Source organism: Coturnix japonica, chromosome 8 (genome assembly GCF_054131305.1).
Source record: "Coturnix japonica strain WE chromosome 8, WE-NBRP24, whole genome shotgun sequence".
NCBI classification, from domain to species: domain Eukaryota; kingdom Metazoa; phylum Chordata; class Aves; order Galliformes; family Phasianidae; genus Coturnix; species Coturnix japonica.
In genome coordinates this window covers 32,680,349-32,802,581 of record NC_140670.1, presented here as the reverse complement: position 1 = coordinate 32,802,581, position 122,233 = coordinate 32,680,349, and the positions used below count along the sequence as shown (strand labels likewise).

At 48.8% G+C, this 122,233-nt stretch overlaps 4 protein-coding genes across 37 annotated transcripts; 1 reads left to right on the top strand and 3 right to left on the bottom strand.

Moving 5' to 3' along the window:
- Positions 1-1,183: 1,183 nt before the first annotated feature.
- On the bottom strand, positions 1,184-12,104 carry DPYSL4 (dihydropyrimidinase like 4). 2 transcript variants are annotated; one of them, XM_015867608.3, is made up of 14 exons: positions 11,731-12,104; positions 10,034-10,122; positions 9,745-9,929; positions 8,978-9,142; positions 8,194-8,255; positions 8,022-8,102; positions 7,192-7,260; positions 6,986-7,106; positions 6,017-6,173; positions 4,906-5,047; positions 4,000-4,170; positions 3,494-3,673; positions 2,307-2,478; positions 1,184-1,967 (listed from the first exon to the last, which is right to left on the bottom strand). In XM_015867608.3, exons 1-14 carry the CDS (start codon positions 11,998-12,000, stop codon positions 1,876-1,878), a joined length of 1,956 nt encoding a protein of 651 aa, XP_015723094.2. In that variant the 5' UTR covers positions 12,001-12,104; the 3' UTR covers positions 1,184-1,875. The 2 variants fall into 2 exon arrangements, with proteins under 2 accessions (XP_015723094.2, XP_015723095.2); XM_015867609.3 differs by lacking the exon at positions 11,731-12,104 and adding an exon at positions 11,367-11,428.
- Positions 12,105-12,400: 296 nt separating this feature from the next.
- JAKMIP3 (Janus kinase and microtubule interacting protein 3) lies at positions 12,401-59,760 on the bottom strand. Of its 29 annotated transcripts, none has more exons than XM_085554877.1 (25): positions 59,427-59,760; positions 40,107-40,246; positions 39,285-39,466; positions 37,567-38,064; positions 33,828-34,043; positions 32,075-32,188; positions 31,174-31,320; positions 30,323-30,454; positions 29,884-29,919; positions 28,588-28,647; positions 28,198-28,323; positions 26,871-26,999; positions 25,754-25,837; positions 25,410-25,472; positions 25,219-25,317; positions 24,870-24,968; positions 24,723-24,782; positions 23,358-23,423; positions 22,854-22,922; positions 22,699-22,776; positions 20,704-20,907; positions 20,370-20,435; positions 19,420-19,461; positions 17,793-18,972; positions 12,401-13,902 (listed from the first exon to the last, which is right to left on the bottom strand). In XM_085554877.1, the coding sequence occupies exons 3-24, from the start codon at positions 39,405-39,407 to the stop codon at positions 18,826-18,828; spliced, it is 2,658 nt and encodes an 885-aa protein (XP_085411003.1). In that variant the 5' UTR covers positions 39,408-39,466; positions 40,107-40,246; positions 59,427-59,760; the 3' UTR covers positions 12,401-13,902; positions 17,793-18,825. The 29 variants fall into 29 exon arrangements, with proteins under 29 accessions (XP_085411003.1, XP_015723088.1, XP_015723081.2 ...); XM_015867602.3 differs by having other exon boundaries at positions 19,420-19,492; positions 28,198-28,326; positions 32,075-32,194; positions 59,427-59,759; XM_015867595.3 differs by having other exon boundaries at positions 28,198-28,326; positions 32,075-32,194; positions 59,427-59,759.
- A 2,554-nt stretch (positions 59,761-62,314) lies between these two features.
- On the top strand, positions 62,315-67,184 carry BNIP3 (BCL2 interacting protein 3). Its single transcript, XM_085554874.1, has 6 exons — positions 62,315-62,386; positions 63,565-63,748; positions 64,505-64,589; positions 65,143-65,249; positions 65,342-65,491; positions 66,234-67,184. Exons 1-6 carry the CDS (start codon positions 62,350-62,352, stop codon positions 66,283-66,285), a joined length of 615 nt encoding a protein of 204 aa, XP_085411000.1. The 5' UTR covers positions 62,315-62,349; the 3' UTR covers positions 66,286-67,184.
- Positions 67,185-68,889: 1,705 nt separating this feature from the next.
- PPP2R2D (protein phosphatase 2 regulatory subunit Bdelta) lies at positions 68,890-88,885 on the bottom strand. Of its 5 annotated transcripts, none has more exons than XR_014948804.1 (11): positions 88,771-88,885; positions 88,496-88,582; positions 80,822-80,919; positions 78,754-78,919; positions 77,866-77,978; positions 75,213-75,390; positions 74,851-75,015; positions 74,536-74,687; positions 73,214-73,383; positions 73,039-73,130; positions 68,890-71,011 (listed from the first exon to the last, which is right to left on the bottom strand). XR_014948804.1 is itself a non-coding variant. In XM_085554873.1 (11 exons), the coding sequence occupies exons 1-10, from the start codon at positions 88,775-88,777 to the stop codon at positions 70,732-70,734; spliced, it is 1,356 nt and encodes a 451-aa protein (XP_085410999.1). In that variant the 5' UTR covers positions 88,778-88,885; the 3' UTR covers positions 68,890-70,610; positions 70,730-70,731. The 5 variants fall into 5 exon arrangements, 2 of the variants coding, with proteins under 2 accessions (XP_085410999.1, XP_015723041.2); XM_085554873.1 differs by lacking the exon at positions 74,536-74,687 and having other exon boundaries at positions 68,890-70,610; positions 70,730-71,011; XR_014948806.1 differs by lacking the exon at positions 74,536-74,687 and having other exon boundaries at positions 73,214-73,338.
- Between the last annotated feature and the right edge of the window lie 33,348 nt (positions 88,886-122,233).

Sequence of the window (122,233 nt, the reverse complement as noted above, 5' to 3'; positions counted from 1 at the left end):
TCCCTGCCCCTCTGAGCCCGAGGGCTCTCGTGAGGCCACTGCCCATCCCTGAGGTGCATTGCAGAACACTGTGCTGCCGCACTGTGCTGTGGCGTGAAGGCTGACCCTGAGAAACACCCAAATGCTGAAAGCTCCTTGGAAGCACAGCCTGACACCCCGGGATGCTCCATCCATCCATCCATCCATCCATCCATCCATCCATCCATCCATCCATCCATCCATCCCAGAGCAAGGTAATGAGATGAGCTGCAGGAATGCAGTTGTGGTGCTTAATGCAAAGGTTTAAGGGCCAGGATTGCTGCTCCTCAGTGGCTGCAAACCACACTTGTAGGGCCTTCCCGGGGTCAGACAGGTGTCCTTGTGCCTTGTAATGCCCTGCAATGCCAGGCACAGCAATGGCACTCAGCTGCTCCCCTCTGCCTGGCTGAGCCAGTGTCTGACCCAGAGCCTGCGGTGCTGTCAGAGGGAATTAGGGCTGTGCAGGCTGAGTGCTGCGGGTGGGGCTGCTCCCTGCCTGCACCAGACACACACTGGCAGACAGATGGATCTTCACGACAAGGCTCAGACATGTCGCTCAGACAAGTGCAGGGTTCTAACCTTGTCGCCCCACTCCAAGGCCAGGGTAACCCTGTGCCAGTGCTGCCTCTGCTCCCCCAGACCACTCCTACAGAGGGGCTGCCCACAGCTGTGCCAGGGAGAGCAGAGGGGAGGGGTGGCCCCATGCCCAGGTGCCCTTAATAAAGGAGCCCAGCTGTTGAGGATTGCAGTGCTTCCCTCATTAAGAGCAGCTGTGCTGGAGCTCATGCAAGGCTGGGGCACCCTATGCTGCTGTTGTCCTTGCTGGCTGTGATTTCAGCATTGTGTAGTTTGGGGACGTGAGTTCAAGTGAGCGTTTTCCCTATGAATGGCTTCTGCAGTTGTCAAAAATGCTTTTATTATACAGGTAACAGCGCTGGGCAGAGATGTAGGTCAGAGCAGGTAAGCAGGAAAGGAGCACAGTCAATCTGCCCCGCCAATCTGGTCCAAGCATTGAGGCTCAGGCCCACAGCTGCAGCCCACCTTGCACACAGCAGCTGCACGGCCACAGGACACAGTGCAGAGCACACATATCCAGCTCCACAGCAGCACACATGGCCAGCCGGGGCAGGAGCACAAAGCGAGGCAGGTCGGCTGCTTCCATCACTTCAGGATTTCCAACAAGTTTATTCAGTGCAAGGAACAAAACCAACTGCGAGCCGTTGGGCAGAGGGACATGCATAGATCTGAGGCACAGAGATTCACCTCTTCTGTACACACCTTTACATGTAACAAACTGCCTCGCATGGATTTCATAGAGGAGCCTGCCATATGCCAGCAGCCTTCAGCTGGGCCCTTTATTGGCTGTAGGACGTCACTTATGATTGTATCAAAAACATTTCTTAAAAGTGTGCCCAGAGCAGCCCGGCGTGCAGCCCCTGTGCACTGCCCACATTACAGCCCACGGGGACAGCTGCCAGCACACTGTGCCTATGGCACTGTGCATCAGTGAGCAGTCCATAGAGAAGGGTGGGCATTGGGATAGGAGGGAATAAGCACCAGCCGAACTGCTGTGGTCTTCCTGGGCACAGGGCAGCGAGCAGCACTGCTGAACACACGTTGAAATGTACCTCTAGGAGTGGGCATGCAACGCTAAGGGCTCTGAGGGTCCGGGAAAGAGATACAGACCAGGAGCTCTAGGGACTGGGGGACATACAGGCGGGTTGAGCTACCTCTGCGTGGGCTTCGTCTACTTTCTACCTAAGAGAAGGTTCATCAGGTGCCCCGGGCCCACCTCACTTCCACCCTGAGCTGGAGGGAACCAGCCGTGCCCTTCACACCAGCACCGTGGGAGCAGCATCAGGACAGGGAGGTGATGTTGGAGCGCCCGCCTGGAGGGGCCATGATCTTCTGGGCTGTGCGCCGGGCAACGTGGTCATCAGCCTGTGAGCCTGGGGAGAGCAGAGCATCAGTGTGTGGTCATAATAACCCACAGCTCCCTGTAAATCCATTCGGATGCTGTGCTAGCGTAGTACAGCATAAATGAATGTATGGCCTTTGGTATTTAAAAGGGGCTTCTAAAAGAGGCATGAGACTGACAGCAAGAGAAGGGGGAATGTCTTTATACAAGAAGAGGGAAGATGGGGTGGGTGTGAGGAAGCTGCACAGGGTGGCAGAGGCAGCATTAATGCTCCTTCCTGGGAGCAGAGCTGTGTGACAGCCCTGAAGCCGCACAAAGAAACACATCCATGTTGAGCCCTGCCCCACTCACAGCCCCCTCCCACACCTACCTGACAGGCTGAACCCCGACTGGTGCAGGTTGCGCACGGGCACGGCGGGCACTTTGCCGGCACAGGCTGCGATCCTGGAGGCTGCAATGGTGGGCACAGCTTTGGTGCTGAGGACGACATCATGGACGGGGCCATCATACAGCCCCCGTGGGACACCGTGCACCTCTGCCAGCTGTGGGAGGGATGTGGAGTGTGACATGAGCCTGGGCACTGTGGTCCCCATCCTGGGCCCCCTCCCTTCACATGCAGCATATGCTGCCCCCAGCCCCACCGCACAGCCCAGGGCTCCAGGTAAGGCAATGGGCAGCACAGGGCTGTCGCAGCCTGGGGTAGAATCCCACAGGCACCCCTCACCCAGAGCAGTGCAGTGCCACGTCCTGCCAGCCCCTGTGTTCTTGGGCATATTCATCACCAGTATTCATCACAGTTCTGCTTAAGGCTGCGTGGTCTCCACAGCAAAGCAGACTGATGACTGACAGCATGACCAAAGGGTCAGCACACACACGTGGTTTGCAGATGAGGAGTGTGGGGTTTCATTAAAAGCCCACGGCCTGATGGGTTCTCCACCAGCACACGGCATTTTCCACAACAATATTTCTGGTCCATCACCACCATCATGGCCACTGTCATACAGACAGGTCTCTGATCAACATCCCACTGTGCTCCTTTCAGCCCTGGCTTTTTCCTGAAGCTCTGGTTGAACCACAGCCCAGGAGACACAGCCCAGCTGTCTGCTTGTTTGCAAAGCACCCAATGAAGCTGCCCAAGTGAATTAACTTAACAAACAAATCACCAACCGCTGGCTCTGACACTCAATTATCATCTAGCTGGGAGAGCGAGGACCTTCAGGACGTGAGCGTTTATATTTAGCCAGCTCTGTGTGTCCTTTGTGCCAAAGCAGTGGCACGGGGCATCTCCCTTCAGCACTGACACAAACACAGCCTGACTGCTGGCCATGCACAGCTTGCTGCACACACAGACTGCATGGAGGTGTGGGGGGCCACCAGGCTGTGCCACCACCAGAGGGGCACAGGGGCAGCGCTGCAGCAGCACAGCGCAGGGCATTGCACCGCAGCATCCCACCAGCACAGCTCTCCTTTCTGCTGCACCTGAGTGCTCAGAGCAGAGCAGTGACCACAGTGCTGTACCACAGAGGTGGTGATCACTGCAGATGAAGCCGTCCTTACCCTGTTCCTGGCCTTTATTCTTTTATAAACAAAATCAGGGAACGTCTTCCTGGGGATGAAGCGACCTGAGCCCTCGCTGACAAACAGGTTCCCGTCCTCAAGAACAACTCTGCCCTGACTGATGACCACAGCAGGAGCCCCGTGACACTCCGTGCCCTCAAATATGTTGTACTCCACGTTCTGGAAGAAACAAACCAGGATGTTTAATGCTCAGAATGAGGTCAGCACTTAATTGCTCTGCAGTGAGAGCAACCTGTGTAAGCTCTGCATCTCAGCAGCAATGCACTGCAGCTCAACCACTGCTGCTCAGCCCACCCCCACCCCTCCCACTGTCCAGCAGTGCAGTAAATCACATGTTTTGCACTTTGCATTTCCTTTGTAGTCTTCCACCTGCTCCTCTATTCACACAGTGAATGCCCTCATCTCTTTGATCTGATGAAATGTAACTGCTTTGCTGCTCCCTTCCTGCTGTAAAATCGGCTCAGGAAAATAAAAACGCTTCTTACCAAATTGTGAGTTTTTGCCGAGATGATTTTTGTAGCCTTGGGGTTCCACACGACCAAATCTGCATCAGAGCCCACCGCGATTCGCCCCTTCCTGGGGTAGCAGTTAAAGATTTTGGCAGCATTTGTGCTGGTCACCGCCACAAAGTCGTTCTCGTCCATCTTCCCTGAGACCTGAGCAGCAGGAGGAGGGAAGGGCTGTTCAGTGCAGGGCAGCACAGCAGTCCCACCGCAAACAAATCACCCCGGGAGCTAAGGGTGCACTGCAGGGGTTGTTTTCTGCACTGGGAAAGATAAGGTCTCTGAAAAGTGCTTCCTCTGCAGGCTCAGGTTCCCTGTACAGGTGTCTCACATCCACCAGGGATGGCTAAGAATATTTCAATACAGAAAGACAAGAAGTGAACCTAAGTAGTACTATTTATCATCATTATTAATAGCCTTAAATACCTTAATTCTCTTGAATTATCTCATGACAAATGGCATTTATCTCAAGAGCAAAGGCTCCATCAGACTGTGGCAAGGCTGTGTGCCACGTGGTGTGACCCAGGGATGCTCCTGGGGGCAGCAGCCCAGGGCAGAGGCGCCGTGGCAGCGCTCCATCCCCACCCCCCTGTGAGCACCAGCCAAGAGCAGCATCTCAGCCCTTAAGGTGATCAGTGAGAGCTGTCTCCTGACTGCAAGTCACAGCACGGGGGCTGTTCCCCCACTGCAGCCTTTGAAGAGGCTTTGAAGGCACTCAGTGTCACATTTCCTCCATTGCCGAGCTCTTCTGAAGGAGCCGTCTAGACAGTGTCACACCGCAGGGCTCGTCTGAATTAATGAGCAGTCTGACAGTCTGATTTGAGCAGCGTTCACATCCACTCGCATTCAGAACTGGGAAGGAATCAGGTTATTTATTTCTGCACCTACCACACACTTCTCCCAGATGATGGCCATCCGCTCCTCGATGCCATTCGTCCCCTCAGGGATGAGGGTGAAGTTGTCCTTCCCTACGGCCTTCTGGGCGGTGGTGAATGTGCAGTGAGCGCTGCCCGCCACCTGCAGGTCCCCGCTGCACCCACAGAGAGACACGATCAGAGGATGCTGCAGACACCGCAGCTCTGAATGGGCTGCTCAGCAAACCTGCCCTTCCTGCACAGCTGCCATGCTGGGGAGGCTCAATGGGAGCCGCGTGTGACACAACAACCCCCAGGTCCTGAGCTCTGATTGAGGGATGTGGGCACTGTGTACGTGGAGGGGGCAGGCTGGGGTTGGACTTGGAGAGCTTCCCCACCCTGAATGTCCTCTGACTGTATGATAAACACTGATCTCATCAGTGCAGGCTTGCAGGCAGGCAAATGGGACCTGAGTGCCCCTGGAAGCCAAGCAAAGAGATGCACAGAGGTACTGCACTCTATTCACTCATAGAGACTAAGCACTGGAGTCTTCCAGTAGCAGCAGCCTCATGAGCACTTCTGCTATTCTCTCCTGAACTGGCTGTTATTTCTATTTATTCAATATCTTGATCTCTGTACCCTCCTTTTGAACCTCAAACCCTTTTAACATGAAGATGGTTCTAAGAAAAGCCATTCTGATGCACCTCCAAAGTACCTTTTAAAGCAAGGATACAGTCCAATACAACAAGCACATCTCAGTCCCAGAACGTACTGCAGGTTACACAGTACTGTATGGACATGCACTGCACATGGCTGCAGCCAGCCCCAGTGGGTCACTGCTGCACATACAATGTATTTCTATTTTCTCATCCCTGTGCCTGTGGACACAGATGCTTGTGCTGACATGGGGATAACAACTGACCTCAGCAGCCCCCCGTGCACCATCCCCAAGCACTTACAAGCTCAGATGTCAAACCCCACGAACACCCAGTGCTGCTCCTGATAAAACCCTTCATCTGACATCAACACCAAATGGGAGCTCAGTGTGGAGCTCAGAGGATGCTGTAGCCCCAGAGCCCACCCCCCCCAGGCCTTATGACACCCCCAGCACTGCCCACACACCCACAGCCCTGGTCTGCACTCACCAGGACAGCAGGGAGGAGAGGCGCTCCGGCGTGGTGGGGTCGGGGCTGAGCGGGGGTGAGGTGACGAAGGCCGCAGCCTTGGCCCAGTTCTTGCTCCAGTAGTGTGAGCCGTCAGCACCCAGGCTGGCAGTGATGGGCTCCCCGTACACCACAGTGCCTGCAGAGCCGTGCTGTCAGCCCTCACCTCCATTCACAGAGCACTCACTGCTCACTGGGCCACTTCCATTTCTCGCTGGTGTTCTCAGCACAACAGCTTTTAAACTCAGACTAAAACCTGATTACCTCTGATGGCTGCAAAGCACTGCCAGGACATCTATTCACCCTCAGAAAAAACATGCATTTCTAGCTGCAATTTGCTCTGCAGGGAAATCTCAAGTTGAGCATTGGGAAAAAAGAGCAGCCAGGCACCAGCACAGCTGTCCAGGGGTGGGAGATCCTCATCCCTGGAGGTGTTCAGAGCCATATGAGCACAGTGGGGTAGGTGGGATCTCAGAGGGCTTTTCCAGCATTAGTGGTTCTGTGATTCTATTATATGTACCCAGCCAATGTCCCCCTGGCAGGGAGCAGACATGGCCATGCACTGCTGCTTTCTCAGCACACCGCTCTGTACCTGACTCCCTGCAGGAGCACAGCTGGCTCCCCCCACCAATCCCAGGTTTGAATTTAGAGTTTGTTCCAGTTCCACTTTTCATTTAGTTCATGGTAAATGATTAGGACTTGTTTTCTGTTCTTTTTTTCAGCTGCATCTACTGTGATTCAGGTGTCAGAGTTTCAAGTACATCACGTGTTCTGAGCGCAGCTCAGAGCAGTGAGCTCTGGCACATGGTGGGGAGCAGCCAGCACCAAGAGTTAGCACCCTAGAGAGAGAACCGGGGTGCTAATGAGCTCTTAGCCCTGCTGCAGCTGGAGTAGAATTCCTGGATGTATGTGAACGGGCTCACTTAGATTGCAGATATGACAAAGCTTTACCTTTTCTCTTTGCTTGAGCTACCACATCCGCCGCGTTTTTGCTCATTATTTTCGTGACATACAGGGGGCAGTTGGCTTGTTTTGCTATTGTAATTGCACGGTACACGGCCTCTGCTTCAACCTGCAGACACAAAAAGCAGAGAGCATCTCCTTGCAGCCCCGAGGAGCCACGAGCTGCAGCTCTTTGGGGATGTGGGCAGCATTACCTCCTCGGGGCGGCTCAGGACGTGCCCCTCCGGCCCAGTGATCCCAATGTCCAGCAGCCTCTTCTGCTCCTAAGGGGACAAAGAATATTACTGGCTGTAATGAAGATCACTGAAAAAACACAGAACTCTTCAGCCTTGTCAAGTAATTGAGGAGTTCTATGTAAGATGAACAGAGGGATAAATGCCACTGAGGGCGGGCAGCCTTCAGGGAGCCCCTCAGTTCTTATTGGGAACTACAGAGCAGATTTCTGTGATGAAATCCAGGTGAGTGTGTGGAACTGGGAGGATGCTGCTGATTTGACCAAGAGCCCCAGGTCCCCCTGCACGTTTCTGCCACAACAGGATTTCCTACCAGCCCCATCCCTCCAAAGCTTTGGTAATCAGATTGTCCTGGAGGCCAAATCCCACCACCAGGTGTGTGTGGGTGGGAGAAGGGGTGGGATGGAGGGAGAGCCGCAGCCACAGCCCCCAACCTCTTCATATCTCAGTTCATGTGCAATGAGCAACCAGAGACTGCTCTGCTGCAGCAAGGTCAGCCCATGCAGTGAGGTTTCTGTCAGAGGGGTTACACTAAATGACCCAGGTGATGCCAGCAGACAGCATGCAATGCAAAATGCCACTGATCACCTTCACAAAGCAATAGTGCCCAGAGCAGGCTGCTCGTCTGCCTCACTTGGAAATACTCCTATTGATTCTGAGGCATCAAATGAGCACTAAAAGCACTTTGGCACCTCCTGTCAGACACTACGGCCCATCCGCTAAGTCAGGGTTTTGTCTCACACCAAATTACTCCAACCAGCCTGCAGTTTAAATGAACATAAGCACAGTACCTCCTCAATGATGTCCCCGTTCTCAGCATGCACTTGGGCTATGGCCCCCAGGTCTCGAATCATGCAGAATATTTCATACATCTGCCAAGAGAGAGCAGGTGCCCGATATCAGACAATGGATCCTGCTCACTGTGGGTCACTGCTTCCACTGCACAGCAGCCGTCTGCATTACCTGGGCATCAGTGCACTGAAGTCTGTCCTTGTAGGCCATAAAAACCAGGAAAGAGTTCACACCTTGGGAAGAGAAAACGAGAAGTGCAGTGATTGCCAAAGCTCAGAGCCTGGGCTGAGCTCCGTGTGGGCTCAGCTGAGAGCAAACCAGCACGGGCCTCTCTTATTTCTAAGCACTGTTCCTCAGTGCACTGTTTCACTGGAGAAACAGGAGCGCGGTGCTTTGCACACAGCACTGCACAACATCCCCATTGTTCCTACTGAACGTAGGACATGATTTATGGAGCACAGAGTCAAAGCCTGAGAACTGCCAGCGTGTTTTACATGGACAAAGGCAATAACTAATTCCAAACTATGATCAAATCACAAACAAACTGCATTTCATGAGGAGGTACATATGAAAAATATCTGCTTTAAGCTCCGAATGGTCCATTACTTCAGCTGCTCAGCATTTTAACAGGAGACTCATTGCAAATTTCTATGTTAAATGACCAATTAAGGCCCTGATTGCAAGGCTGCAAATTACACTGGAGTCATTTAGCTTTGCATTAGCATATCTGAAAACAAAATACAGCTTCAAACCCGGCATTAAGAATTAACGAAAGGCACAAATTCCTGACGCCTGGCCAGCACCTCCCTGGGCTGCATCCAAGGGATGCTCGGAGTGTGCAGGAATTAGAGCACAAAGGACACCTCCGGGAAAAGCCCAACGCTTCATCTCATCCCATGAGCCCAACATCAAGCACTATTAAGTAGTTTCAGTAAGTCAGAACTCAGGCCCTTACCCTTGTCCTTCACCAGCGCCTCCAGCTCCTCCTGCAGCCCCTCGTGCCAGCGGGGGATGTCGATGTGCAGCGCGTAGTCGCAGCAGGCCTTGCTGTCAGCATGCTGCCGCCACTGCTCGTAGGCAGCCAACAGGCTCGTCCCAGCCTCGGGCAGCACATGGTCCACTGGAAGACACAGCACAGCGCTGGGGTGCTGCCTGGGGACAGCTGAGTGTGGCTGGAGGAGCTCCCGGGGTCACCACAGCCACTGCCCCAAGAGACACTCCAATAGTGATTCACATGCATAGAATCATAGAACCATTTGGGTTACAAGGGGCCATTCGGTGCCACCCCTGCAGTGAGCAGGGACACCCACAGCTCCATCAGTGCTTATGAGATTCAAGTTGGATATTAGGGACAACTTGATCTCCAGAGAGCAGCCAGGCGCTGGCACAGCTGCCCAGGGGTGGGCAGTGCCATCACGGAGGTGCTCAGAGCCACAGGGATGTGGCATTGAGGGGGTGGGCAGTGGACACGGTGGGCTGGGTGGGCTCAGGGATCTCAGAGGGCTTTTCCAGACTGAATGATTCTGCAGTTCTATGAGGTGAAGCAGGAACAGCTAAGTGTGTTCAATATACATGTATTAAAAAGGTTACTGAAAAGCACATCATGCATTCTACTTCACTTTGTAATGCTTTGGTTACTACAGAAGAATGAACATTTCTCTGCCATGAGGAGAACGAAGCTCTACCGTGACAAAGTGCCCAGCTCAGTGCTGCCCATCTTACTTATCATCGTGGTTCCTCCTGCCAGGGCCGCCCTCGTCCCCTGGTAGAAGTCATCAGCGGGGGCCATCCCCATCACAGCCATCTGCAGCCGCGTGTGCACATCGATGCCGCCCGGCACCACCAGCTGCCCGTAGGCATCCACCGTCCTCACCCCGTCGGGAACAGCCAGGTTCTCTCCAATCTGTCTGAACACAATATTCAGGTGAACTCACAGCCCTGCAGCCCCACAGAAAGGAACTTAAACAGCACTGAGAGCTGCCTGGCAGCGACATCACGGAATTTCACTTACTTTATCAAACCATCCTCCACATACACGTCGGCATAAAAAGACTGGTCATCGTTGACAACCTTCCCACCCTTGATCAGAAGCTGCTCGTTCTAAGTGGAGAAAGAAACACAAATGCAGGATTTCTTCCCGCGGATGGATGCGGTTCCTGGTGAGATGTGGGGCTGCAGGCACCGCTAAGTGCGTCCCATTGACCTGCTAATTTATTGCCACAATGAGCTTTCCCAGTCTCGGTGTAGCTGGTAACGCCTCGAGGCCTTTCCTCCTTTCAAAGTAAGGCTGCGCCCAGCTGCCGGATTGATGAGATCTTTAACCAGAAACATTAGAAAGCGGCGGAGCTGCAGCACAATCAGGGGGCTCCTCTCCGAGCCTCCCATACGAACCGATATCACCGAGGCCGCAATGGGCGGTTTGTGCAGGGGCTACAAACACAGCGAGGGCTGCAAGCAGGGCAGGGCAGGGCAGGGCAGGGCTGCCGACCGTCCCGGCGTTGCGTGCTGCTGCGGGACGGCGGGCAAACACGTCAGGGTGCGGGGAAAGGGACGAGGAGGAGCCCAAACAACAGCACCGCCTTTCGAAGAACCCTTCATCGCATCGCTATTGTTCGTACACGTCCCATAACATCCATCACGAGGAGACTCGGTGCCGGCTGCCCCACGGGCACGGCGCAAATCCCCGCCCCCGGCCGGGATCCGGCTCCGCTCCGCTCGGTGTGTGCGGGGAACTGAGCCGTGAGCGGCGGAGAGAAACGGGAAAAGGGGAAATAAACAAACGCAAAAGGCAGCGTCGCTGCCCGGCGATTCCCCGCACTCCCGCTCGGAAGCCCCGGCAATAGGAGCAGGGAATCGATCCCCTCCTACCGCAGCGGCGGCGCCGGTTGGCGGAGCGTCCCAAACAGCGGCGACAACAGGCGGAGGATCCCGCACAACCGCCCGCAACGCTCCGGGCGCGGGATGAAGCTCAGGATGAAGCTCCGGGCATTGCGGGATGAAGCTCCGGGCATTGCGGGATGAAGCTCCGGGCATTGCGGGGCGCGGAGCCGCCTTTGTGCGGGAGCGCGGCTTCGTGCGCGGGTCGCGGCCGGGCGGACAAAGGCGCGGAGCCGGAGCGCCGGGTCACGGCGGGTCACGCGAGGCCGCCGCCACGAAGGAGCCCGAGCCCGGAGCCGCCACGCGAGGCCGGGGATGGCGGGTCGGGGCCGCGCAGCCCCAGCGCGAAGGAGCATCGCGCACAGGAACCAACAGCGCCCGGCGGGGACGCGCGGCCGAACCCGGCTGTTCCGCTCCCACTGCGGGGCAGCACGAGGCCGCCCCCTGCGCCCCCCGTAGCCCCTCACCGTGCCGCGGGTTCCGCTCTTCTTGCCCGGGTTCGACATCTTCCGCCGCTCCGTGTGTCTGCGCCGTGCCCGGCCCTGCGCGGCCCCGCGCCTGCGCGCCCCCCGCCGCCGGCTCCCCCCACCCGCCGGGTCCACGCGCCTACTATTGCTACTATTGCCGCTATTGCTGCTATTGCTGCTATTGCCACTAATGCCGTCGGAAGCCGCTCCGGGGCCGTAGGACGGAGCTCCGTTAGAACGGCCGCGAGCGGCTCCTGGTGCCCGCAGTGCCCGGTGGCGCCGACCGGCCCCGACACCCACGCGTGGCTCCCCCCGACGGTTCGGGACGGAGCTCCGGGCGCAGCCGCCCCACGCACTCACGCACCTGCCGGCAGCCGTCGGGTGTCCCTCCCGCGGTGGCGGCCCCCGCAGAACGTGGTGGCGGCGGTTTGGGGCTGCAGCTGCCGTCGGACGGGGTCACGGAGCCGCGGGACCGGCCGCCTCCGCCGCCGAGCGAGGGGAAATCCAACGTCTTGTTGTCGAACGCGTCCTCCACGCTGCAGAACATCCCGCCGCGCTTCTGCCGCGGCCGAGGGCTGCCCGCTCCCAGACCCGCGAAGCAGGCGGGCAGCGGCTCGTTGCTCCGCTCCGCCATCGCGGGCACCGGGCGGCACCGAGCGGGAGCGGCGCCCGCAGCCGCTCAGCGCCCACCAACACGGCCGCGCCCCGTCCGCTGGGAGCGGCCCCCCGCCGCGCCCGGCTCTGCTCCGCGCCGCCCCCCGCCCCGGGCGGCAGTGCATAGCGATCCATAGCGATCCACAGCGATCCACAGCCATGCTAGGGATGCTGCGGGTCGGCACCGAACCCGAGCGCTGCTGGGGACCCCCCCGGGGCTCCCGTAGGGTCCGCGGTCGGACCTCGGCACGGTTCGGGGCTGCGCTGCGGGTGGGATTTTGTTCCGGGTCTCATCGACGGCTCAGCTGGAACTTCAGCTGTTTGAAATTAGGGCTCGTAACGCGAGGCTCCCACCTGCAATGGGACAAAACAACTCACCCTTTTCAAGGTTTAAAACAGCTCTTTTTATTAAAAGTTTACAATAATTTATGTATGTTACAAATGAATAGAAAGTCTCTTGATATATATATATATCATATGAATCACAATACAAAAATATGTGTAAAATTCTGTAATGGATGGATGCAGCCCCGCTTTGGGCCCAGCAGTCACTGCCTCAGCACCGACCCAACCTGCTGCACTCGGGATGTTGGAGGTGACACAGGAGAGCACACAGCCCAGCGGCCGGGGAACCATTTCCTCTGCTCTGCACCAATGGTCAGCGTTCCTTTTTAGCAAACGTACCGTGCACCAGCACAGGATGTGCTGAGCGTGCTCACAACGTGGATTCCTGAGCCGGGGGCTGCTGGTGGCTCCGTTCAGGAGCTGCTTAAGGCACTCCGGGATGCGCTGAAAGCTACGGGTGCTGCTGGAGCACAGCACTCACTGACAGCGGCAGCCAGGTGAGCTGAGATCCGAGTGGCTCTTAGTTCAGCTGTGGTTGCATCAGTCCAGCCCAGTGCTGCAGTACCCGAATTGGGAGCGCCTGTGACTCCTTTGGCTTTCCTTCAGGAGCTCCCCGTGCTGCAGGTAACACATTGCACGCTCTTTCTGAACTCCGGTAGGTGAAATAAGGCTGCCATGGCAGAGCAGCAGTGAGCAGGCAATGCACTCAGTGTGTGCCCCTCTGCCCCGCCTGGAGCAGGACTGAGCCCCGGGCATCCCCATGCTGAGCACAAAGGGCTTTGCTGAGCTCAGCAGCTCGTCTGTGTCTCTGTCCTTCTGTGCCTTTAGACAGAAGAAACTATTTTAAAAACATTCTTTGAGCCATATTTTTTTTTCTTCCCGATGTACATAACTTTTTACACATGAATATTAACATCTACATAAGCGTAACCCCTTATTTACACATGGACCTGTCCTGTACAGCTCTCTTACTGCAGAAAACATTGTAAGGAAGTCTAACCAAGAGCTGGAGCTGCACAGCACACACACAGCTGGGCTCTGAGTTATGGGGGAAGCTCAGTTTGGAGGCAGTTCTGTGCCCCTTGCTGCCCCCCCGGCAGGGTTAAGGCATTCTGCAGGTGCCAGCAGAGCACATCCCAGGCCTTCCTGGCTTGCAGTACCTCCACGAGGGCCCGCAGTGTGATGCACAGCTCTGAGCAGGCGCTGCCATGTCACTGAGTGCGTTAAGACATCGCGTTCAGGTGGAACTCAAAAAGGACGTTTGGGATTTGGCTTCTTTGTGCATGAAATGTGGAGGTGATGGTTTGGCTCATCTGGTCACCCCAGTGTAGGAGCTTGTATGGGGTGGAGCTGGGATTGGTACATGACTCCTGTCGGATGATTATATGCTGATATCAGAGTCCATAACCTTTGATTCATGTTTTGTCCCATTACTTCAGCACAGAGGGAACAATTTGCATTCTGGGAGTTGTGTTATCAATGGTTTCACTTCTCAGCTTTCTGAACCTGACGTGGGTTGCAGAAGAGGCGCGGGTACCTATGGGACAAACAAACACAGGGTGAAGCACAGTGAGAGGCCCCTCCTGCGGCGATGCTGATCCCAAACACTGCAGCAGCTCTGGGGAGCCCTGCCCTCACTGCGGGCTGTAACTGCTCCAGCAGCAGCTGTGTGAAGGAGGGCTGCAGGAGCAGCCATGCAGGGCTGAGACAAACTGCTCTGGGAACACAGAGCCAGTGTTAGCGTGGATCCCGGCAGGAGCATTCAGCACTGGCAAAGCCTTATGTTTCTTTGGTAGCATATGGTGCTCACTGGTGAACCTGTACTACACCTGCATGTAACTGTCGTGCAACTGCGCGGTGGTGTTTAATTGCTTAATGATGTTTGATTGCTTTTTAAGAAGACAAAGCTATTAGCTTACAACTGTAATTGCACATAAACTGCATGGTTCTATTTCTAAGTAAGGAAAATATACTGGGTGGTGTATCTGCAGCTGTTGGGGTTGCACAGCCGCCCTATCGGAGCAATTATTGCAGGCTGGGGAGGCTGTGCTGGTCTGGCAGTGGTGAATGGTGCAGCCCCCACCTCCACGGCTGTCACAGCGCTGCCACCTCCTTCACATCCCCATAATGGTTCTCCTGTCAATTTGTGGCAGCCCCGGGGCTTTTCCTGCTTGTTACAAGAATGAAGCCAGCCACTGGGACAGCCCTACTTTAGCAAAAGCCACTGACGGAACAAATTTGCCTATATCTGCCTCTGCAGATCTTTGTAACAAAGCCATCACGGGTCTGAGCTCCTCAGACAGGTTCATTTCCTGGCGGAGGTTTGTCTGGGAGCTCTAATTGCCCAGTGGGGCAGACACATCGGCACACATCACCCACACTGCTGCACAGGGCAGCCCATGCACTGCCCTGCCTCCTGCCATGCAATGCCCTGCACGCTCTGTGCCCACTCACACCACGGCCTGCTCCAGCCCTGCACCTTGCTCAGCCCCCAGCCTCCTCTCCTGCCCCTCCAGGAGCTGACTGCTGCTGCTGGATCTGCCTGGCAGGATGCTGGGCTGTGGGCTGGGTGCAGGCACATCTGTATCCTTAGGAAGCCAGGCTGAGAAGCAGGAGCTGGGCAACAACAGCTGAAACTTAAGCCAGGTCAAAGAGTCATTGTTCTGACTCTTCAGAATTGTCATTCCCTGCAGTGTATCTCAGAAGGAAACCTTTCTGCAGCTCTGTGTATGCGCACCATGGTGCTGCTGGTGGGGACACACCAGTCCCTCACCATGACACCACTGGGCAGCTGGACTTCCTCTCCAGGCCCATCACATGAGATCACAAATGAAGAGGAAGAACTCACAGCAAGCTGTGACTGACGGCACCGTGACTTACACAAATGAAGTTTAATCTGGTTAATTTGTGTGTATATCAGAATTCTGTTCCTCAGCCAATAGTAAAGGGCTGTGCTGCGCATCTCAGCCCCATCAGAGTGAAGGGGCACAAAGCCCACACGTCCCCAGATTACTCACAGTTCATTCTTGGAACTTTAAATGAATGAAACATGAAAGATTGATAAAGATGAGTTTATTTTAGCTGGTCAGCTTCTCTTGTTTCCTCCCTAACAGGGGAGGAGGAATCCTGCCCTGTCTGGCAGATACAGCCATGACATGAGAGTAAACCAAGGTGAGAACACTATGGACCTCATGGAAACGAGATCTGCAGCACTGCAGCCCTGAAGGTGAATGACAAAAAGGGCAAAGTTTGTTTCAAAAGAGGTGCTTCATGGACCATACTTCTGCAGTGCACATCTCAGGTTTTGTGCCCAGTTAGGGCTGAATGGGTATCTCAATTACAGCTACTGCCTTGCTGGTTTTGATGAACAAAACATTACATTGCTAACGTTATACCCACGTGAAATCAATTGCAGCTGCAGAGTGTCTAACCCACGTAGCATGGCAGGACACAGGCAGCGGGAGCAGAAAGCTCCCTGTGACACTGCTCCAAACCTCAGCTCTGCGCTGAATGCTGTGGTTTGGGTGAGCAGAGCACCCCATCCTGCCCTGTAGATGGGAACCAGCCACAATGCAGCAGCTGTGGGAAGGCCTGGCAGATGTGATGTTAATATTAATCAAGGCATTTAACCCCGTATTTATGCCTGCTCACAGATCAGACTTTGACTCTGCCCACAAAAGCACAGACCCCGAGTTCAGGAGGTTTGAGGGGGAGGGCCCTGCAGGAACAGCTGTCATGGCAAGGAGAGATCAGGGACAGCTCTGCTCCTTACAGCAAACATGAGGACACTGGTAGGAATTAATTGTGTGCTCAGTACTAAACACCACAGCACAAAACAGGGCTGTACATCAGCCTCGTGCTTTGACCATTTTGATGACTTCCATCCTTTCAAGAACACACGATGAGCACACAGCTCTGCTCCTATTCAAGCACACAGCTCTGCTCCTATTCAAGCACACAGCTCTGCTCCCATTCCCTTCTGGGTCTGGAGCTGTTGTGCTCCTGAATCTCAGACACACCCTGTGCTATTCAGAGGTGATGGGAACACCGTGCTCAGGCCCTCAGAGAGCAGAAGTGTGTCTGTTCATCTCACTGAACTGGCCGGCTGCAAATTGACCTTAACAGCAATACAAGTCAGTAGAAATACTTTTCCAGCAAGGTTAATTCTGGGCATTAAACTGTTTGTGTCCAACTTATTGCAACAGATCAGTCCCGTGTGAAGGTCTGTTGCTCTGGGGCATCTCAGATAACTCCCACAAAGCAGCCGTCCTGCTTACAAGGAAAACCTCCCCAGCTCTGCTTCACATTGTTGTCTGCTGCAATTCACTGGATGGTACTTTGCAGTATTTACTCCATGAACTGAAATCTCTCCATGACCAAACCTCCACTCCGTGCTGTGCTCAGGCAGCACTGATGTTATTGCTCCTGCCCGAGGACCCCCACCTCAGCTCATCACCAGACACTGCAAATACAGACTGACACTGTCATCTCTATGTATTTCTGTGTATTTCAGTCAAGTCAACCCCTGAAATATTAAAGCAGAAACACGGTGCAATGAGGCACTGCACTTCCCTGTGTGCTGGTTATTAATAGTCTGCAGGAAACCCCTTTGTTAATATTGAGCCGCATTCTGCTCTTTACTGGCACCAATTACATGGGACTGACATCACAGCAAACACAAGCAGACTTTGAGCCTTTTGCTTTACATGCTCCCATTCATCCCTATGGGGGGGCTTCCTGAAGGCTTGAATTTCCCCTACTTGGCTCACGTTAAACAAAGGTGTTTGGAGTCGTTCTGCACAGCAAAGCCTTCCCAATTCGTATTCTAATATTCCAGTATTCTAATAACACAGCTCATTAACCTTGTGTCCATACCCTGCCAAGTAAGACTCTTACAGCCCCTTTAGAAACTAATGGAAACAGACAGGATGTGGCTGATGGGATGAAGGGAAGTTTAAGCCCCAGCAGCTCATCATCTCCCCTGTTGATTGTTTCTACAAAAATGGGCTGCTGACCTTAAAAAAAAACCATCTCATCTGATGACTGAACTGAACTAACGACCCTCCAGGCTCATAATGGAGCGCTGATCCCGGCAGCTCACTGCTGCCCCCTACCGACGGCAGCCCGCAGCTCTCCGTGCTGCAGCGCCCCCTCGCGGCGCGGAGGACGGACGGGCAGGCTGAGCTGTGTGCGAGGGGGGGACGAACAAAACCCCGTTCAAATACTGAAATTCGGTGCCTACATTATGGACTAAAGTAAGACAGATAAATAAGTAGTTTACATAAAGACCTCGGACAAACTCAATGTTTTCTCTGCATTATTATCATGAATAGTTTGAGTCAGACTGATAGCCACGCGGTTACGAAGGAGGATATACAGCAGATGTAACCCTATAATAAATCCACTTTTAGGGCTCTGTTTCCTTACCTGCCGGAGCTCTTTGGCTTCATGTTCCTCCTGGTGCTCCCGGGGCTGGGCAGAGCTGCTCCCTGCAGCCTGTGCTGCTGGGGCTGCAGGGGCAGCAGGAGACGCCCATCATCCACCAGCAGGTCAGGATTTGCACACTTGGCTCCAGTTCCCATTTGGCAAAGTGTTGGTGGGACTCCTTTGGGGTTCTTCCTCCTCCACCTGTTGCTATAGAACATTCCCTTTGCTGGCTCTGAGCCTGGCCTTGGGACGCACGTTCTGCATATATGTGCCTCCATTCCTCATACCACCTCCAACACCACTGGGGTCAGGGATGACGTGTTTTCAGGTTCACTCTTTTTCAAGTTGATCTTTTGAATGGACACTGTTGAGCCTTTTAGCATCATTCAGGAACGGCAAACTCTAAATTAGTGCTCCAGTTCAGTCATGGTGCTGTGCAGTGTGGCCTGCTGAAATCTCACAGCCAAGTCCAGCTTCATGTCCTGAAGGCTTCCAACAGAGCTTTGTGTTTGTCCCCTCATGCTGGGCTGCCGGGGTACTCAGCAAACCATTGGACAGAGCCCGTGCTGTGATGAAATGCCTTGGAACATTTCTCTTGTCGGGAGTTATTCATCTGGAACGCTCCCTATCATTTCCTTTCAAGACAGATTTGTAAATAGCTGTGAATCACGAATATAAATGACTGACATAGAAAACAGGACAAAGTCACTTCCACAGAGAAGCAATTCTCCACCTGCTTAGCAGGGAACTAAAATCTATTCAGTTTATCTGAATTAGTATACTGCTGCTTAGGTAAAGCTGAGCTATTTCAAGCAGCAGAGCGAAGACCTCCACTGAAAGTCTGTTCGAAGCAGCTGAGGCAGAGCTCCCTGGGAGAAGCCCAGAACTGTTAATAGAGGGAGGGGTTTTTTGGCTTTCTTCTTTGTCAGCTTAGTTCCAGCTTTTGAAAATGCACGGTCAGAGGTTTTGGTGGTGCAGACCCCACCAGTGCAGGAATTCCTACACAGCCTGGTTCGTCTTCAGTCTGAAAGGGTCAGAACAATTTGCTCCTCCATCTCCAGCAGCAAAATACAAGATATATTTGGATTTCTGGACATTGCAGTGTCTCTTTTTCTGCCTTGGCAACAAATGCCATCCTCCAGTTCGTAACAGTAGAAGCAATTCCAGCTTCATCGGTAGGCTGAAACAAGAAAAATACATTAAAACATGGAAACTTCAAAGAGAAGTAAATCCATTCATAAATGCACCATAATTCTGTCAGGTTCCTGTCTGTGTATATCTGCTTGAGTTATACAACAAACTGAAAAGAATTTGTGTCATATCCCATTGACCTCCATGAGTAACACAGACCATTCCTTCCAATGCTGCTCATGGCCAAGTGGCAACATCTGCCACCTCTCCAGGCACAAAGGGGTTGGCCTTTTTTCTCCTAATTACATGAGATAAAGGGTGATCCCTGCAACACCTCGGGCACATGTTACTTCAAAGCTGCAGGGACCTCCATGCTGGGGAGGTGTGGGCAGACCCAGAGAGTACACAGACACAGCCAAGGCAGCCTGTGCAGCGCTGGGTGGGCTCTGTGCCATGTGGGAAGAGGAGGGGAACCCAGCACAACCCAAACACTTACCTTCTGCATTTGGCCTGAAGGGCTAGGACCAAAGAATGAAAGCTAGAGAGAAAAATAAAAACAAAAATAAAAACTGAAAAGGGGGAGGGAAAAGGAAAAAAATGAAAGAGAAGAAAGAGAGTAAGATTTTACAGTGTGTTTAGCTGAGAATAAGCCACGGTTACAGACAGTGCAACAAATCTTTGTGTTGGGAAGCAATCCTGACTGCAGGCTGACCCCAGGGCCGGGGGCTCTGCTCAGGTGGTCACCTGCACCCCTTGGGGCATGGAGAGCTACAGCCCAGCTGCAGCCTGGGGCAGGCGGGCAGGGAGATCAGCAGCTGAGGTCTCCTGATACTTCAGAAGTGTGCACTGCTAAGGTTGGAGCTTGAGTTTGTGCAAGAGTGCAGCTCAACAGCTACTGAGCCTGTGGTAAGGGGAGACTTAGACTGGGTGTAAGGAAGTAGTGTGTCACAATGAGGGTGCTGAGGCGCTGCATGGGCTGCCCAGAGAGATGGGGGTGGTCCCTGCAGGCAGCCCAGGTTGGGGCTCTGAGCACTGATGGAGCTGTGGGTGTCCCTGTTCAATGCAGGGAGCTGGACTAGATGGTCCTTACAGGTCCTTCCCAATTCAAATGATTCTAAAATTCTATGGTTCTACAGTTCTGTGATTCTACAAGTTCCCTCTTGGTAACTGCTCCAGGAATAAATGTTTCACATGAGGGTAATGTCAGGGCAGAATTCAAGTTATGGTTTGGCCAGAACCGGAGCTGTAGGAGGAGAAGTGGTGCCAGGCACACGGGAGCTGCCTCTGTGCGAGACTCAGGTGGGAGCTTTGGGCACAGGGAGAAAACTGTGAGAAGGTCATTTATGCACGACATCAGCTTTTATAAGATTATTTCCTTAGCAAAGATGGAATGAAGATATGGACATACACACATCATGTATCGGCTGCTCATCTGCATTCCCTTACCTTTTCCTCTAACTCTTTTATTTGTCTTTTTTGGCCTTCAATTCTTTCTTCTAGCTCTTTAATTCTCTGTTCAATTGAAAATTCAAGAAAAATACATTAACCACCCAAACACAAGCATATACAGAAGATGTATTATTTTCAGGGATTTGACTTAAATATACCTCTTCTAAAAAAAACAAATGTGTGTTTTAAGCAGAATGCCATTTCAAGGGGTGCTCTGAGGCAAACCAAACCCGGATCCAACACCAGGACCCCCCAGTTCAGCCCTGCAGGGGTGGCATAGATCTCACTGTGCCCCTGCCCCGAGTGCTGCCTGCCCACTGCAGGCACGTACCTGCTGGGCATGTTGGACGAGCTCCATGCGCTCGCGCAGGATTTGGGCATCCCTCTCGCGCAGCTCGCTCATCACCTGGCGCTTCCACTGCTCTACCGCGCTCTTCAGTTTCTCTTTCTCCTCTTCTGAAAGAAGTTCGGAGATTTTGGCTCCAGCTTCTTGCTGCAGGGCATCATAGAGCATGGCTTCTAATTCCAGAATTTGCTAATCAAAAATAATACACACGGCTGTCAGCTCAACATGGTCACGGGTCATGGGAGGGTTTTGTGGGGAACTGGTCATCCTTCCCTCGTAGGACAAGGGGAGGGCTGGAGGTGGTGTGCTAAGTCCTGCACTGGGCAGCTCAGAGCTCCATCACAGGGCAGTGCACTGGGAGCCCCGTGCTGTGGGGCTGTGAGCAGTGTGGCTGCTGGGAGGGCTCAGTGTGCCACCCAAACACATGGGTGTCAGCTCCTGCTTTCCTGGAGTCGGCAGACAGCCGTGCAGAGAGAAAGAAAAGACAAAGTAGTGTGGTTGGAACCTCTGGGCTGGTTGTAAATGCCAGAGATGTCTGCTGTGATAATTCAGCTGAATTAAAAAGGAGAAATTTGCTCCATTTTGGAGGCTGGTGTTGGTGGCTGTTGCTGTTTTCTTATTATGACATAGCGGAGTCAAGGCAGAATAACACTCGTGTTTGGAAGAATAACAAGGAATTGCACTTTGGAGCTGCAGACAGGTGAGAGCAGCAGTAGTTGCTGTGTCTCTGTGGGGATGGTGGGATATACAGAAAGTTTCTCCTTCCACTTGTAGCAATAAGCCCAGCAAACTGGCTGACCATAACTGCCCTAACAAAACCCCGCTGCTGGGAACACGCTGCACCTTTGGGCCCCACACTTTGCTTACACACCATTGTACCTCTCTGCTTAAAGTGAGTTGTGAATAAAATGGAAAGAACTGGGAAATTCATGTCTTGGGGGCAGTTGTACTCTGTGTGACAAAGCATTTCTCGGAACAAAATCCTCAGCAGCAATTAAGGGAGTGAAAACCATGCAAAAAGCGTGGCGGTTCCGGCTGCTAATCGGCTTGGCTGTGGCTGCAGGGGAGATTAGCAGCAGCTCATCTCGGGGAGCACAAAGGGAACATGGATGTGAGACAAGTTACACAAATCAAAAAGGTTTTTACAGTTGGAATTTCAGGGAGGAACAAAGTTTCTGGCTGCTCTCAGCCCACATCTGTGTGCATGAAGAAAACCACTGCGCTGCCTGAGTATATGGGGAAGTGCAGATAATCCTCAGCCAGTTCTGTGCAGACTAAGACTCACTTCATTGTGCTCCTTCCTTCTGCTTGAGTGGCAGATAAGGAGCACTAAGCTGCGTGTTTTGCCAAACCAGGCTTAAGTCATCCTCACAGGGTCGGAAAGTGCCCTGAGAGCTCTCCCAAGTGGTTGGACATCCGAGTAGATAATGGCTTTCCAAAAAAGAGGCTTCTCAGGAAGCATAACTGTCCTCAGGATTTAAGGGAAACCAAAGGAATCAGCTAAATCAGTGCATGCATTTATGCCTTTCAGACTATATATGTACTTCATTTAACCAGAGGAAGTAGATCAGCTGAGGGCTCAGGAGGTGGTTGAAATGGCATAGGATCCATTAGTGTGTGCAACAAACCTCACCTAAGAGCAGTTTCATTTCAGGTGTGCAGAATCCCATAATATCTCCAGGTATTTTGGTGGCAAAGACCATAAAGAAAAGCACTGTCATTAACTACAGCCTCTGCTAAACTTCAACGTGTGTTTAATAACTTTCCCATCCTGCAGGGGCAGCACATACCCAAGGACCACCATCCGTAAGGACATCATTATGAGATCAGGGCACAGAGGATTTGCTCAGCATGGCACCCTTGCAGTCCTTGGTCCGCTCCATGAGCAGCAGTGGCAGAAGCAGGGAGTATATCTGGAGACAGCACAGCACACACCTTACAGGGGGGAAATGGATCCTGCTGGCACTGCCCGGTCCTCACCTTGTTTGCCTGGTCCAACGACTGCTTCCTGAAGTCCAGCTCCTCGTCCAGGTAGCCCTTCTGCTTGCTGAACAGCTCCTGGTGCACAGGGAGGTGCGGTCAGTGCTGTGCCTGCCCTCCCTGCCTTCTTGCAGTTCCACCCCCCGTTCCCATACCTTTTCATTCTCCAGATCCAGCATCTTCTGCTGCAGCGCGGACTCGGTCACCTCAATCTGCTGGAGCCACTGTGCACACAAAGAGAGCGGGGCTGAGGCAGAGGCTGGGGGCTGCTGAGGCACATGGCCACAGGCAGCAGTCAGCCCTCATTGGAACTTTGGATTGCATCTATGCACTGCAAACATGCAGTGAGCTTCACTAACTGACAGACAAAGGGTGAAACCTACTGTGATACCTTTGCTCCTATAAAAATTGGCAATGGCAAAAGGCATTAATTTAAAGTTTACCATTTGCCCACCAATGTTTTCCTAATTAATTAGCTTTTTAAAACAATCAATTCATGCACATGGCTTGAATTTTCTCTTTATTCTGACAGGAGCCCATTCAGGTGTAGTGCCCCATAGGGAATCCTGGCCTTTGGTGAACACCTTCTGATCCATCCCCAGCACCTCCAGCAGCTGTTCTGAGCACCAGGGCTCACCGTGGGGCTCCACAGCCGTTACCTTTTCAGCCAACGTGAGAACTGTCCTTGCTTGTATGACAACAACTTGCTCCTCGTTGGTCAGGTTCTGCACAAGATCAGAGCAGAATTACAACAAGCCCCGGCACCTGGCAAGTAACCCAGCACTGGGCCACTGCTGTGTGAGATAAATATGAAATTAAATACATTCAAGCAACAATAAACTGAGGCAAATAAAGATAGCATTGTAACACAGTGTTGCTGCAGGAACAGCTGTAATTAGCTACTAATGCTGAATGGTGGTCACGAAGGTGGGGAGTTCTAAAACTCTGGCATTAAGTAAGAAGATGCAGACACTGGATCTTGTTTTTGTCCAGCAGGGAATAAAAGCAGCTGCACTACACAAAACCAGGCTTTGTGGGACGTGCTCTTAGAGAAGAGATGCAGCCCTTGGCCTTTGCTTGCATGCACTACAGGTGTGATTGTGGGCACAAGGCTGGAGCAGCAGGGCTGGGAGGTGACTCCTGGGCATGGGACTAACCTGCCATCCCTGCTTGCAGTCCCTCATGCACTAACAGATGAATAGGCGTTTATCTTTCTGCCTTTTCCAGTGCCAGCCTCACTCACTGGTGCTCGGGTTTAAGCACATGCTTTATTCCTCACACCCCAGAGGTTTTTGGATTTGTCATGCTTCTGCCAATACAAGCATCATTCATTGCAGCAGCAGTAAATATTGCTAATTACTTCAGTATCTTCTGATTGCCCCGCTATCTCCTGCCTGCAGGGCTGTTTGGAGGGGCAGAGGGTGGGTCCAGGCAGGGCAGTGAGAGGTGCTGTTCTGACTGCTCTGAACAGAGGCACTGCCATGTGTCTCATACACAGGGACACCCACCTGCAGCTGTAGTGCCACTGCTCCACACGTGTGTGGGTGCACATAAGATGTGTATGTGCACCATCACTTCAACCTGATACAGGTGAAACGCTTTCAAACTTCTCACTACTTGCTTGTTCTCCTATTGCTGCTGTAACTTGTTATGTATTATCCTGCTTCCATTTCAATGCTTTTGGTATTAGGCAAAACTAAAACACACAGGCGTTGAAATGGAAATGTAAAGCAAATGCACAGAATAAACCACGTGAGAAAAATAAGAAGCACGAGAACAAAACTTTCAAAGTGTTTCCTGAATAATTTATCGGCAATTTAAAAGCAACATTGTGGCATCGAAGTCCTGTGCAGCGCTTGTAAGAAGGCAATCAACAACAGCCTCAATAAGCTGGGGAGCAGGTAGCATCTAGCTCAGTGCCCGCACTGCAGACAGCTTTGGCCATTGCAAGCCAAGCAGCTTTGCTACAATCAGCATAAGGACAATGCATACCAAAGCATGCACAATATATTAAAGGAACATACACTTACGGCGTTATCCCCTAAAATGTCCAATTTTTTCATCAGCTCTGCCACTACTATGTCCTAACGAGAGAGGAATGGAAAACCAGCAGTCAGAGCAGTGTCGGGTTTGATTTAGAGAAAGGAGAAGCAGATGTGAGGATCCCTTACTGTGACACCTTCTGCCTCGCAGTAAACCTGGAGAGGGCTTTTCCCCTCCGTGAAGGGAATGTGATGGAAGTTGATAGCAGGTGATCTTCTTTCTCGCTCCTGAAAGAACAGTGATTGTCTGGTTACTGCACTGATGTTATTGTTACGTGCACCAGGACTGCCTCTAGCAGCTGGGCAGAGCAGCCCTGCCATGGGCACGGGGGCCATGCTGAAAATAACTTGGGTACTTTCCTTCCTTTTAGCACTTGGTCATACAGCAACATGGCAGCGTGGGACGGGCCCAGCCATGGTCCCCCAGGCCTGGTGATACAGTGTGGGGCAGCAGCACAGCCCTGCAGTGCCAGCTCACCTCCAGCTCCAGGATCCTGAACTCCAGGAGCTCGTTCTGATCTTTGACGTCCTGCACATCGTGCTTCAGGCGAGCCTCCTCTGCTTCCATTTGCTTTATCTGTACAAGAAAGCAGTATGTGTTGGTACAACACATTGCATTCCATAAGCAATAGATGTTATTTGAATAATACCAGTAGAGGTGCTGGGCACCTTTTCCACAAGTTCTTGGTTCCTTCTGTACAGTGCTTGCTTCTCCTCAATCCACTTCATGTCCTGGGAGACACAAACGGTTGGTAGTATGGGTGAAAACTGGCCATGTTTGGCACAAGCACAGAAGCACATCCTTCATTAAATCACACATACAGTGAGGAACAATGTTGCATAGGAAACTGCAACTCTGTTATTGCCTACGATGCAACAAAGCAACTCATAATACGTGTAATGCATGTAAACCAAACATTTTGTTAGAGAATGGCCATCCTTCCCTCACCACCCCCCTGCCCACACTGCACTGTGGCTGCCCCTGGGATGGGATGGGGGCTGGGGGGCATTACCTGCCCCTGCTCTGCCAGGGCCTTTTCCAGGTCCTCTATCTGAGCCTGGGATCGGTGTATCTCTGCTTGGAGCTGCTCACGTGTCTGTAGGAGAGGAGGGAAAAACAGCACAGAAATAAATAAGTAAATACAACTCTCCCTAAGACCCAAAAGGTAACACAGATAGGGAAAATGCTTAAAGCATCAAATCCTTTTAACAAATAATTTTAAAAGCTCTATGGCAGGGTACATTTGGGGCTAAGCACGCAGCATTGGTCATTCATTGTAAAAGGAAGCCTATGAGATGGCACGACATCTTTAAGGTTTTAGATAAGCAACATCCTGGTGAGTAGGAACTAGAATGGGAAAGGACACATGGCTTGTGACAGCAGAACACAGCAGGTGCAGCTGGCAGCCCCCTGTGCTCCTGAATGAGGCGGGGGCCCACATGGTTCTCTTAGGCCTCAGACTGCCAGCTGAAGGAAGCAGAGATCATCCTTTACCAGCTGTGTTCTCCCTTGCACTCTGTGCCCCAGCAGCTACATGACACACCATGTCCTTGTAGCACAGAGCAAACTCCTCATGACCAGAACATCTTATATCTGATAGGGAATTGCCACTTGGGGCAGTGGAGTCTCGTGGCCATAAGGCCAGGCAGAGCTGCATGGGGCACTTGGAAATGTCACTAAGGACATGGGTTTTGGGGTTATAATCCATGTTATAAAGAATCACGTCATCTGAATCCAGAGGAATTGAGCCATAATGCATGCAAGGTCACCCATACTGGGTTTTTATAGAAAGGGAGCTTAATTTTAAGGATTTCCCATTAAAAAAAATTAAAAAAATCTGGCTGAATTTCTCTTAATCTGATCAAGAGGTGAAAACAGCTGAACACATTCACTGTGGTTCCCTCAGCAAGCAGCGCAGGGTGTAGTGGGCTGGGCAGGGGAGATGAAGTGGGGATGGGGATGGGACCCCCCTTGGAGCCCCCCACTGTGTGCCTGGAGCTGGGACCCCCCAGTGCCACAGCCCAGCCAGGAGCTGGAGGGCAGCTGACACCCTGCAGTGTGAAGAGGTACAACAAGCACGGCGCACACAACAACAGCCCTTTAGTGCATGTAATATAAGCCATTTAGACCTTAACTTCTCGCTCTGCATCCAATGTTCCTCCGACCTGTTCCTGCAATAGGGCGTATGCGCGCTGCAGAGCCTGGTACTCCATCGTCAGCTGCCGGAACCGCAGTTCTGTCTCTTCTTTGGCCATGCCCTGAAATGGTTCAAAACAAACCTGGTTTGTGCCAGTTGTTTATTTTGTTTATTCTGCAACAAGAGATTAATAAAATAAGATGAGCAGATAATTGCTTTCTCTAAAAGTGCTGGAGTTCCTACAAGAATGCAATAGGAATTTCCCCCTCTTTGAGAAGATAAAAACTTCCATCCGAGTCACAAACCAGAGACTGGATGACCCGGTATTACTTTACCAGGGAAACCCTTCACATTTAGAGGCAAAACCACAGCTTTCCTGCACCACCAATAGGTTTCAAGTCCGCAGACTGACCCACACCTGATATCTCAGTTATTAAACCAGGAATCTGAAGACAGAGACTGCAGAAATGGTGACATCAACAGGAAGAGCACCTTTCATCTTCATTCCCCTCCTTACCACATCCAGCACTGTGTGATTCCATGTCAGGCTGACCACAATATTTCACTCTACATGACATGAAGTGACACCGTGGGTGCATGCAGAAACTCAGAGCTATCTGCACAGGGAAAAGGGCAATAAAAGAGTGAAAAATAAATAGGCTCCAAAAATAGATTCAGCCTCCCGCAGTGCAGCTCACACCTGGCAACAACTCATGTGTCTTCTAGGGTAGAAATATGAATTGTTCAGGTTCTGTTTCATAACCAAGGGATCTGATTACAACCCGTGAAACAGACAAAGTGACAGAAGAGAAACTGCAGCGACCATAGCCTGCAGTGGCTGCTGTCACTGTTAGGAAGTTCTGTTTATTGCAAGGCTCTCGTTAAGCCAAGGAACAGCTATCAGGGCTGGCACACACCACGGAGTGCATTTGTAGGGAAGCAGTGTGCAGTGTTGGAAACAATCCCTTCCCCTCATTACACACACTCAGAGTCCCAGAAAAGCCACGTCCTCAGAGCATTGCAGGGAGCCAGCTCTCCCCCAGCACTGTGCTGGCTGCAGAACCCAGGGCAGCACAGTCACCCTGCTCATGGCTGCACTCGTGCCAAGCTCTGGATGACAGAGGAGAACTGGAGTTACCAAAAACCTGAGACCCACAAACATTAACCATCACATTACATTAACATTAACCCAGTGTGACGTCAGCACCGGTCTGTAGTTCTGTGGTCAGAGCTGGCCAGAAATGAGCAGACCAGGAGTCACTGTGCGGTGACAGCAGGGTTCAATGCCTCAAACACACCACCCAGCTGTCTACAAATACCTCTTCCAGGTCATCATCAGGGGTGCACGGGGTCTGGTCCGTCCGATCCGTTTGATATGAGATAGAGGATCCATCAGACTCCAAGGAGGCTTCTTCATCGTAGCCGAAAAATGTCTCCACCACCGGCTTCTGGGCAGAGAGAGGTGTCAGTGTGTCCCGCACTCAGCTGCTGGGCCTGGTGTGGGCAGGGCTGTAGGGATCCATACCCTGCAGCCTCTGGGGTCTGTGTGCACACAACCTGGGGGACACCACTCCCAGCCCTGCCCTCACCCCCATCCAGGCAGCCTGATGTGAACCCTGCACTTGGACCCCACTCCCCCCCTGCCCTCACAGCCGCTGTGCCCACTGTGCCCATCACAAACCAACCTTTTATTGCTGTTTTTCTTTTACCTTAGGAATTCTTGTCATTTTTTTCCTTTGCTTCCTATACCTTAACAGCTTATCACGTTCCTGAAAGAGCCAGACACAGAGCTGTTAATTTAGTTAACCGCAGCAGTTTTCATAGTCACAGGGCAACCAAAGAGTGGAGATGGAAGTGCTGGACAGGTTTGAATTTTGCTCCAAAGTCTTCTGAGGTTGCAGTTTACAACTATTAAATGTTTTTCATGGTCATGAAAATCCAAACAGCAAAACAAAAGGAGGACAGCACAGACACTGCTCTGTACCCCGCTCTGTTCTGCAGCTCCATGCAGTGAGGCTCTGTCCTGGGACAAAAACAGAGCCCAGCCCTGTGACTGCCCTGCGCCATGCCTGCATGTCATTGCCCAAACCACTCAGAATTCTGAGGCTGTTTGCAATAAGCACATCCAAAAGCTGATTAACAACAAGCCCAAGCCAAACCTGCCTGCGTTCCCCAAGGATGTGCAGCTCTCAGTGACTCTGATGAAGGGGTTGAGCCTGTACTGCTGCCAGCCAGTTTTTCTCTTTGTTGGTAATTATGACTCTTTTCATAGAGTGCTATTAATTTTTAATGTGCTGATTATTTTGTTAGTATTATTCTGGATGGCACATCAGGCAAACTCTGGAGCTGAAGAGCCAGTGGATTCCTACAAGGATGCTCTCCCACACCCCACATCAGCCCTTTGCTGGAGGGTGTGCTGATGCTGGGACACCAACTATGTGCCCTTCGTGCATTATCCACAGCAACAGAGAAAATCAAACTCTTGTTTTTTGCTTGGCAACATAAGCTTTGCTGCACAGTTAGCAATGGAAAGTAAAACACCTTTTTGGTACACACTGATGGCTAAACTTAATGAAATCTTCATCACCAATAGCAAAGGGATGAGCTGTGCAGAGCCCTATTGGGGAGCTGCTGTGGGTACGGTGAGGCAAGGCTGGGATATCAGCCTGAAAACACCACTGTGATGTGGCAGAGCTGTCCTAGAGATGGGCACCACGTGCTGTGCCATTGGGATGAGCTGGCCCTGCTGCCATTTGTGGCATCCCTGGGGCAGGGGAAAGCTTTCCTCTCCCAGCAGAGCTCTGCTCCACACTGACACAGCATTGTTGTCCAGAGAACAACAGCTGATAGGGCCCTCAGTGGTAAAGGCACTGGGACAGAGCCTGAGTTACTTTGCTGCCCAGAGGGGGAGGAAAGTGACAATAAATGTTGCCCCTTGTGTGCTTTTCATGAACTGCAACTTAAATCATGCAAAACAATGAGGGTAAGGTTAGTGTCACACGTACCATGACACTCTTCACATAGCCAGCAGTTTCCAGGGTCTAACAAAAAGAAGAATAAAATAACTTCAGTAAGAGAGTATAATAAGAACAGCCCACAGATAAAACAAACACGTTTTTCTCAGGCCTGGTGCCGCTCTGGTTGAAGGAGCTCAAGCAGTTTGCTTTGCTGCTGCAGGATCTGGCCACTGGTGTGTGTGCAGGGAGCACTGCAGTGGTTGTGCTGCACAAGCACCACATGGTATGGAAGGATCCTGCCCAGACACCGTACACAGATCACCAGGATTTAGGTCAGTGTCTGCTGATCTCACAGACACCAGCTGTGCTCCCTCCGCTGCTGTGCCTGCTTGAGCGTAGCACCCCAGATGTGCCCTCCCCTGAGCTTCCCTTCCTTTGTATGTGTCCTTAGTTGGCCTCGTGTCAGTGTGGCACTGTTCCATCTTACCTTGGAGAGCTCGTCAATGATATTCTGCTGTTCGATGATTTGGAGTCTCAGGAGATCCACTTCTCTTTCTTCCTGGTTGTGGTCGAGGTCATTTAAGGAGCTCGGTCTCCTCATTGCTCCTGCTCTTTGCCTCTGAAAGAAACCCATGTGGCAGAAGAGGAAATGAGGCTTTGCTGAAGAGCTGCATCCAGCCTTTCCCATTCCCAGCTATTAATGCACACATCTTACAGCTGTGCTCGCAGCTGCCCCTTGGTTCTGTGGTTCTACCCACATCCCAGGCTGTTCTGCTGGAGAAGGCACTTGGGCTGGGCCACCAGCACTGCCTGCTGTGTTGTGCACTCATGTCCACCTGCAGCAGCCCGGGTTGCTGTGCTCTGGGATGACAAGGGACTGAGGTTGGCCCCCTGGTGATGACACCTGTGAATGTCACCACCAACAGCTGCTGCTGATGGCTGCCAGCAGTGCTGCAGGTAATGCTGGAGGGGAAGGGAGAGCACCACAGGCGTGGGCTCCCTTGGGGTGATGGGTGACTCTGGCACAAGAGCCGAAGCTGAAGTGAACTGCTTTGTGTTCACGTTGTAACAGTGCTCTGTGACCAAGCAGCCATCTGATCAACATCCACAGAGTGCACACAATTCATTTTCTTCAGGACTATTGTTCTTCTGGGCCAAAATAAAGCAGGTTATACAAAACAAAACAAGCTGAAGCCACAAACCACCCAGAGCATCACAGCAAACAGCTGGAAGGAGAAGGGGCTCCCAACCCCCTCACACGCTGTGATGCTGCTGCCATGTTGTCCTGTGGGCATGTGCTGCCTGTTCCCCTGGGATGGCGCTCACTCCCACACTTACCATTGCGATGTTTTCCTGTGTTACAAATTTTAGTTTATTTTCCATTCGACGTAAGGCGTGTGACAGCTCCTCATTCTTCCTGCTCAGGCGTTTGTTTTTGTCCAGGATGGGCTTGTACTGACTTTCAGCTTCTCTGAGGCGTTTTAACTGAAAAAATTAAGAGAGAATTGACACCTCAGGAACAATTACTTTTTATCAAATAAATTAATCATTTTCTTTCACAACCATAGTATCAGTACTTTCTCCTAATAAATAGCAGAATATACCAGGAAACTCTTGGTTTAGCCCATTGGGAAGTGGGTCCTTCCTTGCTTGTGGGGTGTGCAACAAGTATGCCATGTAGGGAATGTATTTATTGACAATAACTATAAGCAGATAGTCACAGAATCACAGAATCACTGGGTTGGAAGGGATCTTGAGGATCATGGAGCTCCAACCCCCCTCTGCATGCAGGGCCACCAACCTCCACATTGATACCAGCCCAGGCTGCCCAGGGCCCCATCCAACCTGGCCTCGAACATCTCCAGGGCTGGACGAGGCGCCCACAGCCTCTCTGGGCAGCTGTTCCAGCACCTCCCCACTCTCATAGTGAAGAATTTCCCCTGACATCCAACCTCAGTCTTCCCCCCTTCACCTTCAAACCATTTCCCCTTGTGCTGCCATTATCTACCCTTTCAAAGAGCTGACTCCCCCCCGCTTCCTGTAGGTACTGAAAGGCTGCAATGAGGTCACTCTGCAGCCTTCTTTTCTCCAGGCTGAAGAAGCCCAGCTCCCTCACCCTGTCTTTGTAGTGGAGGTGGTGATTCTTGCCAATTCCTTCTTTAAAAAGCCATTGTTTTATACACAAGAATCAGTGTGATTAGTGTGCTGTGCCACCACATTGCCCATCCCTGCTGCTCACCAGCTCGTTCCTCTCCTCTGACAGCAGCGCATTGCGGTCCTCCAGCTTCCTGATGATGGCGCTCAGCTCGGCGATTTTCAGTTGGAAGCGCCGGGCATCCTTTTCATCCAACTGCTGTTCCTAAAACAAAGATCAACTGCAAATAACTGCTCCTGGGTGCACAGGGAATATCAGCGTTATTCAAAGCTCAGCCTCTTTCTTATCCCAAATCTGAATATTTCAGAACTATCAGATGGAAGATTGTAGGGTACGGCCTTAGTGGAAATGACCCCTGAGAGCTGCAGGATGGGACCGATGGAAAGGCAAGAGTGAAAATGTAACAAAGTATGCAAATGCAGAAGTATGTATATGTAAATACAAGGTGACAAATGCTAAACTTGGAAATATAAAAGAAAATATAAAAAAAAACAAAAATCAAGGCAGTGTTTCCAATGTATGCCACTGTTGAACTGAGTGTTTCAGACACGTCACCCACTCCGAGGACTTTGTTATAAGAAGATGGTACCAGGAGTACTGACATACAAATGGGGAAAATCCATGCAATTACACCATTGCATAAGCTCTCTTCCATAAAACTGAAGCCCTTATTGGGTTCTGTAGGGTCACTCATAAAGCAAATGGGGTAGCACTTTATCTGAGTGAAAATGCTTAAATCAGTTCATAAATGAAGAGAAATACAGGTAGGTGTTCTCATTCAGAATCAGAGAAAAGTTACATCTGTTTACAGGTGTGACGTGCTGTTTTGTCCTCCTCTAGTACTTATTCTGATGTTTGGCAGAAGTTGAGCACAAATCAGAAGAAGCAAATTAGTGTTCTCAGTCCCAGTGGCACTTTCAGGAGGTCTATGATTCCTCATTCAACAGGTGCAGGAGAGGCTTGGGATAAAGAACAGAATAGATCGCTTTGCTCATGTGTGACTACTTACACTTCTACTGAGAAAATTAAGGCTGTTGCAAAAGAAATCTTGATGAGAATCAGCAATGGAGAACACTGGCAAATGTGAGACATACAAGGTTAGTTAACTGAAGCTTTCTGCTGTTAGCAAATTAAGGCAAAAGCAGAAAGGTGCTATTTTTACAATTAAAAAAAAACAAACAAAAAACATTGTGAAAAGATGACTAAGATTTAATGTTTGGGGTATTGTGTTGTAGGAAAGAGATAGGAAAGAAGAATTAACAGGTTTCTAATTGACCTTCCAGCCCAATGAAAGCAATTGCAGCGTGAGGGTGGGGGAGCAGGGAGTGCGGCACCGCAGGGCTTCATAGTGCTTGTGCACGGGTCACCTTCTCCCGCCTCCCTCTGTAAAGCAGCCTTGCACATCTGCTTGCACAGTACATTATCAGCAGTTCCAAGAGCTAGCACACATACATTACTTGGTTAGAAGAGCATTTGCATCATTTGTTGGCAAGAATTGTGTCAAACAGTCAAATTAAGGCAGGTGGTAGAAGAATGGTGCAGTAAGGAAAGGACAGAAGAGAGACAGGAAAATTTTCACCCTGGTATCAGAAACAAACAAAGGAAACCAGAAAACAAAACGACAGACAAGCAAAAGCTCTCCCATAATTCGGTTCAATTTGAAATGTTGAACATTCAGCTAATGAACGAGAGTGAGAAATTAATGCCTCTCCGTTTTGCCTGGGTTACTATGGGAAAGCTGTTGCTCACAGAGCACTCATCAAGATTCTGTCACTTGGTGCCATTTGGTCATTCTGCTCGTTCGTTTGTTTAGGTGAAACCACGTGAAAGTGCTTACGGGGCTTCCCGAATGATCTGAAGCGTCTCCTGCACCACTTGCATAAGGAAGTTCCCGCTTGGGGCTGCCCAGGTGCCGGTCAGACTCTTTGATCTGGGACAGTTGTTCATCTAAAGCCTCCTTTTGGAGCTGCAGTCTCTGGGCATGCCCGGCTTGAACCCCTAACTCTCTTTCCAGCACGAAGACTGCTCTGTCTTTAAACTTAATCTCCTCCATCTATAAGGAGAACAGAACACAATCACACACACATGCAGCAGCTTGGCTGTACGTAGCACCCTACAGCCCAACCATTGCCATAGAGCCAACCCCTGGCCATGAACACAAACCCTCCTCTTGCAAATACAACAGCAAGGAATAATGGACAATGAACAAACCCAGCATTGCTTCAGTAACTCATGAGCATTGTGCCTGCAGCCGACTGACAACTTCTGCAGACCATCCCAAGACAACCCGCAGTCTCAGTAGCACTTCAGAACACCCCTCATCACTTCAGTGAACAATCAAAGTAAAAGAGATTAAAGAAAAAGGTTCATAATTAACTTTCAGAGGGAGAAGTTAAAAACAGGGAGTGGATCTGGGATGCAAGAGGTTGCTGAAGCACATCCCCTAAAGCATCTGTTGGCTTCTCCAGGCACAACATGTGCACCCTGGACACGTAAGGTTTTAAACGCTTCTGAAACCTGACACATTTAGTCTAAAGGGACAGTTCTGAAACGTGGTCTGCTCAAATAAGAACGTTTTTGCCATGTGAGGACTGGATCTGATAATTGGATTGCTTTGTGAGAGTTTTGTCTGTAACCTGGAAAACAATGTGAAAAGCTGGAAAAGAATGGCACAGCATATGGGCGGATCTCACCAAGGATGTTCATAAATCCCACAGAAGACACCCCCTGGGAACAAGTGCAGGTTCACTGTGTAAAATGATGCAAACAGGAGCTGTTCAGCTGCATTTTAGTCTGGGTGCTCTCAGGAATTCCCATTAAGACGATGATCTGCAAACTTTGACTCAGATATGTCTATAGAGGTCCTTCTGTTAAATATCTAAATAGTTAGAATCATAGAATCACAGAATGGTTTGGGTTGGAAGGGACCCTAAAAAACATGTAGTGCCAGCCCCTGCTGTAGGCAGGGACACCTCCCATAGCCCAGGCTGCTCACAGCCCCATCCAGCCTGGTCTTGAGTGCTTCCAGGGAGGGGACATCCACAGCCTCACTGGGCAAAGAGATAGAGATAAATATGGACCCATAAAGAAAAAGATAATGCACCATCAAACGATTACTTGCTTAACATAGGTAAAATGTTGGTGGTTGTCTCTATTTTTGTGCAAACAAAGTCATGGTGCCACATGAACAACACTTCAAAAGGAAAAAAACCAGCAGAAAATGCAAAGTATTTGTAACACAGTGCTTCAGCAGTGCTTTATCTTACTGAAAAAACTATAAGAACAAATGGTGAACAGCTGAGGATACATCAATGGTCACATTTCCTTTCTTAGGATGAAGTTCACATTCATGAAACACATAAAACAATTTGATGCTGCCATTTCAGTATTAAAGTGAAAGGGTGTGGAAGCAGTACCAAAGGAAGGAAGCATTTCAATACAGTTATTATCCAGCAAACTTCTTCCTTGCATCACAGACATTAAGAGGAGGGTAAGATGAGCTCCTGGCAGCAGCTGATACCAGTCATGCGAACCTAATCGCATGCAAAGTACCACGTGTACCACGTGCTCCCCAGTGCAGTTCCTAGCACAGTTTCACATTTAGGTGGCCTTAAGCATTGTGGCTCTTTTAAAATGTATTTCCACAATGATTTTAAAACCTACATGTAGGTTTCCCTGCTTGGGAAATTTTCACTTCATATATCAACAAGGGCAAATGGTCTTAAATTGAGACAGGGGAGGTTTAGGTTGGATATGAGGAGGAAGTTTTTCACAGAGGGTGGTGATGCACTGTTCACAGGTTGCCCAAGGAGGCTGTGGATGCCCCATCCCTGCAGGCATTCAAGGCCAGGCTGGATGTGGCTCTGGGCAGCCTGGGCTGCTGGTTGGTGACCCTGCACACAGCAGGGGGTTGGAGCTGGATGAGCACTGTGGGCCTTTGCAACCCAGGCCATTCTGTGATTCTATGGATGGTGATGGGCTGGGTCAGATCCAGCCCTGCACAGCACCCGCATCCCTGAGTGGGGTGCCATATGAAGGCATCTAAATTCATGTATCTGCTGTTTTACATTGTTTTGAAATGTACAAATTAGAATTTGAAAAGCTTACTAAAAGCAGAATTTCTTCAGAAGGGTCATTGCCATACAGACCTGTTACTGACTGCAATATGACTCTTGGCTTTTACATCAACATCTTGGGAGCATCTGAGCCAGGAGAACTGGTTTTCAGTAATAGTTTGAGGGTTTTGAGAAGTGCTTCCCTTTCATAAAGACCAGTTTTCCATGGTGCACCATATCAGCTTGGAACATCACGACCTTCCCCTGCAAGGTGCCAGCAGCTCTATTGAAACCAATGGAAAGTCAATAGAACAGGGAGTGCTTAATGTCATTCAGGAAGCACTTAGGGCCTGGTAAAATGAAGGCATGGTGTAATTTAATTAGTATGGTTAGATAATCTGATTCATTGAAGCAGGAATAAAAAAAGTTTGATTTTCAAAGGCTATTTAGAAAAACATGACGTTCAATCACTCTATTCCTTATAACTAAGGACATATTTATTTTATAACTTCTACATTAGAGGCCATTAGCATGGATTTTATTGTAATGCCTTAAGTTTATTTAGGATGTACATTAGCTATCCTTTCACTGCGATGTATTAAATCAATGCATCCAGCAGTGTATGTTTAGAGAAGAATTACTTACACTGCAGGATATTTGAACAGCGCTGACAGATCAGATGGTTATAAATTATTTTAACATCCTCTTCTTAAAGAGAAAATAATATGTGAGGGGAAGAAGCAATGCGAAGTCTGAGAGGGCGCGTGGCTGAGTGCAGGGTGAGCAGTGCTGCAGGGCATTCAATGGAGAGACCACGCTGCCTTGCCTTCACATGGGGCCATTGTTTTGCTGGTGCTTGTTTAGCTGGCTTTGATTTAGCTTTCTTAGTAGTCAAGTAATAGTGGGTTAGAAGAGACACTCAGATGGAGCCACAAAGAGGGACCCTCACTGCCTGCCCTGAGGGAAAGCCATGGAGGGGGGACACAGAGCGGAAATCTCCTCCTGAACACCCTGCAGAGTGGTGGGCTCATCACCTCCACACTGTAGGGCTCAGGACTGTAGGATGTGGAGAAAACAGCATTTTGGAATTGCATACAGCTTGCTATGGGATGTTTACAGGAACCAGCAATGGCAGGGAAAGGGAGGGATGGAAGTTGGTTGGTGAGGAGCAAAGGGTGGGGAAAGAGGGTGTGGGGAAGGGATGAAAGTCTGCTGGAGGCCAAAAGCACGACTGCTTTTTGAGATTCCCCTGGCACAACCAAAGGCCTGTTCCTCACATCTGTGACCTGTACCAATAAGCACTGACAGAGGTATAAAGAAGCTCCATACTAAAACATCCCACAGCAGGTTTAAAAAAAGACATTTTGACATCACTATTAGCAATCAGAAAACAGATTTGGAATAAGCTCCAAAAGTTTAGTTGCTCATCCTCATGCATTTAACACAGCCCAACACTTTCATTTAATTGTTATCAATAACAGAAGCATTAGGAAAAACATAGATACAGACAGCAACACATACCAGCCTGCGGATTTCTCTCTCACACTCCCTCTTAATTCTGGTGATTTCCTCTTGGTGCAGGTGATACACACTCCTTATCTCCGCAGCTTTGATTTTGTCAGCTTGGATGACCATAGTCAGAGCCTCCTCCACTTGTTTCTTGGCCCCCTTAAGTTCTGAAATTTCCTGCTGCATTTTTATTTTCTCTACCTCGAAGCCCCTCTTGGCCTCCTCTTTGGCCTCCGTGAGCAGCACAGTTTTCACCTTGTCAGGAGCCCCATCGCGCACAGCGGTCAGCAGGGCCTGGAGTCTCTGGATCTCATTATCTTTAATTTTTATGACTCTGAGCAGTTCGGCCTCGTGCTGTCTCAGCAGTGCCTCCCGAACAGCTTGGAGCTCCTTCATTTTCTCTTCGTGAAGTTTGACTTTGAGCTCTGTGACCACCACCGTACTTTTGTGCTGTTCGTGCTCTTTGATTTGCCTCACCTCCTGATTCTTCTCTCTCTCCAACTTGCTGACCTGTATTGAGAAATAAAACAAGATGAGCATTTTTATGACTAAAATCATTACCAGAAATTCCAAGTTAATCTAGGACACATACAGATCACATTATTGTGTCAGATCCTAATGTTGTGTGTATGTGCATGGGAGATAAAGCTGGCCTGGTGAGCTGGTGCTACCAATGCACAAGTAGAACTATAGAATGACCTGGGCTGAAAGGGACCACACTGATCATCCAGTTTCAACCCCCTGCTATGTGCAGGGTCGCCAACCATTTTCAGAAGAGCTTTCAGGTACCAGTGGGATCAGCAGGCATCACTCCACTTGCTCTCTTTTCTGCTCCAAGTTGTTTATCAGATCAGTCTGTGCATATATTTAAATGCTAAGATTAGGAAGTGAATATTCAGTACGTAATAATTACTTACTAACTAGGAAAAAAAAAGTCTGGTTGATTCTTTTTAGTGAAGCTGCATTTGTCTTGCTATGGTGACACAATAAGGTTTCCCTGCTAAGAATATGCCTAAGTGTGTCTCCCAAATGAGAGCACTCTACAGAACCAAACACTGCAGCTGCAAAGGAAAAACTGCAATGTTTCAGAGAACTGGGAGGAAGTAATTTGTGAGCAGAGGAAAAGGAATCCTGACAGCTCTGTAGAGAAAGCTTTTCTTTGTCAGCCTAAGTGGTGATGTCTGTATATTTTAATAATCCCTTGCAGTCTCAGAGAGTTTAATTTGCCTGATTTAGTGCCCTAGTAGCATTAGCTAACATGTAAGTGTAATGAATTTCTGCAAGAAGCACAAAACCCAAGTGAACTAAGCATTAACATCCCAACACTACATGAAGCAAATGCTCAGAAACTAGATTAACACATCTGTGATACCAGCTATGAAGAGAATTATGTTTAATACACATCTAAGAATTAACCAGCTCCTTCAAGAGAATTCTGAGCCCTTCACTTTTTCTGGGGTCTCCGCAGAAGCCCTCCTGCCACATCCCATAGGGCTGCATCATTGCCATGGGGCTGTGGCTCTGGTTTGAAAGCAGGGTGCCTTGTGCTGTAGCACAGAGGGAACCGCTTTAGAGCAGTATGGGAAGGGGTTACCTTGCTTCACACAGGGGCTCAATCCCCTGCTGCTGCAGCCATGTGTTCCCCAAGGCACGTACAAGCTGGCTGTGTATGGGGCAGCAGGCAGAGGGCTGTGAGGAGTGGGAAGGAGCAGAGAGGGAAGGATGCACACCTTACTCTTCTCCTGCTGGAGCTCAATCTGGATGTCGGTGAGCTTGGCCCGCAGCTCCTCGTTGGCGGCCTGCAGGGCAGCCAAGGCGTCGGGCCTGGCGCGGCTGCTGCTCCTCCTCGACATGGTGCGGCCCCGCGTCTCCCTGCGGTGCTGCTCCTCTGCCGCTACATCTTCTCACCCACCTGCAGGGAGGGAAACACTTGAGTGAGGGCAGGGCTGGGCTGGGCATCGCTGCTGCATCCCATCGTTCATCTCATCATTCCTCTGCACTTTGCATTCGCAGCACAGAGGATGTGGACGTGTGCTGTTGGACTCAATGATTCTGGAGGCCATTCCCAGCCTTACCAATGCTATGACATGCAAAGAGCCGTCCAGCTCCAGCCTCATGGCACCCTCATGGCACTGGCTGGGAAATCTGCTTCCAGCATGGGCAGGAAAATGTCTCACATAACAAGAGGAGCTGGAGGAACAAGCAGGGGTTGCACAAATCACCAGAAGCTTTCAGTGCCAAGGCAAGTTTTGTTGTTTGGAAGCAAAGAGCAAAATGGATGGAGCTTCAGAACACAACTGAAGGCTAAATAACAATGATAAATCTAATGAAGAATGCTTCACTGGACAAGTGACTTGCTTAGATAAAGCCAAACAGCAGGCAGATCACACACATTCATCAGTTCCAAGATCCATTGGAAAGCATTTTTAACTCTCACCACACTCCTGGCTTGAAGTAACACTTTGTTTCCAAATTTTGGTTAATTCATACAATAAAACATACACAAAAAGCTCTCACTTCAGAAAAGTATCCCCAGGCTCCTTAATACTAACCTTATTAATGCAGATAGAAACGGTTTTGGATGATGACTTTCAGTGCATTGAGATATTCATCTTGATTAATACTCAAAACCACAATGGAGCAGCACTAGTCCTGTCCAAGTGCTAAGAAGGAGGCTTAGCATTACAGACAGCTGCAATAACAGAATAATAAGAAATAAAAATAACATAATAATGAAAGAAATGCAATTTACGTTCTAAGAGCAAACACCTGCATCCATTAGGAGAAAAGAGCAGATAGGGGCAGCCACTGCTGGTGGTATTGAACTGAGATGAGAAGGTAGAACAGGGCTGAGAGCACCCGGGGGAGGGTCCAAATTTAACTGCCTATATGTGAATGTCACAGAAATAACAATTTAATGACACGGCGATTTGTCAGAATAACTTAAATCCAAACCGCTACTTTTGAAGGGCAAAAGTTACAAGAACGTTTGTTTGTTTACAGAAAGCAAAGGGCAAAACTGTTAACAGAGGCATGCTAGAAGGAGCATGAGCCCAGCAGCTGCTCTGTGGGACAGCACACGGTCACAGCACAGAGCTGTCTGAAACACCCAGGGTGACAATGTGAGCTACTTTTAGCCTGGCATTCTCCTCTGTCCCATAGGAAAAGCTGGGTGCTGCCCTGAGCCCATGGGTGTCCACTTCTGGCCCAGATGGGGCTGCCCACATCTGGCATCCATTCCCTCCAAAATCAGAGCAGTCCTGGAGCACTGACAGCTCAGCTGTGGTCACACAACATGTCCCATAACACACAGGAGGTGACAATGAATGGGGCACAGTCCCGACGTTTGGATCCCACAGACTCTCATCAGAGCAATGTGAGCATGGAGCTGCCATCAGAAGCTTCCAATCTGGGATGCTAAGGCTTTAATGAGATTTCCCAGAGAAAAATCAGCTGCCTCACCACTACTTAGAATAACAAGACTGATTCTGAAAGAACTACGCAGAAATTAGTTGATTACCCTTTTTCTCTTTTAATTAATCTTTAAGGCTGAAAAAAAGGATCTGATTCTCTTCTAATTAATCTTTAAGGCTGAAAAAAGGGAAATGATTAGTCTTGAATGTAGCCAATGAAAACATCAGAGGATCAAGGGATGCAGATAATAGGAATTTGGTCAGCTTTGGTAACGATCTGTCTGCACAGGGCACTGCTGGCACTGAGAGCTGCAGCACGATGGAGAAGCTGCTCTGTGTGCCACAAGCTCTAAAACTTGTGAGGGAGGCAGGAAAGTACACAACAAGAATTGTGCTTCTCCCTCTTCCCAGAGGAAACACGGGTACGTGAGATGTAGGTCTGTGCAGTGCTACAGCAGGATTCATTGCTGGGTACAACAGAGTGCAGACCCCCTGGCCCTGGCTGGCAGGGATGCCCTGCACATCCCTTCTGACATGGAAGAGGTGGGCCCTGGAGCAGACAGAGAAGGAGCTGCTCCCTGCCCTGTTACAGACCCGAGCCTGTGTCCTTCCCTGAGAAGTAGGAGAGAGGGAGTGAAAATCAGCCTGGGACTGAGGACAGGGCACATCAGCATTAGTAAATGCTCCCTCATATGGTTTCTGTTCAGTTTTGCCTCATTCTATTCAATTTGCTGAATGGTTGGTGAATGGTAGATGGACTTCAGATAACCCACATTCATGACACTCCACTGCTTTCAGAGACACCCGTTCCAAAGACAAGAAGCACTCAGGCCCCTGAGCTTCTAAATACATGAAAAATTAAAATGCAGTATGAGCAATACATGTGATTACTGACCAGATTCATTCACATCCATCAAACTAAGGGACGTAACCTGGGCTGCTGTTCAACTGCAAGGACACTGATTCAGAGAGCGAAGCAGCAAAAACTGTGCTGGAATTTACAGCAGAGACGTTGTGTGAGACAGAGCAGAAGCATCACAAACATATTACAAAAACCCAATCAATTCTTGCTACTTTTCCTTGAAAGCAGCCGCAGGGAGAGCAAAGACACTCAGGTACCAAATATGGACCTGCCTGCTTGTGGATGTCTCAAATTGATATACACAGTGTAACAGATCAAAGGGAAAGCCCCAAAGCAATGTTACTATGGTCGAGACCTGCTGCTACACACAGCAGACCCCTGCCATATTTGCCGTCCTCACGATCAGAAAGGGATTTACACAGCTGGGAATGGGACAGCTCAGGAAAAGCAGAGCTGCTTTTCCTGGGGATATAATGGCAACTGGACTGACTAAGGCAGCTTTCTAGTGACAGCCCTGAGCTTCTCTGCCTGCTGGGGAACAAGCAGCATTGTTGGAAAGTATGAAAGTAGTTATTTGTGTTTCAGAAAGTCGTGGTCTTGTAATGCTGAGACAGCGGTGCCTGCTGGTGCGTGCTGCGTGCACAGCAGCCATCTGCAGGCTGCTGGGACAGAGCCAGGCCTGGGGGAATATTGCTTCCAAATGCTGGAGAAAAAGAACCCGTAAAAATATTTCCAAGGCAACAGCATCATCCTTACAATGACAACATCACAGAATCATAGAATGGCCTGGGTTGCAAAGGCCCACAGTGCTCATCCAGCTCCAACCCCCTGCTGTGTGCAGGGTCACCAACCAGCAGCCCAGGCTGCCCAGAGCCACATCCAGCCTGGCCTTGAATGCCTGCAGGGATGGGGCATCCACAGCCTCCTTGGGCAACCTGTGAACAGTGCGTCACCACTTGCGGTTGTAAAACTTCCTCCTGATATCCAACCTAAACCTCCACTGTCTCAGTTTAAAAGCAGCAAAGAGAGGGTTTGTCTTGCTGCAGAAGGAATGCAGAGCAGCCATTCCCTGCTGGCTCTGCTCTGACAGCCAGCAGGTGCCTCCAAGGGGCAGAGCTGGGGTGTGCACAGCTGGGACAGCAGCCAGCATTGCAGGACACGGTCCTTGTGGTCCTGGGAATGAATGGGCAGAAAGCACTTCCTGAGACAGAGGCACATAACTGGGTAGATTTCCCTTTTTTTTCCAGCAAGTTCTGTAGCAGGGCATCTGTAAGACATGTCAGTAGTAAGGCCTTCATATTTTTGATGCTAGCAGAAAATAGTATGCGTATGATTCCTGGCATGTTTGATATTGAGAATAACATTAATAATGTATCATATGCTGCCTCCAGCAGGGCTCATCGTTCTCTTGCCTACTGACTTGCAATCCAGACATCAAGGCTGATAGGAAAATATATTTTCTAGATAGCTGTTTCTGAAACCAAGGTTTCACCACAAAATAAATGAGTAAATTGCAACTCTGAGTATCACAGAGTCACAGAACCACTGGGTTGGAAGGGATCTCAAGGATCACGAAGCTCCAACCCCCCACCATAGGCAGGGTCACCACCCTCCACATGTAATACCAGCCCAGGGCAGAATGCACTTGTTCCCCACCCCGTTACTTTCAGAGAGCGGTTTAATTAAAGTCGAGGAACTAATCGCTGTTTATAACCTCTCTAAAGTTTTGAGCTCAAATTCATAAGAATGTGTTGACAGAAGGAGGTTCAGACAGCTGCGATCTATTTGTTGCCATGTTTGTTTTGCAGCCAATAAACCTGTTTAAAGCTGTTGTACACTTGCATGGGCTTTTCATAGAGTCATTGGGTCAGAAGGGACCTCAAGGGTCACGAAGCTCCAACCCCCCACCATAGGCAGGGCCACCACCCTCCACATGTAATACCAGCCCGGGGCCCCATCCAACCTGGCCTTGAACACCTCCAGGGATGGACGGGGCATCCACAGCCTCTGGGCAGCTGTTCCAGCACCTCACCACTCTCATAGTAAAGAACTTCCCCCTGACATCCAACCTAAATCTTCCCCCCTTCAAATTAAAGCCATATTTGTACCAATATTTTAACATAACATACTTTTGCACTCTGCCTATAGACACTCTTTAATAAAAAGGCTCCTTTGTCCTTTTAATCTCTTTCCAGCACGGAGCTGCCCACACACCTGACAGAGGATGCCATCTATCAGCTCACACAGCCCAGCATTGTAACCCAGGCTCTCACATCCTGGGCTCCACAACAGAAATGTTCAAAGATGTTACCATTAATTTTTCCTAATTTTCATGAAGACTTCAATTTTAATCCCAATTTATCAGATTAATTCAGCAGTTTTGTCTCCCCAGACCTATGTTTTCAGTGCAAACACAAACACAAAACCCACAGCAATGAGTTCCTGCAGCTGGATGTGCAGCCCAGGTGTTGCTCAGGATTAGATCAATGCCAGCTACAGCTTTAACAGGCACATGTCAAATCCTGACTGACCACAGCTCATCCTCAGAGGTTAATCCCTCAGCCACTGTTAGCTTTGACTCATTGATGGGTGGGCCAAGGTTACAAAATCCACAGCAAAATCCCGAACCCTGTTAGCTACACATACATAGCTTACATACATGCACACGTGCTCTGCTTCACATCCATACTGACATTTCATTTTAAATGTTATGGCTGTTTGTGGGGTTTCTTTTCACATGTTTGTGTTTTTTAAGTGCAAAACACAGCTGGGTGTCACATCTGTGAGTGCAAATGTTTTACAGTAAATACAGAAGACATGAATAGAATGTAAGGGCCAGGAGGCAGAATTATTCCCAAACCCCAACACACAGAACTTACCATTATAACACAAGTTTGATATTACCCGACCAGGACATCTTTTGTACTCTTTTATCTCCTATGGCTGCATTACTGAAGAAATTAATGAACAATAGAGGCAGTAGCTCATAGATAGGAAGTTAATTTTTCATTTTTCCCTGGACACTCTGCAGTCCTTTGGATACACCAACCCATCGGCCTTGTTACAATAGCAATACAACTGCACCCCTATCTGAATGCCCAGCTAAACAAGAGCAGCTCGCAGTAATTTCACTGATTTGCCTGGGATTATTAGTGAGGGAGGCCTTTCAGACTTAATTCTCTCAGCTTAATGCTGTGTCATTGCATTATCTCAATCACAGTCTGCACAACGCCATCCACTTTCCCAAGGAATTCATTCCTGTCTCATGAACCACAGGCGACTGCATCACAGATGGCATCGCATGATCCAAAAGCACTCCATGGCAAAGCTTTAAGCATGTCATTAATATCGCCAAACAACTCTTTAACGGTACCTCTCCAACCCTCTTCTGTGCGAACCCACAACACAGCTGGGCTGCAGAGCATCAGAAAAAGATTTCAGTCCTTGGAGCTATTCAGTTTGTGAATGAGATAGTAAATAGTGAGCTCTACTGTGGCAACAAACAGCACCGCACTGTAGATTTCATAAACATGACCAGTTTCCAGAGTGACTCATCCTCAGCCAACGAGGCGCTGGGGATCAGATGGTGTGGATGGCTGCTGGTGGCAGGTGGGACCTTTCCTCAGCCGCACTGTGGTTTTCCAAGTAAAAAATGGATTTTCAGTTGGAGTATTTGTTTCATTTGTAAGCAGATATATGCCCAGCTCTATGCTAATAGAAACACATTTAACAAGGACTTGGTGGGAAGTTGACTACAAGCTGTTAGATGCCCGTAAGCTCTAATGCTGCCTGTTCATCCCCCAAGTACATTCTTTGAGTATCGGATTATTTCAAATCTGGTTTTTTTTCAGTTTAAATTACCACGTCTTGGCAATTGCTGAGCTCCCCTCCCCAGTCTCAGCCCACCTCTGTCCCCTTATTTAGCAGGGAGCACGTCGCTTGGCCCATAAACTAGTTAAGAAAGAAAGGAAATTGGACTGAGGCAAGAGTGCTGCTGGCGGTGTGTCCTGGGGGTGTTGGTGAGGGATGTGGAGTACACGTTGTAGGCCCCACTGTATGGGGGCATCTGCTGGGAGGGGGGGTCCCAGGGTGGGCCAAGGGTCCCAGTGCCCATGGAATTAGGTCTGGATCTGCTGGTGGGGGTTGGGGGTGAAGATGGTCCCTGGGAAAGACCGAGAGATCTTTGGACGAGCTCTGGTAAAAGCAAGATCTTCTGTCCTGCAGTCACTGGAGGACAAAGGGCTGCCCTTCACACCATGCAGGCTACTAGCAGGAACACTGCTGGGGAGGATGGAACCAAGAGTGATACCCAGTTCAGCAAGAAACTGCTTGAATGTCACATTGCTGTGACTCCTGATCCAGCACTGGGCATCACACCATGGGGCTGCTTAGCACTGGGAGTGGGCAGCACTCAGCTGATGCCAGCACAGGGACTGGCAAAACAGTAACAAATGCAGCCATATTGATATGCATTGTTACCCAATTAGCTGGGATAATTGTAGGTACACAGGTTTCTGTCACATTACAACATCATAGCATATGGCAGGGAATATTTTCCAGCAACAGCTTTGATTTCCGTGCTCTGGGCTATTCACATCCTGAATCTCACTGATGATCTCACATGATCCCAAATGAACTACAATTAAGAACTGCTGTAATCTTAAATAGCTGGGGACAGATCTAAGTGAAAACCAGAAATCCTTTGGTTCTTCAAAACTGAAGGGGAACTGAATCTACCACGGGTGTCCCTGGGGACAGCAGTCACTGCCTGCACCCATCTGCTGCAGCACCTGCCCTGGGCTGCGTGATCTGCACAACACTCACCAAGTGGGCTGTGCTCCTCAGTGCTGCTGGGTGCTGTGGGCAAGTGAGCAGCCAGAACTCAGTGCTCCTTAACATGGTGTGTTTTAATATCACGGAGCAACTGCTAGGAGGACACAGAGGAATATTCAGCAAGCAGAAAATGATTAATGAAACAAAGAACAGTAAAAGGAGCATGTGGGGAGGATGGGGCAGCAGGGTGAGCACAGTGCTTTGACAAGCCTTTCTGTATCTGCTTCTGGCACCTGAAGGCCCCTTCAGAGCAACTGCTTTTTGCCAAACCTCCTATCCAGGGAGCAGAATGCTGACCATACACCCAGCACACCCACAGGTACTCAGCCTGCAGGGCTGGGCTCTGTGCTCACCTGTGCTCCCAGGCTAAGCCACAAACATGCTGTGATCCATGTGAGTTAATCACATGGAGAGGTAGACAGGTTGTTATCTGTCTGACATTTCCAGCTGTAAGGAAACAAAACGAATGCTTTAAATTAAATTTGAAGAAATGAATGAGATTTGAACAACAGCAACAAAGCCAGAAAAACCCTGAGTCATTCCAGGCCTCAGAAGCTTTCCAAGCTTAAAGGCTGCCACTCACTCCCCCTTCCCACTGCTGGAGCTCATTTACCCACCCCAAGGACCTGTCCCACATCAGTGCCATGGCCTTTGTTATCCTGCATGACACTAAGTGCCAAAACACTCCACCAAAAGGAAACCTGCAGCCCCACAAGGGCTCTTCTGGCCCCTAAACACCAGGAACAAAGTCACTCATTCCCAAATGGTATCTCCCGGCAGCAGCTCCACTCAATGTCCCTCTCAAATACTTGTTCAGGCTGGAGATATTGCTGACCTTGCTTTTCACTGTGAAAAATGCAGTATCATAAAGTGGTGGAACCCTCTCATAGACATCTCTGCCTACAGACGGGGCACAGCTACAGAAGAGCTCTTTCCTAATTATCTATTCAGAGTTGCACCTGGGTAATAGCAGAATCCCAGCATGGCTGGGTTGGAAGGGACCTCAGACCCCACCCAAGTGAACACCCTGCCATGGGTTGAGTGCCCCCCAGTTCTGGCTGCCCATGGCCCAGCCATGGCCTGGAACATCTCCAGGGATGGGGTACCCACAGCTCTGGGCAGCAGTACCAAGGCTTCACCATGCTGAATAGTATTTCAATTCAGCATTTTCCAGTCTGACAGCCCTCTGCACTCCCTCCTTCAGAGAATATTGCTTCTCACAAGGCTTATGCTACATCCCTCCTAGCAAGGAAGATGCTCCCTCCTGGCTCCTGACCTCCCAGCTGACCCTTGCTCTTGGCAGCGGGCAGCAGCCTGTGCTCAATGAAACCATGCAGGTAAACGTGTACAGCATGAGAGAGTAAATCTGAGTCTCAGTTTCACAGCGTGTACTTAAAGGCTGGATGCTAAACAATTAACTGCTTAAGAAGATTTGGTAAGATGAAGCTAAGGAACCCATCATGTGTAGGGCATGGAATCAGAGACTGGGGAACAGCCACTGGGATGGAGAGTCCCAACAGAGGGCTGGGAGGTGGGCTGGAAGAATGTGGGACCCTGCTGGCAACCTGTGGAGTGAAGGAAAGGCTATAACAGCCTGCTGATAACAGAGGATTATCTGGGTCAATCAAGATGAAAGAGGGATATAAAGCAAGAAAAAGGAAGAAAAAATGAAAACAATAACCACAGAAAAATAGGTAACTAAGCAACACAAAATTCAAGATGAAAAGTACAAGATAATCTATATTTAAAACACAACTTGGTGTACCCAGCAAACAGAGGTTTAGAGGGAAAGATCAAGTCTTCATTGAGGACATCTGTTGTGTAGCAGCCAGGTAAACAAGGTACTAGGTTGTAATAGCAGGAGATGGGAAATAAGATGGAAAGCACTGCAGTGTTGCAGGAAGGTGCTCGTTATCACTCATCTAAAACAAAAGGAACAGCCAGGAAATAAATAACCAGGATCCGTGATTTGTGCGAGAGGCATTAAGCCGGCAGTTATAAATTATTGATGTTATGACAGTGAGAACAATAGTTCTGAGTTTTTCCACACTAACTCAAGAACAAGAAACTACCCAACGCTATTAAGGGACACTGGCAGGAGACAGTTATGGGTTTGCAGAGGAAACTGGTCCCAGTGCACAGAAGGCACCTGCAGCAGCACAAGGAGCACCGCAGTGAGCGCCCTGTTCTGCTCCAGCTGTTACAGTCTCCATCAGCAGATACTAGTAGGAACACAGGAAATATCAATATAATTATGCAGCCTTCGTATTGCACTGCTCACTGCTGTGACTGTGTTCTGTTTTCTTTTGCAGCTGTTTTTAAGGGGCTCGCAGCACAGTTGCTGCAGCTTTGATTCCCTTGCAGCAATGAGCAGCAGATGAGGCCCAGCCCTGTGTCTCATGATGAGCTGCCCCAGCGCTCAGCTCTGGGTATGCAACCCCTCTTGCACGCGCTTTAAAACATTCTCCCCACAGAACCCAGGGTTCTCCAGAAAATGGTGGAACCCAGAGCTCACCGCAAGGCTCCACCTGCATCTTCCCTTCTTCTTCCAACAAGACCATCGTTCTGATTCCTGCTTCTTGCAGCTTCCCTGAGCACTGACCGCACAACATGCAGGGGAGCACCCAGCCCTGCTGCATGGGGCTGCTGAGCCCCACAGCCCAGCTACAGCACAACCAGAAGGAAGGAGATGAGCCCCATTTCTGGTAATATCCCACTCCAATCCCAGCTCACATCAAACGAGCATCACAGAGCGAATCTATGTCAAGATTTAAGTTTCCCAAGTGGAAAAACATTGTCACTTTTGTGTCACATCAGCATGGGAACAACCCAGGGCTGTGAGCAGCCTCTCTGGGCCAGGCACCAACTCCAAGTCCGTGGCTGGAGCCACACACATATCATCACTCAGTGCCCGCAGTAAACCCTATGTCAGAGCAGCAGGCCAGGCCAGCTGCGTGGTTTGGGCTGTGGAGCTCCCATGGCCACAGGCAGAACATGAACAGAACACAATTGCCCTGCTCTGGGAGCCCACTTTGCTGTGATGGAGAGGACGTGGCACAGAGCCAGGCTCAGCACTGCCCCAAATCACGCCAGTTAGGAAAGCATGCAGGACCCAGATGACCATAAAGAATACATCAAGCCCATGGCCTCAGCTCTCCAGCCATGGGAAGCCTTACGGGTTATCATTCAGCCTCCACACACCTTCAGTGAATCTACAGAAACTCTTACGGCTCCCAGTACAACTATGTTGTCCCCAGCCCCACACAGTGTCTGAGTGCTCCTAGGCTGGGACTGGATCTCCCTGATACAACACTCCAAACATTAGGGCTGAGACAGCAACGTATCCCGGTCCTTTGATGGAACAAGAGGTTTTCCCCGACCCTTTTGGCTCACTTTGTCCATCTCTATATTGAAATAAGAATGGACAGGAGTGAAGGAGTGGGATTGGCTCCCTGCCTGGGAGAGAAGCAGGAGCCCAAGTGCTCAAGGATGGTGGAGAATAGATGGGGTGGGAGGGCAGCGTTGGGGGCAGGGCAGCGCTGCTCCTCGGGACAGCAATTCTTGCTCACTGTATAAAATCTATGTAAAAGTACATGGAAAACACACACTTACCCACGGTATCTTAAGTTTAGTATTTACTTCAGATGGGTTTGTTCATAAAATACAAATCTGCAACCTAGGAGGGACTGCCAATTAAATTTCCATGTCTATATCCGAGATTATTTTTCCATCTCAATAATCTATAACTTAGCAACACAAACAGCCACTTTCTAAAGCCAAAAGCTGGGTTTTAATGGTGGTCAGGGAATGCTGCTGTGCAGCTCTGCTGCCAGGGGCACGATTGGCTCCCAGCACCACCAGCCCCCACCTCCCATCCCCCCATGCACACTCACAGCCTGGATTTCACCCCATTTCTGTGGATAAAAGAAGATGGAAGAGCTTCAGAAAGCAAACAGCCTTTAGCTGTGCATCTGAACAGCTGGAACGCACCACAAAAGCGAGTCTAAATAAAGCTGTTGCTTCAGCCAGCAGGGGAGCAACGCACCCGGCAACCCCAAACTCAGTGGGATTGCACTGCGGGGGCACAAGGGGGGCTGTGCTGCACCTCAACCCAGCTGGGGGCACAGGGCTGCTCCTGCCATGGGGCCATGGGGGCTGCCACCAGGGCTGGCACCGCGTGATGCCTTGGAAGAGCCACGCAGCTGAGAGAGAAACGCGACAGAAGCCTTGTGCAGACAGAACCACACCTGCAATGCACTCGAAGGAGGTGGCTCAAATGGGATCAGCTGATAAACGCGCTCAGGAGGGATCCCGAGCGGCGCCGTCTCACCTGCGCTGCCTCCGGCGCCGAGGGGCTGTGACTCAGCACAGGGAACAGCTTTGGGTTTTTCAGATGGAACTTACCAACCCGTGCCAGCGATACGGGGAGGATCCGCTTCCTGCATCCGCCTCCCTGCCGGCCTCTCCGGAGGTATTTTCACTAAACCCTCCCCATCTGGTTATGTTATGATGACGAGAGTCGGATTATTTGGGGAAAATCAATTGCAAGCCTGCATGGGAATCAGGTGGGGGGAGACTGAAAAAAATCCTCAACCTCTATCTCTGCTGAGTGTAAGAGGAGATGCAGCATCTTATTATTAGCCCAGGAGCTGCGCGACTGTGAGCAGCATCCTCCACCCTGAGCATCCCTGAGGCAGCAGCCCCTACACACAGCAAACACCTCACATGGGGCAGGAGGGCTGGGGGTCCAGACACAGATTAAAGGAGCCGGTGCCTGGCGTGCTGCAGGAACAGCTCTCTGCAGGTCAGGGGACAACCTGTGGCTGCCACTTCAGGAGATGCCGCCTCCAGCAGGAGAGGAACAAAACAGCTTGGCCTGTTCCAGGGCAAAATCCAGCCTCTCAGTCTAACAGCAGCAGCAATCTAACAACAGCTCGTTGTTAGGCAACATACAGCAAGATGTCTTGCCTGGGTACGATGAGCTGCCCACTGAGGGGCCACAGCTGCAGGCCAGCTCCTGTGCTCCTTCCCCTGCTAGCACAGCTGAATCACAGCCACACTGCACATCTGGATGGATTCAGTCCTGCCCTCCAGGTTACAAAGCTTCTGACAGCTCCTGAGATACCGGGCACTCCAGCTGCAGCAGAGTGGTACAGAATCGATGACTGCACAGGTCTCTGCAGCCATTATGTTCACAGAAACACATCATGGCTGGGCTGGAAGGGCCCCTATAGCCCCCCAGCCCCACCCCTGCTGAGGGCTGGGTGCTCCCCCAGCTCAGGCTGCCCAGGTCCCAGCCGTGGCCTGGGGCACCTCCACGGATGGAGCACCCACAGCCCTGCACAGCACTGCCAGGGCCTCACCACCCTCAGCAAAGAATTTCCACTTCACATCTAATCTAAATCTCCGCTCTTTTGGTTTAAAGCTCTTCCCCTGTGTATCAGACCATGTACAAAGTCACTCTCCCACCTGTTTACAAGCTCCCTTCAAGTACTGGAGGGCAGCAATGAGCTCTCCCCGGAGCCCTCTCTTCTCCAGGCTGAACACCCCCAGCTCCCTCATCCTCTGTTTGTTTAATGGTTTGTTCAAACCACTGAAATATTGAATATCATCTCCTCTATCTGGGCAGCTGTTTATCACTGAGAGCTCTGAATGTAACACCACTTTGGTCTGACCAGCAGCTCCAACAGCATCCCCAGCACCTGCTGGCAGCATGTCCCAGTGCTCCTGGTGGCAGTGCTGCTGGGTAAGGGCACCACACGGACACAGATATACTGGCCCCACTGGCTGAAATGGGAGAATAGCTGAGTCTGTGCAAGCAGGAGGGAAACACTGTGACTGCGCAGCCACTGCCATGTCATGCAGCAGGGGTGGGGTGGGAGGGATGAGGAGAGGCTGCACTGCCTCCATTTCTCCCACACTGATTTTGTGCCTGGCCTGGCTCCTGGCTGTGGTGCTTTATTATACACTCCAGGTGGAAATGAAGCACCTTGGTGAGAGCTAAACAGACATTTCCTTTGATCAAAGTTTGCCTCACCTCCCTCCCTTTCTGCTTCTCATTATAGCACACTTTAAGGAGGAAAAAACATTCTGGTTTGATGCACATTGCTTGGCAAATTCTGAGCACGTGTTTAATGAGAAGTCGCTGATCCCCAGTTGCCTCTTTTAAATGGCATCCAAAGTTTTGCAGGTTCTCAGCCCCTGCTCTCTAAGCTGTCAGTGGGAAGCGGCCTGTTGTGTGTTAGCATTCTGTGCTCCTATCTGTAAGGAAACAGCCTCATTTACATCAGTGCAAACGTCGGGGTCCTTTGGGCAAAAAAGTAATTATTGCTGTTACTGAGATAGAACATTTTATATGTATGGTGCTGATCTCAGTGGTCAAATAAATACATAAACTGTAAATAATAATAATAATTCCTAGAGGGGTGTGCTGAGATATCCTGAGTTACCAATGAGAGCTGTGAGGGTGGCTGGGCTGTGCAGCAGACAGAGCTGTGTGCCCCAGGATGTGCCTGGAGCTGAAAGTGCAGCACAGGAACTGCAACAACTGTGCTCCAAATGATGAAAAGCAGAGCAGGAATCATTTCCAGTGTGCTTAAATCACAGCCCAGCGTTACCAAACCCGTTCCTATAGACAACAATGTACAAAGAAATGATAAAAGATACCAAGGAAAACACCAAGATGAGGCACTGAGCCCAAGGGCTGGCTGGGGGCAGCAGCAATGCAGCTCATGGTTTCCAGGGTAGGTTTTATCAGCAGCTGAATGATCTGGTCTCATTAGGAGCTGACATTCAGTAGCACCTTCAAACTCTGATCCATAGTTATGCCTGTTGTTTTAACAAACCCCTGCATTTCTCTCTCTCTGCCTTTCTGTCTTTTGTTCATGATCTGGAGATCTCCATGTGCATCTATTTCTGTGCAGACACCCCTTCCCAGGAGGTACATCTGCTCCTGAGCCAACTAATGCTACCTGATATCACTGTTTGTGGATTGACATAGAAATAGAAGGAAAAAGATTCATGTCTGTATGATACCATCAGTGTCAAATGCAGCTGTTGAGTGACTCATTTGTAAGTGTCAGCAATGACATTTCTTACCAGAAGCACCTATTTTCCTTCTTAACTTTCCATTCACGCTGTGGGGCATCACTGGACCAACCCAAATAGGACCCTGGCCCTAGAGATGCTGCCCAGCAGCCAGGTACTGCACTGAGCCAGCCCTTCCCTCATGGGACAGCCCCAACATATGCCAACTTCTCCTCTTTTTTCCATCCTTTCCATCTATGATACTTCCCATTTGCTTCTCCTCTATGCTTTAGTTCAGTTTGTAATAACCAGATCTCATTAGGCCAGACCCCCCACCAAACAAAGAGATCTGCAGCACTGCCCTGTTTATAAGAGCAGCCCAGACCAACCCAGGCAGGATGTGCTGAGCATCAGGTCAGCAGCTCTACACCTGCTGTGTAACTGAAAACTAATGAGGGGGCACCTGTGGGCAATCAGCCACTGTGCTGACTGCTGCTGAGCCAGGATGCAGCCTGAGGATGGTTGGGCACAATGAGATCCCTGCAGTGAGTCAGCAGGCTGCACAGCTCCATTCCCATGGCCTTGTCCCCACCAGTGGTCTGAATGGTGGGAGCAGCGACTGTGGGCATGGCTGAACCCAAACAGCACCAGGTCCTTTTCTTATGCACCCTCTGACTTTACTTTGGATGCAATAAATTAGAAACAAACTTCCCATCCAACACAAAAGCATTTCCGAGGAACCAGCGAGGCTGTCTGGCCTTACCCAGCATGCAAGGAGTTTCAATAGCAGTAAATGATAACAATGCACTGTGAGCAACCATTTCATTTTGCTACCAACATAAGCAGTAAGTAATGATAGAAGCACCAGTGAGCACCCCATGATCACCACGGGGATCTGCTGCTATGGACCAAACACTCACTGCTTTCTGGAACTGGTTTGAAGTCCAGATACCATGGCATGCTGTCACTGCAGACCTACACAGAGACAAAGGCTGGGTCTGAAAATCCCTGCCTGCCCCAACACACAAACGTGGTGCTGCTGAGGATGCGTGGAGAGTCTTTTTTCCTATATATAAGAAAATGTGAAGCTTTGCCTTTAAGGCAGAGAACAAATCTGTGCTCTGGGTGGTTCTATTCCATTTCCAGTCTGCCTTCACATTTCTCAAGAGCTCGCTTTGCTGATATTTGTTTTCAGATGGAGTAAGAAAATATCACATACGAAAATGAGCCCTGAATCTATAAAAAGCCAACGTTGTGGAAGCAGCCGTGCCAGATTTAGAAGGAGTGGAGAGAAGACATCTTATGAGCCATAAGAATAAAGAACTGGGTCAGTTCAGTGCTCCAGTTTATGTGAGCTCACATATAACAACATGTCAGCCATTAATAGGCAGGATTTATTCCTTACGACAGAACTGGATGAGAGGTTTTCTCTATTTGTACCATATCTGACTTGTGTTGGTGTTGCAGGAGCACCAGGATCAGTAGTGCTTTGTGTGCCCATTCGTTCCTGTGACACAGAAATAGATATTCCTATTTTATCACCTTAAATAAGAGAAAAGAAATGGAATGTTTCATGTTACCCAGTTTTCTCCATTTCAAGAACTCAGCCCCTTTTTGTCTCTCTGTCACCTGTCTACCATCCTCCCTGAGTCTGTGGTCTCCATGACATGTAGAGATCAATCCTTTATAACACAGGAAATATTACATTCACAGTTCCCGTGCAATCTTCCATCTGCTCCTGATGGAGTTACCTTGTGATCTGACCGCATTAAACTCACTTTGCCCTGACTGAGTGCCATAAAGCCCATTTAGAAAGTGTTGTTCTGTCATGGTGCCATAAGCTTCCAGAAGTACACAAACAGAAGAAGAAAAAAACCAGATGATTTTCCACATTAGAATCTCAAAAAGTCTTTCTAAAGGGAAAAATAACAATTAGGGAGTAATCGCACTGTCATAAGGCTGTTTGGCCATGTTTTAACTGGATGATTTTAAATGTTCTGCACGTGGTACTGAAGATGCAGCATCCATGACTTGGACCGTGTGTCAGTCCTATGGTGCTGCTGCCATGCATGCTAGTAAACATTAGATGTGATGTTAAGAAGCAATTCTTTACTGTGAGACACTGGCACAGGTTGCCCAGTGAGGCTGTGGATGCCCCCTCCATGGAAGCATTCGAGGCCAGGCTGGATGGGGCTGTGAGCAGCCTGGGCTATGGGAGGTGTCCCTGCCTACAGCAAGGGCTGGAACTACACGATCTTAAGGGTCCCTTCCAACTCAAACCATTCTATAATTCTATGTAACTCATGCCTGCCGCTCGGGGTTAGGTAGAGATTGATGCATGACCTTAAATACCAGTATTGCTATAAACAGCAAAATACACTAATATGCATTAAGGACAGGTGAAACTAATTGTATCTATAAGTATAATTTGCAAGTTCTAAGGATAAGTTTAACAACAAGAGTAAAACACAGAATCTCTGCCCTCCCTGTGTCTGCCCCCTGCTCTTCTCCCAGGAGATTTGGTGCTGAGGGTGCTCCCTGTGAGCACAGAGCTCTGGCACACGTTGAACACCCTGGGCCCAGAATCCTTCAGATGAAGCACTTTTGTACGCTTATGTCTATTTTCTGTGTGCAGACTGCATTGCACTTTCAAATGCCCTGTTAATAAGGGAGATAACATCAGCTCTATCAGCAATAATAAAATAAATGCACAGATTCTCTACCTAAAAGCGTCCTACCCAAACATCCATGTGCGTCTCCAGACACTTGGCACATCCTGAGTCTCCTGGAGTCAGTAAGATCTCTGACACTGACTCGGCAGCACCAGGATCAGGCTCTTTGCACGCAATGTCTTTTTAATTGGGTGCCACCAATACAGGATTTGTTTCAGATTTACATCCCAGTAAGATACAGCGTGAGCCACCTGGGGTTGGTTAATGCTGCCCTTTCCTGACAGTACGTGCCAGGGGACACATCGCTCTGCAGCTCAGGATGTGCACGACAAAACCGAGCAGTCCTGCAAAGAGCATCACAGAACCAGAACACCCCGACTTGGATCATCGAATCCAGCTCCCAGAAAAGCACTTTTGTTATCAGAACCCCAGGTCTGAATCAGTCCCATCTGTACCAGAAGTGCTGAAACACAGGAGCCTGGGTTACCACAGGCTGATGGCCTGAGCAGCACCTTGTGTTGCAGCCCTCTGCACAGCTGAGCTCTCTGCAGTCAGCACCCGGCTCCTTGCAGGCAGCCAGCTTTGGTTGTTGCTGTGCAATCAGCAGGAGCAAAGCACAGAATGGGTTTGGGTAGCACAGGGATGCCCAGGGCTCAGCCTGGCAGCTTGGGGCCAAGGCATGGCTGCACCACGGTAAGATGGAGCTGAGCCCTGGGGCCAAAGGAGAAAGCAGGAGATGAGACACTGTGCTTACGAGGATAGAAAATGCACCTTCTGTGTCTTAAACTGAACACTTTTCACTGGAGCATGAAGATATATGAGGTTCCCAATCACACTTGACCTTGCCAAGGTCAACTGACCACCTGGTAGAGCTGCCTGCAGAGCAGTGCATATGGATATATATGTATATATGGTGCCCACTGGGCTTACAGCAAACCAATGCGTGTGCCTGGAGCTGAGCTGCGCCCAGCCTGGGAGTGATGCTGATGGAATGATGGGTCTCCTCCCTCCCCAGGGTCACCTTTGCCAACAGTCCCTGACCTGAGCTCCTGCAATAGTGAGTAGTGGGCTGCTGTGGAGCTGAAGGAGTTTTATTAAAAGAATGCTAAGGACATCATTCTCCCTTAGACTATTTTCTACTGAACTATATTGCATTCCTCAGATCTTTGTGATTCAGGTCTATCTGACTTCTGTCAGAGACAAAGGAAAGCAGGGGATTACCTTCCAGGTCAGGACCCTGCAGCATTTGTGTGGTGTTCTACCACTGATAACAGCCAGCACTTAATGCTCCAGGGACAAGAAAGCTCCCCTTTTCCTCAGCATGAAGATCAATGCTACTGGCTTGGTCTGGAGAAATAGATAGGATTAAAGGAATGATTTAATTTGGAAGCCTGAAGCACAGCCTAAAATCCAGCTGCTTTCCCACCACCTGTGTAGGTGCTGCTGTCTGCTGTCAGAGCCCACAGCTGAGGAGTGGGGTGGAGCCACCTGTGCCCCAATCCAGGAGCTCCATCAATCAATCTACAGAAGGATTCAGAACCTGCTTTGCTTTATTGCTCCATTTAAACTGTTGTTGTGCACGAAGGGCTGTGCATGACAAGGCAACAGAAGAAATGTCCTAAAAATAAAGCACTGTAAAGAAGATCATTATTTAAAGGCCTTCACTTATTATAGAATGCCTTAGATTGGAAGGGACATTAAAGGTCATTGAGCTCCAACCCAATGCCATGGCCTGGCTGCTCCCTACCAGCTCAGGCTGCCCCATCCAGCCTGGCCTTGGGCACCCCCAGGGCTGGGGCATCCAGAGCTTCTCTGGGTGGTTCCAGAACCTCAGCACCCTCTGAGTAAAGAATTCCTTCCTAACATCCAACCAAATCTCCCCTCTTTATTTTAAAGCCGTTCTCCCCTCTCCCATCTCTATTAGACCACACAAAAGATGAGATACATGAGAGATACAGTTGGAAAAACAGTGAAACAAAGTCGGATTCTTTGGGTCAATTGACTGCAGCTGGAAACTTTGTAAAGGTTTGTAAAGTAGGAGGTGTCAACAGCCACCACTTTCAGGAGACATAAGAGGAAATGCTCCATAGGCACCTGGATCCCCAATACATCCCAGAGCAGAGGTTTCCAGCAGCCCCCTCAAAACCAGCTGCTGGCTTTTCCATCAGGCCCTCATGGCAGGTGCAGCTTCCCCCAGTCCAGGCACTCCTGTACCCGCAGCCATTGAATTTACCTTTGGGTCTAATCCCCGCTACCAAAGGTTCCATTCCTGAGCACCCTTTAGTGCCATATTCGTGCTGACCAGGAACAGTGGAGGTAAAAGAGGCACTGGGTTAAAACCACGGCAGGCCTGGCAGCAGGGAACCTCCTGCCTACACACTGCTGTGCTGCAGTGCATGCGTCCTCTGGAGGTGCCTCCATCTGAGAATCAGCACGCAAAGCTGCTCTGACTGCAATGCATTTGGTCCATAATTATTGCTTGTTTTAGTAAAGGCAGCACTGAGTTACCTGAGAGGGCCAGGAATTGCAGTGAGACGATGATGCCGACAGCAGCAGGGGAGCAGGCAGCTGGGCAGAACCAAGCAGCCCGCAAGGTTTGCAGTGTGCGCAGTACGGTGCAGGGAACAGGATGCATCCAAATCAACAGTTCAACGATCCCACCAGCCACTTTCCCTCACGACATCCATCCATCACAGCCTTCATTACCCTGAAGCACCAACGCTGCCGGCCCCAGCGCTGTCCCTGCAGTCCCAGGCCGGGCACTCAGTGCCTCCATCACACACCGCGGTTCGGCCGGGGCTGACAAACCCGCAGCCGGGAGGTCCAGCCCCGGAGCTGGACGCAGGGGGTTTGTCTGCCACCCGAACCCGCAGCTGCTGCAGAGCGGAGCAGCATTAACCACAGCAACCAGAAAGTGGTTGGGAAGGGAGGGGAATAAACGGCACCGAGTGGAAAAACAGGGCGTTTGAAAATGGATTATACGAGGCCCGTCCGTAGCACACGATCAGACATATATAAAACCCATCTCGCACACACTTACACGCACGGACACGTATAGGAACTGACCTTGCAGGCACGCTCCATCACGGTGCACGCTGCCCGCCCGCTCTACCTGAGCACGCTGCCATTCCTCCGCGTTAGAACCTGGGGGCTGTTCCTAGCGGGCAGATTTAAAGGGATTCTTCCCCATCAAACTGCGGAAGGCGAAACCCAATAATCCATCCCCGCCGCATAAGAGTAGATTTTCCATCTGCGTCCTCTTGAAAGGCGGAATCAGATGAGAACCCGTTCATCAGTGCGGCCGGGGGAGCATTTGGAGGGCAGGGAAGGAAAGAAGCAGCAGCAGCATCACCGGGCGCCCAGAGCCGCGCAATGTGCGCGCAGCGGAGCGGGGGCGGCGCGGGGCGGAGCGGAGCGAAACGGGGGGGAACGGAGCGCGGCGCCGCCCGCAGCCATTGCGGTGCTGCTGCGCATCGCAGCTCCCGGAGCCGGGAATGGCGTTTGGAGCTGAATCGCGGAGCTCCAGGATCGCATCCCGAACAGGACGGGTGCAGAATGAGCTCCAGTCCCAGCACGGGGGGAATTGACGAGAAGATCCGCAGGGTGCGAGGGACTGGAAGCAGCCGGCAGCCCGTGCTGGGGGTGTGCGGGAACCCACCCGGAGCAAAGCGGGAGCTGCAGAACCGTAGAAAAAATATCGTTCCAGCTGTTAAGGACCCGCATAACGGCCGCGTGGTGCCACCCCCTGCAATGCACAGGGACACCCGCAGCTCCATCAGCGCTCAGAGCCCAGCCCCTGCCCTGGGCTGCCCGCAGGGACCACCCCCACCTCCCTGTAACACACTTCTTCCTTATGCCCAGTCTGAACCTCCCCTCCTTTAGTTTAGACCCATTCCCCCTTGTCCTATCACTGTCCAACCTTGTAAACTGCCATTCCCTCTCCTGTTTGTACGATCCCTTGAAGTACTGGAAAGCCACACTGAGGTCTCCCCACAGCCTTCTCCAAGCACATGTCTCCAAGCATATTGTTACACCCATAGCTCTGCCTTTATTTTTCCATTAAGAGCACCAAAGGCAGGGCAGATTCCGGCCCGTGGTTTGCAGAATTAGTTTTCAAAGTCAGGGAACAGTTAAGAAACACAAAGGAATGGCAGCCTTTCCCAAAGCTTGATCTTAAATGTCAGGATCTGATAAAAGAAGGAGGGATGGTCTTAAACCGAGAAAGGGGAGGTTTGGGTTGGATATGAGGAGGAAGTTTTTCACAGAGGGTGGTGACGCACTGTTCACAGGTTGCCCAAGGAGGCTGTGGATGCCCCATCCCTGCAGACATTCAAGGCCAGGCTGGATGTGGCTCTGGGCAGCCTGGGCTGCTGGTTGGTGACCCTGCACACAGCAGGGGGTTGGGGCTGGACGAGCACTGTGGGCCTTTGCGACCCAGGCCATTCTGTGGTTCTGTGATATACAACATGAATGATGCCCAACCCACCAACCTGAGATACTTTTTTTTTTCTGATTGTAATTGAATTTAATATTAAATCAAAGCTCTCCCCTGCCCGGTTCATTCTGCCGGTGTAGCACAGCAAACCAGAAAGGTGCAGAGGTTAAATGGAGCCCCTGGTTGGGAAGCAGCTTTGCAACGTTTTATCAGCTCTGCTCACTGTGTTTCTGCATGAAGTTGCTGGGCTTCCCCACGAGGTGGACAGAGCGCTCATCTCTGCCTCGGTCCGGGCAGAGCAGGTAGAGCCCTCAGCCCGTGTAGTCTCACTGCCATGAGCCCATAACCGCGTCTGTGCGTGCAGGTGGCAGCAGGAGGGCACTGCTCCAACCGCTCACACCTCGCCCTGTCGGTGAGTTGACCCAGCTGAGGATTCGTGGGCGGACCCGAAACGTGGGCTGTTGGCTGGGAGCCGCCACCAGGATGGAAGCACAGGGCTGTGCACCGAGGTGACGAACAGCGAACGGGGCACGGGGCTGATCTCTGCAGGGGGAGCAGAGGAGCGCCGGGTCCTGCTGAGCTGCCCAAAGGAGGAGATGAGCCCGGGGCTGCTCCCACCAGGAGGCGATCACAGAACGCATTCACAGCCGCGGTGAGAACTGTGGAGTTATTGCCGGTTCCGGAGCAGAGCAAAGCACGACCGACGGCGTCCCGTGGCCGGTAACCTCTGCCCTGCAGGTTCGTGCGGCTGGGAGCGTGATTGCAGCACGGAGATCACAGCCGGCTCCTCCGCAGCTCCGCGCTGGGAGCTGCCTGACCTCCATCCCCCACCGAGGAGCAGAGCGCCGCCCGTGGGCAGCGGAGCTGCGGGCAGACACCGTGTCCGTGTGCGGCCGTCGGGCACTGACAGCACACCGACACTATTTGGAGCCATTGCTCCGTAGTCCTGCTCGGGGTGCACGATAGTGCCACGCCTCAGCCGCAGCTCAAGAAGAGAAGGAATCGATTCTCATTCAGGCTCCGTGCCGTCGGACTGGGACCGGGGCCGGTTCCGACACCAGACCCGGCTCTTCCGTGATCGGAAGCGGCTCCATCCAGCCCGGCCGCCCCGCACGGCACCGGGTCGGACTCAGAGCGGCAGAACAGAACAGAACAGAACAGAACAGAACAGAACAGAACAGAACAGAACAGAACAGAACAGAGCAGAACAGAACAGAACAGCGCAGAACAGAACAGCACAGAACAGAACGGCGCAGCGCGGCGCAGCGCAGCGCAGCGCAGCTCTCCCGTCCTCCGCAGCTGCGCGGATCCTCTCTCAGCTCAGCTCAGCGCAGCGCCCACCCGCGGCCGTTGCGGCGCCGTCCGTGGGGCGAAGCGAGCGGGGAATCGACGCGACCCCCCCATCGTGACGGCGGCTGCTCCGCCCGCCCGGCGGCCCCGTGCGGAGGGCGGGGGCTCGGGGCGCCCAATGGGAGCGGGGCGGCCGTGACGGCAGCGCGGAGCCGCTCCGGGTCCCGGCACTGCGCGTCTCGACGGCCGGAGCTGCGCGGCGCCATGTCGCGGCTCAGCCCGCAGGAGGAGAACCTGCAGGGTAAGGGCCGCGGAACGGAACGGAACGGAACGGGGCGCTGGGGGTCGGGCGAGGGGCCGCGGGCGGCTCCGGATCCGATGGAAGCGCCTTCTCGCTCCGGCTCCACGCGGGGCCGTTCCGTGGCGCTGGGCCGGCTCTGAGCGCAGCGGCGCCCGAGGACGGAACGGGCCGAGTGGGGCCGCGCGGTTCTGCGGCTGATCGGGCCGTGCAGGGCCGTGCTCGGGACTCTGAGCCCGCTGTGCTGCTCGGCACCGAGCGGGGCTGTCGGTCGGGCTGAGCGGCTGGGTTGCTCCCTGTGTGACGTTTCATTGCTGCTCTTTCCAAAACGCCCTCCCCATTGACTGCCTGTATTTCCCTCAATCTCTGCCTTTGCTCCCGGTCCGTGTGCCTTTACTGCCGGGCTCCTTCCCTGCCCCGAGCTGTGCCTCCAGCAGCAGCTCAGCGCCGCATCTGCTGCTCCTGCTTCGTGTCCTTATGCTGCGCTCACAAATCTCGGCGAGTTTTGCCTTATTGCACATCCCATAAGTGCTGGGATGGGCAGAACACATCTGTCTGCCTGCGCTGTTATTTGCACGTGTTACCATGTTGTATGGGCAGATTCCCCTGCCAGTCATATAACTCGGCGTTAGCTGTGCTGTGAGCTGGTCTATAAGCGACAGAAGGGCTCCGTGTGTCCGTGTGTTGGTCCCCATTAGCCCGGAGCTGCAGCTCAGGGCTCTTCAAAACAGCGGAGCCGCATGTGACCCGCACTGAGCGCAGGCAGCCCGCACGTGATGGGGGCATTGCTGCACGTCCTCTATTGCTCAACACAGCGCCTGCAAACCGGACAGAGAAAAGGCCACGGACGGCGGCTGCAGCCTGCAATGCTGTCAGCAATCAGTAAACAGACTGGCACAGGAAGCCTCAGAGCTCGTTGTTGTGTTGGGTGGTTTATTTTGGATGTTGCCTGTGTTGAGCAACACAAACGACGTGCAGCTCTGAGCTAAAATAAAAGCCTTGGTTTGCAGGAGACACAATGTGCTGCTCCATTCCCTGGGACTGCAGCTCACACACAACACCCCCGTGCTCTGGCACCGCGTGCTGCTCACTGACCTACAGACCAGCGGTCTCATGTTCCGCGTGCCTTTATGAAGAGCAGCCAGCCTTATTCTGGTTGTGTTTTCCATTGTGCCCAACAGGTTCCTGGGTTGAACTTCACTTCAGCAGCAATGGAAATAGCAATGGAAACAGTGCGGCAGCGGGCAGCCAAGAACAAGTACCAGCTTCTATCTCCATTCACAATGGTGACATGGAGAAAATACTGCTCGATGCTCAGCATGAGTCTGGAAGGAGCAGTTCCAGAGAAAGTTCCCATTGTGACAGGTAAACAAAATGCTTTGCTGTAATAATGGTTACTATGGGGAATGGTTTTGAAGTGAGACAGGGGAGGTTCAGGTTGGATCTGAGGAGGAAGTTTTTCCCCCAGGGGATGGTGACGCACTGTTCACAGGTTGCCCAAGGAGGCTGTGGATGCCCCATCCCTGCAGGATTCAAGGCCAGGCTGGATGTGGCTCTGGGCAGCCTGGGCTGCTGGTTGGTGACCCTGCACACAGCAGGGGGTTGGAGCTGGATGAGCACTGTGGGCCTTTGTGACCCAGGCCATTCTATGGTTCTATGAAGTAAAGCAAAATAGCACAAAGCCATTTTTATGCACAGCATTCCACAGCCTGAAGTTTATTTAGCAAAAGGAACTGAGGGACATAAAAACAGGCAGCAGGATGCAGAACCTCCTTGTCTCACCTGCCTTGTTTGAACTGAACCCCAAAGGCATCACATGCTGCCCAGGTTATTTAGTGAGCAGTGTGAGCCCAGCCTCAGTGCTTACCTTTGCTCTGCTGGAAGTCATCATGGCACAGCATTCTGCCGGGCAGGTTGTTAGAGATCAGAGCTGCATTGGGTGAGGTGGCTGCGTTGTATCACCCTGTGACAGATGGATCTCTTTGGTTACAGTCAGGGTGCTGCAGCTCTTCAGGGCAGCTGTGCATACAAGCTTTGCTCATTAGCTTTTTAGTCATCCCAAAAGTGGTGTCATAAAGGATTTATGCAGCTCCTTCTCCCTTGTTCTTCTCTTTGTTCAAGCCCTCCTCGTTCCCAGACACCTCTGGACAGCCACAGAGCTCTGGAAATAGAGAGCCATAGCAGTGGAGAGAAAAACAGCTTCCAGGTAAAAGTCTCATTTTGCTTTGGAGAACAGATTTGTTCCTGTCGCTGTTTGACACCCAGAAGTAGGAAACCAGCAGCTTCACCTTCTGCACAGGGACTTCAGCAAATAGGATGATTGCAGCAGAGTCACTCAGAATAGCAGAACCTCTCAGCCTCCTCTTGTCCAGATCCGACAGCCCAGGTTTTACCAGCATAGCTTTTATCAGTTCTCAACATGGCATAAAACATGCTTGGTCCCATGGCCCGTTCCTTCAGATACTGCTCTTATTGCATGAGCTCTGCTTTGTTCAACGTGTATGTAAGCAGCAGGAAGTTGTACTCCTGTGTAGCCAAGTGGCTGTTCTGTTTGGTTTCTGCTGCACAGATGTGTGCACACTGACCTGGGATCACCAACACTGTCCCAAAAGTTGGGTAGCTTTTCTGAATTACATTAGTTTCGCTTGATGTGTATTGACTGGATTAAGCGAGCTGCAGGTGCAGAACAGATCCATTGGAGGATCTCTTCCCACCTCTGACAGTTCTGTGTTGTGTTTGATCACTGCTCTCTGTTTCAGTCTGAAGAAGATTTCCTTGAAAGGAGGAAAGAGGTAGAAAGGCTCCTGAAGAAAAATGCAGACTGGATATGGGATTGGTCCAGCAGGCCAGAGAACATCCCTCCAAAGTGAGTGTCCCCAGGGCTCTGCGGCAGCTGTTAAATCCACAGGTAGAAATGTTACATTAATGTTCTGACTGCATTTTCTTCCTCCAAATTAGGGAATTCCTTTTCAAACACCCCAGGCGCACAGCCACGCTCAGCATGAGGAACACCAGCGTCATGAAGAAAGGGGGGATCTTCTCAGCAGAGTTCTTGAAGGTTTTCCTCCCATCTCTGCTTCTCTCCCACTTGCTCGCCATTGGACTGGGGTACGTTTATGCTTTTTTAGTGGCTTTTTTCCCTTTACCTGTTTTCTCAGCTCAAACCCTGACTCCCCATTCCCTGTTTGTCTGTAATGAGCAATAACCATGGAAGGATGGCAGTTCAGGGTCTGCTATTTGCCTGTGGTGCTGCTGAATGCACCCAGTTAACTGTTCTGCTTCTCTTACTAGTTGGGAATTCAAAAGAATTAAAGAGCAGTGAAATCAAGAGTTAAGTATGAGCTGTGCTGATACGTACGCACTTCTCAGTTCTGTTGGGAGGACGAGCTTTAATCCCCAAAGAAAAAAATACGTAGGGCAGCTGTAAGAGCATAGTGAGGTGGGAAATGGTGACTGCAGAACACCAGACCCATGAGGATGGCAGTAAAACCAATGGTTTACCAACACCAGTGAAAGCAAAAGTGTAATCAAAAGGTTTGGTTTAAGGAAGGTCCCAAAGTGCTGCGCTGTTGTTGATGACCCCGTGCTCATCTCTGACTCCTGCATTCCTGGAACTGAGCAGCTTACACAGAGAATTACTTGGTTTGGGAAGCATTTGTTAGAGAAGGGTGAGCTTCAAAGCAGCCAAAGGCTGAGTGCTGCGCTGGGCACTGCTACAGCTGGTGCTGCTGTCCTGCCTGTAACTTTCATTATCAGATTACAAGTTATATAAAACACCTTCTTTCACAGGCTGTTCGTCCTCCCTGAGCTGAAACCAAATGCTTACTGACCTCATGTTCTTGATCCTCAGGATTTACATTGGAAGGCGCCTCACCACCACAGCTTCGAGCAGTTCTTTCTGAAGGCACGTGGCATGGGCTCAGAGCAAAGATTCACCTGGGAACACAGGAGGTGACCTGCAGGAACACCTATGCTAGCAATGACTGCGAGATCAGTGTGCACTCATTCTGTATCTACTGTGTTCCTAGCTTAGTAAGAATGGGAAAAGACACTAGAGCTAATAATCTCATACATAGTCTTCTGGAGCAGCACACAATGCGTCTGAATCACGCTCAAGCATCTGCTGCCTTGCTTTGCAGTGAAGTATCTCTGAAAACTCAGATCAAGTGGTGTTTAAAAACAAAAGCTTAGCTGTAGTTGAGTATCTCGCTGAGTCACAGCTGCAATATTGAAATGCTGTTTCTTTATAGACCTGGATGTTCGTCACTGCTCTGCACTGGTGACGCTGAGGGATTAGCCCAGAACAACGTGTGGCCTTATGTATCATAGTCAGGAATTCACTGTAAGCTTTCACCTCTCTCGAAGCTGTTTCCTTTTAGATGTTGCTCAGCTCTCTTTCACTTTTATGTGAGACGTGGAACGGTCACCTGGAAGGAATTGCTCTATTGGTGAAACTTCCATCAGTTTTTACTACTACAGTGTGTGATGTGCAACAGCCCAAAATGAGATGTGGACCTTAGTGCATAATAGTTCCTTCTGCAAAGGCATTAATTTATCTTCCCAGCTAATTGGAGCTCCTCCTGCTGTATCCCACAGGTTGTTGCTTCTCAATCTTTTTACCTGTAAAATAAGTTTGCATCTTCTATTTGCCTCATCCTTGTATAAACTTAAGGTCTGATTGCCTGCTTGTTTGTACTAATGGAATGCCTTTTCATTCAGTAATTCTATCTTATTTAATGAGAAAAAATGGATGTTTGCCAAATGATGTTTTGTATATTTCAATAGAACAGTTCCTCACGGATTCAATCTCCTCCTTTTTCTTTCTCTCATAATTGTTCAAAGTGGTTGAAGAAGCTTTGTCTTAAACAAGGCTGTTTCGTACTTAAATAGCATAACTGACAGCTCATCAAGAGGTTTATATAGAAAACAATTCAATTGTTGATCCTTCAATCTGAATATGGGTAAGCTGTCTTTGGAAGGCCCTTAATGAACAGAAACTCACTGAGCTTGCAGAGACACGTTCTGTTCTGTGCTACCGTCATCATTCAGAAACAAACGAGCTTTCTACTTTTTGTCCTTATTTAGCAGCACTGATTCCTGCTGTGCTGCATCCCTGCAGGGCCGGAGCAGTGCTGCCTGTGGGCCCCAATCCAAGCAAGGCACAATTCATTTTCCATGGGCCCATCCTGCTGAGGCCCCTGGAAATCCCCATTTGCAGGCAGTTGATCAGGTACGTGCTGCTGGAGGAGCAGGCTCTGCTTGTTGGTTTACTGTCTGTCTATCTGCAATGAAAACAATATTACATCGTCAGTTTCTGAATAATAATTCTCATGAAATTGAGCTTTTTTTTTAAGAAACCTGACTACAAGTAATCCCAGATGTAGGAGAGCACTGCTTACCCTGCTCAGTAAGGTCAGGACAGGGAAGTTGCATGGGAAGCTCTGAGTGCTCACCAGGGAGCTGGCAGGTCACTGTTTGGAGAAGGACCTCTGGTATAAGCCGGGCAGAAACCACTTCTCTGACTCCTGAGCATATCAGTAGAGCTTCCTTGGAACAACAGGACATGGCAAAGCCTCTTGTGGTAAGACACACACAGCCCTGAGGGCTTTAAAGTAGAGGCAGGAACATAAAGATGTTCCCCATTTCAGATAAGCAGTAAACTTATCCTATTAAAAAGGAAATCAAAAGATGTCTGTTCTCACCTTTTCTCGCTCCTGGAGCTGGATACATGTCCTTACCTCACTGCTGGCTGAATCAGGGCACACCTTCCAGCAGACGGTGCCCCAGGAGCCCATAGGGCAGCCCTCAGCTCTGGAGACTCAATAAACATTGTGGCACATAATACACAACACAGAAAGGGTCTGAGTGACAGCTGTGCCCTGGGGGGGTTACAGAGCACAGTATGCAGGGCCAGCAGCACTCACACACACTGGAGCTCAGGGCACAGCTTTGGGCCAGGCTCTGCTCTGGGGCTCCCCACTGCAGCTCCTTCCCCACCCTACAGCCACCAGTGCTGTTCCTGAAAATCCCTTTTCACCAGGGCACCGAGGGTTCACAGCATCAAAACGAGCAGTTGTTTAAAATAGGCTTCAAAAATCTGACCCACAGTTCACGCACAGCCAATTCCTCACTCCATTTATTCCTCCAAAACCAACTGGGGACAGCAGTTACCTCATTTTGGTACAGATCTGTAAAGCTGTGCCTCTGTACATTGCTTAAAGCTGCCTGTGTGTGCACCGGGACCTTTCACACACCAGCCTTGTTTTTAAGCAGGTGAATGATCAGAAGCTATTTAGCTGGAAGAGGTACAGAATAAGTCTTGATCGTATCCTGACATCCCGCTTACAGCTGAAAACACAGATCAGAAATAGCATGAATGCACTCACTGCATACAGACGGCCAAGCCACAGCCCCAACCTGCAGGTCACACAAATACAGGGCTCAGCTTGGTTACTGTGTCCAACCATCTCACAAAAGGAAGAAGTTGTCAAAATACACAGAGCACATCCAGGTAAACATTTAAAATTTATTAAACTTTTTGGTCAAAATAATTGAACAAGTATGTACAATCCCACTGTATTAGCTCTATTATGCATTTTAGGAACAAGGTCACATCGAACCCTTTAACGACCCAGCAGTTCCACCTTTCAAGATTTGCAAATAGTGTCACAACCAATATACAGTATAAGGTTTTTCTTTTTTTTTTTAACTAAATTTAAACTTTATTTGTAGAACCTCCAAGTTAGTTGTACTTCCTAGCTGACCGTGAACGAGAGTGGCACTCTATGGACAATAATTGAGAGGGTAAGAACAGACACTTTGACGTTTGCATACGCAGATCTGATTTAGTAATCATAATACACCTTCATTTCACTAACAGTGGAGTGTAAACCACACTTCTTGTATTTGCTCTACGAAGCTCAAGGGATCTCTGAGAACACCCAGCTACTTGCAGGCACCTTTCCCAGAGCGCGATGCCCAGCAACCTGAGCAGCTCCAGGAGCAATTGCTCACCCACGCTGGCTCAGGGTGAAGAAAAGGTTGATGCATTTTAGGCCCCTTTGGAACAACAACAACAAAAAAAGTACCTAAGGCTTTAAAAACCGAAACGAAAACAACTAGCAAGAACAGTTCTAACATAGTAACACCAGCTAGCAGCCTCAGTACCTTCTGACACCCCAATGCCAGAAGACACTAAAATGTATTAAGCTGTGTTGCTGCTTGGCATAATTGAGAAACTTTTTATTGCTGGTTTCAACTGCAATGTGAAATACAGGATATTATGCCAACCATTTAAAATAAAGTGTATCTTCATGACGAACACTAAAAAGGTTAAAAAACATAATGCACGTAAGGTCTGTCTCTACCTAACGTTGAGAGGCATCCGATAAACTTAATGTTTTACCTTCAAAGAAGAAGATTTGTTTTCCCTTCTGTGCAAGGTGGTCGCTTTCTATTAAGGCTGCGGACTTTGTTTCACTAACCTCTTCCACCTCCTGCTCCGTATACAAAAGTCGCTTTACAAGAAAACCAGTGCAACTTCAACTAAATGACACTTCCAAGGAAACTCGGGATCTCGAATCTGAAACACTACACAAAGAGTTTGTATGAGTCTGCTTGAAATCTGCGTGTTGGGACGACGTCGTGAACAAACCATCCTGATGGGCAGATCTGACAATCTCAGTACATGCAATAAAAAACAAAATAAAAAAGACTGAATGCATACCTTGAGATTTAAAAACACTTCTTATAGTTTGTTATTTTATTAAGTGGCTTACACCAGAAGGTGTGGCAATAGATACAACTGGTGAGTAAATATCCATGGAAACCTGTCTACCAACCCAACTCAAGACCTACCTAAGTGCTCCAAGGTAAAAACACCTAAGCCTAGATACAGGCCAGAGGAGGAATGTTTACAGGCATTAAGCACAATATATGTCTTGAAAGGCCCAAATATTACAGCAGAGAAAGAGCGCAAAAGATAGAAATTACATTTTTATGACTTCTTGTTTTCTTCTCGGGTGTTAAATTTTTGGTCTATAAACTGGAAAGGAAGGCTCAGACTTCAATAAATACATTTGTTTGGAGTATTGGCCTGATTGAGCGCTGTCCATCAGTTCTGCTTCCAGAGGGTTTTTCTTGGAAGATGGCAGCCGACACTCCCTAACCTCAGCGAAGGCAGAACCACACCATGAAAGCAAAAACCAGGCCAGATCCTCTCCTTTACCTAAAGGGAAGTAAGTGCATCAATGTTCTTCACTGGTAGGACAACAAGGCCTTCTCTTTTACAGATAAACAACTGAGCTTAACTATGCAAGAAGACAACTCTGTCCTCAAATCAGTCACCTTTAGTTAATTTTGTCCTGGAATATATACAAATTATTGGTGGCAGCTACAGCAATGATGTTCTCCATGGGATGCCATGCTGTATGAAGAATCTTCTTGTTGAAGTCCAGACTGTCAACATTTATTTCATCTTTCTTCCTTTTACCACCCGTACACACTTTGCGTGGTTTTAAGATGGCACGAGGTTTGCTGCTCTCTCTGGATGCCTCTAAAGTGATATCCCGCCGCGTGTTGCGGTCAAACATTCTGAAGAAGTTGTTGTAGGATCCAGTCATGATAGCACTGTTAAAGAACACAAGAAAGGGAAATGTCATCAGGCTTCCAGTATTCAGTCCTTGTCTTCGTCTCTCATCTGCAAGGCGTCAGGTCAGATTTACCACCGGTATCCAGCACCACACTTTTTGTCTCTGACATAAGCATTAGCTCAGTTCTGCTGGGCACTTAATACTGCTTCCACTCCCTTATTCTCTCTCCCAGGTATTGCCCCTGGTTCACATCCCCTGCCAGTAAACCTCAGCAGCAGTCCTAGGCTTTCTCATCTTAATGGAAGCGAAGAAGGCTTTCTTTTTCCTACTATATCCCTTCACCCTTTAGCAGCAGGAGCTACAGAGGAAGCACATACACTGTCAACTACTTTATTTCAGAGTGTCACAAACACAATTGCCGTCCTTTGCACTGTGCTGACCTTAATTATGAAAAATTATTCTGAAGCAATAACATTAAACCCTCATGTGAGTCTGTGATGCAGCCCTTCAGGATCTCTTTGCAAAAAATACTGAATTAGTTTTTAAAAACACGTAATTTCCAGTTACCAGTTTGTTCGTAGCTCTCAAGAAACACATTTGAAATTGAAGGTAAGCAGCTCCTCCTTTTCTCTATTTGACACTGATCTCTACCACTTGAAATTGGAAAAGCTGCTGCCCCACTTGTCTGCAGTCCCACGTGGTGTTTAAAACCTGAACTGCCCCTGCAAATCATTGTCAACTTATCAACACACACTGTCTTCATGGCATTACAGAATTAATGAGTAGGAGCAGGACGAGATGCTATTAACATGAAATACATCAGACTGCATGAGGGAATGCAAAGAGAAAAAGGGTTTTTCCTTTTTCAAAGGCAGGTAAGCAGAGACTGGCTGAAATTACTTAAATATATGCAGGAACAAGCATTAGTTTCTTTGCATTTTAGTTCAGTGACAAACACCATTATTTCTTTCATGCATTTTCTACTAAACAGTGGAAGTGTTGGATTTTCTTGGTAAACTATTTGATACTGGATGATTTTTCTTTCCCCATGAATAACTCACAGCCACTTGCAATCGGATACTGACAGCATTCAATGTTCTATTTACTTAGAAAATCAATTCCTAAGCGGCATGCAGCACTCCATGCGCTCTCAACAGCACTCCAATAGGTTGGTTTCATTTCCTTCACTGACTCCCATACACACAGATCACCAAATGTGGCTTCTCTGGCCACTGCTCCATTTGAAATTACATGGTGGATGTTTCAGTATTAGGCCCAAGCTTGTTTCAGAGCATGGCTCCTGTTACTATCAAACCAAAACTGGAACACATTTTTACTGAACAGCTTGAAAGCATTTCAATGAATGGCACAGGCTGGGAAGGACGTAAAGCATTATCTAGTGCCAACGTTTTGTAGCAGACAAGGCACTGTTAGAGACATTGCAGAGATGCACAATCCTGCAATAAAAGAGAAGAATCCCCAACGCAAGCCAACAGAAAGCATCCAGATTTGCCACGGTCTTACCCATGGCTTCCAAGAACATTTTAATACATAGCCAGTGATAGGAAATGTGCACGTGAAGTGCTCTGGTATTTGATAACAATGCTTCCACAATTTGCAGGCAAGATGAGCATTTCAGTTATTCACAACAAAATTCAATCATTACCCAGCAGTTTTATCTATTTTAGCCTACAGAAAATACTGAAAGATGTTTTAATTTGGAGAATAAAGCATAGATGTTCTTGTAAATACTTTGAAAGTAAAGCAAGGCTTGAACTGGCCAATTTTGACTATACTGACAAACAAAAACTTGTTCTAATCCTGCAACTGGAGGATGAAAGACTGAAGTCTACTGGGGAAATCCAAACTCCAACACCAAACCAGAACCACCAACAAAACCCAACAGAAGAAGAACCCCACTGCAAAATACAAAGTGCCACCCCTTCCACCAAGGGCTGATCTGAACGTACCCAACTCATCCTTAAAGCTCAGCACCACTTACTGGTTTGGGGACAAAACGACATTTCTAAGCTGAGAAAAGCAATCCAAATCAGAATAACTCACCCATCAGAACCGTTCCAGCAGCACTCAAATTTGTCGAAGATGCAGTCATTCTCATACAGGGAACAAAGCTTGCTTCGAAGGTACTCGTGAACCTTTTTGAAACATTTAGGTTGATGTTAGAGATTTAAAGAAGCAAAAACAAAAGGTGATACTTAAGATAACTTGAACATCGTACTTGGTATGTCTCTACAGGCCTGTTTTCCATATTGAGATCCCAGACTTTAACAGAAAGGTAGTCTCTTGTCATCATGTAGCGACCGCTGTGGCTGAATTTCACATCAGATATTGATGATATTATTTCTGAAAAAAATGATCTGCTGCTAGGATCTTCAGGTTCTTCAAAAACTGCAGACAGAAGACAATCATAAATGAAACCAACACCAAGTTCTACAGCTTCCAGCCTTTTCCACTACTTCAATAGCAACTAGCCAAGAAACTAGCTTCTCTTCCCAAATGTTACTGTTAAATTACTTTTTAAATAGTCTCTTTAAAGTACTGTTACAATGTCTGGCACCTGGCTATCTGATCACTGTCTCCAGCATTCTCACCTGGAGCACAGCATCAGCAGCCTGTACTCACAGGTCTTTGGAAACGAATCAGGTAAAAGAAGTTAACAGCAAAACAATAAAAAAAACAAACCCACATAGAAACCCAACAAACCACAGCCTGTGTGCACACTAAAAAAACTACAACTGATCTACAAGTTCTGCTTAAGAACAGCGGGTGAAAATATCAGCACATGACCTGCATGCATGACCCAAGCATTTTGAGACTGTTCTACACCAAGCTTTTATTTAAATCTGAGAGGTACAATGCAAACAGCTGAGAGGAAATAACAGTATCTACACTTGAATTGCAGTAGGTATGGCTTCAGGAAGCAACAAAAGAAACATGACTTACACCTCAAATATTGATTTCAGTTTATGTTTTAGAACATAAGCTATCCAGCATTTTTTTTTTTCTTCCCATTTTTGAATAGATCCTTTTAACAGGATGCTATTCAGTTAAAAAGTAAAATAAAATGCTAGCACGTTTCAATGCAACACTAAGGCAAACAGATGACTTGGCACAGCATTCTGCATTTCACATTGCAGGAGCACTTCCTACCTCCAGGAAATCCTTATCTTCACTACAGAACGCTTACCTGCAAGGATCAGTAGGGTAGGGCACCCCCCGTGAAAAGTAACACTAATAAACTCCCACTGCTACAGCACTGAAGAAGAAACAAGGGGCTGGGAGCTAAGCAGCAGCACCGTTCATTTTGACTTCAACTTCAAGCCTTCCTCACCTACCAGGCTTACATATCTCAGCAAACTAAAAACCATTCACCTTTCATCCTTGGAAACTCACCTTCCAAACTGGTGCATATTTTTAATGCACTCTACCCTATGTGCTGCAAATGGTCACAAAGTAAATAGATCATCCTCAGCAGCAGCCCCGTCACTAATGCACAAAGGCGGATAAACTGCCCTGAACTGGCATTCAATAAGCAGATACCTTTGAGAAGCACCAAGACTGAGTCTGGACAGAAGACAGGTCTCACTGGTGCCAAAAGCACTTGTTCCCATCAGTTTATGATGCATAAATGGGTAACGGGAGCAGAGTCAGATCGTCAATTGTCTCATGCTACACTTCAGCTTGCTGATGGCCTAGAACAAGACAATTAAAATGTTCCATTCTACAAAACTACCACTCCTTACCTTGCATGGTCTTTACTGATAAGCCGAACTTGGTTAGATTATTTATAAGGAAAGACCTATTCGTTCTATCTAAGCAAGAAACCCTTAAAGGAAGAGCAACGCCCCAGCTTACATTTGGAATGCCTGTCACAGAGGGCTGAGGAGCGCATGTCGCACAGCCGGATGGTTCCTTTGCTGCTGCTGTACACAAACACGTTACAGTGGTGGGGGTGGAACTCTGCAGCCGTGATCACTTCAGTCAGCTCCTCCATGTTGGCAGGCTTAATATCTACAATATCTGGGAAGGTTTGGGTAAAGGCACGTAACCATCTGACCATTCTGAAAGCTGCTTTCATTAAGTCTCTACATTTTCAAATCCCATACTTTAATCACTAGATTCAAACACTACTATAATGAGTAAAATTAAGATAATTCTCTTCAGCTTCCATAACTTACATGCGCCCTTGTGCTCATGGAAGATTTAAAAAAGGATACTAAAACTTCTATCTGTGATTTCTAAATGCCATAGGTTAATTCTTAAGTCATCTGCTGAAAGGTATGTTTCATGATCACTATTTACTGAAATAGAGTTTATATGGTAAGTATGTGCATTTGCAAATATTCTTCTGGGACTTGCTTCTACCATTAGGTCCATGGGTTTCAGTATTGGCACCTGAAACACAAGAGAACAGTCAACTTGGGCATGAAATTGATTTCTGATTCAAAACATGTTAATTAATTACACCCCACCTATTTCTGTTCTAATTTACTGACGTCCTCCCCCTAGTCTTCCAGCAGGAATATAAATTCCTACACCCACCCTATACCATGAAGCAAACAAATTGGGGTTGCAGCCATGTGAGCTATGAGATGTGCTGTGGAACACTGTGTAATGACAAACACCAAGAGCAGAACTTATATTTCCTGTTTTATAAAACTCAATTAAGTTCTAAATACCTCTCAATCTGTGGAACAAGAATTGTGCTAAAACCAGCTGTAAATGGAAGCCCAACCCTCTGACTTCTGCAGTAGTTACCTGTCACATACAGAAGCTCAGTACTTCACCCATCAGGACAACGGTGTACATTTATAATGAAGGTGATGACTGAAATGAGTGCTTAAAAATGACCACTGTATCTTAAAGAGTGCTCAGGTGCTCGGTAACAAGTTCACAAAGAAAATCCCCAAGGTGTTCACTGAGCAGTCAGTGCAACTTCAGCATTAGAAACGCTCTGTTATCACAACTGGGTGATATCAAACAGGACACGTTCATCACAGGTAAGTGGATCAAGCTTCTCTCTGGCTCCTTCAGCAGCCCGGTCTGCCACTGAGCAGCACGCAAACAGGCTCAGATTGACTGTGGGTGCCCTGTGCTGTTTGTTGGGCTGTATGTACTGGAACGTTACCTTACATCACCCAACCAAGGAAAAAGTTATGGCACTGGTTCAGGGTAATTTCACTTCCTTGAACAAGAAACAAGTTAAACCCAAAGAGCTATAATTGTTTTCACTATATTTGTATCTCACAAATGATCATAAATGGTCATTATTAAAATTAATTTGTTGCTGTTTATCGGGATATCATTCTAACTGACCACGAGTGTCCCAGCCCTTCAGTTGTGAAATAGGAATGTATTCCTGTGAATCAGCAGGACTCGTGTTAGAAATGACACTGCATCCACACACAGGATGCAGCTCCTGAGTGCTGCTGCTCCTGCTGCTGTACCTCACTAGAAACAAATGGAGGCTCTTCTGTAATGAGGTATGGAAGCAATACCCCTAAGAGGCCAAGGTGCTTATGCTGCAGATCTCTAAGCTGGTCATTCGAACTTGGAGGTGTAACTCTATGAGAGGTTTTCCTCCTTCAGACCATCTTTTCTCACACCGTTCATTCCACATCTTTTTGTGAGATGCCACATGTCTGACAAGGTTTGCAGCCTTCCTCTCCCAGAAAGGGAACAGAACTAGGAAGATAACTTTTGAAAGAGAGATTCTTGCTTTTTCTTGCTCTCCCTCATTCAGATTAATGACTCCTATATATATTGTGCATTTAAAACAGACATGAGTGATGTAGCCAGCAGAACTGTTCCAGCTGTGCTCTGGACTTCCCTTGCTCCGAGACAGATTGTCTGCTTCTACAGAAATGCAAGGCTAGAGAAGCCCAAATTTCATCTGTATCTACTTCCAGCCAAGGCATTTTATAATCGGTTTCCTTGGCTGCAGACATGTTAGTTGGAATACTCCATCAGACATTGGCTCCCACATGCTAAATAAAAGACACTTCCCAAAAGAAGTGGGTAATCTTTCCCACCATGACAGTGAGTTATACTGGTGAATACCTACAATCTTCACTTAATAGTCAGTTTAAGAAAAGAAGAGGAAAAAAAAAACAAACCAACAACACAAAACCACAACAGTATAATTCCTACAAGAGACAAGAGAGGCACTAGATATAAAAGTAGAGAGCCTTGGTTCAATTCTTATTTATAGCAACAACAACAATAGAGACTGAAAATCCCCTGCCCCCATATGACTGCTTTTCTTGAGCTCCTGCTTTAAATGGTCGTGTGTCTGGGGCACCAACCTGCCATTACATCACCACGAAACTGGAAAAATACCAAGGCTAGAGAAGTATTCATTAGGCTTTCCAAGTGCCCCAAGCTGACCTCTAACTAAAACAGCTCCTGTAGCCTACCCAGCACTCTGTTCAAACAGCAGCCCTGTCCTCAAAAATAAATACGAATGAGAGCACAATATAAAAATGAAGTTATCAGCACTTCCTAAACTCACTTTTAACTCTTCCTAAATCCACAGCACCTTAAAGCCAAACACTGATCCTACCTGCCAGCTTCACAGGGAACTGCCAACCAATCTCTTTTTCTACCATTTCAATACACTGAGTTGGATAAATGCTGTCTCTAAGGAGATAATTTCATTTGAAAGTATTTGATTTTAAATCTATTTAAAATCTGCTAAGATTCCAAAACAGCAAGAAAAACAAAACAAGAACCAACCTACTGGAAGGAGATATTTTAGTTAGGTACCAAAACATCGTTTCTACCTTCACATCTCAGTTGGCAGCCTTGGTAATATAAAGGTAAAGAAGTACATGCAGAAAAGATACTTGAAGTCAAAAAGCAGAAACGTACCCGCAGTGCTGTGATTTTGAAGGGATCCCTAAGTCTTCCATCTTCATCTTTTAAATTATAACCTTCGGCTCTTTTATCCCTTTCACTTATTTTCCATAATTTAATAGTTTTATCTAAAAAAAAAAAAAAAAAAAAAAAATCAATAAAAATTCACATCCTTGAGAATGAACCAAATTCCACAATTAAATCCCTGTGTATGGGGGTGAGCAGAGTGTTGCTCTCAGCACAGACGTGAAGAACTTTGCCTCTGGCTACATTAGTTATCAGAATTAGTGTATTAGAAATAAACAAGAAGCACCCACTTACAGGGTGTGGATGGGAAACACCTCAAAGTATCAGTAAAAAGAAGGGAAACAATCAGCAGGTTTCATTTTAACTCGAATGTAACATTCAGCTTAAAAAATAATACAAGTTTCTGCCTGACCAATAAAGCAGCCAGCTTACCATTGGCATTAATACCCCTCTGCAAGGGATATGCTGATCACCAGAACCCAGCAATGAGCCCTGAACTGCTATCTAAGTGATTTTAAACAGACAAACCTGAAGGAATGAAAACAATCATTTAAGATGACACAGCTGAAAGGCTGCTTTGAGTCTAGCAAGACTTAAGCAAAGTAGATTAACTTGATTTCCTGGTCCGTAGACAGAAGTCATTCCTGCTTTTGGAGTTTTGTATAGCAGCCTGTATATAAAATCATTTAAGAACAAGGCTAAAGGAGATCCAAAACCTTAGGAACAAGTGCATGTGTCAACAAAAGCAAGGTGTGCTTTCTTCCTGCACTACTCTGCACTAGATTTACAACTTGCTCCATGATGCACCAAAATGAAACAGCCAATAATATTCAAATGACACACAATAAGCGGCTTTTGCAAGAATAGTGTTCTTACCATTTGTAGACAGCAGGAAATGAGCAGCATTCTGTTGTGGCAACCACCTGATTTTATTAATTTTTTCCTCGATCTCTAGACTTTTCAAGTAGTCAAACTCAGGCTCGTGACTCTGGAAGGTACTGTAAACATTATATTCTCCCCTAGAATGAGGACGGCTTTTATTCTGTAAGGAAACACACAATTTCTTGAAGCTGATGTTACCCAGTTTGTTAGGAATTCTACATAGAAAGTAAAGACTATAAATTGTCAATTAGAATGGAACCTCGTTACAATGAGTCTTGCTGAATTTGGTACCTTTACTGTAAAGCATCTTAGCAACACAATATGTGCAGAGTGCCTTTTAAAAATACACCTTTAAATATACGTATTTGTTGACTCATTTGAGAGCACCTGGCAGAAGCACACTGCCTGCACTGCTGCTGCCAAGCACTTTCAAACCAACTGGAGCAGAAATCAGTTACATCCCTATATCCTAAACCATAAAATCCATGTGTTTATTTTCTGCACCTCATCAAACTTGTTCCCCTAATGAACATAATATGGACATAATACAATCTCTAACAAATATGCAGTCAGTTCATTCTGAGACTTGATCTTTCTCCCCGTCATTTAACTTCTATGCATTTTAGATGGGATCCTCTCTACTTTTAGTTATGTCCATTACTTACCCAACCACCCATGTTTTGCTCAGGCTGTCCTGTCCAGTACAAGGCACTGGTCTCACTATGTTCCAACCAAGTGTGTCAGTAACATCAGCTTCTTGGAACTGATGTAATGCCCTGCGAGTTCAGGGCACGATGCCCAACATTTCAGCTTGCGTTCCCAACACGAAGCCTTTGTGAAATCTTACAACTATCTTTGGTTGTTACTAACACAGTCAAAGAAATGACACTGTTTAAAGAAACAGTTGTGAGATTTCATTAAGTTTGTAGTATTATAGACATATTTGATTCAGACGTGACTTCCTCCTCTCCAGGAATTCTGCAGTTTTGTATGTGGCAAGAGAATGAAATCCTGTCACGTCCATCTCTTCCCTGCAGCCCACATCCTCCCAAATATTGCTGTGTGACGAGTGTGACTTGTGTAATGCTAAGAGGAAGTGATGTGACAGCTGGGTTTGGACTTACACAACAACTGAGCACAAAAATAATATGAGTTCCATGCTGAACTAGTATCAAAAAGATAGAGATCCCGAGCAGGTGGCCACTTCTGACCTTGGTCTGTGTGCCTTAGTTAAGTCTATCCAGCAGACTAAATGATAAATGAGCACTGAGCCATCTAGGTGCAGCAGTGTAACATTTCAGCAGCTTTTCAGCAATAGTGTTTTCATTTCACCACCTCTGAAAAGCCTGCAATAAAACTGATGAGCTAAAATGGGAAAATGTTTTGTGAACAGTGAGGATGAAACATGAAATACTGCACAGTTCATCCATTAAGCATTATTCAAATTATACAATGAAAGAAGTGGGATTCTGAACCAGGGAAAGGCTCAAATCCTCATCTCTGCACCAGAAATGCCCATATTTTCCCACTGACATCAGATGCTTAATTCTTCACTATTTGAACTGCCACATTCTGATGTCCTTGCAGCTCCACACGTATTCTTTTTCCTTATAAACTTGTTTTCTTATATTCATTTCAAAAGAAATAGGATGTGCCTTAGATCAACGTGAGAATGTCCAATGGTAGGTCAAGGAAAGACTGGATGTTGTGTTGAGGGACATGGTTTAGTGGGAGCTATTAGTAATAGGTGAACAGTTGGACTGGATGATCTTCTAGGTCTCTCCCAGCCTTGGTGATTCTATGATCTACAATACTGAGCGTAACAGTTACATAGAGGAATTTACTGTATTTCTGGGGTGTTTCTTTCAAAGCAGCGAGGGGCTGAAACCACCACCCAGCTGACCTCCCAGGTTCAGTACAAGGCAGGTATATACATGGCTAACTTTGGGTTTCCTGAGCAACTTATCTAGTCACACAACCTTCACAGCATGAGCAGATGAAGTGAGACTGTGCAACACAAGAGCAGCGGAGTAACAGCACTTTTGTTTTTCATGTCACTGACCTCTTGTTCCCTTTGAAATATAACCACTCTGCCACCTTTGTCTCCTGTTGCAAGAAGATCACCAGAGTAATTAAATTCAACTGTTGAAATAATATCAGCTGTGAACAGAACAGAAATAAAATGCACTGTAATGCGTAAAGCAAATCAAGATGTTTCAAAACTTGAAAACAAAATTACAATCTGCATTAATATAGCAGCCCAAAGAATTGATTTACATCATTGCTATCCAGAAATTGTTTCAAACCCCATCAAAAATTATTCATTTACACTTTAAAACATCCTCTCATTTCTCCATGTTCTGAGCTTGAGAGCCTTCAATCATGAGAGGCAGCTTGTTGTTTGAAGAACCCAAACTGTGTCCTACCCATCTCCAGTAAGTATGGGCACACATAGGGGAGCACAGAGCTCCCCACAGTGCTCCATTTGCAGTGCTGCTTCAGAGCAGCACTGCAGCTTACAGTGCCCAAAGCCATGTCGGAACAGGCCTGTCCTTCCTTGTGCTCACCACTGATACACTTAGTTCAGGAACCTGAATTGGCCAAAGGAAAAACAAGAGAAGAAAAAAAAGTCAATTCAGCCTACTAAACCAACACCAGCTTTTATACAACAAACAAGAGGCAAGGATGCCAGCTGCTGAAGGAAAGGACTGCAGGACCTCCAGGTTAGAGTGCATTAAGGTCCCTTGGAACCAAACCTGAGAAAACAAGCAGTATTTACCACTACAGGCCACAGCCTTTGAAGGTGACAGGGTTAGGGCCTCTGCCCTCCACACCTCCCAGCCAGCCCCGGCCACACGCTTCAGCTCCAGCTGGTCACCATAATACACACATCACCTTGTGCCACTTTAATTCTCACAACCAAAAATCCCCAAACCCACAAACAAAAACCTCCTCTTTGTGCATGTTGCTCATTTTACTGTTGGCCATTAATACTGATCCGTGTTAATTATTTCCACAATTACATGTTTGCTTTGACCCGATGGCTGCTTGAATTGTCTGAATGTATAAATTACAAGCTATTACAGGCTGGCTGGTTACGAGGCTTTCAGTTACAAATACCAAATATCACAACGCAGCACAGAGCTCTGTGCTAAGATGACAAAGCTGAGCCAGCTGCAAGTGTCGCCCTAAACTCTACACCAAGACTGACAGCAGCCCAGGCTGCCCAGAGCCACATCCAGCCTGGCCTCAAATGGCTGCAGGGATGGGGCATCCACAGCCTCCTTGGGCAACTGTTCCAATGACTCCTTAACACATCAATCCAAAGTTGTGCAAAACACTTTTCATTATGGCTTCAGAAAAGGAATAAACTATCAATAACTTCTCTCGTGTAGACTGTCATGGGGTGTTCTGAACACAGGCCTCCAAAATCTTGGGCTGCTACACTGGGAGTGAAGGTGGATGAAGAGTCAGAGGGCAGCTTTTGTTATGCTTAGAGGAGAGCGAGCTTGGGCCCACAGACTAATTTGATCCTACAAAGGAATCATACGATGTATTTCTGACACTGATACCAAGGCCTGGGCTGTTCAGACATCCAAACTGGATGTCTAAAATTAGCCACCATGAACTTCTCTGAGCTGGCTGCATAGTGCTGCTCCCGTTAACAACAAAAACCTTACTGCTCCTAAAGCTGAAAGCCAAGACAATGAGCTTAGCCCCCTGAATGATTGTACAGCTGGATCTTGCTTGGCACTAACACTAGTGAGGCACAAGCAGCATCAACTTCTCCCATTCTTAAAAGCTATTCAAAGACTCTTGGCAAAATCCTGCTCCTCACACTTAATGGATGATCACAGAATCGTAGTATGGTTTAGGTTGGAAGGGACCTTAAAGATCACCCAGTTCCAACCCCCTGGCCATGGCAGGGCTGCCACGCATTGCACCAGGCTCCCATCCAACCTGGCCTTGATCGCCTCCAGGGATGGGGCACCCACAGCTTCTCTGGGCAACCTGTTCCAATGCCTCACCACCCTCCGAGTAAAAACCTTCTTCCAAACATCTAACCTAGATCTGCCCTCTTTTAGTTTAAAGCCATCCCCCGTGCCCTGTCACTATTAGACCATGTAAAAAGTCACTCTCCCTCCTGTTTATACGCTCCCTTTAAGTACTGGAAGGCCACAATGAGGTGTCCCCAGAGCCTTCTCTTCTCCAAGCTAAACAAGCCCAGTTCCCTCAACCTCAGAGAGGCTCCAACCCTCTGCTCATCTTAGTGCTCCTCCTCTGGTCCTGCTCCAACAGCTCCACATCCCTCCTGCACCAAAAGCCCCAGGCCTGGAAAAGTACTCCAGATGGGGCCTCACGAGGAAGTGAAACAGTTCTATTTGCAATCATTACCTAAAAAGGAGGCTGATTCAACTTCTAAGGGATCTTAATCATTAATTTTGGTGGAAATTTAAGTAACAAATCTTCACATCCAACTTAGAGAGCAACAGAAATGGCAGCAGATCCACATCCTGTCCTCCCCTTCCTGAAAAGTATTTTACTACACGTCTTTGTCCATGATCCGTTCTGAGACCCAAAGAATCAACTGTTCTAAGGGACTGTGACACTAGAATGGCTCTGGGTTTGAGAGGAAGTGACTGGACCTGGACCACAGCCAGGTGGCTGGCATGAACCATAAAGGAGATTGTGAGAGGAAACAAAACATAAGCAGAGCATTGCTGTGCTTGAAATCAAGACCAAGGTGACACACCTTCTGCTCTCCCCTGGGCCCATCATTCCACAGAGCCTGCGGTGCAACAGCTGAAGGGAGACAGAGACATCATGTGGCGTCTCACAGTCGATGGGAATGAAACAGAGAGCGCAGAAGGGGATAAGTCCAGGCTACGTGCTCCTAAACCAACTTAGAATCACAAGGTGGGATGTCCCAGTGATGTGCTGAACTGTAAGATGAGCAGAACGAGCAGGAATTGCTTTTGCAACAGGCAGTGACAATACAATGAACTTAACAAGTTACAGATGCACAGTGTAAGGTTTAACAGCTCTTCACCTTCAGATGGTTACAGCCATCCCAAAGGAAAAGCACAGATCTGGCAGCAAGGTTCTAAGCAGCCTGTCCTCCATCTGCTGGGGCAGCCAAGTGCCAGCAGAGCTTTGGCCTCTGCAGGTTTCTGATCACTGACTTCTACCCTCTGCATCTCCTCTTTTTTCCTGTACCTTTAACTCATTTGCTTCTGGCTGCATAGAAATTCTTCATGCTACGGCTGTAAGAAAAGTCAAGGGAAAAGATTAATGCCACTCTGCAGTTCGGATGGCCCAGGACTGGTACAGCTGTTATTGTAACGTCTAAGCTCTCCTAACATTGCACTGTTCCTTAGTTTAAGACTTGATATAAATCTGATTTCTATCTCTGAATTACACAGAAAGGAAAGCCAAACCATGGAGCTATCTACATTCATTTGAAATATACAGTGACTAAAAATAACCTGTGTTTCAGAATATGCTATTTTTAGACTCTGTATTCAGATCTGCACTTCTATGACTGATTTGAGAATACATGAGAGTGAGGCAGCTGTATCAGGGGTCAGGAGAACACCACAATGGTGCCATTGTTTTGCTCACACTAAGTTTCTTCCAGCTTACTTCACTGTCCTGCCTAAACTTCCATCAGGTTTAACCACTTCTTTTGTAATAAACAACTTGCAAAGTGCCTTGAATTGCTTTTCAATAACAAGCAGAATTTCACTTAATCCAAAGTAAGTCTCCTTTTTGAACTGATTTACATCACTGAACAGATAACCAAGAGCACCAGCAGGGCACCCAGGCTGCAGCAGAGGAAGCGCAGTGTCTTGGCCAGTGAGTACAGCCTGCAGCTTCTCCTCAATGAACCGGGCTGTAAATGGACACTAAAGGGCCTGAGTTGTATCAGAAACAGGTTAAAGTGCATGTGTCTGCATTGATGGGAGAGCACAAAGCAAGGATGAAGCAACAGCAAGATCGGATTGTAGTAAAGCTGAAGTTCAGTAAGACGGAAATGAACTTCACCTTTGTGCTTGCCAAGGCTCCCTATGCCTTCACTTACAAAGGAATCAAAGCTCATGCAGACACACTTGTAAATCCAGGCACCCTCACTATGAACATTCATACTGCAAAACCTATGAGAGAGAAGTGAACAATTCAGATAAGTAGGAGCCTCCAGAAGCTCTGATGTGCCATTTCTTCCTGCACTCGTTACTTACTCATACAATAAGAAAGTGCAACTGATTCTCCATTGGCTTGTTGCCTTGTTTGCACGGTTGGCTGATAGAGCTGGAATTCAAAAGAGCGCTTATTATTAAACACTACTGTCTGGGAACAGCATTTGAGGGAATAGTGTGTTGTGGAATAAAGAGAGAAGAGACATTCTTGGTCCCTGGGTATGAAAGAACACGAGACAGAAGAGTTCTGCCTGAAACACTGACTACTTTCTCTCTATTATAAGGGCTCAGGTCAGAACTGGCAGCAAAAGTGTTTAATGAGAACAGAGCAAATAAACAACCCAGCACCAAAGCAGGAATGTTTTGAAGGTGCTCACATCAAGACTTGAGAGCTGTGGCCCTATGAGAGGCTCAGGAGAAGCACAGAACCTGCTGAACACAGGGGAACGAGGCTCAGCACATCACTGCTGCCCATCACTACCCGGGTCATTTCCAACCAGTTCTTTGATCTGGTGTATGTTATTCAAATCCTGGAGTATGTTATTCTGTTGTACTGGAAGTCAATGGTGATTCTTAGGTTAAATGACAACTTTTGTTTTTTGGAGGAAGTGAAGTTGTGCTCATGTGAAACACCCCATAAAGGTCCATCCCCAAGTTAATAAATGAGAGCTCTCGTCCATGACAAAAGGGCACTGTGTGCAGCGTTTATCTGCACAACTCAGCGGTACACTCAGCTCCTTCTAATGAGATTTCCAATAGAACAGAACAGATGAAGACTTCAGCTAATGAGACTCCAACAGGAAAGCACGAGTACTGCTCATGTGGAGCAGCCAGACCTCAATGCTGCTTACATCCCAAAGCAGGAATACACACACATCTCACTGGCACCGAAGTAAAATAGCATTCACAGAAGGGGCGAGTTCATCACAACACGAAAACCCACAGACTGATGTGATGGGACTGATGTGATGAAGCTCAAAGCAAAACCCAAAGAAATCCCGGTGTAGATAACAGGAAACCCAAGATCTCCACAGCACCCGGTTCACGTTCCATTACAGGCACTTCAAGTGCTTCCAACCTGTCACCAGCACAGGTCAATTACGACGACTTACAGTGACACTATAAATATATGTATATATATATACACTTTGCTAATTACATCCAGAAGCAGCCATTAATTATACGCAGCTCAACTGTCCCAAAGGAATCTGGGAATCTCTGAACATTGTTGAAGCAAAATATGGAACAGTTATTTAACAAAACAAAGCAAAAAAACAACCTAACTCCCCAAACCCACCCACAGTGTTTGTGAACACACATAAGGAATTAAACCCTGACATCTCTAAACCAGTCAGGCCTAGACCAGCATAAAGGAAATACCTGAAGCCTGCATGAAGGAAGCTGATGCCTACCACAAAAGGTAACCCAAGAACACAAGGTCCTGCAGGCAGTTTGTATGGCTTCTATGGCCTCATGTTGTCACTCTCACAACTGGATACAGATGCAGTTTTAGACTTTTATTTCTCTTCCCCAGAAAGACAAACCAACCCCTCAGTTCAGTGCCTGCTTTTGATCCAATCCTCCTCCTGGTGTTGGATCAAACTTCCCCTGACTACCAGGCACCTGAATTTCTACTGTATGGGCTGCTTGCAAGCACACCTCGCAATGAAACCTGCACTTACTGTATCAAACAGCTGCTTCATGCTGCCACGTTCACATCTCCTTCCCAGGGATAACCTCACAAAACAGGGCGGAAGAGTCACAGCAAAGTTCCATTTGCTCCATCACAAATGTCTCCATGGAACTCACCGTGGTGATGTGCAGCACTTGCAGTGAGGCCATCTCAGGTCAGCCAGAGCACACCCAAAACATTACATGTGAGCTTGGTAAAAGGTGCTAGGACAAAAATGGTCATTCATAGGTATTCATGTGGCTGCTACCTACTATTTAGCAATTCAATTCTCAGACTCAATCATTTCCAGTCAAATTCAGGCAATTCTTAGCAAATAAACTACACACAACCTGCACTTAATTCCAATTTCAGGACAGAATCTAACAGGAAACTAAACCAAACCTGAGCACAAAACCACACAGGGACTTTAGGTCACAAAATCTTTCAGTAGTTCTCACATCCCAGTTGGAAAACAAAACCGACACCAATTCTGATAAAAACAGGTAATGAATGATTACTTACATTCATTGCCCTATGAGGAAAATGAAAACTCCTGGTAAATGATAGTGACACACAATCTGCAGCCCTCGGCCCAGGAAAAGCAGCATTAATGAGGTAAGTTTGGGTAAATTCAGAGCAGAAGCACTGAGCATCAGCATCCCCTACTTGCTCCTTTCATTTCCAGTCACTCCAAACAGAGAGCTCCCTCCTGAAGAGCTGAGCCTTGGTTTGATGTCTCGCTGGTAACGTTCAGTTCCTCTCTGCAGAATCCTGTTATGCACTTAAATAATTAACTGGGTTTAAGACATACTGGTATTTCAAAACCCAGCTCCTTCCAGCTCTGCACAGACCCACGTTGCTCAGTTGCAGGCTGGGAAGCAAGGCTCTCACAGCTGTGTCACTCAACAGGAAGAAGTGACTTTTAGTTACGCAGATTGATGCAAAGAAAATAAAGAAACCATTGGGGAAATTTGCAAAAGCCACTCAAGGGCGCTTTGAAAAGAACTCTGGGAACTTCAGCACGATAATACTGCCCGGTGAAAGCAGGCTTAGGAAAACACAAACAACCGCCCGAGCTGACCAGTAGCTCCTCCAGCAGCTTGAGCCCGTCCCTCCCAGAGCTGTGATTTGAATGGAATGCCCAAACAAGTGGCACGATAAGGAAAACATTGTCTGCTCTGCTGCCCTGTAGCAGACAGTAAGAAAAAACATTTACTGTGCTCCAAAGACAATGCTCAGGGACTGCGAGTTTTTCCACTTAATAGACATTTCAGTGCACGCAGTAAGTCACAGTAACAGCCCAGAACACGCACGTTACACACCCTTCTTAGAAAAGGGACGATCTCCAGCCACAACAGCTGAACACAGAAATTTAGTTAAAAATAAAGAGCACTTTCCCACTGAACCCCAGCGAAACCTCACGTCATTTGCGTGTCATTTCCACACGACGCTGAGAACGCTCCTTGCAGGTAACAGGCGTTTTATCTCTTACTCATCCCCAGCCGTGCTGTGCACAGCCACACGGCCGGGCCTTTTCCCTTCGGTAAGACCTCAACTCGGTGCTGCCGGCGTTCCCAGGCGGCCAGAGCCCCCCATGCAGGCAGTGGCCATAGGGCAGCACGCAGTGGCCATAGGGCAGCACGCAGCGGCTATAGGGCTCTATAGGGCTCTACAGGGCCCTAGGCCCGGTGCTGCCTTGCCGTCAGGTCGGCGCTGGACGCTGGTCAGGCTCCACCTGTGTGTTCCGTCGTTCCCCATCGCTCCCTTTCCCCCATCCCGGAGGCCGCCCCGCCCCGCCATGCCGTGCCGTGCCGTGCCGTGCCGTGCTGTGCCGTAGCGCAGCCCCCCGCCCCGCCGCGCCCCTCACCTTCCGCCACGTCCTCGTCCACGGCCCCCTTCACCTGCGAGAAGCACCACTGGAAGTCGTTGCCGTTACCGCCGCCTCCTGCCACCCCTGCGGAGGGAACACAGCGCTGTAAGGAGCCGGCCCGGCCCGGGGCCCGGCCCCGCCACCACGCACCGCCACCAGGCCTCGCCCCGCGCCGCCCCCCCCGGCTCGGAGCGCTGCCCCCCCCCCTCCCTCAGGCCCGGCCCTGGCTCCGCTCGCGGCCCGAGCCCGCCCGGGGGGCGCCGCGGCCTCACCTGCCATGGCGCGCGGGGGAGGCGCCGTCCGGGAGCGACCGGCCGCACCGAGCGACGGGCGCAGCGAGCTGCCGCGGGAGGGAGCGGGGTTTCAAAATGGCGCCCATTGCCGGTCGGCCTCGGCCGGTGACGTCAGCAGCCGGCTCCCCTCAGGGAGGAGGAGAAGAGGGCGGGGATGGACGGCGGGGGAGGAGGAGGAGGAGGCGGCCATGGGGGGAGCAGGCCGGGCACACACAGAGTCACAGAGTGACACGGGTTGGAACGGACCTTCATTCCCATCCTGCTGCCGTTACACGGGATGGAGGCTGACCCACCCCGCCCGTTGGCTGCCCCGTCAGGGAGCAATAGAGAATCACAGAATTATCAAAGACCTAGAAGATCATCTAGTCCAACCGTTACCAATACCCAGCTAAATCATATTCATCAACACATCATCCAAAGAGGCATCAGTGCATGGTAGTGCTGTTAGATTAGTTAGATTTATACACAGAATGCACTTGTTCCCCACCCCGTTACTTTCAGAGAGCGGTTTAATTAAAGTCGAGGAACTAATTGCTGTTTATAACCTCTCTGAAGTTTTGAGCTCAAATTCATAAGAATGTGTTGACAGAAGGAGGTTCAGACAGCTGCGATCTATTTGTTGCCATGTTTGTTTTGCAGCCAATAAACCTGGTTAAAGCTGTTGTACACTTGCATGGGCTTTTCATAGAGTCATTGGGTTGGAAGGGACCTCAAGGGTCACGAAGCTCCAACCCCCCACTGCAGGCAGGACCACCAACCTCTACATGTAACACCAGCCCAGGGCCCATCCAACATGGCCATGAACACCTCCAGGGATGGACGGGGCATCCACAGCCTGTGGGCAGCTGTTCCAGCCCCTCACCACTCTCATAGCGAACAACTTCCACCTGCTTTTCTCCAACCATTTCTCCATTCACTTGGAAGCTCACAGTGTTAAAGCCTGTTTGTGTTTAGTGGTGAGGTGACGCTTTGCTCTTGCCACACTTTGCAAGGAAAGCTCCTGACGGAGATGTTTCCAAATGCTCTCCCAAAATAGCACCCGGCCCAGGCAGCTGCTCCGTGCCCCCTGACATATGCAGTGCGAGGTGCTGGTGCCAGCTTGTCGGCAGCTGTTTCTCGTCCTGTTTCCCATTATCTGTTTATGGTTGAACAAAGCCCTGTTCTGGCACTGAGATGTTGCTCTTACACAACTATTGCACGGAAAACAAGGCGTGCTGGAAGCGGGTTTGTATTAAAAAAGGTGCAGTGAGAGCCACAGAAGTAGCATTTATTGCAGAGGGATACGCAGCTAATTGGCATAAGGAATCAGTTTTCAGTAATAGATGCATATTATATGCTAATTGACACAACAACATCTGATTAGTAGTAGGTGAGAAGAGCAACAGATTTTCCCCATGAGATTTTTGTCTGTCTTCCAAACTGCAGAGGAAACCTGTGGTTCAGAAGCTGCAAAGTTCCCTTGATCCTGTTAGCTTTACTGCCTGCCTTCCTTACCCTCTGGCTGTCAATATGGCACAGAAACATATGCTGAAGTTCAGCCCTCGTGCTTTCTTACCCCCTTATGACTTTGTTTAACTTCTGTTCCCTAAGGGCTGTGCATTGTGTCCCCTTGCTGCCTCCAGCCCGTGTGCCCTGCAGGACCCTGCCATGTCAGAACAGCTCTTCCAGGAAGCAGCAGCTCGACCTTTCTTCTTGGCTCTTGGCAGCTGCTGCGTGTTTCCTTTCTGTGTTATGGATAGCTTCTGTATGAGGGAGCGGAAGGAGCGATGGCACAAGGTTTGCTCTCTGTTTACAGCTGCAAAGGCCCTGGTTGGTCACAGCTTCTGGTCCTGCACCACCCCTCAGTGTGCCTGACCTCCACTGAACTGAACTGCACGTGAAGCATGAGCAGAAGGGGAGTGTGGTGAGGTGCAGGGCAACTGCAGACAGCTCAAAGCAGAGATGTTCTCCTCGGATAGAAACAAAAGATACTCTGATAACTAAATCACCCCCGACAGAAGGAACTCTTCTATTGTGTTTGTCACGCTGTGATCCCATAATTGCTCTCTGGCGCTGTAAGGAAAGAACTTGAGCTCAACAAAAACTTCAGGCAGCTCCTCAGCGCTGCGTGAGCGCTCCTGTACAAAGCACTGCTTGAGTAATGCCAAAAGCAGTGCTTAATGGAGGGTGTCTTGGTTGCTTTCAAGCCTTGGTGAGGAGGAACAAGAGTTTCCCACTAAATGACATCAGTGCAGATTTGACCGTGGTTCTGCATAAGGGATGTTGTGTTATTTTCCCTCCCTGCGTGGATCAGCTCCTGCCTGTGAATGTGAGCAATGCCAGGCATTCTTCCTTGCGGGCGTCATGGAGAGCTGAGGCTGTGAGCATAGCCATGCTAGCAGGTTGTTACTGCTGGAAGACAGGAGGGTAGTACTTGCTGTGCTATACATTATAATCCAGCTGCCTCTACTTCCTCACTCCCTTTCTTTTTTGTCCTGCCTTGGGGCATTTTGTGTTTGATGCTCAGGAGTTTGGTCAGTTCATATTGTCTTAATGGGGATTTTGGGTGAGCTGTCTGAAGATATCACCTTGTCTTTGCTGTGTCCTGTACCAGCACTCCTGCCCATCTCCAGGCCCCTTTAAGAGGCGGTGGCAGTGGGCTGAGGATGCTCTGGATGGAGCTAATAGCCTCCACACCATCTGTGAGGATTTAATTATCTTAGTTGCCTTATGATCTACATTTAACAAGCTTCCTTCTTTTCTTTAGTTGGTCTTTCTAAAGCTGATCACGGGATTCAAAGTATTTTAAATCTTTGCTCTTGTAGGGAAACTGAGCAGAGTTAGAGTTGTTACTGCACGCGACTCTTTCAGCTGTAACATTTGGAGTGAGATCTTGGATGTTACTCAGGCGCGACCCAGGGATGACATCTTGCTTCCTGCATCAACTAGTTGTTCCACAAAACAGTGGTTAGTAGAAGCTAATACCAGGTTTGAAGACTGATCCTACTCTGGTCTTTATGGCCCAGTCTATATAGATTGGGAAAACAATCAATGTCCTTAGCTTTGTTTTTCCTGCCCTTTTCCCCTCTTGGACTGCCTTTAGCTCACTGCAATGTGCCTTCCTGGCTTAATGGCAGCAATTTTGAGCAGTGCCATAGCCTTCATGTCTCATCAATTCAGTCCACGTGGCCTCATGGTTGGTAGCTGCCTTCTACAGACATGAAGTCCTTCCTCTGGACTCTCCTCCCTCTCTTCTGTCAGTGGTACCGCAGGCAGGAGGGATGTTGGTGGTAATGGGTGACACTTGCTTTCAGTTCTACTTGGAGGTAGGTTACTTCCTCAATTGTGGATCTTTGGACTTGTAGCAACAAAAAAAGCTCTTGCAGCAACTCTGTGCTTTTTTTGCATCTGTTGGCATTCTTTCTTCTGCCTGATTTGTCTCATAGAAATAACTTCAAAGCATGGAGAACATAAAGGGTGACGTGCCTGGAGAACATTAGGAATGGCTGTGGACTCACTCTTTTTGAATGTATCTGGATTGTGATGACTTGGATCGGAGCCCCCCTTAATTCTGAGCTCAGATACTGTGTTCTGTGAAGATGGAAATCTGTCCCTGTGTTTCAGTTACCTTCAGTCAAAGCAGAAGAATGCCAACAAGCTCTGAGTGCTGTTCCCTGGGTGTGCTGCTCTCACCTGCACCAGCTCCAGTGTCCTCAGAATCCCTTTCCTACGTGCCCTCCCCATGCACAGCTGTCCTTGTTACCTGCTTTGTGGGGGTTATTTGCATCAAAGCCAGTCTTGTTGCAAATGCGATTCCTCTCTGTTCTCTTTGAGGCTGTGACTCCCTGAGAGCAGCTCTGTGCTGCCCAGTGCCCCCAGGCTGCTCTTCCAGTTGCTCAGCATTGCAGAGCTGCCGCCCTGTCCCGGCAGAGGGAACTGAGCATGTTGTTACATTTCTGCAGTTTAAGCCAAATATTTGCAACCTTGTTCATGTAAGGAAGAACAAATAAAGCTCTCTTTTGTCACTGGCTTGTTCTCCAATGTTGTTTTCTGTTGGTGGGTTAGAAGAGCACACAGTGGATCTCTCTGCTGCTCAGGTAAGGCTTTGTTTTGGGGGCAGTGGGTGCCACTTACCTGTGACATACCAGCCATCCAGACATCAGCACCTTCCTGAAATAGTAATTTTCCAACAGCTTTTGATGTGAACTTATCATTTGGTTTGAGTGGGGTTGCTCATAGAATGGAACCATAGAACAGCCTGGGTTGCAAAGGCCCACAGTGCTCACCCAGCTCCAACCCCCTGCTGTGTGCAGGGTCACCAACCAGCAGCCCAGGCTGCCCAGAGCCACATCCAGCCTGGCCTTGAATGCCTGCAGGGATGGGGCATCCACAGCCTCCTTGGGCAACCTGTGAACAGTGCGTCACCACCCTCTGGGGGAAAAACTTCCTCCTCAGATCCAACCTGAACCTCCCCTGTCTCACTTTAAAACCATTCTCCCTTGTCCTGTCCCATCTCTGCTCTCAGACTGAAGTAGAGAGGATCTGGATTTCACAGCTCTGCGAAGATGGCTGTCAGACACAGAAGAGAATTACTCATCTCTGTGAGAGTGAGCTTTCTGTTCTGTGACACTTTGCTAAATGTCACTGTCTCATTCCCACCCAGCTGCAGCTGCTTCTTTCTGTGCAACCGCTATTAAGACTTCAGAACACCTCCAGACACTGCTGGGTTTGCCCGGCCTCACCCAGCTCTTAATTGCAACTTGTGCATTTTCCAAGGGAGAAGAAAAGTTATAAAGCTGTCACAGGTGAGCTGTGAGTCACCGCTTCAGGCAGGTGTGGCTGCAGATACTCTGAGCCTTCACTTGGAGACCAAGAAGTCATTACCTGCCTTCCAACAGCGGGGCATGTTCGGTGTGACAGAGGATTTATTCAGGCCTAAGCTATTTCCTCCTGCTCATGTGGATGCTTCATGGGGCGGAGGTGAAAAGACAAGAAACGCTTCTGTTTGAAGAAAATAACGTTTGAATTCTACTGTAAACACTTCAGTCAGAGGAACGCCTCATTTGTTTGAGCACAGCAATGCTCAGCACTAAAAGGAATGGTGTGTAATGATGAATGAAGGAAACAGCATTTGTTTTCTTGCTGCAGCTTTTCTATATTGAGCTGAAGAAGACCAGAATGAAGACAATGGCTTTTTTTCCCTTTTCCCATGCTGATTGCTGGGGAGCATTTCCAGAGGGGCAAAAGACCAAAGAGCTGCATGGAGAGAGTCAGTGTCTGAATGATAAACAAGGAGCCCTTCCACTTCCATTGATGTCTGCTGCAGGACACGCACGCTGTGGCTGCACAGTGTGGTCTGTCTGCTCTCCAGTCTTTGATATGGGGGAAGTGTGAAGTGAAACTCATCAATGTTTGACCTTCTTTATTTTTCTTTAAGGGAGTTGGGGCTGAATGAAGTGTTGAAATCCCTTCATGGATAGACGAGTGCACTGCCTGCTCCTTGTCCAATAGAGCGATGTTGAGGTTGGTTGGCTTCCAGACTAATCACCCTGTTAAGATGTTTGACAGTAAGAATTAAAACTGTACAGAAACCAGCGTAAGAATGTTTAAGCTGCAGTGACACAGTGGAACAAAAGCGGTGTTGAAATAAGTGAGGCTGACGGTGCTGGAGCCATGGCTGGTTGGAAGGCTCAAGGAGTGTTTGATATGTCATCACATGGGCTCTATCTGCTGCAGTTTTAAGTATCATCACAGAATCACAGAATGGCCTGGGCTGCAAAGGCCCACAGTGCTCATCCAGCCCCAACCCCCTGCTGTGTGCAGGGTCACCAACCAGCAGCTCAGGCTGCCCAGAGCCACATCCAGCCTGGCCTTGAATGCCTGCAGGGATGGGAGGAATTGCACAATTCCTCAGTTTGAGACCTCTCTGCTCTGTGCACATCATCACTGATGCCACCCATAGAAGAGTAAATCCCACACCTGTGCAAGTTGCTGTGTGTATTTTTGATAGCAAAACTGCACCTCTATGCAACTCCAAGCCTTTAGATGGGTCCAGGGCTCCAACTGCAGCTCGGTTTTCCTGCTCACACCTCTCAGCTGAAGGAAGAACTTTGCCTCCTGTCCTCCAGTGCTGAATGAAGCACCGCTGCTAAGCGTGGGTTTACCTTGGGAAGGAGCCAGGGCAAACAATGGTCTGGAGAAAAGCAACACGGGCATCACTCTTATTTCCATTATTTAACTACCCTGTATTCTTACCACAAGCTTATAAAAGGTTTACTGCCACCTCTTGATTGCAGTTTACTGATTGAGATGGACTATTTCAGCTGTGCTCTTCTTCTCCTCGGTGGTGACATTTCCAGCTGCATGTTTGTCCACACGAATCACCATTTTGATGTCAGTTCCAATAAGTGTTGCACAAGCTCATCCGTGGTCCTCCTGCTTCCAGCACATCAGCAGCCAGTGTTGTCCTTGCTTTACAAACCCTCCATATCAAAGCCTGTTGTTACCTCGTGTGTATCATAAATACCCACTATTGAATAGCTCCAGGGGAAGCTCAAATCCTTCTCTTGAGGGCCCCAGCCCCAAGAATGATCCCAGGGACTCATGGCAGCCCAGGGCCCATGTAGCCGTGTGTCTTCAGCCTTGCTCAGGGTTGCTCTTTTCCCGGCCTGATATAAACCTCTCAGCTCTTCACCTTCCAGATGCACCAGGTCCCAATCCCAAATCCAGCACCAGGCTTCAGAACTGAACAAGTGGGTGTTTCTCCTCTAATCAAAGCAATCTCTTCTCTTTGGGGGCTCTGGAGATGTGGGAAGCAGCGGGGAGGGCTGGGCTTGCTCTGCCTGCTGGGGAGTCTCTGTCTGGAAGCAGTTTGAGCTGGAAGTTGGGCTGCTTAGAATTCAGAGGAGCAAAACTGACTTTGAAGCTCAGAGCCACGTGCTGCATTCAGAACAGGCTGAGCTGGGGGAGAAGGTGCTTGTGTGGATGCGTGTGGAAGGAGCCATGGCAACGAGGCAGGTTTCAGTGCTCTCCCTCCTGCCTGTGGGATGAGGGGAGGATTCTTGTTCCTGCAAGAGGAGCACACTGGTAGGGCTGAGAAAGATGCTGCCTCCCACTGCGGCTGTGGAAAGCTCATTGCTAATGAGGGATGGGGAGAGATTCTGTCACAGAGTCCCAGGACGATGGGAAATACCTCTATGATGAAGTTCAACCCTTCAACCTGCCTGGAAATGGCCTTGCAGCTTCCACGCAGGCAGTGCTTCCTGCTGACTCTGCATTCCCCTCCACCCCGTGGCCGTTCTGCTGAGCACTGGCAGATGTTGCTGAGATATGGAGAGGGCAGAGCACGGAACAACGACACATGCTCCAACAGCTGGAAGTGGCAGGAGGGATTGACTGGGGCTGGGATGGATGGACCTGAGCGATCCCATGTGCAATGGGGTGTGCAGAACCAGCCCAGTGCCTGGAACAGCCTGAGCTCAGCCTGGGGATGGGGAGGAGGTGGCTGGTTGCTTTAGATTTGCTCATCATCATTGTTTCTATAGCTGAGCTGATGCGCAGCCCTTACTTCATGTCCAGAGCACTGACCTTGCCTTTGTGCCTCACCTGTTCCACCACGGACACTGAGCTGTTATCCTCTTATCCCATCCCTTCCAGTTATGCTGATGGAGATTTACGTTTGTCCTTCAGACTTTAGGCTGTGCTGTGTGCTCAGAGCGCGGCACAGCAGTAACAGGGATGGATGCTACACCCTGACACTGTGCAGCCGGATGGAAAATGAAGCTGGCTGCTGGCAACCAGCACGTAATGCTGATACATCCCTCACCCTGAGCACCGCTTGGGTCCTTTGTACCAATGTAACACACTTTAATCTAAATCCATCAGCAGCCGCGCGTCCCGGGATGTTATCGATGTTATCTCTGCGTACCCAGCGGTGAGAACATCGCCAGCTGGAATGACTGCGTGTTCACGGGTTGTATATTCACACTGATAAGGGAAACCTGGCCAAGCACCGCGTGGATCACAGCGGCAGCGAGAGGTTTAATCTCAATATTGATCGATTCTGCGTGCAATGGCGCCCCCTGCTGTCCGAGGGGTGGAACTGCAGCGGGGAAATCCGACCCGGCGGAGCTGATCCCTTCGCTGCTGCTGGGCTCGAGGTTCTGCCTGTTCTGGTGCCATTTCCTGCCCCTCCTCTGAGATGCTGATCGTCAGCAAAACGGACTTTGTTCCAAAGATTAAAATAAATGCTGTGAGGGACACCTGGCTGTGGCAATGGTTCCTCTCTGCCTCCTTCCCCAACTCCTGGGGGATACACAGCGCCCACAGGGCAGAGCTCTGAGCTGGAAACCTGCCTCTCTTGGGTACAGTTTGCTTTGATTTCTGCACACCGATATTTGCTGCCTCATCACAGGATTAAGTGGAGACAAAGGAACTCCATCAGCTCTAAACCAGCCACTGAAACATGGAATGGGAACTTTCCTGCAGTTCCCACCAAAGCAGAGGGCCAAGAGAACAAATGGCCTCAGCTGTGGGGTTGCTTGGAACTAACGAAGCGGTGGATTTGGGTTTTTTTCCTTGGTTTTCAACCTTTCGCTTCAAAATCAAAGCTACCGAGGAGCGGAGCGGCGCTACCGGCGGGCGGCCGCAAGGGGGCGCCATTGCACCTCCCGAACGGGGCTCGGCGTCGCCGGGCTCGTTGCATTGAGTGCGGCCGGGGCTCGGTATCATCGAGGGCCGCTTCTCCGGGTCGCCTTTTTTATCATTCTTTAAAGCGATGAACTTGTTAAACGCAGCCAGGTGCCTCTGGAGCCATTTCCGAGTGTCTGCACGGAGTTTACACGGGCAGAATGCTAAAGGAGGGAGCGCTTCGTATGGGAGGCGAAGGTTAAGCGGCCCTCGTTACCCTCTGCAGGAATGAACGAGTAATTGCTGCCTGCTAATTCACAACAACGAGCGGGGACTGAGAACTACGAGCCCAAAAGGGACGGCAGAGGAGATGGGTGGCACGGCTGGGACCCAGCTCTATCCGAAAGTAATGCCTCCAATGGAAGCTACCCCAGAAGCAAGGAGTGCTTCTCCTTGTCACACTGTTTAACAGCAAATTCCCAGCCACGAAACAACGCTGCACCAGCTCAGCATCACTTACAGGCGAGCTGAGCTCGGTTGGGTGCTCACCCTCATAGTTAAGTATTGAATGGGAAGTGTCTGATCCTCAGAGATCCGCAGTGCTCGTGGCTCCCAGTGAAGCTGAATGATGAGGTTAACACCGGGTAATGCTGACATGAGAGCGGCCGTGCACCGCGACCGACCCCTCAGCTCAATCAAGGGATCAATTGGCTGCGAGCATCTCGTCCTAATGTGGTTGTCCGGCCAGCACCATGTTGCTGCACAACCTCCTGTGTGCTGTGCAGGGCTGCACCCGGCTCCTCTTACAGCTCCTCTGCTGGGCGTCCCACCAAGGAGGGATCGTGTTTGTAACAGCTGCTCGTGGCACCGTAAAAAAGCAATAAGAGCAGCCATCCGATGGAGGGAAAAAAGCCATTTCCTTAAAGTATTTTTCTCATTAGCGATTTACAAAGATATTTCTTATTAAAAAGTGAAATCTTAAACCTCGACAAACTGGTTCTGGCTTTTAGAGCGGAGCGGAGCAGCTGAGGGCTGATTAGTCTCTCCCATGCATCCGTAATGAAATATTAATTTGATAAAAGCTTTAATATAGATTTTTACAGCAGCTTTTTCCCCCCCTCTTCCCGTTTAATGTTTTAGAACTGGAAACGGTTCCCATCTGTAGGAGCAGATCAGAGCCCGACTTTCTGCCACCGCGGCTGATTTCTGCCCCTCCTTTGGTCTGCAGTTATGGCAGGAATTGGAAAGACTTGGGGCCTGAATGGGAGAGGAAATGTGAAAGGCAAATTGAAGGAGGGAGTGAGGGGTGTTGGGTGAGATGGAGCTGAGCTCCCACACCAAGGAAATAAACCTGGACTGGGAGGATTTCACACCTCATCTTCTACATAGAGGAGGTTTGTGAGGGTGGACAGCGATAGGACAAGGGGGAATGGTTTGGAACTGAGACAGGGCAGGTTTAGGTTGGATATCAGGAGGGAGTTTTTCCCTCAGAGGGTGGTGATGCACTGTTCACAGGTTGCCCAAGGAGGCTGTGGATGCCCCATCCCTGCAGGCATTCAAGGCCAGGCTGGATGTGGCTCTGGGCAGCCTGGGCTGCTGGTTGGTGACCCTGCACACAGCAGGGGGTTGGGGCTGGATGAGCACTGTGGGCCTTTGCAACACAGGCCATTCTGTGATTCTATGGTTCAATTAGATTTGCCCAGCAATCTGAGCAAGGATGAGCCTCCAGCTCTGGGTTTTGGTGTCTGGGGTGTGTGGTCTCTAACAACACCAGACTGTGATGCTCTGAAAGTGGAGCTGAGGAGGCTGTTGGTGTTCTGTGCATTTTCAGTCTTATATGAGACAACAGAAAGGAATCTTGCCCAAAGTGTTTGTATTTCTTTTCCCTCACTTGCTTGTTTGCTCTCTCACTGATATTCTTTTCTATACTTGTATTTAAAGGCAGCTCAGGTGCTGCTCATGCATGGGCAGGTGGAGGGCATTGCAGCTGGAGGAGCACTGCTCAGCTAAGGAGCCCCTGATCCATGCTAAGCACCCAGTGCTCCTTGCTGCAGTGCTCAGGATGAGGAAGCGAATGCATAAGAAGCACCACATTATGGAGAGAGCAATAATATGCAGAAGTTTAAATGACCATGAACTTCCAGGTCAGCAGCCAAGCAGGATGGGAGTCCGGGCCTCTTTTGCTTTGATTTTCCTCAGTAGCAAAATGAACCCCATGAAACCATCTATTTCCAACCCCTTACAGTTCATCTGGTTTGCAGCCTTCTCTCCTCCAAGGAGAGGCTGAGGACGTTGTGTTGTTCAGCCTGGAGAGAAGCTGGTGTGTTGCAGTGAAGCAGCCGGCTCAGCTCAGCTCCTGCAGAGCCTGGCACTGCTGGGCAATTGGCTGTGAAATTCACCCCTCAGTTGCACAGAGCTGCACACTGAGCACTGCTCTGCTCAGCACATGGACACACAGCGGATTCCTTCTGTCAAATTAACATCCACAGATGCCCCGAGGAGGTGCTGGTTTGGTGCCTGCTTGATGGTAACGTCTGTTGTTATGGTAGATTCATTCACCCAGGAAAGGCTTTAGAATATGTTTGTATTCTTTATTTCCAGCTGCACGCAGTGAGGAGTGAGAAAAGCAATGGAGAAGGAGGGGTGGGGTGGGACCCCTGCCCCATGGCACTGCCCAGGTCTGTGCACACTGTGCTGTGTGGGCATGGGGCTGTCCCACCAGGGAGGAACACCTATTTTCCTTCTCATGGGTATCTCATTTCCCATTTGTCATTCATCTCCCTACCTGCACATCTTGCTGGGGTGTATGCAAGAAAACAGAGAAAAGAAGCATTGGCTCTGCCTCCCCTCTGGTCAGGTCCCAGCTCTGTGGTTGTGTGGTTAATGGATGTGCACAGACAGCTGTCTTGTTCACTTCCACTCGTGCTCTTCAGGCCGTGGCTCATGGCCTTTCTGGGAAGGGATGTGCACAGAAATGTGATTCCCGTCTCCCTCCTTGGCTCTTTCAGTGACCTTCGCTAACTCGGGAGCTGCTGTATCAGATAACCATCAGTTTTCAACAGGGTTTGTGAAGGACATTTTTGTCTCTCAAGCGGCAGTGGTTGAGTTCCCCCTTTAATCTTCTATTAATGTTTCATGTTGGGAATTTCCTCCTTTGAACTCGGCTGTTCCTTCCCATGTATCACATCTAAGAGCATCAGATAAACGTGGGACTTCTTTTGTTCCAGAGACCACAGCAGTGTGATTCCTCATCCTGCTGAGCTTCATTTACCAACACAAATACAACAAGCAGTCAAAGGCCGCTGTTCTCCATTCTGAAATCTGCCATCCTCCAAATATTTGTACTTTCTTTCCTTTTTGCAGACCAACTTTTCTCTTTTCCTCTATGTTGAGCTTCCTTGTTTTGCCAGAAACCTTCCATTTCTGGATGTGAGCATGAAGAGATTCCTGGTTTTTAATATATGAAGAGGCTTCCCAAGGCCTGATGGTTGGCTGGGGGCACTGGGGACAAGAGGGAATGGCCTCGTGTCGCACCAGGGGAGCTTAGGGGTGGATGTCAGAATATCATCATGAAGAGAGTGGATGGGCACTGGAAGGGGCTGCGTGGGGAGAGGAGGAGCCCCCATCCCTGGGGGTGTTTGGGAGTCCTGGTGCTCAGGGATGTGGCTTAGATGCAGTTTATTAGATGCAATTATGAGGAATGATGGATGTGCTGCTCGCGGGATGAGAGTATGAAGGAAAACATTAAGGCCTGTTCTTAGTGAAAGAGAGGAGACACAGACTAACTGGCCTGAAAAACCCTCTCCCAGATCAGAATCCTGTAACAAACATGAAGCATTCTGAGTGCTGGGATGGTGTGGAGCTGACACCTTGCTCAGGGCCATGGGTGGACAAGGGGAGTAAATGAGAGCTGAGAGCATCCTGCTGCTGCTTCTGCATGCACGTTTCTCTGATGCTCAAATATGGTTTTGTTGGTACGAGCTCAAGGTTAAACCTTCCACTACACAGAATTAGCTGGTAAGAGACAAAGGGCATTGATCAGCAGGGATAAGGGATGATACATTTCACAAAGCGCTTTCAGTTACAGTACCTGGAAATAGATCAATATTTTCTATTTGCCTTTGCTCTAAGCTTATTTTCCTTCATCGCTGAAGAGATGCTCGCTTGTGTCTTCTACCAGAACATTAAGCTGTTCTCTCCTGATAAACTGCAATACAAACACCGGTGCTTTCCAGGAGCTGCTCTATCATGCAGGAACCCATATCTGTCCCTCTGATGAACAGAGAAATCCCATCGATGTCACAGCCAAGCACAGAGCCAACCATGGAAAGGCTGGGCTGGAAGGGGCCCTGTGCACCATCTTCTCCCTCCCTCTGCCCAGGGCTGGGTGTCCCACGGCTGAAGTTTTGATATTCTACATTGATATGACTTGATGGTTTGGAGAGTTAGAATCGTATGTTGGATGTTGGTGCACAAACACCAGTGTTGGCCATGGGCTTCAGCAGGCTGCACTCTGTCCAAGAGAAGGTGGAGGACCTGATAACAAAAGGGGGATCATTTTTGAGAAGCTCTGATGACACAAACAGGGTCAGCAGGCCGTGATGCTCTATCTCTGTTCTTGGTCTCAGCTTTTTGGTTGACACCACCATCTCTTCATGTGTGCATTTGTGGTAAAGCTCACAGGTGTGGTTTAGAACAGAAAGCTGCAATGAGCTCTGAAGCCAACAGCGCTGAAACTCACCTGAGAATCTATATTGGTGTTGATGGAATGGTGGCACTGTCTCATGGCTTCAGCTTAAACTAACAGTAATGTCCATTAAGAACTTGGGCATGCATGAAATGAGCTCTACGTTGTGCTGTAAAGCCATGGGAGTGTGGCTGTTCTCCAGAGGAGCAAAGAGGGTAGTGGCGCCTCTGGTGCTTTCCTTCCAATTAAAAGCATTTGCTGCCAGCCATGGCCTGGGAAGCAAAACTCTGCGAGAGCTGAGAGCTGCTCCAGAAAACAGTGAGCTTTGTAAAGCTGTAGAGTTGAATGCAAACTCCAACAGATAGAGCAAACTGAATAATGCAAACAGAAAGATGGCATTTCCCCACAGGGACGGGAAGCAGATGGAGCTTACACAACCCATGGAAACAGAAAGATGCGCGCGTTGAGTTTGATCCAACTCTGCTGATGTCACCCAGAGTTTCCTTGTGACTTCCAAAGTGGCAGATCTGCTCCTTCCGAGGCTTCTCCTCTTTGTTTGGGTTTAGAAGAAAACATCTTCTCTGCCAACCACTCTGTGTGATTTGAGGAGGGTCTGGTTTCATTGTATGATGGATACGTTACGTCCAGGTGGATCTTTCTCTTCTTGCTTCCTTGCTCTCCCTTTTTCTCCCCACCCTTTTGCTCTCTTTTCTCTCTTTTCACTCTTTCTTCAGAGTTGGTACAGAGAAATAAAGGAATAAACACAACATTTGTGTTACTGCGTTCGGAGTGTTGGCTCCAAAGGAACTGGCTGTATAAGAAAGTTATTTTTAAAGCCTATTTATTTCAGTTGTTACTGTGGATGTTCTCCTGCACACCCAATTAAAAACCATGCTTCGTGTAATTTATAACCCCCAAAATCAATTTCATCTGCGAGCATTTTGTGTTTGGTATTTTAGCATTAGGTGTGAGACTTGGCAGGAGAGAGGATGGGAAACCACGGCAGCAGCAGTGCTGGTGTTTTATGAGGGGTTGGGGTGTTTTCTAACCATTAGACCAGGCTGCCCAGAGCCACATCCAGCCTGGCCTTGAATGCCTGCAGGGATGGGGCATCCACAGCCTCCTTGGGCAACCTGTGAACAGTGCGTCACCACCCTCTGGGGGAAAAACTTCCTCCTCAGATCCAACCTAAACCTCCCCTGTCTCAGTTTCAAACCATTCCCCCTTGTCCTATCACTGTCCACCCTCACAAACAGCCATTCCCCCTCCTGTTATACACTTTCTTCAGGTATTGGAAGGTCACAGTGAGGTCTCCCTGGAGCCTTTTATCTTTTCTGTGCATAAATGATACCTCCCTGCCCATCCAGTTTGCACCTCCGGTGCTGCTTTTAACATCCTGATGGTAAAAATAGCTGAGAACCTCCTGTTGATAAAGGACCTAAAAAAGAGCTGCAGTGGGAGTGCGACTGCCCCATATTTGGTTAATTAAATCAGGAACATTTCCTGTTTCAAGCCCTTTGTGGTTCTGTTTCTTTCCTTCCAAAACACCAGACTTCCAGCATTAGAAGCAGACCTTAAGAAGCACACATCTCTGCTGCTCTCATGAGGGGGATGTGCCCAGCATTGAGCACCCCAGTCCCAAACTGTCCCTTGGTAATAAAGCTGATTTTCACCCAGAAACCCATGAAACCCATGTCTGGATAACAGGATCATCAAGGGGACTTTTAAGGTTTCCTTCCTGCATTTCTCCTGTACCCACAGGAGGGGTTACAGGAGGGGGTAGGGGATGCTTCTAAGGGAATGGGGTTTCTGTCTTCTGTGTGTTTTCAGTCAGCAGCTTCAGATGAGTCATTTTCTTATGACAAACTGCGATACTATTAACGACACCGCGGAGTAGAACAGGAACCATTGGTCTTCCTCGTGCTCATGGAGGAGGAAAATGAGTCCTTATGGTGCAACACGAGGGAACAACATGGGTGTGTGCAGGGCAGAGCTGGGCTGCATGCTGTCACACATGGCTCTAATGGCAGCATCAACTCAAGCATCGCTGCAAAGAGAGACAGTCCCATCGCTCAGCCAGTTCCTTTGGAGGAAGTGTAATAATTACATGAGTATGCACATGGTGCCTGTGATTATATTAACGTCATTTACTTTTGAATATCATCAAATGCTCCCTTCTTTGGCATTTTACAACTAATCAGAAAGAAAACCAAGGATGGCTGTATGGAAGGAGATAGACTGAGCACCCTTCCAGCAAGATTCATTAAATCAGAATTGAATATTGTCTTTATTCTCCAGCATCTCGTATGACAAAGCCTTCTCTCTGCTGCTCTCAGGAGAACAGGCATTCATTCCAGTCAGGTCTTCCTCGTGCTCTCTCCAGCCCAATATATTATAAGAGTTCCAGAAATAATGAGGGGAGACTCTTCTATCTGCAGAGAAAGACAACGCAGCAGGAAGAAATGGCCATAGGAAATTTGTCAGTAGGGCAATTTCCAGCTAAGGAACACAGTCATATTAATCTGTGATCTGACATCCAAGCGCAGTTGCTGCTTTCTCACTGTTCAGCACTGCGTGTCCTGGGGCTGTTATGGATTTAATGCTCGTGTCTTTGAAAAACCAAAGAGAAACACGGTAAGTGTAGAGGTGTCACAGATGTAGGGTCTTTGTGAAGGTACATCCACTCATCCCTGCTCTGGGATCTCCCTGATGTGCACACAGACGTTGTGCAGATTCAGCTCCAACACTTTGTGAGCTCCCCTCTCTCACGTACACCCAAGACAACATCATAACCTTAACCCAGGAGGGACCGACTCTGTTTATTCAGATGTTAAACTCATCTGTTTCATCAGCAACAAACATTTGGACAAAAATTAATTCCTAGAAATCATTTCCTATGTGAAAGCATTTGTTTAAACCCAGAGACTGAGCCAAGCCAAGCATGGCGGCCACTGATTTGGACTAATGTTAGTTTTCAAAGTTGAGGAACATTTTGAGCCTCATCCTCCCAGTATTTACTCTGCATCCCATAGGGCTGTTGGCCCTGGGGAAGGCTTAACCCTGCAGGAATTTGTGCAGTGCTCGGAGAATAACTCTCCTGTTCACACTCTCCTTAATAACGTGGGCAGCGATGCAGAAGAGTAGGATTATTCCAGGCAGCTCCCAAGAAAATGCTTGTACATGCTAATGAGAAAAACTGAAGCAGTGGCGTTGCTCAGTCTGGAGGCAAGAATCCCAAGGAGAGGCACGAGAAGTCTTTGATTATGAAGAAGCAAATTGCACAGAGCAAAGAGCTGCGCCGCTACCCACGTCCACTCAGGGCAGGGAGAACCTCTTACAGATCAGAGAAGGAGGATTCTGAGGTTATTAATAAATGTTTTCTGCCATATTTAAGGCACTCAGGCACTGGCACACGTCGCTCACAGGGCTGCAGCTCTGTCACTGCCTGCAGAGTGGGCTGGCAAACGCACAGTACAGCCCCAGTGAGGATGTGGGGCTTCGGGGATGGAGGCCCCTTTTGTCCCTTGTCCTATTGATATCCGAGAAGTTTCTCCTCATTTTTGCCATATGTTTAGTAATTAAATGTGATCTGAGACTAAAAGATCCTTAAGTCATGGGTGCTGCTGTGTGGGACAAGGGCTGGACTCAGTGACCCCTGGGGGAACCTTCCAGCTAGATTCTATGATTCTACACCTCTTAGTAAAGTAAGCAAGGCAAAAAGATCAGCACATCTGAACAGCCTCCAAAACTGCTGAACTCAACTGGAATAATTGGACATGCTCTAGTGGTCACCGGTTGTGATGGAGGGAATATGTACAGCACAGCTTATGCAAAGCTTCTTCACCTAAAATGAAGTCCTTGGTTAGCACAGCACAGCCCTGCTTGCAAAAAAGGCTGCGGCAATGTTGGGCTGAAATCTGCCATCTGTCCCCCAAGAGCCCTCGTTATGTGCTGTCACCTGTTTGCTGACTCTGAGCACACAGCTTGAGGGTCTCTGAGATCCTGCTGAGACCTTCATGTCATTGGGATCCATGTGAGGTAATGGGACCTCCATGCAGTTCATCTTCTGTTTCTGTGAGGGTTTATTTGGAAGTTTCTGTAAAAGGGACAGAATAGGTTTTCTGATTGAATTTCCTCCATCCTTGCCTCCTCTGGCTCACCAATCAGCCAAACTAGGAACCCATCCTGTATGGATGAGAAGCAAACTGACAGTAGTAAATACATCAAAGGCACAACAGCACCTGGCAGGTCTGTGACGCGTGCCATGCAGTGATCTGATCTTATTGGGAGATCAGTCAATAATTCCTTGATATACTCCTTGTTTGCACTGCAGCTACCATGTCCTCCACAAACCCAGACCTACCTGAAGCTGGTGCACTCCCCAGGTCACTGCCCCAGCTGCAGTTCATTAGAGCCAGCTGAGCATGGAGAGATGGGGCAATGCTGCAAGGAGAGCTAATTGCAAACAGGTGAGCTGAGAGGAAGGAGGATCGTGGGTAAGTGGTGTTCAGATGGGGGTTGGTGTGGTGAGATTCAGTGGGGTGCATTTGGCAGAGTGTTGTGGGCTTTATTTTGTATGAAGTCTTGAAGAAGATGGAGCTGAAGCTGTTTGATTTGTGCTACACTTGGTGGAGCCCAGCCTGCAGGAGCAGGTAAGGTTATCACAGCCCTTTGTCCTCATCACTCAATCTGAGACTCCTTACTACTGATTAAGCTCCACTGCTGAGGGTTCTGTGCTGTTTGTGCTGCTTTGCTTGTTTGTTGCTGGGCTGAGGCTTTCCTAAATGTTTAATGTAGTCATGAACGTGCATGTATGGAAATCACTCTGGGCAGCAGGTTTCCAACACAGCAAAGTTCATTTCAATAAAGGCTTTCCCTCGTTACTGATAGCAGCTCCCACATATTGCAGCAGGACATGAGAGTCCAAGAGCACCACAGACCCTTGCATCAGGCCTGCAGTCATTTTTCTCACTGTGATTCTGGCAGCACTGGGTCAGCAGGACTAACTGTGGTTAAAGAGCAAAAGGCCACCACCACCCGTCCATCCCATCAGCTGGTGCTGGTGTGGGGGCTGGAAGGCATTACCCCTCTGCTCTGATTGGAAGCATATGTTGACATAGAGCTGGGTGCAAGAATTGCTCAGTTTCAGGGCTCATGAGAAGACTGAAGTGAGAACAGCAGCAGTGCTCTAAAGCAATGGTATTAGTTGAAAGAGAAGGTAATTAAAGTGTGATGTTTTGCACGCAGAAATGAGTGCTTGTGGCTCATTTCTCGGGGCTGGTTGATGTGAGGCTGTGCTGAAACAGCCAAGGATTTGGTGCTCTGCTTCTGGGGCCTCTTTCAAAGAAGGGATTTTGAGTTTCAGTCCGATTATCTAAGAATTGATTCCTTTTTGTCTTGGGCAGATAAATGATCGACCTTTTAAGTCAGGCTATCTGAGAGATTCTGGCACTATCAGTGTGCAGCGAGGCCTCCGTTACTCCAAAGCACAGCAGTGTCGTGTTATCTCCCATCTACTTTTTAGGTGTTTTTACCCTGAAGTCTGTATCTCTCAGTTTATTTCAGTGGTTTTTGGAAACAGAGGTTGAAATGGGAGCAGTGGAATCACAGCTGGGTGCAGTGTGATCCTGTGCTGGGAGATGTGTCCTATGGATAATACACAAGAACACATCTGTGTTGCTTTTCAGATGGCAAATAAAACAGAAACTATTCCCATTCAATCTTTTTGTGGCATAGGTTTCCAGCTGTCCTTGGAGCCAGACCTGCATTGGTTTGAGCCAATGGCAGCAGCTCGGCTATTCTGCATCAAATACCCTTCACAGCTCCCACAGTCATTTCTGCAACGTTTTCTGTCCTTCCCTTGTGTTCACTTGGTTTGTGCAAGGGAAACTTCTGAGTGGATTCAAGCTGTTGGTGGCATTGCTCGATTTTCAATAGCACATCAGGCAGCTGTGCTGTGCGGAGGGGCTGTGATTTGGCCAGCAGCCTCCCTGCACATCTCTGTGTTGATTAAACACTGGACCATCTGATGGTGCTCTGAGGCAGAGGCTGCGTAACCTCCTTTGATTGCTGCCCATCTTGTAATGATGTGAGTGTAAACTATCTGTTTATAAAACTGAGATAAAGAAAACAGATGGGTGTAATTATGCAGAGTTTTCTGGGAACTATTGAATAATATAGATTCTGTGGACTGGGTTAGGCTGTATAGCAATTAAATTTTAGCTTAGCGTGGCTGAAACAAGAATTATTATTATGGATTGGAAAAGGGAGCAGTTCTTTATTTTGCTGGCAAAGGGGGAGCAACTAATTCAAATGCTTTCACAAGGAGCACTTCTAAATAGTTTTCATTTAGTATAATTCCAGTTGGAATTATTAATAAATACTCTTTGAGCTGTAGGTGATGGTGGGTAAATAAGGGTTTGGGATGTGTGTTAATGAAGAAACAGTGTGCAAAGGAGATGGCACTGCATGGAGCAGGGAAGGACTCTGAGCTCACTCCATCCTGGAGCATTTGGGGGGGAGCAGTGGGCAGAGCCTTCCTGGCATCCCTATTCAAGGCTCAGCTGCTGGGAGAAAGCAGAGATTGTTGTCTGTGCTGGCAGCCCAGCATATAGAGAAGTGCCTTTGCATTGCTGCAGGGTACAAAGCCTTGGAGTAGCTCAGAGGTGGTTCTGCATGTAGTTCAGCACAAAGAGCAATACCTCATTGATGTTGCTTTGCTGCTGCTATGGCTTCTCTCCTTTCCTGCCGTCCCCTGGGCAGGCATCCTCTCAGGCCTTACTTTGTACATAATGAAGCTTGCTCAGCTCTTAGAGGCACGTCTGTTGGAAAGCACTTAGGGTGAGTTTTCCTGGTGTAGTGACAGCAGAGCGCCGTTCTTTCAAGAACTCGACCCAAAATGGTTTGATAAAATAGCTCATTTATTTATTTATTCATTCATTTATTTTTGCTTGCTTGGAGACAAAACTTCCATTGCAGCAAGTGGAAATAAAATCAATATACATGGAAACGACCTGCATTCGGGGATCCTGGGTGTTGTTGATCTAATGCTATTTACTTAATGCCTTGCTAAATGTGTGGTTTGTCTGTCTCAATAGATTTTTGAAGAAAGGGGCGATATGGAAAAACAGTATAAAATTGAAGTGAATGTATATTAATCAACTCAAACAGTGATGGAACATGTCACAGGCTGAAGTCACGTTTTGTCATGCTGCTCGTATTAATGCTGCAGCTTCTTTGGTGATGGTGATGGCTTCGTTAATAGTCAGGAGGGTTTTAGTGCAGAGATGTTCTGCCTTCCTGGCAGAACGTTCCCCTTCCTCGTCTCCAGCCAAAACTCTGACCCAGTCCAGCCCCTTCTATTTTATAAAAGGCAAAATGTACAGTGGAAGATCAAGGATCTACCTTCAATGAAAAATCTCTGATGAGGAGTTTGTAGATGAGTGTCTATACATGGCAGTTGTAATAGTGAATGACAAACACCACATCTAAATGAATACATTTGCATTCATATTTATTGAAGGCAGTCTTGAAATGTCCCGAAGCAAGAGAGGTTTGTGTGGAAAAAGAGAAATTCAGGTGACATTGGTAATGAAAGCAACAGCTTCCTTATGAGAAGCATCGAGTGCTGGGGGCAAAGCCAAGAACTTTGGTGCAGCGTTTCCATGTGGAAAACACAGCCCGTGTGCTCTGATCAGCAATGGGTTGTTGAGCATCTCTGAGCTCAGCTGGAGATAACCTGGCTGATGGGTCACCTGCAGGGACACACACACACAGGAGGTTTCCACACCTGGCAAAACCTGCCTTGCATTCTGCTCAGCTCTAGCTCAGAGGTTGCTTTCCTCCATGATTTTCCTCCTTCTCGCTCAGCCTGGTATATTTCTGTGACTCAGCACAGTGTTTTATCATTGTCCTCTTGTCACTGTTTCTTCTATGGCAGAAACCTACTCAGCGGGTGTTTCAGAGCTGGGTACCTCTGGGAGATGGGGAGTGGGGCAACCTTCCTATGGGCACAGTTCTATGGCTGCTCTGACCAGCAGAGTGCTGAGCTGTGGCTGCTGAGCAAACACCAACTGCTTGATGCTCCTTTGCCAAACACAGCCTTCTAATTTTAAACACTTAAACATTCATAAATAGCCAATTACTTCCATGGAAAATCCCTGATCTCGGTGACAGATGGTCAATCGCACCTTGGATGAAAAGATAACTGTAAGAGTCAACACGGAGCTCTCAATAATGCTTTTTCCACTGACTCCTGCGATGCTTATTTGGGTCACGCTGCAAATAGCCCTCGCTAAAAGGTACATGAAGCATCTGCCAAATCATGTCATCTGTCTCAGCTCTCCTAAATAAATACATTTGTACATCAAGGTTGCAAAGAAGTGGATGAAAGCAAATGTTTGGAGTTGGATCTCTGTGAAAATAAATAACTAACTTCAGACATGAATGTCCTCCCGTGAATCTGCTTCTGTTGCTCCTCTTCGTTGGAAACCAACAACATAAGGGTAACTTCTGGATCTTTCCCATACTTGTCATCCATGATTATGCTGGGCTCCCTCTCCCTTGCCAATAGCTGAGAATGAATCACTTTGCAGAATTAAAGTGCTGGGCTTTTGTTTTTTGTTAACACTGTATCATCAGATGTTGATGGCCCTATTGCTGAAAGCAGGAAAACTGACCGTGGTGTCACAGATCCTATAGTAAGGGGGTTAAATCCACTCACCATCACAGCCAGGTCTGTGACTTGTTTCAGAGGGTAGCTGAGCTGAATTCCCTCCGTATCCTCATTTCATTTGTAAATCATCTCTTTTATGAAATCTGCTGAAGGCCCGAGGACAGCCTCGTCATTAACTCTTTTAAATAGGATATTGAAATGTCAAAGTCAATTGGAAAGCCAGCGGAGTTGCAGGGATAACAATTTCCCCTTAAAGCACACCCAGCAGTAGGTGGTTTGAGCATCCTCAGGGCAGCCCTGCCAGCGCTGTGCCCTCTGCTGCTGTGTGCAGGAGCCAGCTCTGCCCATCCCAGCCTGATGGGGCTGTGGTGGTGTGAACATGGACCAGGGGTCTCAGAAAGCATCATGTTCAAAGATCCCCATGGATCTCTGCATGGGGCTTAAATGCTGGGATTTCTGGAACCCCTCTTGCATGAGATGTGGTCCCTCTCCAACCATGGCTGCGCTTGCATGGTGGACACAAGGATGGTGGTGTGAATGGGAGGACCCTGCAATGAGCTCATTGAAACTAACTTGCCATGTAGGTGATGTTAAAGGTTTCACAGAGCTGCTGTTTGTCCCAAACCTGCTTTTCTGGAGCAGCTGGGAGAGGAATTTCCTTCCTCACACTGTGTTGGCAGCGCCTGCAGGGAGAGCTCCCTGCTCCTGGCACTCAGTTCTGTGCTACTGCGCCCCTGGGGCTGGAAACTCCCCAGTGCTGCTGCCTGAAAGCATCAGCTATTTTTAGTGCAGGCTGGGAGCGTGGTCTGCATTGCAAATTCAGTCCTTGCTTGGCTCTGTGCTCTGTGGTGTCCCATATTATGGGCTGCAGGAGGAGAAGGCAGGTTTCTCATTGCCAAGCCTTGAACTGCGAGTGAAACCATTTCTTTGCACTTGCTGCTGGGAATGGCTGAGTGTTTTCTAAGGCTGAACTGAGAATCAAAGGTCAAAGCATCCCTGTTTCCTGCAAAGCCCGAGTCATCTTCTATCGGAACGTGCTGCATCGTTTCCCTCTTGTTGAGGTTCCTCAGCTATCCTTGCCAGGCACAGTCCAGGAGTGGTTCAGCTTTTAATGCCCTGCCATGTGCTACCCTGAAATTCCTGTTCTTATGGGAACCTGTGCTAAATTATGCATAAATGCTCAGCCACGCTCCGTAGCAGCCAGCATTACAATTCTGTTTGCAAAGAGAAGTTTAAGTCCTACGAATGAAATTGCTGGGGTGAGTATTGGTGGCATTCAACTGGCACTTAACAGGAGTTACCTCTACCACCATGTAAAATGAATAGGAGCCTTTGTATGTGTCTAATAATTTGTGTGGTGAGGGATGTCAGGGAAACAGAAATTGCATTCTGCAATGTAGCTCCAGTTTAGTACGTCCTTTTCCCATCACTTTTGTTTCCTTCTGTATTTCTTCTTCATTGCTTCAGCCAAAATTCCTTCCCTGTGATTGGGAAGGAGGGGGCAGTATGTGACAGCCATTAGCTGAGTTTCTGAAGGAGAGGGTTTTCAGATGAGGGCAATATAAAGCATTGAATGAGTGCACTCTCCTACTGTGAGGGCCCTTCCCCACCTGCTGGCTTCTGCAGCTCCTCCTGCATGTCCCTCAGCAGCAGCGTCTCTGCTGGGGGAGTGCAGTGCAGATGGGGCTGTGGGGCACCAGGAACACGCTGGTGTTGCTCCTGAAGGAGCTGCAGGGAGGAGAGCTGCACCCCAGTTCCATTCCCTTCTCTCTGTAAACTGATTTTTGGCTCTCTGTGCCTGGTGGAGGGTCAGGTCTTGAGTCTGGGTGTGGTGCATGGCCAGCTTGCAGACCTGAGCTGGGATAGCAGCTGCTGCATGAATCCCTGAGTGTGTTTCTCGTGGCAGTGTTAGGGATGCAAACACACAGCTTTCCATCCCTCCTGCAAAACTCAACTATGGGGTAAGAACAGGTGGTAAGCGCTCTAAAATATGGAGAAGGAGAAGGTCGTGTTTATGGCGAAGAAAACAGGATTTAATATTTTACTTACTATTGTAGGTTTAGTGCTATGCATTCCTGAGGGCAGACCAGGGTTTGTGGGACAGGTTTATTTCTGGCCCGATTAAGGTGGGACTGAAGGAGGAGATAGATGTGGCTGCAGCAACAAATGAGTAATGAGTTACATGAGCATTAAGGTAAAACCTTTGGGCTACTTGCAGTGTTCTCAGTGTGCTGATGGAATCCTTATTGGGCTGCTGTGACCTTCAGGGCTGGGAGCTCCCCAGTGTCCTGCCCAATGCTGGGGTATTTCCAGCTTTCAGTTTTGTCTCAATCACTGAAAGGTCAACAAACTGCTCATTTATTTGAAGAGCTGATGCTTTGCTGAGCTGACAAACTTTGAGTCTTTCAGTGCTGCAATATAATAAGGCTTCGTCGGCTTCAAAGTGCTCTCACAAGTCTGAATTTGTGGCTCTAGAAGTAAAATGGGCACAAGTTAATTACTTTCTAATGGAAACTTAATCTTTTCCCTCTTAATTTCCTTACTTTCCTAAATTGGGTTTTAGAAGTACAGTGGCTGTCCCATGTCAGCCCAACTCCTGCAGCCTTTCAGATGTCATGGTGGGTTGCAATTGCCCTGACCACAGCTGCATCATTTAAATCATTACATTAATATCTTATTGGTATGTTATTTTTATTAAAAATTACAGCATTAAAACAGTATTTCTTTTACATTGTCTAGCTTATGTCGTTGGAAAGAAGGTGATGGGATGTCTCATTACATTCCGTGCTGAACCCAAGGGCACTCAGGCCCTGGAAGGAGCACTGTTGGTTCACCTCTTGGCTCCAGCAGTTATTGAACCATCTGGAGCCAACATGGCTGCTGTTAGAAACAAACCCGGCACAACCAGATGGTCGGTGCTTCTTAAAGTGCTTCTGCTTTTCCCACTGGCTTTTTGGAGCCTAAATGCCAGTGAATGTATTGAGCGTCGCAGAGATGGAGAAAACTTGCAATAAAAGTAACTTGTGGAGAAATGCTAATAAAGATCATTGATTCATAAAAGAGGTCCGGAGCTGAAATCTCAGCTATAGGCAATGATAAATAAGAGGAAAAAGCAGTCAGGAGTGCTAAAACGGCTGTGGAGGGAGCTGTTATCCACGGATAATGATGTGAGATTAAATGGAAGAGCTTCTTGCTAAGGCTCTTTACACTGGATCTCTGCCAAAGTGGTGGATCAATTTCCAGGCTGCCGTGTTAGCTCGGTGCCCTTGCCTTTACACCAGATAACAGGATTGATTTGAGAAAAATTCAGAATACTTGGGTTGAAATGCTTTGTTTATGGCTTAAAAATATCCATAGAGAGCAAAGCAACAAGAGTTAACAGAGGAGAGTTACGTAAAGGATGTCTCCTTAAAGGTTTAACTTAATGTGCTTCAGAGCAAAGTCTGAGGAGGAGAAAGTAGATGGAAAACAAATCTAATTTTAAAATAACAAAGATAAACCAATAAAGCTGATCCTTATCAAGCCTCACTTCAATCGTGGCATAAAATGCAGAGCTTCTTAGCAGATGTAGTTCTGAACACATGGAATAAAACCAACACATTGATTAAATACACCATCAGCGCTGGATCTGGTAGAAGTTGCAATAACCTTCATGGAATCATACGGGGACACTGAGCAGTGTTTTTCTGAGAGAGACAAGAGGGCAGAACTCGAGTTCTCCTCTGGAGTACAGTGGGTCTGGACGCTGGGAAGCACTGGCTTTTATGTGCGGGTGATGGAGCTGTGGTATGGAGGGGCTGTGGGATCTCATCCTTGGGGAACACCCCACCTGTGTATGGGTCTGAGCACAGCTCTGGGTGGCCCTGCTTGGTGGGGGTGGGAGGCAGAGGGACCCAGAGGGCCCTGCCAGCCTCAGCTGTCCCACCGCTGTCACACTGATACAGTGGCAGGTAAGCTGTACCTCCTTTACCTTTATCTGGTGCTTTCCTGGAGGTGCAAGAGAAGCAATGCATCCTATTAAGGAGGAAACCGAGTGATAAAAGAAGTCTCACGCAGAGCTTTATTCAGCTTCCAGCTATGAAATTGACTGTAAGAACCAATTTTGTTTGGAAACACATTCCAGTACTTTTGAGGTGTGCCTCTGGGCTTTGCTACTTGTCCTTAATGTTTTACTGTATGTATCATGTGTGTGTGGCATGAGGATGTGCCCACGACCTGTGGCCCTTCCACTTGATGGGCTCATGGTGCAATGCTTAGGGTTGCTGTGTGGGCACATGGCATCCTCCAGGCTGGATGTGGCTCTGGGCAGCCTGGGCTGCTGGTTGGTGACCCTGCACACAGCAGGGGGTTGGAACTGGATGATCATTGTGGGCCTTTGCAACCCAGGCCATTCTGTGATTCTACTGGGGCAGGTGCACCCTGAGGGAGCGCTGCCTGTCTGCACTTCAGATTAGTTCATTCAAATGTACCTAATCTTTTCTTGTGTGGTGTTTATTTAAGTGTGGCTGTGAGGACCAAGTGCTCACCTGCTGTTGTAGTGCAGTGCTAAGGTAAGAGCTCCATAGCTCCTGGTTTGGTAGCTCTAACCTGTGTGTGTCTGAACATAAAGGTCTTCCATTGAGATGTGAATAGGATGGAAGTAAAGCGGCCCATCTGTAAGCAGGAAAAGAGGGGTGAATGCATTACAGTGCTGAAGGGGACCAAATAAGTTCTTATACAAAAACATCGAGATACAGTTTTGTGCTGAGTGGTGCTTTGCTGTGTGGGTTCTCACCGTTCCCTCCTGCATGGTGAGCAAGGCGATGGATCCTGCTTCAGAACGAAGCTGCCTTTGGCAGGCATGGCTTACTGGCAGCTGGTAGTTCTTTAAATAAACCCGTGCAAAATAAAAGAAGAAGTGGAATAAATAGTTGGCAATACATGGTCTCAAAGCTAAAGATTTAAAGATTTCATTCAGAGATGTACTGCTACCATTGTGAGGAAGTGCATCCTTGGGACATGGTTTGATTCACCTCTTAGTGGGTTAACTTGGGGCACCCTCCATGTTGTTCCTGGGCTTTGTTCCCTGGGTTCCCAGCTCCAGGCACCCTCCTGGCCATGGTGCCCACTGGGAAGCATTGGCTATTGGTGGCCCAGAGCCCTTTGGCTGTTACACTGGGGGCAGAATGTGGTTTTGTTCCAGATGAGAGCATACAGTATGTAGCTCTTCCCAGTGTGCATCGTGTCAGCACCAAACATTACCTGCCCTCTGCAGGTCTTTATTAAGGCTCTGCTTTATATTCATCGCATCACATTAATTTTTAACATCACTCAACTTCTTTTTCTATGAGGAGGCCTCTATTAAGAGCACACATCTTGGTGACCTTCACCCTTCATTATTTCCCACCAGCAGGAGGAAGTTTTTCACCCAGAGGGTGGTGACGCACTGGCACAGGTTGCCCAAGGAGGCTGTGGATGCCCCATCCCTGCAGGCATTCAAGGCCAGGCTGGATGTGGCTCTGGGCAGCCTGGGCTGCTGGTTGGTGACCCTGCACATAGCAGGGGGCTGGGGCTGGGTGAGCACTGTGGGCCTTTGCAACCCAGGCCGTTCTATGGTTCTATGATTCAGTGGCTGAATAGAGCCAGATGTGCCACCTTCCAATCCTGTAACCTCTTCCCACTACTTGCAGGCTGTGCAGTGTGTGCACACGTCAGGCACAGCACTGTGAGCAACGCGGTATCGCTGTTACCTGCAGCTCACTGCTTTAGAATACTAAACCCACGTTAATAATTATGAAGGTCAAAAGAGGTGGGCAGGAGCAGAGCTGTGTTTATTGCAAGCGAGATGAAGCCAATAACATTGAAACCTGCCGGGTCTGGGCCAAGGCTGCTATTAATTAATCAGTGTCTGCTAACTGGCTGGAGAGCTGCGCAGCTGAGTGCTTTCTTGAAGGGCTGTGAAGGATGCACTGCCCGGCTCTGACCCCTGTTTTGCTGGTGAACCTGCAGGGCTGTGAGGTCAGCAGGGCAGGAGCATGGAGCTGGGTGCCAAGCAGCTCTGCAGGCCACGTGGCGGCTTGTCCCTCGTCCCTGCCAGGCTGCAAGGGCTGCTGCATTTCACCTCATCTTTTTACCTATACCCTCTTACTATCTATGGTCTCTAAACTGCCATAACCTGAGCATATGCAGGAGCTGAAAATCTGTGTAGCACTGCGCTGTCTGGGTGAAGCTGAGAGCCCAGGCTGCAGGAGGGCAGCAATGTGCTGCCCAGGGCTCTGCTCTCTGCAGGCTGCTGCAGTGGGGCAACTCTCCACCTGAAGGAGGAATCCACAAACATATGAAAAAAAAACCAGACTTTTTCTTTCCTAGAGGCCCTTTCCATGGGAAAAGAGTTGCAGAGCTCTTGTGCCAGCTGCAGAGAGGGCCCCGGGGCTCTTCCCTCCATTCCTCCTCCTTTGCTCTGATTCATTTCTGTGCTGCTTTGAAGAGGATTTATTCTGATGGATCAGTTCTGTGGGAATGATGTAGCCTGTCTGCTTTATAGGCTCTCAAGTTTAACGCGGCAATCAGCTGGTGGGCAGGTTTTGGTGGAGGAGAGGCGTTCCCCCATGGGATATTGCCTGTGCAACCTATCACGGGGCGCCTGCTGGAGCAGGGCTTGGAGCTGCTGATCTGATTTTCTACTAGAGAAAGGATCAGAACAGATGAAACAGACACCACCGGAGCATGCACAGCCACACTGCAAGGCGACCTGCTCAGCTGCTCTGTCCCACCCTGCTAAGGGGGATCCTTCAAGAATCTAAGTGTAATTCTGAAGTTAAAAAGGGCAAATCTGCAGAGCACGGGGCTGTGGCTGTGGGCACGTCTCAGCCTCAGGACTGTGTCTGCTGTGCAGAGCTGTGTTTCCTGGGGGTTTGCAGTTCATGTGTTGGGAGCACGGAGCTGAGGGCAGCAACCAGCATCTGTAAAGCGTGTCCTTCCTTGCACAGCCCTCTGACACACAGCCGCTAACAGCTAAAACTATGGGAGGCTGAGTTTCTGCCCTGAGAGACAAACGCAATTTACATCAAGTAAAGACAAATGACACGCTTAGGGCATGAATATGTATGGCTCACACCCACGCCCCGTGCCTTGCTGTGTCTGCCTCTCTGAATTACAGCTGTGCTCCTGTTGCAGCGCTCAGGTTGCACTCGCTGTTCAAAACAGTTCTTTTTAAAGCCCATCCATCTTCCCCCAGGCAAGCGGAGGTTTATAATGAGAATTTTGGGTTATGCTTTGAAAGGAGGAAAACTTGTGAAAAGTCTGTAATCAAAATGCTAAGCACAAAGGTAACAACGAACCTGTTGACAAGATCATCTTAATGAGAAGATAACAGAGCTGCTTGGTTTCTATACAGTCTCCACAGCCTTGTATGTGCACTGTAGGGCTTTCCTTTCTTTGGGATACGATGGAGGGGTTTATCCTCCCACCGGACTTCCCCCAAGGCAGCTGATAGAGGGACTGCAAGGGGATCAATGTGCTGTACTTCTGGTTGGGTCCCTGGGCTCCAGCTGTGGGCTGGGGCAACCCCTGTGGGCTGTGTGTTGTGGGGCAGCTGGGTGCTGTGCTCCCATGGGGATACCCATAGTGTTTGGATTCTGAATGCACATAGTTTGTCCCAGAAGGTATTTCCTGACTGAATTTATTCATTTGCAGACATAAATGTATGACTTAAAATGATGAGATGGAGTCTGCCAATGGCCAGGTAAAGAGATGCTTTGGACGTGGCACTAAGGTTTAGGGGTAGAACTTGGTAGTGGGTTATGGTTGGATTTGATGATCTTCAAGGTCTTTTCCAATTTAGGTAATACTATGATTCTGTGACTCTATGAATATTTTACAAACTTCCCCCTTGAAACTTCCCTTTGGTGCCTTACAGTCAGAGTTGTCTTTGTGCGCCTGTTGCTTTAAGAAGAGCTAATAGCTAAACCCTCCCTTTATCAATGCAGCAGATGATCTGCTGGATCCCAGTGCTGGGGGAGCCTGGGCACAAACTTTTGTCCTTCATTTCTAAAACATCCACGAGCCTTTGGTAGATGCCCAAGCAATGAGCAGAGCTGCAAAGGCAGAATCCCTCAGCTATCTTCTGAAATTAGTCTCTGTTTTGTTTTTGCCCCTTTCTTGTCTTTGAATAAAACATGTTGACTTTGCAGTGTGCTTTCCTTTGGACCGATGCTGGGTATTCAGCAGTGCTTGGACTTCTTCTGGCACCACGTCAGAAAATCAGGAGCCAGCAGCAGTCACTGCGGTGTCACAACGCATGAGCATCTCCCTGCCCGTGGCTGATAGCTCCTGTGTGTTTAAACTTTCATCAACATAAAATCAGCATGATAAATGTGTAGCAATCTGCATGCCATTAGCACATTCTAATTGTCAGGACTCTGTGAACAAAAGATATCAGAGCACAGACGTATTTTGGTGTGATATTTACTGCGGATACCTAGAAATATTGAATCTTCATTTTAAGGTTATGCAAAAGGGTTGATGTTTTTTTAATGATGGATAATCTGCTGATTCTCCCAAGCAGCAGCAATCACAGCATCACAGTGCTATGCTAGGAGGATGCCTCTGCCCATTCCCTGTCTGGGTGGCTGTGGGTGTCCTCTGGTTGCCAGGAGAGGCACAAGAGCTGCTTCCCAGCAGCTGCTCCAGCCTTCATATGGAGAGGATGGACTTTGAGTTCAGTCCTAATTCAGGAGCAGGCTTGGCTGGGGAGGGTGATGCTCACTAACAGAGGTGCTTCCTAGAAGTGCTGTCATTTAGGCCAGGAGCATTCATTCTAAATGAGATGAAGCTCATTAGTTATCTTACAGGTGCAAACTTGAGGGGTGTTATCTAACCTCACAGATGGAATCTTAAGTCTCATGTTTGACCTTTAAGCTTATATCCTCCACCCCCCCACAGCCACCCATAGTCCCTGGGTGTGAATATGGCTGCTGCCCCTTCCTGCCTCCTCTCTGCCCTCATTGGGATTGGGGCCTGGTGCTGTTCCTGGTTGGAATGTTTTCCAACCAAATCTCTATTAAAAGCAGGAAAAAAATATTTCTGTTGAGTCTCATTTGTAGCCATGAGTTGAGGCTTATGGGATTTGAATCTTTGACACATCACTCCATCCTGTGATGGAAGCCTGCCCTGGTGGCAAAACACTGCTGCATCAAGGGCAGTGTGTTAATCCCTACAAATAACCCATCCCCAGGGCTGCATGGAAGTGGCATCCACTTAGCGAACCCATATAAATTCCCTCTATTTCTTGATGGGGAGAGCAGGATCCCTGACTTCTCTTCTGGGAGAGGAGAGCAGAATGATGGTCCTTGTGATAAATCAGATCCTACTTAATGAGTGCACGTTTTGATTAGAAAAACCCAACCAGCAGTGCTGCAGGCAGCACGCCTGCCATAGAATCCTGTGTTTAAGGTACAAGTGTACAGTTAGTCAGTATTTCATCTACCAGAAAGCCAAACAGCTGCAGCAACAACTGAAGCCTGGCACCCATCGTTGGGTTTGGTCAGCACCAGAGAAGAACAGCAAGGGGACAACAGGGACAGCAGAGCGTGTCCCCTTGCAGTGGGTGGGCAGTGGTACAGCCCCTAATGGGCAGCTGCAGCAGGACCCTGCTCTTAGTGCCCTTGGCAGTTCCAGTAACATGAAATGGTATGTTCCCATCATAACCTTCTGCTTGAGGGCTGCTTCATTCTCCTTCTGTTGGCTCCTTCCATTCTCATTTGTATGTGCATTTGCAGTTTCCCTGTGGTGAAATGCAAAGAGAATGAGTGGAACAAGCAGCGTGTTTGGGCTCGAGGTGGGCTGGCATTGAGGGCAGCTGGGCTGGCTGCCTGTTTAGCATTGGGCCCAGCTATCCCCACTGCTCGCTGTGTTGGCTGCTGGAGAGTTCCTGAATCACAGCATCAGTCAAGAGGGTCCTGAAAGCCTCTTACTGCATTTTAATGCCACGATGTTTTGTTTACCAAGAGAGGACGTGGGTCCGGCAGCCTGTCTGAGAGGTGTGAGCAAATCAAGGTGAAATAATGATTTGTGTGTAAATACTGGTGTCATCCAGAGGGTCTTGGGAAATACCGTGCAGGATTGCAAAGCTGAGGATGCACAGCAAAGCAAAAAGGAGGAGCGCTGCAGTGACTGCAGAGAGGGGTGGGTTTCCAGCCAGCCATGATGGGACTGGGGGGAACACCAACATTTGCAAGCTGTGATGACAGCAGCATTGGGCTGCACAGGGTGGTGCAACCCTTGGGATCTATAACATGTCAAACATTTTTCCAGCAGAAGTTTCAGCTTATGAATACTCTGTTGTAGTATGGGGACACTTTATTTTAGGGTGTGACTTCTTCATATAAACAACTATTGGTTTCTCTAATAAAGAGTAAACACTGCCCCACCACTTTGAGCTCTTAAGAGGTTCCCTTTTAATTAGAGCTGCTTCTGGGACTCTGATTATTCAGCTTTGCAAATGCTTTGAGCCATTTGCAGCCTTTTGCTGTAGGTGTGATACGGCAGATCAGATGACCCATAGGACCTCCTTTCAGTCTGCCCTTACAGCACCTGTGACTGACAGTGTGTGAAGGCAGGTAATGACGTGTAGGAAGGGGAGGGAGAGCCTCATTCAGAGCCAAGCCCATAAACTTTTCATCAGGCTTTAATAAAACATAACGCTGGCTTCTCCCAGCACCTACTGCTCTTAAAACTGCTCAGTCTCTGTGGGCAGTTTAGTGTTTGTCTGTGAAGGATCATCTGGGCATCCACAATTTTGCTGTAACAGTGCAGAGAATCATTAATTTCATCTATTTACTACCCAGAGCTTCTGCTGCGATGGCACTGCTTTGTTTCTTGGACACATTTATCCATCTCCATCACTGTAACACCTTGGCTGTGCAGGAATGGACCAGAGTGCCATACAATCACACAGAGCAGGAGGACCTGAGGGGATGAAGGATACGATGCTGGCAGTGGGGCAGGTGGGGGTCTCAGCTCCTTGGTGGTGCCTCTGGTCTATGAGTGCAATGTGTGCACCAGGCACAGGCTGCCAGCTCCCACCTCCATGGGAACCCCCTGGGGGTGCAGGGATGCCCAGCTCTGTGGTTCTGGTGCCCTTCTCCTGTGGATGAGCAGTCTGTCTACCTGACTTTCTATAACTGTGTTATTCAATATATGCAATTTCTTATCCATTCTTCTGGATCTCACTACCTGATTTATGCTGCTCTGGAAGCTCTACAGAAGCCGATGTATGATCTCAAGTGCTGGCCTTTTGGCATCAGGTTTTAAAAGGTATAAATCAATGACAAAGTGCCCTTGGAAGATGCTTGACTATCTTCTCCAGTGCAGTGAGAACTCAGTTTAAGATGGATGCTTTACGAGGAAATATGCCGAAGCCCAGCAAAGCTGACATTTAATATCCTCCTTAGTTTTCCCAAAGGCTTCCTGATGGATTTATGAATTCACCCCCT

What these genes read in the sequence shown, in the direction of transcription:
- DPYSL4 (XM_015867608.3), bottom strand. Translation starts at nt 12,000, where the DNA reads ATGGCGGAGCGGAGCAACGAGCCGCTGCCCGCCTGCTTCGCGGGTCTG. An exon ending in TTCAGTGCACTGATGCCCAG is followed by an intron (nt 8,103 to 8,193) that starts GTAATGCAGACG and finishes CTCTCTTGGCAG; the next exon opens with ATGTATGAAATATTCTGCAT. An exon ending in CTCTCCTCCCTGCTGTCCTG is followed by an intron (nt 5,048 to 6,016) that starts GTGAGTGCAGAC and finishes CTGTGGGTGCAG; the next exon opens with CGGGGACCTGCAGGTGGCGG.
- JAKMIP3 (XM_015867595.3), bottom strand. Translation starts at nt 39,407, where the DNA reads ATGTCGAGGAGGAGCAGCAGCCGCGCCAGGCCCGACGCCTTGGCTGCC. An exon ending in TCCAGCAGGAGAAGAGTAAG is followed by an intron (nt 38,065 to 39,284) that starts GTGTGCATCCTT and finishes TTCTCAATACAG; the next exon opens with GTCAGCAAGTTGGAGAGAGA. An exon ending in CGTTGGACCAGGCAAACAAG is followed by an intron (nt 20,908 to 22,698) that starts GTGAGGACCGGG and finishes ATTTTTGATTAG; the next exon opens with CAAATTCTGGAATTAGAAGC.
- BNIP3 (XM_085554874.1), top strand. Translation starts at nt 62,350, where the DNA reads ATGTCGCGGCTCAGCCCGCAGGAGGAGAACCTGCAGG. An exon ending in GAGAGAAAAACAGCTTCCAG is followed by an intron (nt 64,590 to 65,142) that starts GTAAAAGTCTCA and finishes TCTCTGTTTCAG; the next exon opens with TCTGAAGAAGATTTCCTTGA. An exon ending in TTGCTCGCCATTGGACTGGG is followed by an intron (nt 65,492 to 66,233) that starts GTACGTTTATGC and finishes CTTGATCCTCAG; the next exon opens with GATTTACATTGGAAGGCGCC.
- PPP2R2D (XM_015867555.2), bottom strand. An exon ending in TTTCCTGCTGTCTACAAATG is followed by an intron (nt 77,979 to 78,753) that starts GTAAGAACACTA and finishes TTTTTTTTTTAG; the next exon opens with ATAAAACTATTAAATTATGG. An exon ending in CTGTGACAGGCATTCCAAAT is followed by an intron (nt 73,384 to 74,850) that starts GTAAGCTGGGGC and finishes TTCTGTCTGCAG; the next exon opens with TTTTTGAAGAACCTGAAGAT.